At 40.5% G+C, this 144,179-nt stretch overlaps 6 protein-coding genes and 1 long non-coding RNA gene across 8 annotated transcripts; 3 read left to right on the plus strand and 4 right to left on the minus strand.

Moving 5' to 3' along the window:
• Window positions 1-628: 628 nt before the first annotated feature.
• Window positions 629-26,199, plus strand: dennd3a (DENN/MADD domain containing 3a). The gene is made up of 30 exons (XM_079571603.1): window positions 629-779; window positions 3,559-3,664; window positions 5,151-5,297; window positions 5,420-5,549; window positions 5,746-5,861; window positions 6,888-7,006; window positions 7,075-7,186; window positions 7,271-7,390; window positions 7,539-7,637; window positions 7,726-7,845; window positions 9,500-9,615; window positions 9,825-9,980; window positions 10,061-10,157; window positions 11,272-11,375; window positions 11,605-11,816; window positions 11,898-12,057; window positions 12,135-12,291; window positions 12,436-12,658; window positions 13,558-13,637; window positions 14,611-14,790; window positions 14,867-15,037; window positions 16,719-16,848; window positions 17,357-17,464; window positions 21,004-21,101; window positions 23,825-23,979; window positions 24,142-24,208; window positions 24,372-24,444; window positions 24,526-24,644; window positions 25,308-25,445; window positions 25,689-26,199. The coding sequence occupies exons 2-30, from the start codon at window positions 3,584-3,586 to the stop codon at window positions 25,881-25,883; spliced, it is 3,783 nt and encodes a 1,260-aa protein (XP_079427729.1). The 5' UTR covers window positions 629-779; window positions 3,559-3,583; the 3' UTR covers window positions 25,884-26,199.
• Window positions 26,200-33,430: 7,231 nt separating this feature from the next.
• On the minus strand, window positions 33,431-60,085 carry slc45a4a (solute carrier family 45 member 4a). Its single transcript, XM_079571619.1, has 14 exons — window positions 59,710-60,085; window positions 42,278-42,466; window positions 39,811-39,990; window positions 39,091-39,281; window positions 38,642-38,825; window positions 38,025-38,489; window positions 37,071-37,342; window positions 36,829-36,990; window positions 36,193-36,292; window positions 36,032-36,112; window positions 35,821-35,951; window positions 35,658-35,726; window positions 34,486-34,640; window positions 33,431-34,359 (listed from the first exon to the last, which is right to left on the minus strand). The coding sequence occupies exons 1-14, from the start codon at window positions 60,017-60,019 to the stop codon at window positions 34,179-34,181; spliced, it is 2,670 nt and encodes an 889-aa protein (XP_079427745.1). The 5' UTR covers window positions 60,020-60,085; the 3' UTR covers window positions 33,431-34,178.
• A 593-nt stretch (window positions 60,086-60,678) lies between these two features.
• Window positions 60,679-78,276, minus strand: LOC306974406. Its single transcript, XR_013793628.1, has 3 exons — window positions 78,100-78,276; window positions 76,901-76,990; window positions 60,679-60,742 (listed from the first exon to the last, which is right to left on the minus strand). It is a non-coding gene; the product is annotated as an uncharacterized lncRNA (long non-coding RNA).
• A 3,303-nt stretch (window positions 78,277-81,579) lies between these two features.
• LOC306973471 (G-protein coupled receptor 20) lies at window positions 81,580-83,704 on the minus strand (the record flags this gene model as incomplete). The annotated part of the gene is made up of 4 exons (XM_079570395.1): window positions 81,580-82,170; window positions 82,527-82,659; window positions 82,734-82,990; window positions 83,555-83,704. 4 exons carry the CDS (start codon window positions 83,702-83,704, stop codon window positions 81,580-81,582), a joined length of 1,131 nt encoding a protein of 376 aa, XP_079426521.1.
• Window positions 83,705-85,733: 2,029 nt separating this feature from the next.
• Window positions 85,734-87,488, plus strand: cfap20 (cilia and flagella associated protein 20). Its single transcript, XM_079571157.1, has 6 exons — window positions 85,734-86,091; window positions 86,593-86,672; window positions 86,744-86,855; window positions 86,935-87,123; window positions 87,199-87,312; window positions 87,381-87,488. Exons 1-6 carry the CDS (start codon window positions 86,008-86,010, stop codon window positions 87,384-87,386), a joined length of 585 nt encoding a protein of 194 aa, XP_079427283.1. The 5' UTR covers window positions 85,734-86,007; the 3' UTR covers window positions 87,387-87,488.
• A 1,135-nt stretch (window positions 87,489-88,623) lies between these two features.
• Window positions 88,624-98,949, minus strand: dgat1a (diacylglycerol O-acyltransferase 1a). Its single transcript, XM_079571625.1, has 17 exons — window positions 98,347-98,949; window positions 96,706-96,793; window positions 93,660-93,700; window positions 93,037-93,122; window positions 92,853-92,905; window positions 92,585-92,690; window positions 92,384-92,512; window positions 91,511-91,585; window positions 91,336-91,439; window positions 91,217-91,255; window positions 91,084-91,125; window positions 90,927-90,971; window positions 90,740-90,852; window positions 89,846-89,911; window positions 89,684-89,771; window positions 89,133-89,195; window positions 88,624-89,059 (listed from the first exon to the last, which is right to left on the minus strand). Exons 1-17 carry the CDS (start codon window positions 98,664-98,666, stop codon window positions 88,913-88,915), a joined length of 1,605 nt encoding a protein of 534 aa, XP_079427751.1. The 5' UTR covers window positions 98,667-98,949; the 3' UTR covers window positions 88,624-88,912.
• Window positions 98,730-111,161, plus strand: LOC306974395 (TBC1 domain family member 20). 2 transcript variants are annotated; one of them, XM_079571627.1, is made up of 11 exons: window positions 98,730-98,863; window positions 100,514-100,582; window positions 101,099-101,153; window positions 101,666-101,796; window positions 101,947-102,027; window positions 102,144-102,330; window positions 102,406-102,507; window positions 103,837-103,978; window positions 107,318-107,502; window positions 107,767-107,873; window positions 110,863-111,161. In XM_079571627.1, exons 2-11 carry the CDS (start codon window positions 100,519-100,521, stop codon window positions 111,039-111,041), a joined length of 1,233 nt encoding a protein of 410 aa, XP_079427753.1. In that variant the 5' UTR covers window positions 98,730-98,863; window positions 100,514-100,518; the 3' UTR covers window positions 111,042-111,161. The 2 variants fall into 2 exon arrangements, with proteins under 2 accessions (XP_079427753.1, XP_079427752.1); XM_079571626.1 differs by lacking the exon at window positions 98,730-98,863 and having other exon boundaries at window positions 100,379-100,582.
• Window positions 111,162-144,179: the final 33,018 nt, after the last annotated feature.

Here is a 144,179-nt window from a genome sequence, read left to right on the forward strand (position 1 = left end):
CAGGGATACAAATGGCTACATCGAACACAAATGTTACTGGACACGTGTACACAATGATCGCCCAGGACATGTTGATTATGGTTAATAACAAAACCTCGGGTCGACCCAAATATTCAGATACCGAGGTTTTAAAAGGTGCTGATCCTGCCGTGACCCGGATTCGAACCGGGGTTGCTGCGGCCACAACGCAGAGTACTAACCACTATACGATCACGGCGCGCCACTGGACCACGGACAGAGGGGAGGAGTGGAAGGGAGTGTAGGGGAATTAAAAAAAACTTTAGGGGTAACTTTATGGGTTACCATTAAAGTTGCATTGTTACCTTGGAAATTGGGAGTTTGTAAGGCGTGTAGAGATCCCCTTTATCGTAGATCTTGAGTGTTGGGTGATCTTGAGCGCGTCTGGCGTTTTGATCCGCACTATCAGAGGGGAAAGTTAGGACACGGCATGCGTCGGCTACTTTTACTTCTTGCTGTCTATGCTTTGAAAATACGGCAGGTGGGGCAGCTTTCACTCGATCAACGTCAACATCTCTACTATTTTAAGTTGAAAAATAAACTGAACAGGAAGTGGAGCGGAAAGAGGCGCTGTATAGACTTGAGTCAAACTTCACACGCTTTACCCTGAGCCTGTTACTTTGAATCACTGCGCGCTTCAAGTTGGACAAACAGCGATTGTTTTACATTTTCTCATTCTGAAAGGACCCCGTAACCTTCTCTGCAAACGTGGATGACGAACCCCTGCTCTCAGTAAAGTAGAAATGGTCGAGTAAAAACAGGTCAGTGAAATTTGAACTTTGCAATGTCAACAATCGCGTTTGGTTGCTCATAATGCTCCCTATATTTTGCTACATTTGGTGCTCAGACCTTTTGACTCAAACGATGTGTCAGGGGCCCCTAAAATAAAGTGCCGGCCAGCAAACCACTGTTAGTTTCACATCGTTACAGTGTGACGTTTCCAATGCAACCATGCCAGATTAAATAATACAAATAATAGAATGTCATTGTAATAGGTCGACCCTTTGCAAATGTTACCTTTACACAAGAAGACAGTGATGAAAAACATTATCACCAACTCTTGTGAAAGTGTGTTTTCTAAGAAATAGAGGAAATGTGCCAACTTCATTATGAGAAAAATACATCAATGTTTTTAAAAGTGTTGTGTTGGGTCACTTAGTTTAGCCCCATTTGCACATACACATGCACTACAGTCTGATCACCTCCTTTTCACATGCTGGAGAAAAACATAGCTATTTAAAAATATATATATATATATATATATGTATCTGTATTTGCAATTTCCTTTTTTCCCCTCACCACCTTGCATGTTAAGTTAACCACTTCCATTATGCAACCTCTTCTTCTTCCACATGTGTTGTCTGTTGTCTTGCCAGGGACGCTTCTAATAGTTTCTCTCTGTGTCAAAAACAGGTTCCTGAGTGAAAGATATGAAGTCAAGCTAGTTTTTAAAGGCACCTCCACTTGTGTGAGCTGCTTTTGCATTTGTAGGAAAACGTGGCTAGAAAGGAGAATTGCAAGACAGGATTGGTTCTGTTAATAATTGGGTCTTAATAAGAAAACGATTTTGCTAGATGGAAGACTATGATGACATCCGATTGTGTTTCTTTTAATATGGATAATATGGATGGATATTTACGGTGTGGTTCAGAGTGGTAGACTATTGAATCTTTTGTCTTGCATCTGTGTTCATTTAGGTGTGTGGGTCTTACTGAAAAACAGCCTGGCATGACTAACGCGGTACAGCCATAACACAGTGCAGCAGCGGTTTAGTTAATGGGCACCTCGCGGAAAAGCTTTTCAAAAATAGGGGCATTTTAAGAGAAGAGACTGCTTTTAAGTGTCTGAGTGAGTTTCCGTTGCACAGCAGGGGGGACACAATGAGCCACCGGAACAGGGACAGGCTAAAACCTGTGAAGATGTGCAACTAGTTCAGAAGAAGAAGAAGAAGAACACAATGCCACAGAGGGATGCAGAAGACAGCAGAAAATGATTCAATGGAATATGGGGATAATCAGTTCTCAAGCTTCTCAAGAGTGACGAGATTGTTACTTGTTGTTACTTGCGCCTCACTTTCATTTTCCTATTCCAGTTAGGGTTAAGAACATCTGGCAGCTGAAGCACTATTACGCCAAGGCATTCCCCAAATGAATAAAGGAAAAAGTCCTAAATGTGAAGCGATGGCCCACTTTCGGTGAATCAGTGTCCTGCAGCCAGTGTCTGTCCCGCCGTGGAGACACTGCACAGGAGCCACAGCCAGGAGCTCAGACAGTTACCTTTATTATAAATCTTGCATGAGAGCGGCACTGATGTGGTGCAATAACTGTTGTGTCATGACCACATCAGGTTTACGGGCTAATAACAAGCTGAAGCCTCATTTCCTGTCATCTTTACTGTTACTTCGATGACTTACTGTCAGCATAATGAACTTTGGCTGGGCAGTGGGAAAGCTATTTCAACTACACTTGATACACAGCTACACAAATGCACAACATGTTAGTAGCCGTCTTAACTACAGGGTTATCAGGTTTTACACACAATAAGACCCCAGTAGAGACAGGATTGTTGTTTAGAAATGAATAATTACAGCCTTTGCGATGTGTGTGTTGCTTATTTCCAATTGCACTTTCGATTTTATTGCAATGAACTGTGCATCCCATCATCTACCAACCACTGCAATAGACTAGGCCTGTCATAACAACATTTGAAGCTATATTGAGGGAGACTCTAACTCTAAAGCTTAAAAATGGCCGTAGAGCTTTGTTTGAAAAGCACTTCAATCTTGAAATATCCCACAGATAACATGAAGTACAATAAAACTTACTTTGGGCATGTTTTACTTTAGAAAAATGGGGAAATAATGCCAGTAAATGTAGAGACGATAAATATTGAGTGATAAGTCGATGTAGTAATGACTGAGCTCTTTTTCTCCAGTTCTTTACCCACGTCTAAAAGCTTCTTGACTGGAGCTTACAGCCTATAGGCCAGTGTAACGCCTCATTTGAAAGCTAAGACCTACAAAACTGATCTCCGCTTTTTTGTTGTCATGTTTTTGTGGCTTTTTTGTCACGTTTTTGTCATGTTGTTGTTGTTTTGTTGTGTTTTCTTTGCATTTTGTTGCATTTTTATCATGTATTCATTGCTTTTTTTTTGTGCAAAGTTTTGGCCGTATTTCATTTATTAGTATAATGTAACTAAAAAGAAAAACCTGATGAAAACGCAACAATAACGTGCCGAAAACATGACAAAAAACGCAATAGAAATGAGGAAAGAGATCAGTTTTTCTAGGCCTTAGCTTTCAAATCAGCCGTTACACTGGACTATAGGCTGTAAGCTCCAGTCAGGGAGCTTTTTGATTTTGGGTAATTCTGAAACTGGTTTGGTTAAGGTTGGGGTTAAGACGACCTGTTTGATCATGCTTGGGTTTTGTCATCATTTACACTATTGGACTTGGAAATGAGTCATACCGCAGTTGTAATGACATGCATGAAAGCTACAAATACTAAATTAGTTTACGCCCCGTCCCATATACTGGTACAGGCAGCGCGGAGGAGAAGCGTGTGCGATGTCTGAGCTGCCGTCTGGACTCCTGGAGGCCTGTGTCGTGGTGGGAGCCTCCAGTGATAAACTCAGAGACATCTATCAGGTACAGACTTTACTCACACATAGATATCCTTCTTTCTTTGGTTGCCTTTTCTTTTACATGCACTATAGGCCTGCTTGGTGAGAAAGAATTACCATATCTGTCTTCTTGAATGTAATGTCAAATTGTATGAATAAAACTTTAAAAAATGTACTGTACTAACAAGGCTGTAATTGAATTAAGGAATGAAAATGATGTCTAAAAATGGATCTTTGCATATTTTTTTAGGTTTATACCAGTGTAAATTTTCAAAAAGGTTTTTGACGACTAAAATTGGACTAAAACTAAATTAAAAGTTTTTCATGAGAATAAAACTATGACTAAAATGTCCAGATATTTTAGTCGACTAAAATAAGACTAAATAAAAATGAAAGGGAGTGACTAAAATCCTCCAAACTTCTATTGACCGTCTGAAAGAGCCTCAGATCATGTAAATTCTCTGTTAAAGGATCAGCTCTGAGCTTTGTTCATGTGGAGCAGCTCCATGAAGCAGAAGAGCTTTTTTAAATATGATTATAATGAATATTATAAAAGCAAAGTCGACTAAATTAGTCACAAATTTAGTCGACTAAATTGACATGCAATTTTAGTCGACTAAAACTAGACTAAAATTAAAAAGATTTTTTTGACTAAATCTCGACTAAAATTAAATTACATTTTAGTCAAAAGACTAAGACTAAAACTAAATTAAAATATGTTGTCAAAATTCACTGGTTTATACCTTTTTGGTTGTTGTTTTAGGCTGTGTTAGTGAGAAAATGTGTAAATCTCTGATGGAAGACAAGTAACTGAATACATGTATTTAGAATATTCATTTTGAGTAACTGTATTCTGGTGAAGTTGTCATTTGAGGGTATTTACAGTTACTTTCCTAGTATCAAAGGGATACATTGCAGTTAATTAATAATTCAATTTCAGTTTCATAAGTATATCCATAGCTCTATGTTATTTTGGGCTGTGGGCATTTCCAAAGTGCTTTCATGCATTCTGAATTAGTGGCAAATAAGTCCGTAACAAGTGTAGCTGCTTGTTTTTAACTATACGCCCCTTTTATGCATGATTATAACGCAAATCAGCATGAAAATATTTTAAGTATTCAGAATACGGTACTCTGATTGGACAAACTAACTGTAGCTAAATGCAATTTCAAAGCATTCTCCCCAACACTGGTGATATAATTGTAATATGGATGGTGTGTCGCCTCTATATATTGTACAACCCTAATGTGTTTAGTTTGATTGTTTGCTGATACACGGGGGCATAAAAAACACATGCAGAGTATCTTCTTTTGCTTCCATATTGTGCCTTTTGTACACACTTTTTCTCCCCACAGTGACTAATTCAGTATCCACTGTTTAGTTTACAATCCACCACGCTTCAGGGAGCACTTCGTGCATCGTTATTTAATGGTCATTGCCACATTCCTGTAACTCAACTTTAATAAAAATTAAAAAAAGGCAGCTGTAACTTGAGTTTGTTTTGCTTTCAGATCGTCCAACAGAGTAAGCCTAATGAGTTCCCGTCCCTTGAAGCTGAAGTGCTGCAGGTTCATGCCCCTCCATTTGTGTCCAAGGAGACCAACTCCAGTCAGCCGGCTTTCAGTCGCGTACAAAGACGAAAGAGTTTCATTAAGAAGGTAACTTTGAGCAGCCCTTCACTCATCCCTTTTCAGTTTCATTCAAGTTTTGTATGGTAAAATATAGCAAGGGTTTGACTGGGTGTTAACTTAATTTGTTTGTTCTGCGTTTACGTTCACAGAAAAGGCGTGAACGAACAGAGAGCGCGTCTAACGGAGAATCAAACCGTGCGGAGGCTTCCTCGGTGACGGAGGACATCAGCGTTCCCAAAGATCTAGATCTCATCGCTTTGCCCCAGCTGTGTTTTCCAAGTGAGATGATCTCTCCTTTCACTTTGTGTTTTGTTTGGCACACATAGCCAGACAACCTACTTCCTGACAAGTCCAAGCCTGGTCTAGCAGTGATTTGATCTTTCCTACATTTCACAAGTTGCATCTGATACCGTTATCTTTGCTCATGTGCTTACACGTACGACATCATGTTTCACTGTTGCTTTCTCTGAACTAGGTGGTCTGCAACTGGCCAGTGAACAGAAAGAGGACACTTACCACTTCCTAGTTTTTACCGACTTGTTTGGAAACAGGACCCATGGAGTTGTGCTTCAGTACTACAGAGCTGTGCAGGTAAATAAGACATATATATACAAACACTATTACTGCTGTACAATCATAAGAACCCCTTCTACAGCCTTTGTAGCTCGTGGGACAAATTATGCATATTTTCTCCATTTACAACGTGAAAGGCTAATTCATGAACCTCTTAGCTCCTGCCTTAAAGGGATATTTCAGGATTTTGACATAGGGCCTCATTCCCTAGTTATCCAGAGTGTTGTTGATTTCTGGAGATTTTTTTATATTTTTTATTCATGCAGTCCTTATATTTGAAGAGTTTAGTGGTGCTAGGCTAGTGCTAGGCTAATGCTAGGCTAGCACATGTCTATGGTAACTAGTAGCCTGCATTAAAAACCTCTTCAAAACCATTGGGTAGATTTGTAGAAAGCTCCTTTGTGAATTCCACGTGTAGTGATGCCGGCCGCAGTATAACAAATTACCGTAGATCCAGTAACCTAGCAGATCACTCCGCCACTGCGTAGCTTACAGCCAGGAAGCTGATGCTGCTCAAATATAAGTTCTTTTAAATGCAAAAAGGTGAAATATTAAAAATGATTCAGTCAACACAGACAGTTATATCAGTAGTCTGGTGTTATAAGTGATTTGCCTCAGGTGCACTGTGCTTGGGTCAGACTGATTTTTAATGCAGGCTACTAGTTACCATAGATATGCACTAGCCTAGCACTAGCCTAGCGCCACTAAACTCTTCAAATGTAAGTTTCCTTCATCTCTTGTTTTCCTTTGCTTTTTCTCGCTTTTTGTCGTGTTGTCGTCACTTTTTTATTGTGTTGTTGCTTTTCTGGCACGTTTTTGTTGCTGTTTTGTGGGTTTTTTGTGGCTCTTTTTTTGCTTTTTGATCGTGTTTTTTAATCGCTCTTTTGTTGCTGTTTTTGTTGTATGTTCATCCTCGTTTTCGTCACCGTTTTGACACTTTGTTCAAGCGGGTTTATAGATTTGGGAAACTGGGGAAAATGTGCTCGTTTCAGGCGGGGGTTAAGAGCTTAAAACATCCATTAATTTTTATATTTTTTATCACAGGCCTGTCAGGAAAACGGCCACAGGTGGAATTCATCCAAGTGTCGCCTGTTCACGCCTTTTGCGATCTGTATCATCTCTAAATTCCCCTACTACAACGCTCTGAGAGACTGCTTATCATGGTAAGACTCTTCATTACTTACCGTCGTATGACCCGGCTTGTCACACGGCGTTTTCATTCCTTTTAAAGTCTCATGGTCCAGCTGCGACCTGCCCGACAGTCCGATTTTGAGGAAAAAATCAAGGAGTTCTCTGCCAAATTGTCGCTCGTTCCTTTACCGCCTCCTGGACAGCTCCACGTGGTAAGCAGCATCATCATCATTGAGGCTGTTTTTAAACACAGCCTTGCCAATTTGTTTTGTTAATGGCCATGTTTTCCGTTTTAGTCGTTCAACCTTCAGCCTTTCCTAGTGATTCTTCCGTCCAGAGAGGATCAGGACAGTCCCGTTATAGACATTGACCTCCATCTTCCTTTCCTTTGCTTTTCTTATGCAACTTTACTGCAGGTAATTGTGCACATATAAGCAGCTACTTCACATAATAGTTGGAAAAGGCCCTTTGATTTATTGTAATTTAGCTACTGACTGTGTAATAGAGTCATCAAATTAAAAGGTTAAAAAAAAACACTTATTTAGTTTGATCTTTTTTGTGTAGATCCTCTCTTGCCTCCTCCAAGAACAGAGACTGGTCTTGTTCTCCTCAGACTGGTCCAGACTGACTTTGGTGGCTGAATGCCTGTTGCTGTATCTTCAGGTCAGTCAGTGGTGCATTAACCTAAATGGCATTGACATCAAAGTGGGTTTTAACGATATTTAATGAGAGTGTCTGTGTCCTCTCGCAGCCCCTGTCCTGGCAGCAGCCCTACGTCCCCGTGCTGGCTCGAGGAATGCTGGACTTCCTCATGGCTCCCACCGCCTTCCTCATGGGCTGTCACATCAGCCATTTTGAAGAAGTGGCTGCGGTGAGTTTTTATTGACTCAAAAACCACAAACCACAAAGACAGATTGACAAAGGAGAACAATGTTTAATCTGCCAAATATTTCCTTATTATTTCAGTGTGTGTTTGTGTGTTCATTCCATTCATTCCTACAGTATATACTTTCATACTTTCAATTTCATTCATCCATTTCAAAGGCCCAATTTGGCCTTTTTTTCTTCTTACACTACTAGAATAGAAGAGTATAGAGAATTTACAAAATCTTCAGGTTTATGGTTTAAAACCTCCACCCGATAAAAAAAATACTTTCTATTGTCTTACAGATATTTGTATTGTTCAAAAATACCTAAAAGTTAACAAACAAACAAGTGTGTGTTTGCTGAACGGCTTACCTTTTCAAGCCCTGAGAAAAGGTCCCATAGAGTCTGCCTTTAGTCCACATCTCTATGGAGACATCTCCAGCTCGTCTCCATGGAGATGTCGATTAAATTACCCACTGCAAAAATAACATTACATGGTTTCCGCAGGGCATTAAAAGTCATTAAATGAATTCTGCTGAAAGTAAGACCTTAAAAGTCCTTCAAATTCATTAAAGGTGCATTATGCAACTTTTTGTATGAAAAAAAAAGTTGATATTTGTGTGTATTTGATCTTATAGTGACCCAGCAGATGTATGAGTTGTCAGCATGGCACCTTTACTTTCCATCACAGTGGTCTCTAGGACACACACCTACAAAACAATTGATCCATCAAAAGTAAAGGCGCCACGTTGACCACTCATACGGCCACTGGGTCACCAACACCTCATCATCACCTTTTTTATTTTTTTTGCATAAAAAGTTTCATAAAGCACCCTTAAATCGGATACAAACTCGCATTAAATCTAAATTTCTCTATCTAAACTTATTTTTGTTTGGAGACAGAATTCACAACAATGACATTTCTCAACTATTTACCAAAAAAAAACAAAATATGGTCTAAAATTCAAATTCAGCTGCAGTTCTGACTGAAATTGTTCACAATCTTTCGCTGAAACGTTCCCCGTTGTGTCCAATTTGTTTTTTATTATCAAAATCTCGTGTGATTGAAATTTTACAAATCTTACGAAATGAAATATATTTCTTGCATTAAAAATAAAGAACCAGAACAGCTGGAGGAGGTGTGAGTGGACCGGGAAGTTTGGGTATCTCTTCTGAGACTGCTGCCCCCGCGACCCGGCCCCGGATAAAGCGGAAGAAAATGGATGGATGGATGGATTAAAAATATCATATGTTGGCATTAAAATGGCATCAAATTTGACTGTTTGCCTGTAGAAACTTTGCATTATCTGTGTCTAGCTTGTAATTGGGAGCATGTTTTTTTTATTGTTGGCAACATTATAATCCAAAATGTTACGCAGTGTGCCTTTAAGTTGCATAAATCCAAAATGTATCCAGCCTTGCATTGACCCATTTGTGGTCTTCATCCTGCTCTGTTATGTATGAACAATATAATTTGATCTCACAAAAGCCTATTGATTTGACTCTTAATTCCAAGCAGGACGCAGCGTTCATTGAAAGCTGTATGTTTAAGTAATTGCCTTTAAACAGTAGATGTCATTCACCGCTCTAATCTTACACAATGCACAATGTTGGACCCGCTGAATAAAACGCCTGTCTTTGTCCTTTGTTGCTCACAGGAGACAGAGGACCTGATCTTGGTCAATGTGGATGAGGGCATTATTCAGTCATCCTGGTCTGACAGCATCGAGCTCCCTGCCATTCCTTTGAACGCAGCAGACTGCTTTATTTCAAGGTATTTCTAAATGTGCTTTTTCTTGTCTTTAAATCTTAATTCATAACGTCACATACATTCAATACACAGCGGGTTCAGGGAAGAACTCAAACACCCTTATTTCGAGTCATAGATCAAGGCAGAGCTCCCAATTAAGCATCTTCAAAGCCCGATATAACCAGACAGGAAAGTATGACTTGTAATTACTCCATGTCTTGTTTTGCGTCTAGGGTTGAGAGTCTTCAGGTTCACTACGATTTGGAGCTGTGCCACCTCGGAGCAGGGACCGATGTGAACACACTGAGGACCCAGCGCAGGGACTGGCTCAGGCGACTCAACACGCAAATACAAAACATCGCACTGGAGCTCGTCGTCAACATATTCATGTAGGAGCTGGTTAGGTTTGCGTGGTGTGTCTAAAAACGGCGTCCTAAACTAACTGCTGTTTTGTGTTTTGTCCCACAAGGGGGGTCCAGGACTTCCTCAATCATGAGCATAGGGTTTTTAATAGTGAAGAGTTTCTGAGGACGCGGGAACCAGGCGACCAGCTGTTTTATAAAAAGGTAAAGCCTAAAAACAGTTTACAAACACAATGACATTAGCAATTAATTATGTTGATGCAAATGAACAAATCCACCATGTAAAGTATCACCGTCAACGCACTAGGACTTAGGTATTTACAGTGGGAGGAAAATGTATGTGAACGCTTTGGAATTTCTCACATTTCTGCCTAAATTGGTCATAATATGTGGTCTGATCTTTATTAAAATCACAATAATGAGTAAACAGTGTCTGCTTAAACTAATGCTACCCAAACAATTACATGCTATCATATTTGTAATGGCCATAACATGTAAACATTCACAGGACAGGGAGGAAAAAGTTAGTGAACCCAGGAATCTCGCTGAACTGCAACAGTTTTGTAAAGAGGAATAGTCCAAGATTCATCCTGATCGTCTAATCTGCAACTACAGGAAAGCAGTTGTTTAATACAAGAGTTCACTTACTTATTCCACACTATTGTGAATGTCTCGGGTTTTTCTGCAAAATATCTTGATAAACTTGTCAATTCATTCACATCATTATTCCTCTTTACAAAACTGTTGCAGATTCCTAGGTTCCCTTACTTTTTCCTCCCTGTCCTGTGAATGTTTTACATGTTATGGCCATTAAAAATATGACAACATGTAATTGTTAGAGTGGTATTAGTTTAAGCCGACACTGTTTATTCATTCTTATGATGTGGATAAAGATCAGACCACATTTTATGACCAATTTAGGCAGAAATGTGAGAAATTCTTAAGTGTTCACAGACATTTTCCTCCCACTGTACACTGTATATTACAGATTTCTGTGCTACATTTTGGTAATTTTCCTAGTATATGCGTTATGCTAGTCATAAGCCTGGACAAAGCAAGTTGGTTTCTGAAGTGCATCTGCAAAATAAGCCTGAATCACCGCTCAGTCTGAAGCAGAGGATGTTTTGGTAGAAGTTAGTGATAAACTTTAACCTGCTTCCTGACGTGATCCAGCTCTATTTGAAGAATACTGTGTTGTTTTTTTGTTGGTGGGGGTCTAACTGTTGATATATCGTAAGTGGCACTGACGGGAGGAAAAGTCCCCAGAGTGCCCCGTCACAATAAAACTCTTGTAAGACTTGCACCTCTCTGTGCCCAGGTCTTGGAAACCCACATCTTCCACTCGTTCTTACGGGACAGACTGAACAGGAAGCAGGACACCTACAGTCGAATGGAGCAGAGTGTGCGTACCCATGCACACAGGTGAGTCTCCATGGTAACTTGTGGGAAAACTGTTACAGGGCAAAGAGGCCATATCTTTTATTATCTGCAAGTGTTAGAAGCAGGTTTGTCACATTACTTGCATAGTCTTCTTAGTTCATTGTTGCTGCTGCAGTTGTTTACTCACTACCCGCTGATTCAGCCTCTGTTTGAGTCCCCATTGTCCCCGCTCCTGTCTCAGCCTGACGTCAACACTATGACCTTTTAACAGAAACCGCGCCATGACGGAGGGCCCCTCGAGACGCCCCCCGATGTCCGAACTGTCCCGCAGCGGCTACAGCAGCTACACCAGCCCCGACCACAGGCTGAGCAAGAAGCTGGGCGCCAGCATGCCCAACCTGCAGCAGCAGCACACCGCAGACACACTCACGGTCCTCATACCCAGTCGGCCTGCGTCTCTCCGGAAGATGACGCCGGATATTGGTCAGAAAAAGAGCAAAATCATGAAAACTGAACAATCTGTTATTTTGAATATGTGCGTTTGTAATTATTGTTTACTTACAGGGTTGAAATTTCAGAATAAGCCAGTAAGAATTTTCCGACTTCCTGATTTCCCTCCACCTTTGGCTTATCATTATGTGCAAAAGTATTATTCACAAATGGGTGATGCACTCAAGAGCGCAATAGACACGACTCCCCCTGAAGAGGCCGCACTGCTGGCCAGGTACAGACTTTTGTTTCATGAAATAAGTGAGAAAATCGACTTAAAACTTCAAAAATACAATGATCGCTTCCTTCCAGGTATCACTATTTGCGAGGCCTGGTGAACACGGTGTCCAATCGACCTCTTGAAGCTTTGGAGGATTTCCAGAGTCTGTATAAAACCGACGCAGACATCTTCCCCTCTCAGATGGTCAAGTCTCTGGTCGATTCGCTGCCAGAACATGAGCGGACATTGGTCAGTCAATTCATTTGTCACCATCGAAAGCATTTTGACAAACGCTAATACTGCGAGAAGCACAAAAAAAATCACTGTTAGCTGTATGTCTATTTTCCTAAACCTTTTGCCTATTAACCTATTTGTGCCTATTTTTCTCCACAGTTGGAGAAACGTCCGGAAATCAAGCGCCTCATCACTCGGCTCAAGCGCGACCAGGAGCGAGAGCGAGCGCAAAGCGGCAAAAGTTATGAGAACGGCACGGTCAAACGCTTCAAGCTGCCGAAAACCTACATGCAGCCAGAGGAGTTTGTGAAGTGCGTCCAGGAGTCTGGCATCGTGAAAGACCAAGGAACCATTCAGAGGCTGTTTGACGCTCTGACCGTAGGTAAGAAATATGTGTCATGTTTTCCACACTCGGCTGCTCTGAAATATTTAGCTCCTTGTGCCTTTTTCCTGGCAATGATTTATTTTTCTAGTTAATTATTACCTCGGCCTGTCTTTAAGGGGCTGTGTGGGGCTGTGCAGGTGTTACTCAGGCGTTTACTGGGCTAAAACATTAAGAAAAGTCATTGTTTTGCCTGCTTTTAATCAAGTTATATACTTTTTCGTTGACTACTACTAGTACCTGCATAGACTTTTGGCTCTGGCGGTGACTTAGAACTAGATTAGACTCATGACATACTTTCTTTGACGTGTACATAGTGTCTTCTAGTTTTAGCAAAGCACTGACCTGACTGCATTCCTGTAATGCCAGCCAACAAAAAGGAAGCACAAGCGGACATGATATTAAACAAAGGAAGTCATTTTTTGTGGCAGATGTTTGGCCAAGGAAGATGTTGTTATTAGATAGACTGACTTTAATTGTGTGCAATTAAAATTCATCCATGGAAGTGTGTTAGAGGTGCTGGAATGTGGCTTATCTTCTTCACCGAGCTGTGTTTATTGAGACATAGCCTAACGTGAAAAGTGCATATTTTCCAAGGTATTCTTATTCAAAACAAACCATTAAGCTTGTAAAAATCAGCGTATAAAGGGTTGTTAACATCTCAGTGTGCAGTAAGTTTTAGAAGAGTGTATCGAGTGGCTGTTGTTATATCCACCCGCTCTGCAGGCCTCCTGAAAGGAAAATATGTTTGAGAGGAGAACAACGCATCAGGTCAAATCCCAGATGTTTTGTGGGCGTGTGCAGAAGCTTTGAAGCAACAGTGTTATAAAATACAATGAAGGGAATCAAGTTATTTGCTTAATTACAGTATTAGCATATTTGTCACTGTTTTTCTTCAGGACACCAGAAGCAGATCAGTCCAGACTTGTTTAGAGTCTTTTATACCATTTGGAAGGAGACGGAGGCTGAAGCACAAGAGGTCTGTATAAATGTGACATTCATGTTTATGATGTAGCTCTCAGAGGGAGGCACAGTACTTGATTTACAGTGTTGGGGGTAACGTATTACAAAGGTAACAAGTTACAAAAATATATTAATTTTTTCAGGAACTAAGGAATATAAGATATTACTGAAACAAAATATCGGAATGTATTAGTCATTACAATTCAAGTAACTTAAGTTCCAAGTGCATTTAAATGTATGAACAAAAAAATGCCCCCAAATAAAATGCAGCACCAAATCAAGTTGGACACTGGTGTACAAGATCTTCAGTTGCCTGTAGTTAATGTTGTCAAAACAAAACACGAGAGAATGGGAATAATGGAGGAAAAGGAAATTGTTGACTGCACTTTTTCTCGGTGGCATTATTAGTATTTTCTGTTCATGTTTTGCCAAAAGTAACTCAAAAGTAACTCAAAGTAGTGTAGTTCAGTCAGTTACATTTATGAACCAGTAATATGTAATACAAACATATTACCTTTTAAGGCTATAACTACTATAGAATATATTACAATTTTAAAGTAACTTGCTCAACACTGTTGATGTACACTGATTTATCAAAACGTGAAAAAACAAAACAAAGACAGTACATTTTTGAGTCATTCAAATAGGAATGTTCATTTGGAGTTGCCTGCTTTTTACACCAAGTATCACCTTTTATAAAATATTTGGTTTTAAATGTACAATTGAGAAAAAACTTAGGCAAAAACTAGTCCTAACAATTTCTAAAGCAAGACTAAAATATGCTCAACACTCGACTAAATACTGAGAAAATTGGGTGTAAACAGGTCTGAGTAAAGGTTTGATATGAATTTAGAACTGAAGAAGAAAGTAATTTAATGCAAGAGGATAAATAATGACTAGAATGACAGAGAGTCCTTAGTACCACCATTCCTACTCATACCACAGTTTAAAAAACACTGGCTTAACTAATTGACCTCCTTTACTCTCAGGTTTGCCTCCCTGCATCAGTCTTGGAGCACATCGAGCCCTCCGAGTGCGTCTTTAAGCTCTCCTCCTCCGTCAAAACGAGTCGTGGAGTAGGAAAAATCGCCATGACCCAGCGGCGCCTGTTCCTGCTGACCGACGGACGCCCTGGATACGTGGAGGTGGCCCAGTACAGAGACATCGAGGCAAGACCATGTTAATCTTTGTTATGAAGAGCATATTTTTACAAGCTCAGGTTTCAAGTTCAGTTGTTTTTATTAGGAGGTGAGAGTGTCTTCTGCCCCCATCCTGCTGCTGAGAATCCCCAGTCTGAAGCTCAGAGTCAGAGGGAGGAAGGACGTGTTCGAGGCCAATCTGAAAACAGAGACCGAGCTGTGGAACCTCATGGTCAAGGAGATGTGGGCGGGGCGCATCATGGCCGACCAACACAAGGTACAGTTCATACGTGTTTTAACAAAGACTCTCTTTTGTTAGTTCTCTATGCCAGCGATTCTCAATCTGTTCACACAATGTCAACTAAAACCTACTAAAAGTCAACTAAAAATCCACATTTTTGTTCAACTCAGCTCTGCGACAGGGCTGTGATCTGCCGTGGAGTCTTGTAACGCTCCTCTAATCCTGAATCTGTGCCGGTCATTGTGCCGCTCTGTGACCTTTGTGGGTGTGGCGGCGTTTTCCTGAGCCACTTCAACATGAGTGCACACTTTTCATCCAGACAGAGACTCCTTTGTGAAATTGATCTTACGCAGCTCGCTTTCAATGTGCAGTTTGCATGTGCAGCCATTTACTAGCTTTGCAAATTGGGTTATGGTTATGGCCGCTGCACAATATATCGGCGAATTATTGTTTTCTGTCATTATTAGCTGATAATACTATCATCACACGATCTATATCATGTCAAAATGAAATTATCAAAAGCAATAGTGATATTATATAAATCCAGATATATTTTCAACAAAGAGATCTTAGTTCTTACTCTTTAATCATGCCATATATAACTTATTGTATAGAAATTTGGGGAAAGACCTATAAATCAAACAATAAGACCTATCACATTTTCAACCTCCAACCAACCAACCAACCAACCAATCAACCAACCAACCAACCAACCCATTCCCTATTCATAAACCTGAAAACATTAAAATTCTGTGATTTAGTACTGTAGACATGTATATATTAAAAATGATAATAAATAAACTTGTGTCACAAACACTACAAAATATGTTCACAATCAGACAGAGCCTGTATGAGCTCAGAGGTGTAGAGATGTTTGTAAAGAAAAAATAACAAACAAACACCATGAGATTTTGTGTTTCTGTTAAAGGGGTCGATCTCTGGAATAACTGCACGTCTGGAGGATCTGAAATTATGTCCCTCTCTCTTCCACCTAAAGAGAATATATAAAAGTATCACACTTGTAAAATACATTAGCTCTATTTATTAGTTTGTTTAAGACTGTATTAACCTATGTGATTGAAAAAAATCACATGCTGTAAGTTGTTAATAAAGGGCAGGCAATATAAGGATTAGCTTTAGTCTATACCTTTCCGGTCAGTTTGTATGTTATGTTGACGAAATATACTTAAAGGTGCACTATGACCTTTTAGTGACTCAGTGGCTTTATGGCGGCAGAATGGCACCTTTGCGTTCCCTCACAGCATCGTCTATGATGCTCCAGAATCAATTGTTTTGGGGTTTCTGGCCAGTTCTGGTACGAACCCATAACAACAACTGATCCTGGAGTGTCATAAAGGCCACTGTGAGGGAAAGCAAAGGTGCCATGCTGCCGCCATAAAGGCACTGAATCACTACAAGGTCAAATATAAACAAATATTAAGATTCTTTTTTTTTTTTTTTTTTTCACTTCAAAAGTTGCATAGTGCCCCCTTTAACTGAATGTAAATAATTTGTCCATACTTTTGACTGAATAAACTGAAACGGATAGTCTCAACAAGCCCCTGGTTCTAATTCACATTTGTCTTGGTTAAAAACAAATCACAGCTTCACAATATTCAAAACACTTATTGAATCTTGAATATTGTACAGCCCTTGTGTTGTTCACGCTGCACATTACTTCCGCCTTTCAATATTGGATAATTATTTGTCTCCTCAGGACCCTCAGTACATGCAGCAGGCTCTGACCAATGCTTTGTTAATGGACGCTGTGGTTGGAAGCCTTCAGAGCAGTAAAGCCATCTTCGCGGCGTCTAAACTGGCTCACTTCGACCGCATCAAGGCGGAAGGTTTGTCCCACAATCACGTCTGTTGGAACATTTTTAAAAACTAAATATTTAATTGATTTGTTGCTTAGCTGACAATCTGTGATTGGCTAGTATGAGGTCCTCTTGATCCAATCCCCAGCAAATATCCGTGAAAACGTCTGTCCTCTTCCCATACGATTTAAACCAGAGCCTTTCCAGATTGATACTACAGCACTGATGAAATTTGCACTGTAATATCAATCTAGGTTTTTCCAGGTTAGACTAAGTTCAGCAAAGTTTAGCTTGTAACTGGTTTGGTCCTGGTTAATGTAGTTTAGACTTCAATATTGTCCTGCATGAGCCAATATTAGTTGATTAGATACTTATTTTCTGAAAGTGAGAAAACTCAATTCACATACATTCTTTGTCATTTGAACATGCAGTGATATTTTTAGTCACTGCAGCCTCCGTGCAGTATTTTTAGTGCGTAGTGGACCATGTAATGTGCCTGTGTCCACATAGCGGAGGTTAACAATGCCTTGTGTCCCAGTGCCCATGATGGTTCCCACGACGACGGCAGAGACTCTGAAACACAAGATTAACCCTTCGGTGGAGCTCACGGCCCCTCACGCTGTCGACGTGCTCCTGTACACGCCAGGTACAAACAATACTATACAACGCCAGTGTTTCTGTGGAAGGGTACAGGTGATGGCACTGTGCAAGTTCATCTCATTTGTGTCATTTTGAGGCACAGTGTAGTTAGATTTCTTCTCTTTTGATCATGTTTTCATTGAGGCTTGAGTTTTAATGGCCCGATTTATTTATTTTTCGGTTTACAAACAGCTAAAGACAATGCAAGCTTAAACTGTTAGTTAAATGACCAAACTAATTCCTAATTTTCACTACTTTTCGTGATGAAAGTCGAGCTTTGTCTGTATCATTTATAATTAATAAAAATACATATACCGTATTTGTTTACCGTATATGTCGCACTAGCCAAAAAGTGCACAATGAAGAAGAAAAAACATAAGTCGCTCTGGTGTATAAGTCACACCAGCCCCCCTGGTGCACCATTGACAAGCCTCTCCCAGCAGCATGTTGTTTAAGCACACATTTGCAAACTTCTTCTAGCTGTGGTCATCGAGTTAAAGTTTCTCGCTTACTCCAAACTTTCTTTCTACGGCTCGATAACCGTTTTCAGCTGCATATTTCACAACTTGCAGCTTGTAATCTGCAGAATATGACTTTCTATTTGGGCGTTTGTGTTCGGTCTTAGGAGATACTGGTACACAAGCCTAGAGCGCCCTCTAGCGGCTGTCCGTGTTAAAATTAAGAATATATGTGAATGAAATTACATATTTTGATATATAAGTCGCACCTGAGTATAAGTCGCACTCCCAGCCAAACTATGAAAAAAAGTGCGACTTATAGTTCAGAAAATACAATATATATAGTTAGATGCTTTCTGCTTCTAGAAAATGAATGGTTTGTGTTCCTCTCATTATAAAGAACTATACATAATAATTGTCCTTTTAAGTCTCCTGAATCTTTCTAGTCCCGTAACAGTAAAAAAAAAAATCCTCTATTTCTATTCTATGTCCTACTTTAATCTACTTTTAAGTACATTTAGCAACTTTTTCTTGCTATTTAATTAGTTTGTCCAGTTTTAGGGTCATTTTAGTTCATTAGATATTCAATATTTCTTGAAAAGACAGAAAATCAGAGCACTGCCTTTGTGTAAAGAAGTTGAATGATTGCAAATGTTGTTCCTTTGTTGTGCAATGCCGTTATCTTTTTAAACTCATTGTCTGTCATACTTACCGTAATTAAGTATTGTAACCCGTGTTGCGATTAGCTCTTTCCACAGGACACTTTCACAACAACAGTTTCTCATATAGATGACCTTTGGGTTGTCATCACCACTCCCGCAGTAAAACACACAGAGCTGGGTATAAAGCTGGATGGGCAGTTTCTCTAAGGATAGGGAGTAACCTCTTATTACCCTTACATCCTCTGCTCGAACATATAGTATGATTTCCTGGTATTTTAATCATCATGATGCTTTCTTTAATATAAGCTTTTTTGATCCTCTTAATAAGATAATCAGAAACAAGTGTCATACATTTTTTAGCTAATTTGATTTGGTCCAACATACAAGTAATTGAAGTAATTTATTATTATTATTTTCATGGTCTGCCACATTAACCAAGACAACATGCTCATTTACCCCTTTAGTCCCTGGCTCCTTTTTTCTCTCTCTTTTTTTCTTAAAACACAAAGTTTTGTTCCCTTTCTTATCTAAACCCAACAAGAAACAATCTACAAAGTGCCACTCTGAAAGAACTACTTGAAAGCCTTGGCCTTTAGTGGACGGACATCTGGATGCACTTATTCTCAGCTGGTGGTAAACCTCTCGTCCTAACACACCCATATAGTCCACCACAGCCTGGGGATGGTCAAGTTCAAGTTCTCCTGTGATTTCTGTTTTGAGACGAACAGATCCAACCATTCACCGCCTCCCCCTTTCTTTCTCTCTCTCTGAATATAGGTCACTGAATTGAATTTCTGGACATCAGCCAGCACAGTCCAGCTTCTACTCTCCCATGCCCCTCTCTCTTCTACTTCTTTTATGCCTGTCCACGTCACGCCATGGCCCTGAATGAATCACAGGATGTTACTGTCTTTTTCTGAGAGTGGTTTTGAAATGGCATTGAGACCGTTGGAGGAGAAATGTCCGTTAGATAGAGCGAGGTTCTCAAACCTAAATACTCCCCCGGTGAATCATAACCTTTGTAATGCAACGTAAGGGTCAAACGCTGAACATTTAGCAAGAGAAGCAGGCTAATGCAACCAAGGACTAAGGGCAATAATTTGGTTCGTTACCACTTACCAGTACACATACTTCTGCAGTTACTTAACCACCTAGAGATGAGAAAAATACTCCAAAAAGGCCATTTACAGATGTCTAGGTAGTAGGGCAGGTGATGGCCAAAAAATCTATATCATCATTATTCTTTAAATATCATGATAGTGATATATTTGACGATATAATTGACAATAGAATAATTACTTACAAAATCACAGCCTTACGCCTATTGGGAAGATTAATTCAGTAATATTTTATTCTCTCTTTTTTTTTTTTACGGCATACTATTTTCCTACTACTACTACTCAAGCAGTTTACATCCTTCATTTCATTTCACTTTTTAAACACCTGGACCAAAAAGTGGACCAAAAAGTCACATCCCCTTATATTTTCCACAAAGTGAGAGCTGTGAAATAAATGCTAAATCAAAGCCAAATATGAGTAGTTTTATTGAAAACATAAAGGCTGTATATATAAAATAAATAGGCCAATCTTTTTCCGAGGGCAGCATTTATATATAAAGAGATAACATAATAAAGTGCTCAGTTTGAGATAAACTTTTTTAAACATCAGCTTGAGATAACCATTTCATAGCTTATCTGAACAGTCTCAACCAGTAGCACAAGAAAAAGACTATCAACTCAATAAACGTGTTTTTTTTTACTCTGATAAACAGTAGTGCTGTCTTGAGGTAGACATTAGAAGACAGACAAGCGTGTTCTCCTTCATTTAAGATTTTGTGCATGAAACACCAGCCTGTCAACGGCATCCGGCTTCAGAGATGCTCTGTGGGAGGTCACGATATTACCACTGCCCTGAAGCAAGTATTACAGCGCAGATTTGAACTATATCGATATTTACGATATAGCCTAATTCCATCTCATTTTAAAATACATCAATGTATCTTAAATATCAATATATCGTCTAGCCCTATGATACCGATATCTGATAGGATAGGTAGAAAAAAAAGAAATCTATTTCAAAGCGTCGGCACTGATAGGATAAGATCACGGTTCATTTATGTATTCTTTTATATCTGACACAGGCAAAACTCATACTTTAGTATCATATTGTAGTCCTGGCAGAGCAATTAACCTTATTGTTCATATTGGACCCAGTGAAGCGCACCCTCCTCATGTCTTGTACTTTCTGTTTTGGTCATGAACCAAAAGTGGATGCCAAGAATTAAACTGTTTTATTGTTTATTTTATTAGAGCAAAGGTTAAAAATGCCATAAAGTCAATGCTGAAAGTAAAGTTTCCCGTTCCGTGTCTGTGATAAAGTGTGACGAAACAGCAGTGCAATACGTTTGTCTGTGTTTCTGTGCTCAGGGCAGCTGTGGGTGTCGGTGAGCGGGGGGAAGGTGATGGTGTTCGACGCCTCCAGCTGGTCACTCACCCACACCTGTCAAGTCGGGACGGCCAGACTGGTAAAGACATGCTTTTATGTTTCTGTGCAAAGGAGGATACGGCAAAATATGCATAAATAGTTATGTTATCATTTCAAAGAGGAAACTCATATGGATTGCAGAGTTGTTTGATTATGGCCTTTACAGTCTTCATTGATTTGCATATTTGGTCTAGGTTCTAAACTGGCTAATCAATGAAACCTGTATTTGTACCTGGAAAAAGATGTATCTTTACTCTAGTAGTAGGTAGAGTAGATTAGGCTAGTAACATTGCTGTGACCAGTACTGTTGAAAGTACTTAAGTATTCAAAGTAGAAAGTACATATCTGTTTATGTAAATGGTGCGAAAAATAGTAACTCTGCAGCTGGAAAAATGTGAAAATTGTACCCGAATTCACCCTCTGTACGGCAACACCAAGGGGACAAACATATTTCCTTGTGATGAGACAGTGGCATTGACAGAACGTCTGCACAGCGCCGCCTATTGTTCTGGAGGGTTTTTTTCTCCAGTTTAGCTTTACCCAAATCTATCAAAGCTTCACGAAGAAAGTGTCTAAAGAGCAACAAACTGAGACGAAGACGAGGATGAAAACGCAACAAAAGAGTGACAAAATGTGACAAAAAGGCGGTGAAAATGTGACAAAAAGTGTGATGAAAGTACAACAAAAAAGCCATAAAAGGGTAAGAGAAAAGAGACAAAAACGCAACAAAAACGTGACAAAAAGTGATGAATATGTGGCAAAAATGTGTTGAAAACGCAATGAAAACAAAACTCGTTGCAGCAACACGAGGAAAATGATCAGTTTAAATGACGTTTGTAGGTCTTAGCTTTCAAATGAGCCGGTACTCTGGCCCATTGGCTGGAAACATTTAGATTTAGGTAAAGCTGAACTGGAGAAAATGCACTTGGTTAAGAGGTTCGATGTCTTTTTGAAAGCTAGTGGAGTAGAGGGTATTATACATACATTCATACATATAGTGGAGGAAAAGTAGTTAATAATTTGAATAAAGTATACAGTAGATGCTCAAAAACTCTTCTCAAGTACGGTACAGAAGTAAATTTACTTTGTTACTGATCACCTCTGAGCCACTAGGTTTAAATGCGATTACAGTAGATCCTTTTCCAAACTGTTTTGATTACACATTGAAAAAAAAAAAAGAATTCTCTCTGTATTTGTTTATGTTGTGCCTTTTACTCCAGTTCAGTTGCTTTTGTGGCTTAACAAGAAACCCGGCAGGACCATGTTTGAAGAAATTCCTCACGGCTTTAGTTGTAACCTTCATGCTTTCAGCATCACATGCAGATAAAAAAAACATTTCTGTTGCTTTGGATAAACATGGCGACCGCTATCTCTGAGCCTGCAGCCACATGGTTTTGGGAGTAGATCTTCTCAAATAGTTTTCATTCCCTCTAAAATCAAAACATCTGCACCAAACCTCCCTGATGAAATACTGTATGAGACCAAAGCTGGCATTTGTTGTTGGTGCGAGTGTTAAACTTGAGCGTAGAGGTTGAAGGCATTTGGAGGCACGGTGCAAACTGACAGACCGTAAACGCACATGTCACAGTCACATGAAGTACTTTAACATATCATGTAGTGCTTTCAAATATAAACCTGCCAAGAGTTTATCGCTGGGTCAAGAAACATTTAAGGCATGTATTTCGATTAAGATGTGTGACATACCAATACAATGGTCTGTTTGTTTAGAGAAACTTGAAGCTGAATCTGAAAGTTGCACCTATGTCAGCAGGAATTTGTGCAGTGACTTAATGGATACAACTTGTCTTGATAGCCATGTTGAGCAATGCTTCTCTCTAGTGGAGTAATGGGGTATTGCAAAAATATTGTCTCAAGGTAGTACCTAAGGACAGCGGGAATCAATCAATAAATGTACTTGTGAATTTGTGATAATCAGAGGCGGTAGTACACAGTTACATTTACTCATGCACATGCACTCCAGTAACTTTTTGAAGTAACTGTATTTCTGTAAAATATTTCTATGGCCTTTTCTTTGTAAATATTGGGATTTTTTTTTTCATTACTTCCTGTTTTATGTATGTGTATGTGGTATGTGTGTGCAGTTGTTTACAATCCTTGAAATCAGTGTTTTCAAATATACACTGCAAAAAGTGAATATCAAGCATTGGCTTAAATGACTTGAATTGAGGAAATGTATCTTGTTTTGAGCGGTTTTCACTCATTTAGACACTTTTCCTGATCGGACCAAGTTTACTTTGCTTGTTTGAGGACATTTCAGACCAGTTCTAAGGTAAATCTCGCTTGAAATAAGAAAGTAAAATTGCCAATGAGATAAGACCAATTTTCTTACCCCATTGGCAAAGAAAATTACCTGAAATAAGGACGAAATGTATTGAAACGAGTCAGAAACATCTCAGAACAAGTGAAATAATCTAGGACAAATGCCCAAGAACTTCTTAACTAGTCAAAACAGCTAAAATTTGGATTATTGTGCTCAAATTGAGATGTTTATACTGATCTAGTTAATTACTTTTTGCAGTGTAGCCAGAGACATCAGTCACATCTGTTATAAGCCAAATATCATAATACAGTATCCAGACTAACATCATTAAACCGGATTTTAAACGTTTTGCACCTTAAATTATTATTAATGCTAATTATTTTTAACAGAAGGGAGTCCCGAGTTGTTGGTTGAGTGATTCGGGAGTCGTGGCCTGAAAAGTTTGGGAACCCCTGCTCTACTCTCTCTACTCTGTCCTTCAGAACTGCATGCTGGGAGTGGACAGGGACCAGGTGTGGATGGGCTCTGAGGACTCTGTGATCTACATCATCAGCTTGGTGTCGATGGTCTGTAACCGACAACTCACCGAACACCGCGCCGAGGTCACAGGGCTCGCACTGGACACTGACAAATACAGGTGAGAATAGATTTTTATATGTCCCAAATACTGTATTTATTTAAACACTATCCACATCCGGACCTGGTTATAAAAGGCAATGTTGAGTATTTAGTTCAGGGGTGAATCAAACACTGCTTGTAAAAGGGGCAAAGTAAACCTATTGGCTCATTTGTTTTTCAGCCAGAAGGTGGCGTACTCCTGCAGTGTTGAAGGAACTGTGATGCTGTGGGACATTGCAACATTACAGGTGTGTATTTCCTTTAAGTGCAGTAAAGGACTAGCTGCATCTTAATGAAATAGTGACGTTGTTCTAAGATGTGCTGACTCATAGAATTGTTCATGTTTATTAAATCTTCTGAGAGAAACCAGCCTTGTGCACCACTTAAAACTGTATTTCTCATTCACTAAAGGTGAAGAAGCACTTTCGTGTGAGCTGTGATCGACTTCTGTCTGTGTCCAGTCATAACGGGACTCTTTGGTGCTGTAAGTCCCTGTCTTCATAATAACAGTATCAGAACTAAAAAACAAAAGCTCACCAGAAAGCCTCTCTCTCTCTCCCCCCAGGCTCCAGGGATTGTATAATGGAGGTTTGGAGGAATGGGATTGTAAAGCATCGTCTGCATTTGCCCGAGCAGCAAAAAGGATCCATGGCTACTTTCAGCTCCGTCCTGCCCTTGCCTGAGGTGCACTCTTGCTCCTTTTTTTAGCCTATTTTATTACTATTAACCATAATGCCTGTCAGAGAGATGGTTGCATTGAAATCTAAACTCTGATTGATTATCTTATACAGCTCTGGTGTAAAGTGGCTTCAAATAATCCAGCTTTGTATTTCCCTTAAAGGAATAGGCCACCGTTTTTATGTTTTTAGACATTTTTTTTTTTTTTTTCTTATGTTAAGATATGTTCTTACCTACCCTTAGTCGAGTTAATATATAGTCAATATAAAGTCACGCAGCTTCTATTGACGGAAGTGAGCGGGGGAAGTCTTTAGGAGTTACTGCACGGACGTTGTGCTCCTGTATCATTACGCCTCACAATATAGTACCCCTTTTTATCTGCTTATAAAATCGACATGTTACATTTCTGTGTAAATATACTTCGCATGAAAACACTTCACATAACTTTATTTAAATAGGGAACACGTGGAAAAGCTTGGTAGCTTCTATCGTGAGCTTTTTTGGAGCTATATGACATGTGGGAGAGGCTGCGTATGTGCTCCGTTTGCGTGACAGAGTGTTCTTGTTCTGGACTTGCAAATCCAAATATTTGTTGTGATGCATGGCGTAAAAGGTTTGTGACTTACCATCATATGCAGGGAGTACATTAATGATTTTGATTTTTTATAGATAGAGGAGCTGTGGAGCATTTGTGCGGACTCTGGAGAGTTCTCTATTTGGCACATGAAGGACACAAGCAGACCATTTCACCGAGTGTTGCTCCCAGACTGTGTTGGGTGCCACTGCATAATCAAAGTCAAAAACCAGGTAGAGACTTACATACATTTACGTAAAGGCCCTATACCTCATTTTGTTTTTGTCCTGAAGAAGTTGCCAAAGTGTTAGATTTCCTTGTAAAGCATACTTTATTGTAAAAAGTAGTAATAATAAATAATAGTAAATCAATCTGTAATGTCTTCTTTATTTTCCTCATCGCAGTGTCTAATCTCAAGTTTCTAAAACTTTATCTTTATGATCAATGACGATCAATTCGTGCTCTTTTTATCCTAGGTGTGGATTGGTGGAGTTGGACGAAGTTCCACTAAAGGAAAGATATATATCCTGGACGCAGAGCGCCACCAAGTGTTGAAAGAGCTTCATGGACACGCGGACAAAGTGACCGGACTGTGCTCGGCTGAGGACCGCTATGTTCTCAGCGGAGCAGCCAAACATGACGGGAAAATCGCAATATGGAAAGTGGAGTAGAGTTTTTTTTTTATCTTAATATTGATTTATTGCGACTTAAAGAGATTTTTGGACTGAGAAGACTGGGGGGAAAAGTACATTGGGACTATGAACCAAGTGTGCAAATATATGAAGGATCCACAAGACGGTCATGTGAAGAGAGAAGTTTACAAAAGTGTCTCCAACAGAGAAACCTCCAACTGGGAATGTTATTTAATATTGTTTCATTATACGTTTCTTGGTAAAAGTGTGAAACAACTAAAAAAACAAACATTAAGTCACTTTCAGTATAACAAAGGAGGGCTATTATGTACATACTAAACTACAAACAGTGTTACAGACAAGAGTGGACATAAGCCACTTTTTAAACGATGTGTTATTGAATCTTCCAAAACATTAACCTTGGGCACTACACAGAAGTTTGTTTCCGCTGCGCAAATTGGAAAGACTGAAAAGAACTCTTTCTGCATACATGTTGAAACTTATTTGTTCATTTATGTGCATAACTTAAGTGTCTTATTTTTGTGATTATATCTATGACAAGCTTTAACATGTCAATGTGTTATTGAAAATGTGTTTGTTTTGCACGTCGCAAGCCAGTTACTCACATGTTCACTTTGTTAACCGTTGTGTCCTGTTGGGGCATTTCGTGACACTTTTGGACATTTTTTGCTCTTAATTTGGCAATGACTTTTTCCATACTTCAATATTTTTTTGTTACATTTTCATAATATTATTTTAAAAATGTATATTGGTCATTGATGCAGCCTGAACAAACTGTAAAAATATTGTAGATGAAACATTGTTCAAGCTTTTTTCACATAATTATGCCCCATAGTATGGAAGCCCGTTTCTGCCATGTTAAAAAATAAAAGCCCATCGGGAGGTCGAAATTACGAGATTTAAAGTCATAACTCTGTGTTTAAAACACAAAATTTCGAGTTTAAATCTCGAAATTACGACTTTTAAAATCTTAATTTTGAGATTTAAACTCGTAGTAAGAGTTTAAAAGTTGTAATTTCGAGATTTAAACTCAAAATTTTGTGTTTTAAACACAGATTATAAGAAATACACACACATCACTAACACCCCCCAAACACACCTTCACCCTGCCCCAGACAAGTATGTCCCCCCCACACATACACCCCGCCCTGGGCAAGAACATCCGACCACACACCTCCCCAGGCCAGAATATCCCCCCACCCCCACCTGCAACACACCTACACCCCACCCCAGGCCAGTATATTCCCCAACCCCCACCTACAACACACCTACACGCCACCCCAGGGCAGTATATCCCCCACACACTCAACATCCCCCATCACACCTACACCACCCCAGGCCAGTATCCCCAACTCACGAAATATTTCAGCATAAAATGCCACTAACATGAGATTAGGGAGAAAATGTGAAAACTAAAGTTGTTACATAAAAACAAAAAAATACTGAAAATCAAAGTTGTTACTGATTTTTGATCTTGTTTTAAAAATTAAATCCAAATTCTGCCCAAACTCACTTTTTATAAGGAAAGTGAGCCTTTTTGGTAATGTTTTTAATTGGTTATAAAACAGTAAAACATTTGTATATTTTTTCAAACGTTGGTAGTTTTGTGGATTAACATAATTATGTAAAAAAAAGTTTGAAAAAATATTAATCTATAATATTTTTTACAGCCGTCAATAATGTTATGTTTTTGTTTTTAAAAGTAATATTATATAGTTTTTACAAGCTTTTATCAGACTGAATTGTAATAACTGGAAATGTGATATCAATAAAATGTGTATAGATTTTAATTGTCTGGCTACAAAAGCATTTTTCTCCAATGCATCATCACAGCAAGAAGGTTCTATCCCGGCCCAGGCGGGTTCTCCGGTTTCCCGACCACTAATGTACAATATGCCAGTCAGAGTGTGTTTGTTTGCCTGTGAGTACAGAAGATGTCATGACTCAGGAACCTTCATTGAATATGGACAACTCCTGTACGACTGAGAGCCTACACAGGCTGTGTGTGATTGATTGAATGAATGGTTGGTCGGTTGGTCGGTTGGTCGGTTGGTCGGTTGGTTGGTTGGTTGGTCGGTCGGTTGGTCGGTTGGTCGGTCGGTTGGTTGGGGCTGATGGCGCGGGCTGGCAGCCTCGCCTCTGTCAGTAGCACTTTTATCCAACATGCATTACATTCTGACACAATCCTTATTATTCCCAGCTATTGTTCTCGATATTCTACGAATGAATCTGAATCTGTCCATTTGAACCCAGAGGAGCGTGAGAGCAGAAATATGAATCCTGATATTGAGCGGTCGTATTGGAGTGTAATCCCCCGGAGGGGCGGGTTATTACCGGTCACTTCACATAATGTTCTCGGCCCTGTAACTTTATCCTTTATGTCTGCTTAAGTACATCCCTGACACATAACATCATCGCGGGCTGCTGTCCTATGACGGCTGAGCCGCGGACGCGCAGTTTCATGTTCCCTCTCCGGTTTCGGCGCGCGCAAAAAGACGCACAGACGAGGAGCGCGTGCCCGGGGAGTTTGTCTGCATAAGAGGAAATCTGATTCTGCAGACAGTTTTTTTCCTCTTTTCTCTGCGGTCTGGGCCCCAGAGCATCGCGGGACCTTGAACCTGCTGATTTCAGATGTGAAAAACAGACGTGAAAGTGCAAATCAGCGAGTCTGGACAGCCATTGGTCAGCGGTCAGTGCGCCAAACAAAGTTCATCCGACAAAAAAAGGACCCGTGCTTCCTTTTCTCTTGAGAAACATTTACATGGATTTTTTTTTAATGTTTTGTCAATTCGAATTTGAATCATCACTTTTATCCCATGCAGGTTGTCTCTCCAGTGGACAGATAGAAATTAAAATAAAATAATTAAAATAGTCTACTGTTTTTTACAGGGCATAGTGAATCAGTTTCCTCAATCACTCCATGTTCTCCCTTTTCACAGCATCCATGAACCACTGCGTAATGTGGCCTGCAATCTCTAGACCCAAGATAACATGGCCCACACAGGAAAATATGTTGCACTTTATGCCCTTTATTGCGGTAATAGCAGGACTTTCGCTGTGGGGTGATTCAAACATTTCCTTTACTGCTATTGTAGGCTGGGGAGGGACGGTCTCCTGTGATTTTGATTGGCTGACTTGTAGTGACTGTTTAAATCTTTGATTTCCTGATGAATGGATTTCTTAGTTACTCTAAGTACTTTTGAGTTGCGCATGATGAGTCTGTCTAAACCCTGTGCCAAACTCATAGTCTAGACTTTGTTCAAATCCCAAACTAACTGAACCTCTCTTTAAATGGGAGAAGGTTTCACTACACTCACCTCACTGATCTGTGGCCCTCCACATTTCATACTCTCAGTGAAAAAGGTTTGGACAGCCCTGTTCTAGAGGCAAATCCATGGGTTTCAGCCAATAATACTTAGGCTACCTGTTACAGACACTATTTTACTATATTGTCAGTCTTTCTGAAGATGTGCGACATGTTTGTGTTTGTAGGATTGGTGTCTGGGAAACACTTGCGAAATTCCAGCTAAGTCGGCTGAGACAAATAAAGACAGAAATCCCATTGTATAAAAGTCAACACTGGTTAGTTTGGGAGCCGAAAAACCTGTCGCACATCTTCAGAAAGACTGACAATATAGCAAAATAGTGTCTGTAACAGGTAGCCTAAGTATTGTCGGCTGAAACCCATGGATTTGCCTCTAGAACAGGGCTGTCCAAACTTTTTTCACTGAGAGTATGAAATGTGGAGGGCCAAAGATCAGTGAGGTCCCATTTAAAGAGAGGTTCAAACCACGCCCCACACCTTCAGGCTTGGAACCATAAAGCCAACTCTGTTTCACAATAAAATGTTAGGTCTTGAGGTTTTAATTGTGTGGAATAGTGAAGCTTGCAGTAAAAAGTACCATGTCTAGAAACGTGTGCCAAATTGACAAGAAAGCCTGAGGTTTATTTGAGGGCCGCTCTTTGGGTACCCCTGCTCTACAACCTCTTCAGTCATGCAGCTTTAGCCTCAGCATTATTCTCCCCATGGATCCTGTATTACTCTTCTGTAAATGACCAGAGCGATCTTAAAAATATGAAGTATAGGCTCTGTGACTGAGTATAGGCTCTCACAACAACCCACAACAGCTCCAAGACAGTTCCTAAGCTGTATCAGACCTATTCTTGTACACCAGAGCTAATCCAGGTACCAACCCAAACATGTGTAGTAAGCTCTGTCATTCAGGCAGACGGTTTGGTTGGTTGTGCCACAATTTCTTTCTACAAGCATCAGTGTAAATAAAAACAGGAGTCATGTTGGTTTAGTTGAACAGATTTTAAAGGTGCGTTCAATACAGTGTTAATCCAGAGTCCTACATATGAAGGCTCAAGCATATTTACATACATAGAGATATATACAGTCTTTATATAGAAAACAAAACTACTAACAAAAATAATCATCTTTATATAGCAGCAAAAAGAAGAAACTAAAAGAGAAGAATGTATATTTACATCTTTTTTTCCAAAATAACAAGGCATATTTATTATAGTACACTGCGTGCTTTCCCATTCTTTAAGTAATCTTGATTTGACCTCTCAAGTTCAAAGAATAATATAGGCAACTTTCTCGTCTCACTGAAGGCAGAGCTAAACCTGGCCGAGGTGGAAAGATCAACATTATATTGCCCCGTTGCCGTATAAGACAACAAACTCAAACATTCAAAGATCGAAGATGAGCTGGTACTAGGAGCACCTGATTCGGACACCTGCTATAGAGCCAAAATGGCTGCCGTGGAAAAGTGCAAACTCTTGTGATGCTGTGACTCTGCCTTGAAACAAATCACCGCAAATTTGAGAGGGCAAAGACACGTATAAATGTTTTGCAGTCGTCCAGAGGAAAGTGTAAACCGGTTTTGATTTCAAACAACAAACTCTGAGATGACGTGGTTAAACACTGCCTTTTAGTAACAGCAAATGGGAGAGTTATTCAGTTTGGAACTACAAGTGAAAACATGTCTTTCAGATAGACGTGAAAGCTCAAAATCAAAAAAATATATCCACAGTTCTTCCTTTTGCAAGACAATGCTATTGTAAATTTTAACATGTGCAAGTTTTGTGCAACCCTCTTGGCTTTTTGTTTTCTCTCCATTACTTCACATTCATTCGAAAAGATGGAATCAAGAACTCAACTTCCCAGCATGCCGAGCGAGAGGCCAATGCAGACAGCATTGGCCTCTCGTACCTGCTGAACTGGACATTCCCCAGTCTGTGTGTGTATATATATATATATATATAAACTATATTCTGTTATCATATAGAAAAAAGGCTTGGGACGAGACGTACTGTGTACAACTGCATGGGAACACTTCAAGTATGGCGGCCCAGTTGTTTGTTGCCATAGAAACGGGGAGTGTCTTTAAACAACTGAGGTGAGCTGTGCAAAAAACGTCAGAAGTCACATGCGTTGTTTTTTTTTTGGGGGGGGGGAGCGTACACAGCCTAATCTAAGATTGGTGCATTTCCAATCAAAACACACACAGTAAAACATTCAGCCATGCATTTTTGAAGCGCACACGTCCCTCAAGTCAGTTCTCTCGACATTACTTTGGTGTTACGAGCATATTGCTGTCGCCGCATGCAAAGTCGTCTGAATCTGAAAGTTTTTATTTTATCAGGTTGTCCTCCTCGATTTAATCCAGGGATTTTGATTCGTTTCACAATACAAAGCCACAATCTTGCCATAATCTACACTGAGATTAACTGAATGTACCTGAAAGTTAAAAATAGTTATCAGAGCTTCGAGTAATTCTGTGTGAAATAAACTCCCCTAAAAAAAAAAACCAAACATAAATTCTACAAACAATTTTTGGCTATAAATCTGAGTACACTAATCACTGAAACGCATGTTTAAGTTACAGCGGACAGCCTTTGTCCCTGCATCCTCCCCTTTCACCAAACTATTATTTCAACAGGCCGTTATTGCAACGAATGGTCTGATTTGTCGAAACACAAAACAATCACTATGAATTCTTCCAACTTTTGCACAGGAACAAAATCCCCAAATTGCAAATCCACTTTTAGCTGGTGGCTTAGATCGCGGCCACCCAAAACAAAACAAAAAACATTTTACACAAAAGCTCCCCTCGGAAACACCGGAGTAAATAAAGGAATTTCCCCATGTGAAAAAAATCTCTTAAATGTTATAACTACCACCAACCTATTTGCCTCCATTGAGCCGTCTCTCTCTCGACTTGTAAACCTTCATTCATTCACGCAAGCCATACAGAATGACTTCTTTCCTGATTAAATTTGGCCCCGAAATACAGTGGAACCAACTCGCACTCCATAGTCAACCCTGTCGTACTTATAGGCTACATATTCCCGACAATCGAGGCATCGTTTTTACATTGAGCACAACAGACACAAAAGCCACTTCAAAAACTTTTTTAAACACGCAATGGCTCAGCTAGTTGTGCTAACAGCATCTTCTGTAAGTAAATCAAAGCTGGAGGAGGAAGACTGTCCCCTCGCCGGTTTGGTTCGACATGCAGCATTAAGGTTGTCTAAAACTGTTTTTCAAAATAAACCTTTAATCGTCTCTGTCCTGTTGAAAGTATTTGAGATTGTAATGCCCTTGTACACTGCACATATTGCATCTATGCTCTTTTGTCCTGGAAACAATGACCCCAATATACATTTTTTTTTAAATATCTGAATTTACACCGATCGGGCATAACATTTAAGACCCACAACCTAAAAATGCCGACACATGTTTCCTTTCGATCAAAGCCAGCGTTAGCATATTGGTCAGATTTCCCTTTCCTGTAGCACTCACCACCTACTGTTCCGTGATTGGACCATTTTTTGATAGAAACTGACCCAAAACAGGCTAGGGACACCCTGTAGGAGCTGCAGCTGTGGAGATGCTCTGGCCCATTCGACTACCCATAACTCTTTGGCCCTCGTCAAACTTGAATGTTACTTCCTACACCCGAAAACAAAGTTGACTTTAAAGAAATATGATGTGTCATCTTTTCCCCAATTGACTCACCGACAACACCGCCCAAGAAGTGACTTCCTGTTTCACTCCAGCACACCAAAATAAAAGCACCATCATATTTATTAGTTCAGCAGTTCATTAGTTCAACTTTCTTTCTGCCTAATTATTGACGGACAAAACAAATACACACTTAAAATGTGTGTATATTCTTGTAATGTTGCAAGTACCTGCTGAACTAATCAATGAGTCGAGCTGTGTGCTTTTATTTTGGCGTGCTGGATCGAAACAGGAAGTCACTTCTTGGGCGGCGTTGTTATGATTTGAACTCATGAGTCAATAGTTGTATGTTCATGACAAGCAATATTTTAACATTTTCTAACCTACTCAACTTAAAAGGGGAAACACTGCAGGCACCAAATAGTAAGTGATAAAAACGTATTTATTTAAAGACTGATCAAAATATCCCCCCAAAAATCTTTCAAATATGTCAAAATGGATTTTCTTATCTACCTGCAGCGTCTCCCTTTACAATTTTACAGCTTAATCAAAATGCAGACTGACAAAGGTGGCGAAAAATATTACACTAAAGTCAACATTTATTTCTGTGCGTATCAAACCCACTCAGCAGTTGCCATGACGAAGTGATAAACTTCGCGTCACCAGTCTGTGGTCACAGTGTTATCCCTGATCGGTGTTTAGGCTACTTGAGCAGAACCATTTTGCCCTGAACAAAAAAAAAAAAAACATATAAAGAAGGGCACAAATAAAACAATTCGGATCAATCAACAATGATCCGCACTCAGGCTTTTGAGAAATGCCACTTCCAAATGTCTTAAAGCTACTGCCGTGGAGCAAAGTCCCATCGAGCAGTTTTGTTGTCGTTCATTCTCAACAAAGTCAGAGCACATCCAAAATCGCCAAATAAACTCCGCAGCGAGGAAGAACAATTTCCAGAATATGCAGCTTTGAAACGTTCATTTTCAGAGTCCATTATTGGTTTTGATTGTGTGTTCTTCATCTGTAAAGTCACCCTGAAGATTTCCAGGCGGTGGCTCAATAGCACCTCCTAGAGGCCCTGAGAGACACGAACACCCACTCCTTACGCAGAGGCATCGGCAAAGAAAATTAACGACTTTTTTTGGCTAATCTGTCCGTAGTCCGTCGAAAAACGAGATGTGGAAGGAATTTCAAAGATGGCCGACAGCGACCAAAACCTCGGTCTGGTCCCATTTCGGATGGTTTCACTTCGCAGAACCAGAACAGACTTTAAAAAAAAAAAGAAGAAAATCACCCCAAAAGTCAATACGTGTGTTTTCTGGTGTCCTTTTAGCCAATCACAGGACTGACTCATTCTCTGTGTGACATGACGTGGTGGTCGTGGTGGCTTTTCCTTCTTTGTTGAGTTTCCAGAAGCTTGGTTTCTCCTTCGCAACGGCAACGGCGACCGAGTTATCATTGGAATTTTCCAGCGTCGTCAAAGCCTTTTTTTCTGATGTTTTGGCCGAATCCGTGTCACTTAAAAAATAAAAAGGCAAGAAAATTGTTACATTGACAGTAACAACAAAGCGTGAACGAAGCAAAGTCAATGCAAAAGACATGAATTACTTCTAATCTAACTATTTGCATGGAGCTTATTCTTACCTGCTATTTGGAGAAGGATAGATGACCAAGAGCCAGGCCGTGAAGAAGCCCAGTAGGGAGCCCCCGGAGGCCACCATTGGTATGACACGCACAGAGCCAACAGCTTCCACCACTGCTCCCAAAGCTGAAGCCACCAGTATCTGACTGATGTACACCTGAGACACAAAAGGAGGAGTTCATTTCTACTACAGAAAAAAAAGAGCCAGTATAAGAGGTAACCAGATTTTTGGAGCTTTTATTCTTGTTATAATGTTGTTTTTTTCATCCGTTTCATTTGCATGTTTCAGAAATGTTGCATATTTAGTTTATCCCCCCTTTCACACACAGAACATGTACCATCTTCTGATCATCAAAGCAGTCAATTTACCTGCACCTTTAGCTAGGTTGCAGGCCATTGTTTTTTAGCTTGTTTCAAATGGTTTCACTCACTCTTCCTCACTTGCAGATTAGAGTGCTGCAACCCGTCCGACGTCCGACGGGACCCGTCGGAACCCGACGGGCTCGGTCGGACTCGGACAAATATTTAGAACTTATTTTCGGGCTCGGGTCGGACTCGGACACATCAGCACGATAATAAAAAATTAAAATAAAATGGGTCTGTTTCATTTCATGCATTATAAGCGATCATTTGTCAAAAAACTAAATAAATAGAAGATGCGGCATTTAAACCCGCTTATGCACTGCGCAGTGCGCACGCAGTAATGCTTTTAAGAAGTTGTGAACTGCTGTGACAACGAAACACGTGCAGTGACCGCACAGGTAAAACTGTTGCTCCGCGTAGCCTACGTGCGTGCGTGCGTGCGTGCTGCCGTGCGTGCTCCGCTCATCTGTGTTGACGTTACGAATGCCTTTTGATGGATAAAATCTGACTTTTTCCACACAAACAATATCGTATCCTACTGTGTCATTAGGCTTATGGAAATATTGTGATTTTAAATGTGTCGGGCTCGGTCGGACTCGGACACAAATATCTTAATGCTTGTCGGGCTCGGTTCGGATTTGATCACTGCTCTGTCGGACGAGGGCCGGGCTCGGACAGAAAAAAACGGCCCGATCCGCACTCTATTGCAGATGGAGACTAGTGCCCCCTGCTGGTGCGTTGTTTACAGAAAGGAAATTTGGCTTGATCCACATGCATGCACATTGTTCTGAATTAATGTGTGTGTATGTACCTGACAGGATAGGATGGCACAGTCGATACCAAAGCCTCTTCTTGAGTTACCGGGACTGTCATGGATGTACTGTGAAAGACACAAACAAATATTGAATTATTACAAAGCAATTACATTAAAAAGACTTCTGAATTACTTTTTAGAGAGGGTAAAAATGTAGTACCTCTTTAATTTCGTGATATTGTCCTAACAGAGCATAGGGGCAGTAGCAGATACTCATGGAGATGATGCCCATGCTGCTGATCATGACCATCGCAACGTACACATTTGGAAATAACGCCATTATTGCTGTGCCTATGAAACACATTGTTAATGGGATTTTGTTCAATCTAACCAGGGAAATGTTTTGAAGAAGAAAAAAAAGTTTCACCTACCTATAGAAAATGCAAGTGTTCCCAGGATGTATATAACTTTTATGCTCAAGTCAAAGTTGTCCAAGTATTTTTGAAGAATAGCTAGGGATATAAATTTAGAATAAATTACTCACATGAAAACTCTTAATCTGAAGGTTGCTATAAAGAAATGTTATTGTTACCTGAACATGTAGCTGCGGTCAAAGCGTATATAACAAGTCCCCAGCAGCCCATCTGAACGCCTTTCTGATAGTTTACAAACTCTGTTGTGTTTGAAGCAGCCTAAAGGAGAAAAAAAAAAGATTTAAATCAAAATTATGAATCTATTATGTGGCATTTAAAGCAGTGCTAAGTAACTCGAGACCCTGGAGGCCATAAGAGCCACTGCAGGTGTGTTAGCATGATGCGTTTTTTTACTCATTAATTGTCCGTGAGAAAATACTACTACGAAATACTACGCCGACAGAAAAGACAAAGGAATAGAGGGATATTGTACATGCAATTACACAATGGAGATAATTTTTTCCACGCAAACTTGGCTGAAAATACTGTTTGCAGTGGTGCTAGCCCACAGTTAGCTTTGCCTGTTAGCCTGTTAGCTTCTTCCTCGTGATTCTATTAGTGTGTATTGGTGGTCCAACCCGGAGGCAGGGAAGCTGCAAGCATGGTTTTCTGGCCAAAGACACCAGTGGGAGATGAAAGACCCCCCCAATCATCCCATCAACACTTGTATTACCCCCAGAGGGACAACGAAAAGGATTTATTAAGGTAAACAAGATACTTAGTACTGCTTTAAAGTAATACAGTGAAAGACTTACAGTGGGATCTCCGTGGTAGATGACTTGTCCCATGAAGTCGGTGAAGAAAACAGCCTCAGCGATGATGGAGAACCAGGTGAGCAGGTGACACGCGCACAGACGTAATAACTCGGGAGGCATCTTCAGCATGGACAGCCACAGCAGACGCACAGTAGTCTCAACCTGGGAGAAAACAAAAGGTCAAGGTTTTTGTGGTGCAAAACGTCAACATTTCTTTGTTGACGCTAAGTGTAGACTCGTACCTCTCCCTCTTCGCTCTCCGTGTCCCCGCTGGAGGAGTTGGTGTTCCCACTACGATGCCTGTTCCTCTGTCTGCTTCTTCTTCTGTGTCGGGCCTCCACTTCGTACAAGTCGTTCATGCTGCGAGACGGTTTGATGAGGAAAGCGGCGTTGGCTCTGCGGTAACGATAGCGGTGACTTCCCACTCGGCCATAATATGAGAAAGTGCAAGATGGCTGCCTGTAGAAAGTGTGCCGATGGCGAGAGTGACGGACAGCCGCTCCGGTGCTGGCAGCTACAAAACAGATGGATGAAAAGATATTTAAATGTAATAGTCGATGTAAAAGTAACACTCACTACCAGAATTATCTGTCCAAGTCCATTTTAAAACATTCAAATCATAGAATGCAATGTTTATCTCACTCTAGATTTAAAAAAAGCTACAATTTTAGCCATGATTTTCAATTAATTCATTTCCCATTTTATTTCTGATTATTTGGGGGGAAAAAAAGATATTTAAAACAGAACTAAGTAACTCATATCCCTAGATGCCATAAGTGCCACGGCAGGTTGCGTTTGTTTTACTCATTAATTGTCCGTGAGAGTAAATACTACGCTGACAGAAAAGACAAAGGGAGAGAGGGATATATATTGTACATCCAATTACACAATGGAGATAATTTTTGTCACTCAAATTTGGCTGTAAATGCTGCTAAAGTGGCGCTAGCCCGCAGTTAGCTTTGCTCGTTAGCCTGTTAGCTTCTTCTTTGCGAAAGTTGCAAGGGTGGTTTTCAGATGAAAATTATCCCATTAACGCTTGTATTACCCCGAAAGGGACTACAAAATGGATTTACTAAGGTAAACAAATTACTTAGTATTGCTTTAGGATATTATTTCAAACTGGGAAGTACTTAGCATTCTGTATTTGATCCAAACTTTTTTTTCATCCAGTTTGACCACAGCAGTTAAATTCTCACCTTTGACCATCCCAGCGCGGTGAGCCTGTCCTTTTGCGCTGAGATTGTTAGCATCACCGTTAGCAATGCCAGATAACAATCTGCCGTTTAGCGTCCGCTGCTCATTCAGCTGATTATTTAGCAGCGCCTCTTGCCCGTCGTCGTTCTCCATTTCTTGTAAAAACGCAGACAGCCGTGATATTTTGGGCACGTTCGTTTGTTGGCCGTGGTGGTGATGGTGCGGGTGGCTCTGTGGGCGGAGCAGATCCTGGCTTCCCGCGCTGCTGCTGCGCCGGATATTTGCACCGCGCTGGAGGTCGGTGCAGTGGTGGGGGTTGAAGATGGAGGTGGAGGCGGGGGGAGAGCTGTGGTACGGCGACAGGCGGTCGGCAAAGATGGACGGCTCCAAGTGGCACAGGAACAAAGCGTCGTGGTCAATGTGGTCCAGGGTCGCGTCAGCCATGGCCAAAACACTGTCACTTTTACCTGGGGGGAGAGGTTTCCATTAGAGACCAAAGTTAAAAGTTGGGCCTGGAAACAAATGGGAATTCAATCCTCGACGTTGCAGTGAGCAGGCTATGTTCAACTAAGCTATTGTTGTTGTCTATTAATGACGAACTGAAATCATTTTTACTTACTCCTCACAAGCTCCACCTCCAGGAAGTCCATATCCATATCGTTCTCTGATTGATCGTCTCCGTAAGGGTCATAGAGGTCGAAACTGTCCATCGTTTCATCTTCTCCAATCATCTCCAGTTTTGGGGCCAGTAGTGCAGCTTTCCCATTGTTAGATGGATGAGACTGGGCGGGATCAGGGCTTTCCTGACAGAACAACAACGCAAAAGTTTGAGTGAAATAAAAAGGAAAGAGCTTTGACAACACCCGGGTAATTAATGTAGACTAATGTGGAAAGCTTTTAAGGAGCTACTTTAAAAATCCCTGCTAAGATTAAGGTGCACTCTGAAGTATAGTTTATGTTGCTAAGGAGAAAATGCTCATACTGTATGTCAGTGTCTGGTATTTTTGTCGATTGCCTTAGTTATTTATACCCTTTCTTTTTAAAACATATACATATTCATATTCTCACCTGGTCAATTCGGTCGTGCTGGGACATGTACTGCTGCTCCTCGATGCTGAAGAGATGCAGCGCCACCGACCCGGTGAAGAGGATGGCAGCGAAGAAGAACAAGATCTGCTCCTGGGATTGAAAGGCCATCCCCAAAAACGTGTGGGTCCAGTTTAAGCCTCCCAGAGCGTATCCCACCGCACCCCCGAGACCTGTGGGACAAACATGCGCAAAACAAACTTAGCACGGGTGTTTGGGTTCAACATTAAGGGACATTACAGTAATTGGAGTCTTGAAAGCATTTCTTTTGACAATGAATTTCTCTCCTCGACCCAATATAAAAGTCCAGCTGGATTATCTTGACTTGAAGTAGATATCTCACCAACATGTAGATTCTTCAGGTGTGTGAAACTAATTTAATCCAGTAATTAACTTGTTTGACATAAATGTTTAGAACATTGTTTTAACTAATGCATGAAACAAAGACAGTAATAATAAGGTCCAGCTAATTCTATGGTGTATCAAATTGCAGAGAAAATACAATATATACGCCTATGCGAGGACTTAGCATGGGGTACTTGGGGGGAGTGTTAAGCTTCATTATTATTGTGCTTTTTGTAATAACTAGATCAATGAGTTTTGTTGATCACGGCAGCAGCAGCCTCCAGGTAGGGCATATCAGGAGGAAAGGAAATGCCAACACATTTACATTTCAGTTTATGACACACATATTTGTCTTACCGGCCGACGCAGCGTGGATGTTCAGGGCCATGTCTTGCTCGTCGGTGTCTGCCACGTCTAATAGATACGCTCGTATCGGCCCCTCCGTTGCATCGGCACAGAAGTCCAACACCACCACCCCCAAAACGGTCAGGACTATCCCGATCGGCTGCCGGCCCTGCTCATCGCCCAATGATAGACCTGAGAGAGAAAGAAAGACAGAACAAGGGGGGGTTAAAGAACAATTTAAAGCAATATCTATCTATCTCTTTCTATTCTACAATTTAGGCTTTCCAAGTAAAACAGTAACATGTCCTTCCGCTATCTTTTAAAACGAGACAATATTTCCATAAGTCAACTGTTGACTCTGAATGCATTGAGTAACGTTGCTACGTTACTGGCTATTGCAGAACAAGTGATGTGCTGAACCCCTGGTGAACTGCGCGATCAATAAGTGATTAGTTGTTGTCTCAATGCACAGGCACAGCGCTACACATTACCCACAGTGCACTGCATCGGCCTCATCTGCCTCTCAGCAACTCTGACCTCTTTACCGGCTGCGTATAGCCCTTTGAAATGACCTAAACATGACACGGGAATGAAATACATTAATGTTCGGAAGCGTTCGAAGAAAAAGTCAAAGGGTGAGTCAGCTTTAGCGTGTGCTACGGGTTTTGGACAATGGAGTGGTACTGCTTGGTAGTCAGGCAGGCTGGCAGGAAGTTGAATGTGATTGGTCGAAAGCAGGAAGCAAACAGGAAGCAAATCCCTGTGAACTGCCTGCTCCTGGGTTCCCATGTCAACACACACACACCACTCGTAGGAAACAGCTTATATGATTACTAAATGAGATTTTCTGAATGGCTTAATACATATCAATATAAAGTAATATATTATGAACTGAAAGAAGAGAAGTCAATAGAACCAGATTTGCTGACAGAAACACGTCACACAGTCCTGTTTGTTGCGGCAAATGACTGTTTGTAACAGGCAGGGCGGCACATACCATTGCTCTGGCAGTGATGCTCAGTGTTATGTGCTTGATTTACAGATTAGTCATTATTGGGTGCAGTGTGGGTGTGGTATGGGTTGAAAAGCATAAAGTACAATGGTATGACGCAAATAAATGCAAAAGCTGGAATTATAGACACCACTAAATTAAAAATGGCCTCAGGAACGAGTTTATGGGCACCTTTCACAACTTACAGGGCCACTTTTTAGGGTCCCTTTCACAGAAATGCAATAAAACTACCCTGCAAGTTCATAACATTGATACTAATGCAATATACAATTAGATGCACAGTGTTATGCCAACATATGCTTGAGTTTACAATATACAAAGACAACCCTAGACAAAACAATTTCTTCCATCACTAGAAAAAGAATCAGGTATCGTGCATTAATTTGCATACTAACATATAGTCAATAATGCATGCATTAGGCATGTAACAAAGCTGACAGAGACTGAACATGGCCTACAGTTAATCGATGCCTGTGATTGTGTGTAAATGACCTCATCGTGACTTGTGACATTGCGTGATGTAATAAGCCGTGGCTGACAACTGCACCGGGCCAGAGCAGGCAGCCTCAGGGACAGCTTTTGGCAAGAGATGCCCCAGTTGCTGTAATTACAAATGTTATGACCCAGGACAAGTGAATGCTGGGTAAACAGTTTGGGTACAAGGATGGTGTTCTACTGTGGCTGGCTATGCATTATAGGGACAAAAGTTTTAGTGTCACACCATTTCGATGGGCATCATTAAACCTTTGCCAAAATGAGCCTCTTAAAGTGCTGCTTTCCTAGATTACTTGCCAAAGTGGTTACATAATCCTATTACGGAGAGTACAGTATAAATGTCTTTCCTCTGCTGTTAAGTCATTATTAGACGGAGAATGCCAGCGGCTTGTGTGCGTATGCTGAAAGTAAACTCTGACACAAGTACACCTGTCATATCTGCTATTCTATCAATATAGTAATTAGCAATGAAATTTATACAGTACTGCAGGCTGGTAAATGACACATGGTTCACAAAGAGGCACCTCTATGTACAAAGAAGTAACTACAAAGGATTAGGAATAAGTGCATAAGACAGACTGTTCTGTAGATAAAGTCAGGGAGACAGAGTGAAATTTTAATCATATGGACATTTCACACAGTTCCCTTTGGTTGTTCCTCCTTCTAATGCAGAAGCACATCCAAATCGAAATCTATATTTCCTGGATTTTGTTGCAAAATAGACAATGTCCTCTGCATTTTAAAGCCCATAAAATGTCAGACCCGTTCTGAGCTGTTATGTGCTCAAACTGCCTTCATCACGACACCTTGTATTTGTTAGCATTATCTAAAACTGATGCTTGTACATTGTTTTTAATCATGTAATTACCCCCACTACCAGCAGATGGCACTCCAAGCCACATCTGAGATCCCAAACAGAGCAGTCAGGTTCAAACAAATCATCCAAGTCGCTATTAGCAAAGTGGGACGTACCTATTACGGATCCGTTGAGAAATAGTGCCACCCCGATTAAAGTCCCAATACACAGTGCTAGGATGAAGGGTCGTCTCCTGCCCCACCTCAGGGTGCAGCGGTCACTGGCCGAGCCGATCAAAGGCGTGAACATGAGACCCAAAACCGGGCTCAGGAACCACGTCAGGCTGTAGTATTGCTCTGGAAGACCTGGAAACAAACAACAAAAACTGTATTAGACAAGAACATTATGGTACTTGGTAATGATAAAGCGTTACATTTATGAACCATAAACGTTGCAATAGATATGAATGCTTTGCAACAACAGTAGTCTTAACTCTGGTTTTGCAAAAGTCAGTCACTAGGGGGAACACTAGGGGGAGTAGTTAAGGTTATCTTTATTTTGTTTGTCTATTTGTATTAAATACAAGTCTGTAGGTTTCTTGGTTTGTTACAAAAGACTGTACCGAGGATTTTAACACCTCTGTTCCTGTTTTTTTACACTCCAGCAAAGTGGTCATGTTTATTGAATTGTGCCATTGATTTTTGTAAAGCTGGATGCTCTTCCAGTCAACCATACTTTTTACTTTATTACTGTGACTGGAGTGGGTCATGGGGGGTTACAAAGGGGGACCCAATAACCAGGATGTTCGCAGGCTGGGATCTAACTAGACTATTAGACTATTTCTGTAATTCCACCTCTCCTTCCTCATCACATCAGACACTAAAGGCAGCACTGCTTTCAGCTCGTAGACTGTGTGAACGCTTACACCGGATTATAGCACAAAAGACAACGGCATTGAATCGCATGTGCTGGAGGAAGACTAGAAGACACAAGGGATTGGGTTTCTTAGCAAAAGAAAGTAGGTTGTCTAGCAGGAGCTTTTGTACTTGAGTGGGTGAATGGATCAACGCCAGGCAGCACGAGCAAAATGGACAAAAGAAAATAAAAGATCTTCAGCCATTATCGTCGACTCACTGAAAACCTTTGACAAGTTCGTGGTAAAAAGTGCATTAGAAGCAATTCAACTAATGGTGGCTATTCAAAAGGCATAATAGACAACCGAACCTGCCAAATGTGACTTACTGAAAGCAGAGAGAAGCCCTGTGGCATTCAAACACGGATTATTTGAAGGGCAGGTGAGAACAGCAGCGTGTTACATGAATTGTTGCACAAACATTTATTTAATTAACTAGCAAAACAACAGTGCTTAGGCTTGTATGGACGCATCACGCGAAGCCGTAATGGAAAAATACAGAGCTTCTGAATGAGCCGTAGATGCCGGGAAATATACTAATTCCTTATATTTGCCACAAAAAACAACATATTTTTTCTTACACATGGTAAATATCATTATGAATCGAGCATAATTTAAACAATAAGTCACTGTGCAGCCTTGTAGCCTTACCACAGTTGGTTTATGGTGAGACACTCAATCATACAAGAGTACACTGGATACGTATATAGTATTCAGAGATGCTTCTATGAAAATGAAGATAGTCATAAATGTATGACAACAGACCTGCCTAAAGCGTCATTACCTTGAATGACATGGACTCTTTACAGTAAAATGCATGAGAGCGTCCTGAATCTGGATGAGTTCACGTCATTGTAATTGAGCAAAACAGTTTTGATGTGCAACTTTGCCTTCCACACCCTTCCACACCCTTCAAATGATATATACATTTACCAGGTACCAGAACCAGTTTACCAGGTTCAAAATATGGAGGACAAGATCTCTTATGCCGACTGTCCTATTGAGGTCACTGCACTAAATTATCTTCCTCTGTCTCCAGTGATTCACATAGTGGGTTGCCAGGTTCAAAATCTGAACTTGACCTCACACTGTTAGTTACCCAATGCCTAATATTTGAAACATTGAATGACCTTAGTAATAAAACCCAGCCAACTGAGGTAAAGAATGGCTAACTCAAGTGTATCATTGCACCAATGTCAATAGTCGCTGTTCCCGGGCTCCTTTTTTGCTTCTAAGCAGCATTTGGCAGCCAGTCTATCTGTCCCAGACAAGACAGCATCAAAAGTATGGATCCCTTAATGCCTTTAAAAGTTTTACAACCTGTTTGCCAAAATGAGGTCAGACTTTAACACACTTTAAGTTAAATGGGTCAATGCAGGGAATTTATAGCCACGGGAAATGGCAGGTTCGAGCAGGAACTTTCCGAAAGCATAAAGGTAGCAGCAGTAGTAGCTATAAGTAGGCAGAAATGGCAGTTGACATGCATAAAGAGGAAGCTATATTTCACGTGACACTGCAGATATACATCCACTCTATGTGTCGTTAGTTCATGATAGCTTTTAGGTCGTGTCCTCCTGATATGATCCGTTAACAGCCCGGAGCTCTCAGTTACTGAATGCGACCCACGCTCTTAACCTGAGACGGCCCTCACTTCACAGAGGGGGACCTGAGGAGAGGTCAGGGCCTGTGCCTTATACTGAGGCATTGATAATAAATGTGGAACAAAAACCACATCCACGTGTAGGTTTGTTTAAATGCACATGTCATAATTTGGGTGTTTTCGTTGCACCAGAAAGGTTTGCGACCTGATTTATGAAGAGGAAAGTTAACAAAAAGCTAGCTTATGAGCTAAACCCATTTGAGACCTACACATTTCTTCTTCTGAGAAACTGAAGAGGCACCAAGAGCACCCCACAGTGGAGGCGTCACAAGAGGAGCTACAGGAAACAAAAAAAGGGACAAACGAGGAGGTATCCAGGCAAGACACCCAGCTAAGCCACACATTCCTTCTGTCCCTACTAGTGTTCTGGCTAATGGACGTTCACTGGAGAATAAAACAGATTATCTGCTAAGCTCTTCCCTGCCCAGTGCAGGACACCACGCTCTGAAAGAGGGACAAACCCAGGAGGCACTGCACCGTTTCAGAGGATCAGAGGAGCACTGATGGCAGCCAAGCAGGTTTCCTCTGGGTGCTACGGTTTCTCCGACCTCCGGGTCAGGTTGGCCCACAATGGCAGAGCGGCTCAGTCGCAGCGGCTCAGGACTAACACCTAAACACAAATTTGTTGTACGTTTGTACAATGACAAATACAGCACTTGCTTACTTACTTAAAGTTGGAAAAGTTCAAAAGAATAGAGGCTGAAAGAAGCCAACGATATGGGTATGTGTATCACTTGCACCCGGCATGTTTACAATCTATATGCAATATATTGTATGTTCTGAATTGTCAGTCTTAGTCTCATGACGCTCTGAATTAGTTTTCCACATTACCAGTGATTACTTTGATTACTGTATATTATGTTATGAACTGAACCCACTATGTATTGTGTAAATGTGCTTTGGCCAAAAGCCCTTTGTTCATTTATTTGTGAACATGATAGAATACCTTTGTAATTGTTTTCCTGTTACTGTTCATGTACTTTAATGTGGCTTTTCAATAAAAAAAAATAAAAAATAAACTGTGATCTGGAGATCTGAACCACAAACCCACTAAATCCTTATTCCTGATTTCAAGCCCAAAGGGACTCTTTGTAAATGTGGCCATTGTGATTCCCATGCAGTGGGCCCTAAAAAGGTCTCGACCCCGGTGTTAGACCAAAGACAGGTCTTGGGAACCCGGTTACTACGGCGACTCCATCACCTTGACTTCCTGTCTCCAAACATGGTCGTCACTCTCAGGGCTTTTCCTGTTGAGGGATATGTTCCCGCTAAAACTTGATTTGCTTTGTTCCTGACGGCGGATTTATTTTTTCACCAAAGCAATACGTAAACATGGAAATATGTATTTAGATGCATAACTCACAAAAAGGACAGTGATAAAACGGCAGACAAGGAACACTGATAGGGATCTGACTGTCTAGTGCGCTTGTCAACATCAAAACAGGAAAATAGTTGGTCATAAATGCTTCCCACACAAAATAGAAGCAGAAAAACACATAGTAAATAAAGCAATGCCCCTGTTCCCACACCGCGATGTGCAACAACTCACCTAAAAATAATTTAAAAAAAAACTTAAGTTCCCACAGTGCAGCAGAACAATACTGAGAGAGTGGGCGGGCAGGAAGTATTTGAGAAAAAGAGAAAAAGAAATGGACACAGAGCGGAGGAAACGAGTGTGAGAACAGACTGATAAAGAGCAAATTAACAGAAAACATAAAGGGGGATACAGCCAGTGAGGTGGTAACAGTTTGGGTGGGAAAGAAAAACTGCAGGAGTCATGCACTTTTATTGTATTGTGGGTACATAGAGGCCAGTATGGGGTCTCACGGGTTTAAGTTTCAGTTCTTCCGAGTGCAAAAATGGAGATTTGTTAAGAACACTCAAAATTCAAGTGACTACGTTTACAGAAAGAACAGTATGTGACGTAACTAAAAGATCAGACCAAATACATTGTGTCTATTCCCTTAGTGACAATATGTGTTTGTTCTTTTCTGATGGAGAAAAGCTTATCGTTGATATGTTAATCAATTATCTGCAAAATGCCCCATAACAGACTTTAAAGAGACACAAATAAGGCTCAGCAGTGACACAATGTTCACCCGTCAATGCAAAGGTGGTTGGTTTGATCCCAGGTTCAGCAGTTGTGTCCTAGGGCAAGACACTTCACTCGCTTTCCCTCCAGAGTTTGTGTGCACACAGGTGTATGCATGGTGAACGCAGAACAACGGATGTAAATTAGTATATGGCTGCAATGCGGCATGGTGTGTGCATACATCCCGACCAAATAAGCAGATAATAATAGCAGACAATAGAATGGCCTCATAACACATTTCTTCTCCATGGCCCATTGTAAAGCACTACCCAGGGTATTGCTCCGCAGGTATCAAGCATAATTACCAGTTTCATATAAACATGTTGACAAAGAACCAAATCAATCTCAGCCTTATTTAGTTGATGACCTTAACGTCCCCTCTCCTTTGCTGTCTGAGTGCCACTCACCCACATCTGAAAAGAGGGCGCATCGTGTGACTATAGTGTTTATTCATCTGGATGCGACGCAAATTCAAACTTCAAACAGTGACACCATCAGACATCACATGACCATTTCAGAAATCTGCAGCACAAAACGCCTTTCTGCTGCTGATAAAAGTATGCCGTATACACAAAACACACCATGTCCGGCTTCAAAGACACATACAAAAGACACACACAAAGACTAGATCAGTGGATATGAGGGCGATTCGTTCTCCACCTCCTGCACAGCTCTGCTCTTGTTCAGTGACAAATAGTTTGTGATTTTACAATGGCACGTTGTGTTCGTTCAGAAAGTATCTTCAAGTGCTTTTAATTTGAGGGCGATGATGTAAAATGTGGTCTCTTTATAAATCTGAGGGGAAAAAAAGATACACTCTCTGGGACCCAGCTCGCCGCCCATCCCATTATCAATATGCTTTTATCAATCCAATGACAGAAGCAGCTTTGTAATACGTCGCTCAAAAAGACCCTCTCAAATCCCATAACATTCAGAGCCAACTTCATACTTTCTTACGTGTATTTAAAATTGCTGTTTGTCTATATATTTGGCAGAAGACAGCGCTGTTTCTATGTCCTCTGTGTGATTTTTATTAGTTATTTTTCATGTCTTTGTGCTTCAGTAAGCCGTCATATTGGATGGAATATGTGTTTCTTTTTTTCTTTCCTTTAATCTGTCTGTCAATCATGCCCACCCCAGCTCCCCATAATAACATCAGGTCCCAGACACTACACGTCTAGTTGGCCTGGTTACTTATCCTCGAGGCCGCAGGCACTCCTGAAGAGGGTATTTCCTTGAGACTGGGATTGGTCACTGTGAAAATGTGATTTTCATTTACCATTAAAATCATCTGTGTCACCAGATACAACTTTATTTATACCGCGCCTATGCCTTCTAGACTTCAGACTGTAAATGACTGACAACCAAATATTAAAAAGGAAAAAGGTTGATTTATAATTGTTACTTTGTCCCATTACTTTTGGTCCCTTAAAAAGTGTGTGGGGGGGGGTCACATAAAAACCCTTGTAATTCCTACACCGTTCATCCGATTTGGATGTAAATACATTCAAATTAAAGCCAAATTAAAGTCTATGTCCCAATATTTCACCTGACTGCATACAGGTCCAAATTAAATGATTATACAATGTTGATATAAAATCACAATTACACATGATGTAAGAGTTGTTTGCGTTTATTTTCTTGTTTTTGTGATTGTAGAACTTTTGTTTTACAAGAGTGAGTTGTGCATAACATATCTTTAGTCAAAAATAGCAACATAACTGCATTTTAACACTAACTTTAGGATAAAATCATGCTTTGTTGTTATAACGTAGCCATGCACATTTTGGTCTCACATCCTGTTTGACAGATTTTTATAAATCGGTCGATTTACGCTTTCACACCACCAATTTGCACATCCACTTTAAGTTCCCACTCATAAACACAAAACAATCTGTCAGTCTGTCATCCTGTGCAGAAAAAACGGGAGAAAAAATGATGAAAAAGTGAGAGTGAGTTCAGAGGTTACGGCGGGAGAAAGTGAAGAGGAAGTGCTGAAGGAAAGGAGGCAAGGAAACAGGTGTTTTTGAATAAACAAAACAAGGACTGAGTACGGGACAGGTGGCCATGACTGATAGGAGACAAGAGAAGGGGCAAAGAGAGGAAAAACTAGTGACAGATGGAGATTGTGTTGTATAATTGATGTGTGCCTGGCTGCTGGTTTGATGCCACCGTTGGCTGAGATTGTGCAGCTCTTGTGCGTTCATTAATAATAAACTAACACTGGAGGTCTTTAGAGTCACACAGAGGTACAGCAATATGACGGAGGAAGAAACAAAGTGGACACATGCATAATTGAGGCTTACAACAGTCATTTGGGAACCTCAGTTACTTTTCAATCTGTTTATGTCAGCTATCATTTAAAATATTGAGGCATCTTATTCAGCAGCAGTGACTCATCGAGATTATATAGAACCTCCAAGGTCATCATTCACAAATGCCTCTCTCACCAATGCCTCTGCTAAAAGCCCCAAACCCAATTTCGCCTCATTCAACACGCTGCTTTCAGGTGGTTCATAATGTTAAACCCCCCCCGCCAGCTCTGGCTTCCTACGTAAAAGGTGGCATTAAAATTGCATTGAGAATGCCTGGGTGTAAGTGCGCACACACATGGACCACTGCTGTCTCCCTGTTATGTAACACTGCAGTAAAGTCAGCACCCCCTACCGCACGACACCGGCACGCAGCAAGAGACCCGCCGGAGAGGGAAAGAGAGGGGAAAGAACTTTAAGAGGATTTCATATCATTATTTTGGCATTATGGTACACAATATTGCATGCATGGGGTTAAGAATGAACTAAATGTACTTAAAAGTAACCCCGTAAATTGAAAAAAGGGACAAAGGGACAGCGGGTGGCAACACAGCAATGCACAAGAGCAGCAACTTAGTCATCAGTGTGTTCACTATAAATTAAGAATTCTGATTAAGCTGACTGCATCCATTGACATATATTATGAACCGAGCTGTCACTGAGGTTTTCCATCTGACAGAGATTTACTAAGTGAGTCAAAAATGTTGTACAGTACTAAAACCGATGTGCGTGGTAGCTGGGTGCTGACCGACGCTGACCTATCTGACAATGGGACTCCCGTTGGCATCGAGTGACGCCTCCGAAAACAGATCAATAAAACCAATCAGCTGTGGCCTTACATAACTGCAGGAGAGTGGGTCACAACAATCATTTTTATTGGGCCCTGCTCTGCCAGTTGTGCCCTGGTCTGAAATACACATCTTTACTCAACGGCTTATTCTAGTATACCACAACCAGTCAAAGCCATTTAAATTTCAGCTTTTTGTAGGCCAAAATAATGCTTTGAATCACAAAGCACAATGAAAAGCAAAAGTAGTATGTACCAGTATGTTACTTCTCTCACAGACCCTCCCTTTAGTTGAGTTAATTAGAAGCACGTCTCAGCCTGAGTTTATAGTGAAAAAGTTGAGACATGACATGAACGCTGTGCTAATTGAGCCTCTGACTTCCGTGTTCATGCTGGACGGTCTGTTTTTCTGTCACAAATGCTGTATTTACAGAGTAAATCCATGGATGCAAAAGAAGTTTACTCAAGAAAATACATGGATTACCATAGCTTTAAGAAATAGTTACAGGGAAACCGTTTTTTGTTTTCTGCAGTGGGAGCAGAGGGTGACCATGAGCTAGGTTTGATCAAGACCACATAGCCGGAGGAACCTTTTATGTTTTATTTATGCGGGATACAGGAGCGACTGGAAGAAACCCACCCAGATATGAGCTTACTAATATAAAAAAACAAATAAAACTCTGGATGTTATTGCTGTGAGTGTTGACTGTTCTGTCAATGTGCCACCTAAATTACATCACTTCATATTACTATAGCATCAAACAGGCCAGTGTACTGCGAAAAAACAATATTATATGACCATTGACCAGTTTGGTAAGCAACACAAATAAACCTACGGCTAAGAGGATGGTGTCTTGGTGACAAAAAAACAACCTTTAAGAATCAAAACAGGAACGAAGTGAGAATGAATGCATTACCACATCAAGGTTTGACACGGAGGCACTTGTCATTCCACACAGCACCTCTTCTTGCCTTTATATAACTCGATACACGACAGATCATTATTAGCTGGTGGCTCGGTGTCCGTCCGTCTCCTCAATTATACAGTGTGGGTCTCCTCTGCAATGACAGACGCCAGCTGTTTTTCTTTCACACAAATACAGCCCTGAGGCGGCCATTACTGCCTCTGCTGCCATTAACACAGCAGTGCGGCTAATATGAGCTGCACTCCAGAGACCAGAGTGAGTCAACAAATGGAGAATCTCAATGCTCTGTTGCCGAGTTGTTTCTGTGTTTTACTACGTTCAAATGACAGCCTCAACAACAACATCTTTGGTGCCCGTCCCAAACTCAGACAGAGTATACGAGTCAGTCAACTACCCGTATTTAAGTCTATAAGTCGTACTTTTAAAAAATAGTTTGGCTGGGGGTGCGACTTATACTCAGGTGCGACTTATATATCAAAATATATAATTACACATGTTTGTTATTGTCACACTGATGGCCACTAGAGGGTGCCCTAAGCTTGTGTGCCAGTATCTCCTACTCCTGTACCAATGAAGATTTAAAAAAGAAAGTTTGGAAGGCTGGTGCGACTTACACTCCGGAGCGACTCATAGTCCGGAAAATAGGGTATACATATTTTCAGCAAATGGATAATAATGTAATTTATTGTATATAAGATATAGACAGGCTTTCATTGTGACGGGTGAAGTGACCCATAGCCCATAACCTGACCTTTTTGGGTGATCCTCATGATACAAAGAGTTGTTGACAAGAGTTTGATTGAGCAGGAGGCTGCGTCCCACTGACCCCATGTGAATTCACAGGTCAAACAGTGGCATGTCACGCACCAGCCTTCGCTAAAATGTTTTTGCACAGCTGCGGTCCTGTCTATGTTGAGTTTATCTTAAAGCTTGCGCAGGCCATGGGAATGTGGCTAAAACAAACAACTGGGATAATGCCAGCGACTGAGCTGGTGCAGGTGCGGGCACTGAAAAACAGCTGACTCCATCTGTACACTCAGTGAGAGAAAGATAAGGAAATGTGCACCTTGCCCAACAGTACCTGCTGGGCACTTGTGGTACTGCAATAACAATATAGTGGTGTCAAACTATAACTAAACCCTCTCTAGAATAGCAACACAGTTCAATCTATCCAACATAATCTTCTTCTTGACTGATTCCATAGATTTAAATCATAGTTTAGTTTAATTTGAGAAAAGAGACTTAAGTCAGAAATGCTTAACTATTGCAAGAATCACACGTTTTTCATAGCATTTGTAAAGGTCTAAAGTATGGGGCGAGCAAGCAGTGCTAAGTAACTCGTGCCCCTAGAGGCCATAAGCTCCACTGCAGGTGTCGTAGCATGTTGCGGTTTTCTACTCATTAATTGTCCATGAGAGTAAATACTATGCTGATAGAAAAGACAAAGGGAGAGAGGGATATTGTGCATCCAATTACACAATGGAGATATTTTTTTTCACTAAAACTTTGCTGTAAATAATGTTTAAGTGGCGCTAGCTTTGCCCGTTAACCTGTTAGCTTCTCCGTGATTCCATTAGTGTGTATGTACCTGTAGGCAGCGAAGCAATTGTGGTTTTCTGGCCAGAGACACCAAGGGGAGATGAAGCCACCCCCCCCACCCCACCCCCTCGGTATTATACCGAGACAGACAACAGAAAGGATTTATTAAGGTAAACAAGTCAGTAAGTACTGCTCTAACATAATAAGATCCCATGGGGAACATATATTTTGTTGCAAAGGACTTTATACCTTATTTATCATTGATCGACCTGCTCCTTAACCAATCCAAACGTATCCTCTGTCTTGATGTTTAGCCTTATTATACTATTCATCTGTTTTAATAAGGAAATTTGCAAACGAGCTTATTGCAACACAAATCGTCATATTCAAATGAATCCATAGTTATTATGTCACCGAGCTGCTAGTCACCTGAGCGAGCCGAGGGGCGTTTGTTTTCGATGACTTCACGTCCCAGGAGGGCGAAGCGGGCGGGAGTTATGTGCTGACAAACAAGAGCACAACAACGACACACTGCAGCATTCCTGGCGTATCTAACACACAGAGCGAGTTTATCCGCAGCAGCCTGGGAAAACACGCTCCCACATGCACACATGTAAAATAACACTGCTTCAGGCTCAGGTATCTGCTGACTCTGCCTTTCTCACAGCGCACAACGCCAACTGGTATAGGGGTTTTGAGGTGGATTTTTAGGAAACCAGAGGTGGTAGAAACACTTGAGCCATTGATCATTCACACTTTGCACTTAATTAATCACCTTTTACACAGTCTTCAGGGAGTGTCAAAACAATAACACATTCCATAACTCAACATGACACTCATTTGGCACCCCCTCAATACAGGTGGTTTTCAAACCTTTAACAACAAGTACCATCTCATAAAGTATTCAACCATTCAGAAGTGAGATCAAGTTTAAAGTTGCAGTCAAGTCATGCCACAACCTTCCATATCTGAGCTTTGTACCCCAAACAGAATTCTTCAAGTAAGTTTGTTTTGTCTGGCATCAATAATAAATACCTAACAACCAACAACTTTCAGTGAAGCTCATGTCTCAGTGTGACTGTCCAGTGTCCATTGAGAACATTTATAAAAAATGAACAAAGTAGCATGTGCAGTTATATAAAAGTTCTATAAATAGTGAGTCTCTAAATAACTGAGACTTCTGTTTGTCTCCGACACGTCCCTCTTTCACTGGAGACGGGGACACAAGAGCCCAACGATAAGAGCCATGTGAGGCAGAAAGAACGGGGCTATCAGGATAAAAACACTTCATTCACATGGGCCTTGTCCCGATAGTATAAACCTGTGGAGGTTCATGTTGGTGTGACCTGTTTATATTTATGTATCTGTCTAGTACTGTCCAGTTATCTCTTGACAATGAAGTCTCAAGAGACAAAAATGTATTGAAAAAAAACAAATTAATCAATATTAAATGTTTTCTGACAAAAACTAGCTGCTCTGGCAATTGTTGGTATTTCCAAGTAAGTCAATCAAGTAAGTAAGAACGAAATAGTGTTCAGGTGTTGGTCCTGAGCCGCTGCGACTGAGCCGCTGTGGGCCAACCTGACCAGCATGTTTTTGGAGGTCGGGGGAAACCGGAGCCCCCGGAGGAAACCTGGTAGGCTGCCTTCAGTCTCCTCTGATCCTCTTAAACGGTGCAGCACCTCCTGGGTTTGTCCCTGTTTCTGAACAGACACTCTGTGGCTTTAAAACATGTTTCACTTCAGTGATTGCCCTACTGAAAATGGATTATGAACCCATCACTCCATGTCCTAGCTGCACATTTTGATCCGTACACCAAGCCGCCCACCAGCAGCCGTCCCTTGAATGACTGGGTCAGATTATGGTGATTAGTCAGTGAGTGTCATCTCCAGAGGTTTATATAACCCAGCGTTACCGTGTCTGCAAGGTCATCTGTGAGATTAGAGCTGCTGCATGATAGGATCACTCATGGGATTAGGCCTCCTACCTGCCGTGCTGCTCCCTGCTGGCTAAAACCATTCAAGATCAGGTGTACCCAAACGCAAATAGATGAAAAGTCTGAGGTTGCATGCGTAAAGTAGGTTACGAGCTCTTCTAGGAAATGCCCAAACTGCTGCCACTCAGTGCCAAGTGCTGATTGTTTTGATTTCAGTTTGTTCAACTTCGAAAGAAGCATAAGAATCTCTTGACAAGGAGTGGGCGGATTTGGCAAAAATATCACAATTTAATCTGGCAAAATAAGAGAACGACTCTGGTCTTGTTTTCAATGCTTTCGTTTCCCCATTTTTAGTCAGGTGATGGGGCAAATAAGAAGGTTTCTGTTTCTGTAATCTGTAGGTTTAAAGAGAGTACACCATGGACAGACACGCAAAGTCATACAGAAAAGCCATCATTCATACAGTAGGTTGACAAATACAACACTAGCTGGTGAAGGTTAAGGAGACCGTATACCCCATGCACATGATCATGTAATAAACTCAAAAACTAATATTGAACCTGAATTTTCTCTAGGATTGTAGTAATCTGCTTTGGTGGGAGATTAAACAAAAGGTTGCCCCAGCTCTAATATTCAGGATATACATTCATAACAAACCAGCCACAGATGAATAAACTAAGCTCTAGAAATCAACATTGAAGTTAGAAAACACAGACATTTGCCAAAATAATGAGTTGACAAAGTTAAAAAGGTTAAAACACATTTGTGTGTACATAGTGTACATAGTTCATATTTTATGATTTGTGAATGAAAGACACTTGATGACTAAGGACTTCTCTGTTGCGGTAAAGACAAATCATGCTTCAGAGAGGGTTTATATCATTTGGAAATGAATATGACAATTCTGGGTTCTATTACACAACACAATCCAGGAAATACAAATTTAATCACTCTCTGTAGTGGATGAAACAACCAAATGAAACAAGATTACTCAAACCTGCGAGAATGATGCAAAATACTATGTTTTTGATGAGGAAACGTTATAATTTTCATAGAGGCTGAAGGTGCTGAAGGTGCTGAAGGTGTTACAGTGACCGTTCAGATTTGCCTCAGTATCAGGCTTGTTGAGTAGAGTTAATCTTATTTCTTCTTCCTGTCATCGAGATATGTTTCAGTGTGCAGTTTGAGCATCAGCTAATGCCTTAATGCAGCAGGAGGCAGATAAGTGGCACAATGATAGACTCAATAATGGATAGAGACAGAGGGAGAGTGGAAAATCTTCGAGCGGAAAGACATGCAGAGACCAAAGGAGGAGGTGAGAGCAGACGCAGAGTTAATTCAGGGTACATTACATAACATTGAGTCTCGGAGTTTGAAAGTGACACTGACAGTGTTTAGGACAGTATGATACCCACGAGGGAGGCAAGGGAACTGATCATTATTTTAGTATTTTGGTGAAAGAAGGAGAAGGAGGAAAAATGCACTGATTTACAAGTTAGGTTTTGAGTTCTATATGGATTTTTTTTTTAGATTTGCCCTTTTCTCTCCATGCCCTTCATTAGTTCAATTTTCTCGCCCATCGGAAGAGCTGTGCTCAAAGAGAGGCAGGGAGAGCACATTTCCTGCATGCAGAACAACAATCTCCACATCTTCAGATCGCTCCTTATTTTTTTGGCAATCGGCCTAATGTTCACAGACTCACACGCCGACAGTTTTGTGTGATCGAAACTAAAACCTTGTGTCGGGCGCGAGTGCAGCTCAACACTCCTTACCACCATTTTCCACCACAACGTATTCTGGTCACAATATTTCTGCTCTATATTCTCTTAGAACAATGTGAAACTCACACCAATTTCTCAATAGTTTTCAGCCACTGTCCAGTGAAGAGAGTGAAGGGAAGGAGACATGCAAAAAATACTGACTAACATTTAGCCCAAATCCATAGCCTATCTTGCGGAAATTAAATAAATTCAATAAGTTTCCCAGGTAGCAGCCATAATAAATTAACAAATAACCCCAAAAACCGAAGAAATGAAAATATATGTGTGCAAATTTAAGGGGGAGTGGTCACTGGTCATGCCCTTTTGATCTTTGAGCCCCTTCCCCTCTGTAACTCTGCACGGCCCTGGTTACGACTATTGGTAAAGGGTAGGTGCTACTCATAGTACGATACACAGACTTCCTGGCCTCTGTTGATGACACTTCTGCACAAGTTGAAAATGCTCAAAAAAGTCTGAATTCCTGCTTAGTGGTTCCCAAAGTGGGGTCTGGGGCTTCCTAGGGGTCCGTACTCCACAGAGAGGGTGCCCAAAGGTGTTGACATAACAAAGACTAAAAGCACTGGGAAGATATTCAAACTATTGGGACTGAACATTGTGGATTGGTGCATAAATAGGCTTCGACATCCACCAAACAGACAAAAGAAAGTTCCAAAGACTGTAAAGACAAGAGATTCCAGACGCATTTCAATCAAGCACACGACTTTGATAAAATGATTCATTCTGGTTTTGATTTCCATGAACCGCTTGAACCCAGAGATGTCTAACTCTGGAGGCAGACAGGTGGCCTTGAGTCTGTGTGTTTTCTGCTCCATTAGCCCTTCAGAGCTTTTACCTGCAGCAGCTATACACTTCCACCCAATCAGCACGTAAATACGGCCGCTCTTACCACCAGCCCTCCAATCAATACAGTCTTGTTTATTTCCCTTCCACAAGTGCTTAGTTGTGCAGTGCATATACAGCTTAGTTATCTGATCTGTACTATTGTTGTTTACTCGGACCTAAGAGCAGCTATGAGAAAGACATTTTACATATAGTTCTGTGCTGCTTCTAAACAATTCCTCATTATAAGCAGCATCATGGTTATTCAGTCCTAAAATAGTACTGCCCACTCCACAGACTTTATTGTAACACTGTGGGTTCATAATCAGGCCAGAGCACAGAGCCTTGTAAGGGAGAAGTTCCTTGTCCTTTGTGGATTGTGTAAATACGGCTCCCACCGCCACACTCGGACCGACCAACCTCTGTGTGTGCCCAGCGCCGACCTGGGTTACGCACACAATGGTCTCCCTCAACAAGAGCCAAAGTGCAGGATTATCAGCTCACTTTCTAATTGTTCCAACGCAGAGGAGGATGTTTAGGATCCCCATATTTGGACCAGTGCCCACAGTAGAAAGAAAAAGGTGTTTCCAAAGCTGTGAAGTAGAACATAAAGGTCTGATATTGGCATGACGGAGACTAGGATAGCAACCCCTCATCTAAAATGACCTCAATGGAAGCAAGTCAATTAGCCCGACAACAAAAGACTGACCTTCGAGGATTAACCGGTCCCAAATGCTACCGCTCTCAGCCCGGGTACCGTCTGTCGCGCCGATTTAAATGTTCAGACTAATCGCGCACTGTCATATCTCTGCGCGGTTCAGAGATCTGCTAAGAGCGGCTCAGACACGGTGAGAGGGGAAAGTGGGTTAGGGCAGCGTAATCAGGGATGAATTTAGGTCAAAAAGGGCAAGTGAGCTGATAATATCGCGCGGGACCAACCATCATTTATTTAGAAACACACAAATTAGGCTGAGCGTTGTGTCACTGACCGCCAACTTCTTGAAGCAGAGGGAGCTGAACAATCCTCTTTCTGTAGCTTTAGTTGATGAAATCTACTCGTCTAAATATATAACTTATAAATAAGTCAATCAACTCTATCTCATATTTGTTCATAATGCACAGCCTCAGGGAATGCACAACTAGGACCAGTTTGGGACAATCTGTTCCATTATAAGCACAGACCATGTTTTTTCTAGTCCCTTCTGTTCAGTTTAGTGCCATTTTTATTAGTCGATAAAATCATGCTGAGATTAAGTCTTAGTTAGAGTCATGAATAACGACTTGTTTGTTTGTTTTAGTCCGAGAAAATATGACGGTAAAAAACAATGACATAATTATTAGTCAATGAAGCCAACGCTTTTGAAAAGGGCCTGAATATAATGGCTTGACGACTGAGTCAGAGCATCGTCACAACTGAAGCTCATACATGATATCTTACTAGGGAAGAAGTGGTGGTCGAAATCTTCCAAAAGGACATAAAAGGAAAGGTTTTCAGAAGTAGTATTCTGGAATAGGTCTCTTAGAGGTCAGTCTCTCATCCAAGAGACTTCATGCGGTTCTTTGGTAAGAGGAGTCAAAGGAAGCAAATGTAGTGAACCATGACAACTGGCTGGAAGCAAACAGGTAGCTCTAATGTTTTCCTTGATCATTGTTAGTTTCCTATGATTCCGCAGCTCCTTCTTTTACAATCTTTTGCAGCTCATCCATGACGACACACAAAGTCACGATGCATTCAAAGCTGCCAGTCCTCTCTCCTTGGTTATGTAAGCAAGTAGCTCAAGATGGAAAGTCCAAAGAAAAAGAAGCTACTACATAAGAGAGGTGACTTTGGCTTATTAAACTCGGCACGGAGAGAATCCGTCGTAACTTTTCAATCTTCAGGTCACACGTTGTCTGCTCAAACAAAGGACTTGGCATTTTCTCAGAGCTCGTCAGAGATGGCAGAACTGTCAGTGTGACCGCTGCGCTGTCCAATTGTGTGAGCGTGAAAGTGAGTTGGCAGGACTCACTGTAGGTGGACAGGGCTTAGAGCTGTCAAGGTGTCCGTTTAAATGTCACGGAAGCATTAGGACATGAACGCCAAGAAGTTTGTTATGTCACACACTGATTTAGGACCTCTCAAGCACATACTACAGACGTCATGAGCCTCAATATCAAGTGTTTGTTAAGAGCAGAGAAAAGTGAAAGAGCAGAGATGAACTGATCTAGCTTTTTATTGATTTATTTTTTTTGCTTCCGATACCGATACTTGGGGTTTGAGAGTCTATTGATATTAACCGATACCATGAGACTTCCTTAAAAGTGGCTTGCATCTTTGCAAACAAGATGCTGAGGAGTTTTCTATTAATAAACTGTAACATTAAACAAAAAAATCACTAGACTAATCTACACTAAATATCCTTGGCTACATAACGGGCTATTAGGTTACATTAGTATAAAAAAAAAATCTTCACTTTCACTTTTTAAAGCGTTTTCTTGTTAGTGTGTCAGTCCCTCCTGAAAAACATGCCTCCAGTGTTGCTCAGATTGATTCATGTATTTTTTAGTAAGAAATTGAAAAAATAACAACAACGCACTCTCTTTAAACTAAAGTACAAGGTCTAGTTTCTGTCCCAGTGTTGATGAGATAAAGCTAGCATTAGCATACATCTGCAAGCTGCAGTGCTTTGCGTGGTGATCAAAAGTACGTTTGGGGAGGAATAACCAACTCAGCGTTTGGATTCTCCAGATTCAGAGCTTCAAAATGAGATGCCGCGTGTGAAAAGTCACTGAGACTAGTTGCACTATTACAAAATAGCTAATGCATTAAATTGAAATAATCCAAGCCATTAAAAGTTCCTCACCTATTTGCAGCAGCACAGGTGTAACCAGCGCCGTCTCCATGGCGTAGCAGAACTCCCGCCCGAACATCACCGCGCCGTGCATTATCCATCTCTTCACCGGGATGCCCTCTATGGAGCCCTCGCTCTCGGACTCCCCCTCTCCGACGACTCCTGCGCTTCCTCCCGATCCATTGTTGCCTCCCGTCGCAGCTGCTCCGCCCTTCTCTTCGTCCACATTCACCGCTGTTGGGCTTTTGTTACCGTTAATCGCCAGAGACCCGACTTGCATGGCTTCAGCTTCGGTGTTCTGTGGAGGCATCCTGCAGGGCATGCACTCCGGAAGAAATCAAACGCGCCCCCTTAATCGGTCTAAATGTAATGCTAGGCGCTAGGTCAAGTTTTTCTTGAATCTTCAACTGCAGTTCTTAAGCTAAATGATTACTGTAAGTGCCAGCAATTAGTAACAACACTCGGAACTTATGCACTGTTGCGTGAGGTAATAAATGATCTAAAGATGCTAAACTAGAAGGCTGTGGACACAAGTAAAACAATAAAAGTACTTTGTGCGGATCAGCTATGATTCAAAACTATCATAGCAAATGTAACAGGCTAATCTTCAAGATTTTTTTTTAAAGAAGTTCCCCCAAAAAAAAGAAGGAAGCAGTTGAATTTTCACAGGAAGATTGCACAATACATTCCAAAAGTCTGCATTTCAGCGAGATCCTGGGAAAGTCGTCAGCTTAGACTTTGGTTCGGTGTGATGCTCGAGTCTGTAAAGTGTCTGTCTGGTGCGTGCGTGTGGATGCTATGTGGAGTGTGGTAGGATGTAAAAGTGAGAAATTATGGCTTTGCTGTCATTTGAGGTTTGGTTTACTGTCTATTAGAAGCAATAAAAATCCATATAGATGACCACTCGGTGAGTTCCAGAGTCATTTTTTCTAAACAGGGCTGGATGGAAGGCTGGAAGAGGGGGGAGGAGGGGGGAGGAGGAGCGGGGCGGACGGCGCAGGTGGGCGGAGCTCCTCGGAAAATCCCCATCGATTGGCCGATCAGTCTGGGAGGCGGGACAGAGGCAGGACAACGCAGCAATCCGAATGGTCCAGAGAAGAGGTGTCCAGCCAAAAATGGAATGCATGTAAAAAGAGAAGACAAAGTAAGTGAGTCATTGCAATTAAAGTTTCACACTGCAACCTTCTATATGCAGCTATAAAAGCTTTATGGGCACATACGTCAGCGGCGCAAAAGCATGGCACAAAGATAGAAGTATCCTGAATCATTTAAATGTCTCTATGCAATGACGCAAATCCTGGAAGAGGATGTTCTTAGTATACAGGTGTATATGTAATAAATGTTTTGGTGTTTCTGAGGGACTTTGTTGTCTCATAGTCTTCAGAAGCGCTCCCCGACATTAGGAAAAATATCCAATCACGGTTTTCTGAGTGAGATTAGATTTGGCTCATTCTGGTTTTAAACAGATGCACATATCAAACATGTCCAGGAGCATTGAAATCTGAGAGAAGACGGAAATATGAACTGCAAAACTGTTCACAACAAAAAGAATGACATCCATTCTTAGTGTCAAGTCTTAACAACAAAATGAGCAGCTTTTAAACATAGGAAGATCCAACGGACACAGGAAAACATTTTGTGCTGGCTTCATGATTTTTTTTTTGGGTGATTTGCTAATTGTTGCCATTCAGATTACATTTTTGATTGAGTTGCAATTAATCGTGCACCAAGTTTGCGTTTTGTGTGACTAATACAGTCTTAGTTTGTGATCTAATTAAACAAAATCACCCTTTTTTAACATTTATTTAACCAGGAAAGTCCCAGTGAGATTAAGAATCTCTTTTCCAAGCGAGTCCTGGTACCAGATCGGAACCCATTGTGCATATTTCTAGTGATAGGGGAAACCGGAGTACCCGGAGGAAACCTACACAGACACAGGGAGAACATTCAAACTCCACAAAGAAAGTCCAGGTGGAAATCGAACCCAAGACCTTCTTGCTGTGAGGCACGTGCGCTAACCGCTGCACCACTGTGCTACCCTTAATAGACAAATACAATGTAATACTTCATTTCTGCAGACAGCCTGTTCCTCTTGATCTTCAGCATGTGCTCTGGGAGCAGACACATAGTGGTAGTATGCTCCCCTATGAAAAGATCCCATTTGTAAAGACAGTAATTGGTTGAGCACATGATTCCCTCTCTCTCACACAGGCACACATTCGGACACCGCTCTTTGAAAAACCAGACGGCACGATGAAAGCGCGCAATGTGTTTTAAAGCTTTTCAAAACTGTACTAAGCGGCTGAACAGAGGACCAGTGTGTGAAGACCTTAGTCGAACAAGAGGAGCCATACAAGAGGCCAAACACAGCATGCTTAGAGGCTCGATAGCATTTCGGCTTGAATTCCTCTGTGCCTTTGCAGTGGCCCTGGTGGATTATAACCATTGGAGACGGCACGTTTCATCACACCCAGTACGAGCTAATGCCCGACACGTGAACAATAATATTGGCAGCAAATCTCCCATCAAGCTTCTTCATAAATACAGACGAAAAAAGCACTACAAGTTTTTAATCATATGAAATGTGACAGGACCTAAAAACGTAAGCAATGTTATCCTTGAATTAGAGTCTTTAACAATCCTGTTTATGGCATACATCCCCAAGTGGCTTTTTTAGTACAACCTGTACTAGTACGTTTGCCATGACAGTCAATCAACTAAATGTTGATACCCAGGTAGAGCAAAAAAAGGGAGTAAACTAGGGCACTCCTTTATTGCAGGCTAACCGGCAAAAAGGCTGGCATCCAACTGTCTTATAGGTCGGGTTTGTGAGACTTTTGTAAACATTTCAAAACATGACTTATTTGGGTCTCCAGGTATTAGGTTAACATGCTCAAATTAAATATTGGCTTTACTAAAAACAATTTTACATGACATGAAAGGCGTTAATATTTACTTATTTCATGGCTAAAACCACTACTACCTAAACTAAACAAAAATATTGAGACTTTGTTTTGAGTACAATAACTTAAGATCTCTCTCCTCTCTCTTTACCCTCCTCTGTTGACAAGAAGCCAAACACAAGGAATGCGTGACTCAGGACATCAGCAGGTTGGAACTAAGAGGAGTAAGACATGTAGCTAAATAAAGTTTAAAATAAGAGCTAGAAAAACACATCTGCAGACGGGTAAAGAACTCGTCTATTTTGAAACCTCTCTCATGTCTCTATTAAAATTCACAAGGCGCTCAAGATGGTCATGAATATTTTATCCAGGCTCACAGCCAAAAGCCCCCTCCCCTCCTCACCTCACACTGCAGTGGATTACATAACACAGTCCCCCCTTACAGCACACGAGCCACACAAAATACTCGGGTCGAAGTAATTAGCTTTTGATTACAGCCCGTGCTACAAACTGCGGCGAGTATTTCTGACCCAAAGTAGCCCCAAAGCTTAAATCGTCAACAGACGGTTCCAACATTAGTAAACACTTGGGGATTTTTAAAGTTTGGTTAAGGGGATGGGAGGTGAGCTGGGCGGAGCTGGCTACAAAGGTTTACAGACAACACAGGCTTTTGAATGTTACTGAATGTCTTTAATGATATGGACAAACAGCAAGGTCATTAAAATGTCACTTGAAATGTATGGTGCATATTTTTAGTGAATCTTTTGCCATTGAGGGTTATAGTGGGTCATTCCGCCAAAACGGTGCCTTTTGCATCCCAAAAAAACAAACAGCCACAAAATGGCAATGACGACCAATTGTTGAAAGACAACTATTACATAACATTATTTTGATATTTTTTTGTAATATTTAATATTTATTTCAAAAAATCAAATTTCCATAAAAAATTGTTTTTGGGCCCGTCCCCGCCTGTGAACTACAAAATAATCACTTAATTGCATTGTCCACTAAGAGATCTCATTATTTTACATTTTTTAAGTATTAAAAAACATCTTGTATGAAATATTTGCAGTTTTATGTGTGTCCCTAAATCTTTGTCATTCCTGTTACCAAACTACAAAAACTCTCCATATATTAATGGTTCAGTCCAATGACATTATCAAGAAGAAGAGACTTTCCCACGATCTAAACCAATCAGTGACTCTCTATCTCTTGGATATTTTACTCTATGAACTGTTTGTGGACATTTTTTTGGAGAGGGGGGTCAAATTTGTCACATCATTCCTGTTACCGATATTTAATGTGTAAATCCAAGTGTGTTTCTGTTCTAACTTATTTAATCAATATCTAAAAGAAATGTTGCTCAGTGGGTACAACCTGTGCTTCAGTGCTAGTTAGCATTAGCCTGCAATTGGCAAATTATTGGTCAAATTGTATCTATTTTATCTACTATTCTGAGGAAGAGAGATAGGAAAAATCCATTCAAAAAATGTAAAAGCGAGACTGAGATGGCCCCCATACATTTTGTACACTTAAACATATCCCAATTTTAATAATATCAAGAATTTTTTATTTTTTTTGGGAGGTTTTAAAGGCACCGTTTTGGTGGAATGACCCAGGTAAAGAAAAACCAAACCAAACCTAGATTGAGTTTGAGTCTGCAAAGGCTGCCGCTGGCTAAAGAGTAGGTGACGTAGAAGCTGCAAAGGAGTGCAAAGCCTTTTTTGTTTGAAGAACGTTTTAGTATTGTGTTTTTGCAGTTGCAGATCTTTTTGTTGCTGTTAAAATACATACAACCATGGTCCTTCCACACGCCTAAGAAGATTATAGTGGCCTTTTCTATTCAACTCCAAGCTCCAAAAGAAGATCACTTTCCCTCCAGGAGCATGTCTAAAGTTACTTATAACCAACTGTGTGTTAATTCATGAATTTGCCTGAGGCTTCATTCACTAATGTGACGTTTAGGAATACAGATGGGGTTGTTTTTGAAACTTGTGGGGCCCTGTTTGCTTTAACAGCTTTCAAAAATGTCATGTATGTACTGTATGTATGTAGCGTCACTACAGTATATTCCCAACCTTAGAGTCAGGTATGCAACTTTTGAAAAACACAACCTGCCATTTTTGTAAAAAGATTTGAGGTTGATGGGTGGGTTGGTTGGTGTCTTGGATGGTTGGTGTGTGGGTTGGTTGGTTGGTTGGTTGGTTGGTTGGTTGGTCAGTCGGTCGGTGAATTGGTTGGTTGGAGGGTTGGTGTGAGGGTGGGTTGGTTGGTTGGTTGGTTGGTTGGTCAGTCAGTCGGTCGGTGAGTTGGTTGGTTGTAGGGTTGGTGTGAGGGTGGGTTGGTTGGTGGTTTGGGTGAGCTATAGATTATCACACGACTTTTTCTGCAAGTTTATTATTCTGGTTGCAATATTGGATTTGCTTTTAATGTAGCAATTTAATGTTGCAATATTAGGCAACGCAATAGAAGCCACAGCATATTGCAAAAATCCCTGAAGTCTTTGAAAGGACAAACAACAAAACAAAGCAGAAATGTATTCACTAATGTGACATTTAGGAATACAAATGTGGCTGTTTTTGAAACTTGTGGGGCCCTCTTTGCTTTAACAGCTTTCAAAAAATGTCATGTATGTACTCTATGTATGTAGCGTGACTACAGCATGTTCCCAACCTTAGGGTCTGGTATGTAACTTTTGAAAAACACAACCAGCCATTTTTGTAAAAAGATTTAAAGCCATGTACTTCATGGGGCCTTATGTGAGGAATGAGTGCAGGTCACGTAGTGTTGGTGTGTTAGTGGGTGGGTTGGTTGGTTGGTGTGTGGGTAGGTTGGTTGGTGTGTTGTTTGGTTGGTTGGTTGGTTGGTTGGTTGGTTGGTGTGTTAGTGAGTGGGTTGGTTGGTTGGTGGGTGGGTTGGTTGGTGTGTGGGTGGGTGGGTGGGTTGGTTGGTTGGTTGGGGGGTTGGTGTGAGGTTAGGTTGGTTGGTGGGTGGGTTGGTTGGTGTGTGGGTTGGTTGGTTGGTTGGTTGGTTGGTTGGTTGGTTGGTTGGTTGGTTGGTTGGTTGGTTGGTTGGGTGGTTGGTGTGAGGTTAGATTGGTTGGTGGGTGGGTTGGTGGGTTGAGTGAGCTATGGATTATCACAAGACTGTTTCTGCAAGTATATTTTTCTCGTTTATATAGCAATATTGGATTTGCTATTTTTTTTTTCTTTATTCAATACATTTACAAAGGATGTAAACATATAAGGAAAAAAACAACAGAGAAAAGAAAAAGAGAAAGAAAAAGAGAAAAATACTAAATATCCCGCACCCAAACCGTTTACATCTTGTGTATAAAGCATTTTTACAAAGCTATAGAGAAGACATATATACTAAGGGTCTCAAGTAAACAACAGACATAAAACACAAGAATAATAACGATATGTGCACATGTATATAGACATACACACACACACATATATACATACACGTACATTCATACATAAACACACATATATATATATATACATACATACATACATACATACACACATACATATACACACAGTCATAAATACATGTATAATGAACAGCAGTAAAACTTTCCACTAACAGTGCCACATTGTCTCCCAATTTTTTTTTTTTTTTTTTTTTGTTTTTTCCGTTTCTACCACACGCAACAATATTTACAGATGATAATGTCAATATTAATATTAGTAAGTACAATTCCATTCACATAAAAGAAAAAAGGAATTCTACGTACATTCAATTAACACTCAAGATAAATTCATGTAATAGATCCCATGTTTCAAGATAATCGGATTCCTGATTGTATAATCTAAAAGCCGTTTTTTCCACTGATATCGTCTCCATAGCATGTGCGTACCAGTCGTAATGAGTCGGACAGTCATTGTCTATCCATTTTTTCAAAATTATGTTATATTATTATGGATTTGCTTTTAATGTAGTGATGTACAAGCCTCTCTTTTTACGTTGCCAAAATGATTGTGATTGCAATATTAGGCGACGCAATAGAAGCCACAGCATGTTGCAAAAATCCCTGAAGTCTTTGAAAGGACAAACAACATTACAAAGCAGGAATCTCCTTAAGAAAAAGAAAATCACTCCCATCTGAAGATGAAAGGTGGTCTATATTTTGTATCTGGCCTGCATCTGCACTTGTCAGCCCAGAATCCCACACAAAGGCGTGAATGTTGAATGAACCGTATCTGATTTTGCGCGGTTGTAGTCCGTGCCGTCAGCTGTCTCGGACTCTTTGTGCTGGATGTTGGTGTGAAACATGAGCAACAGTTATATAGAGTTACTCCTGCAGCTTTTTCAGAGACACATTAACCTGAGCGGCCTCACGTGCGACGACATGGGAAGCAGACGAAAGATGAGGACAAGACCTTAGACCTGGGGTTCATTTTAATTTAGACTCATCCAAACCTACTGACATTCAAGATTAATGTTCTTCATTAAAGCCATTCCAAGTCATTTATCTCTTTTAAGATGGTACTGTTTTTGCGGTGTGTGCTTGTTAAGTGTGGATCTCATTTTCGGCCTTTAATTAAAAGTGAATGCACTTGGCTGCCGCTGGACCCATTTCTTTTGCAATAGACGAGTGGGTCTGAAACCTTCCCCATTGTTCCATGTTTGTACTGATAATTTTCTGCTGTTTACTGCTTTATACCTTAAATAGAGTGAATGTTTCCAAATCGCACAGGACCCCTCTATTCTCAGTTCTGCTTTAAAGAAGAACTAAGTAACTTGTTTACCAAGGCGGTGGCCCAATACACACTAATAGAATCCCGAAGCAGAAGCTGACAGGCTTAATGGGCAAAGCTAACTGCAGGCTAGCGCCACTTAAACAGTATTTACAGTCAAGCTTGAGTGAAAAAAAATATCTCCATTGTGTAATTGGATGTACAATATCCCTCTCTCCCTTTGTCTTTTCTGTCAGTGTAGTATTTACTCTCACAGACAATTAATGAGTAAAAAATCACAACATGCTACGACACCTGCAGTGGCGCTTATGGCCTCTAGGGGCATGAGTTACTTAGTTCTGCTTTAATTCAGCATATTTTGCCAAGTTGTGAATCCTGTTATCTCAGGTTGACTGTGTTTACCCCAAAATACAGCAGTTTACCCAATGCCTTATACTAAGTTAGTTAAGCCCTGGTTTACTATTCACATGTTTTGTGAGCTTAATCCCTCTCGCGATGTTTTGTGTAACTCCATCTATAATGTTTACACCTAAATTACTATAGGTTGTCTCTCTGACTCAACTTCACTTGATCATTGTCCCACACTTCTGCTTATTTGAGGCAACATTGCCACTATTTTTGTTTACTCGCATGCCCACTATAACTACTTTGAGTCGGCACTTGGAAGGCAGTAGATGGAAAAAGTCTGGACAGCAGATCGAGACCAAGACCGACGGTGAAAGCAGACTCCTATAACTTCAAGGTCGGGGACAAATTAGGATCTGCGTCGTCTCTTGTATCTCGCGGACACAAACATACACACGCAGCCCGCTCTATTTCGGTGGGCGTTTATTCCGGGGCTTGAGATTACCTGCATGGGACAGGCTTGTACTTTCGCGCCTCATCTCTGTCAACTTTCCTGACGCACGACAATCACCGCAGAGCGACTTTAGAGCAAAGTGTCGAAGTAAAGAAATGTCAAGAGGATTTGGTCGATGAGGTTGAGTGAGTGACTGGGTGAAAGTCAAAGGCTTGAGCAACGTTGGCAAATTCAAGCCTTTTTTTATGAGGGGATCCGGTATTTTTCACACTCCCAGTGTAAAAACCTTTGCACACAAATTGAGATGCAGTTTAAAAAAACACCACCTAAGAGAAATAATCACAGCTACTTTAAGTGCATTATACTCATCCGATCTGCATTAAGTGGCATTGTTTCCGATGTCCCAAGATGCACGTGACGCACAGTGGACAGGACACTCACAAAATGCCCTGACCCATATAGCCGAGGATATAAGTTACCGGGTGAAGACTTTCGGGATCGGGTTTTGCGTACCGATGAGGCTCTGTGGATGTTTGTGTACCGGTGAGAGCGGTGGGAAGAGGACAGTGAGAGAAAGCCAGGACATTTAGAGAAAATAAAGCTTTTTTGTTCGAGGAGCGATCGGTCCAAAAAGAGGCTGATTGTGCCAGTGTGTAGTGCTTGAGCTCTGAATAAGGGTCAATCACCCAGAAGAGCATCCCTGAGGTTAAACAGATGGGCTCACATCACAGGCAAGAAGAGAGTTCATTATGTAATTTGTGGCAAATATCTCAGTATTCATTTAAAATGGGCTACAAGCACGCTGCGACTCACTGCTTATTATGCGGCTTATTGAAGAAAGAAAATATTTGCGAGGGTCATGAACGGATTGATACAACAGCACGAGATTAGTTTTATTACTTTACAATGTGACTTGATCCAAACGCAGCTAATTGTGTAGCATAGATACACAACAGGAATGCAAAGGGTTGATTATCCAATGGCCAAGTGTGAAGGAGAAAAGACACGACAGCCCCAAGACATTCAAGGCGATGATCATTGAGGATGCAAGGGGGTGGAGACAGACTTGGGACTCCTTCTCAAGCGAGACATATTTGATCCATGGTAGATGCAACTTGCATGAAAAGCTGTTTTTTATGTCTGATTTAACCTATTGTAGCATAAATGTGAGGTTTGCCTCATGGGTGCAACTAAATATTTTCTTGGTCGCATCAGTGCATCTGTTAGATCCTCGTCGCACCCCCTCTCCAGACAACTCATGTCACTATAAGCACTGACCAGGGGGTCCACAGCACGCGATTTCACTCAAATGAGCACTTTCTTGACTAAAATAACTGATACCGTCATCAACACAACTTGAGGAAGGTATCTTGATTAATTAATTGAATTTACTGGGACAGGGGCATCTCAAGCTCGTTCCCATGGAGACACTGAATAAAGGCAAACCAAAATGAGATTTAAATCTTCATTCAAATCCATTCTTTGATCACCCACTGCAATAATATCATCCTCTGTGTCGAGCTGGTCATTAGGAGAATTTTGTATCGCTGGCAATAGCATAATCTGAAATGTTGCACAGTGTATCTTTAAGTCAGGTCACTCTTGTAAAAGAGATTATAAATCTTTTTTTTACCTGGTTAAATAAAGGTTAAATAAATAAATAAATAAAGAAGTCAGGAAAGTCCGGCTGTTTTGATTAAACTGACTTTTTAATATTAAATCTACAGTGTTTGGCTTCCTGTTTGTATAACTAATGTAATGTAAAGTTTTTTATGTTGGATGTATCTTCTTGGCACAACCCCTTTTCATTCATACAGGCTTGAGACCGACAAATAAAATATGCACGGGCTCTCGGGCAGGGTAGCAACAGTTACCTAAACAGGGCCCATGCAAAAATAAACCAACAAAAACTATATTTCGCCTCCGATACTGAAAAATGAAGTTTGGCTTTTGTGTGAGTTCACCTCCAGAGCTCCTAATACAGACTCTCTCTTTCCACGCTGCTGCTAATATTCCCAGGAGCCCAGTGTAGTGAGGCAGATGGCTGGATAAGTAGCGGTGGTCGTCGGGAGGCAGAGAGGGGCTAAATGTTGTTGTGGTGCAGGGCTGCGGCAGTGCTGAGTGTGCAGTGTGCGTGGAGGGGGCACATGTGTATCAACGTGCACTTGCCTCAATGACAAATCCCTTACTCATAACAGGGGGCTTATATCTCTACACCGGCTGCTGCGGACGTGACGCAATGTACCTACTGCTTTTCATATATGTTATTTTATATTATTTATGACTTTCATAACCCCCCACACAAATAGATATAAGAGCAGAAATCTTTCACTGGTGTTGCCTCCTCTGCTTTTATGCTCTTTGTGTCTTTCAGTGGAAATCCATGTGATAGATCTTTTAAAAAATGAGACCTGCTTAAAGAGCCGCTAAGAAAGATTCGATTCGGGCCGTTATATCACTACCCCCTACCCAGACCCCCCCAGTGAGGCTAAATCAGGCTTCAGTCAGAACCCCCAGCGTCGCATCCGCCGCTTCTAATATTAAATGGCATCTCATTAACCTTTATCTTCAGCGAGAATGAAAACATAAACACAAGCAGAATGGTGTCGGTTTAGACTTCACTATTAGGCAATTAGCAGAGCAGGCTACATGCTCAAATGAGTCGCAGCAGATGTGCCATGATGTAATTGGTTTAATTGTGTTATTTACAGTAATTAAACGTCATAAACCTGATTACAACCACGCTCTTCCTGCATCAGACTGCAAACAAGTCATCTAATCCTACATTAGATCTGATACAGCTATAAATATACCAGCAATATGAGTTAAAGACAGGAACCTGCTGTGTTGTGTTGTGTCCGTTAGCTTAGTCGCTAAAAATAGCACAGTCAATGTTTATATTTAGCTCAACAGGCTAATGAGTTAGCTAGTTACAGAAGTGTCCCATATACAGTGCAAAGAGCTTATGGCAGCTTGCACAGCAGAAGAAGAAACTAAAAGGGTTGCACAATATGGAGGAAAACGGTATTATTGCAATATTGTACTAAACCATTAAACCATTTCAATAGAGAATGTTCACTTTCATTAAAAACATTTGAGCATTAGCATTTTTTATTGTACATATAATTTGTTATCAAATTGTCAAAACAAGACTAAAAACATACTAAATCAGGACAAAAATAAGACTAAAATGTAAGTAAATGAGGAAAATGAAGACTAAAACTGACCACATCATTGTTCATAGTTGACATGTCAGAAACAAAACCCAAAAAAGTGGCTTATTGCAATATGGACATTGCATCAGCCAACATCCTGATGACCTAACTAAAACACTGTTATACAACGTGTTCTAGGTGTAGGTGTTACAGTGCTGCACCACCAAAACAAATGCTGTCCAGACAGTCCTTGCTTGTTGCCAATATTGTCCATGATTTCTAAAAATACTAAATGTAATAATGTTATTCGTCAGCTGGTCCAAATGCTACCAGCCACATAGGCTGCGGTTTTGACAAGCTGCCGACAGTTTCTTGGCCCCACCACGCTGGAGTAAAGTTACTGGTGTGTCTTCTGACCACGTAACCACCACTGCCCGATGTACCCCACACACACCTCCTACATGGACCCAAGAGGCCTGCCCCATTTCGGAGGGACAATTTAAGTGTCTTCTGAGACCACATGGGAGGAAAACAAAAAAGCCATTGCTATGTTGTTTACTCAACTTGTCAAAACCCGCAACCAAAACCAAGTGACAACCGAAAATCTTCCACTCAAAAATAAAAACCTCGGGCTATTGAACTTAAAATGTCTGTCTGCAACAGAATTCTAATTGTGCAAGATGCAGTGGGAGAATATCCGCTGTTTAGCTACACTTGGCAGCACATGTCCAGCTCACCTGCAAAGTAGTGATGTAAAAACGAATAAAGCAATCATTACTCAGGCGTCCATGATGACTGCTCTCATTATTGTGTACTGAACTGGCCTTGACGGCGAGCCATCCATACAGCAGCCTGCTCAGACCTGTCCAAAGCTGCACTAGACATCGTGTTGTGTCCCCGCCCACTCATAAGATGGAATATTCCACTGACACGACACACGCATGCATTTCACTGCTCCCCGAAACCGACACATGCAAGGCGCAGATAACGTAAACTGAAGAAAACAAGAGCCCAGAGCAAACCACAAGGCTGGCATGCAGGTTTGGCCACTGTAGGGACAGGTTGAACAAACTTGTAAACAAAGCGTGTGCAAATAGATGCTAATTTGTGAAAGAGGTCAGGATTTGTGAGTGTAATGTCATTACAGGGAATAGTATAAGCTTTTAAAAAAAAACGGAGTGGTTTATAGATGTGTTGCTGCGACTGAAGGTTTGCATGCTTTCTGATTAGGGAAAATAAAAATACCAAGGAACAACTCGCCCAACAACACAAAACGTTAGGACTAAGCTGTGAGGAAGCTTGCAGTTTAAAGCTAAGGAGAAGTTCTGCGTGGCAATCTGCTAAATATTAGTTGGCATCTTTTGCATGTGCAAAAAACCACAACCCCTGACTTTTTAGAGGCCTCAGATTTGAATTGACATACAGGAAGTCTGGAACTTCAAGTGAACATTATTCTTCCAAAGCTATTAAGATTTAATGGTGACGTTTTCTGGTTTGTGAAGAGAATTAAGAACATGGATTGGCAAAGGCTACTATGACAAAATATTAAAAATATTGACCTGCTTTTGATGGTGAATTGTTTTCATCGGCCATCAAGGACTGACAGAACTTGCCAGAACCTGCTGTCCCACAAAATAATGGGTCACTGTGAAGAATGTGGTGGCCACGTTGCATGAAGCTTGTTTTTAAATTCTATGAACAAAACAAATACCTTGCTCTGTGTATTTGCTTTGTGAGTCGCATGAAGCTTGTGTTATAAATGTGATGAACAAAACAAATACCTGGGTGTGTGATAACAGTGAGGCTTCGACTGTGTCTTATCAAAGTCACACGGGTTGTTCTGTTTTTGTATATAGGACGAGTCAAGTTGAAGTGAATCACAGAACATCCCATGTCCTTGAATCACAAGGAAAACCCTATCAAAAGTCTACCTTAACCTCAGTCATGTACATGTCTTTGCACAATGTTCAAAGCAACACGAGTAAATGATAATGTAACTTCTGCACAGATATGGAAAGCGCCTTAAAATTGCAAAAAGAAAAAAATAGAGTGTAGCCCAAGGATCCAGCACAAACTGGCTCACACTAAACTCAGAGATGATTGAGGTAAGTGTGTCAGGCAGATTCTGTTGGTTTCAGCCCAAAGGCAACGACAATAAGTCACACAAAGACTAACTTGACTTTCTGCCAATCACTCCTGGCTCTCAGTCACTGATTCGCTAATTTAATTTGGAGGCGGGACAACGGTTGGGACCTTTTGTGCTCAGGAGGGCTCAGTGGGATGAGTATGGGACTGGAAAGGACCCAAAAAGCCGTCTTTTTAGAGTGAAGAGGTTGGACCTCATTTACTGCAGATGTCTTTGCCACAGGACAAAACGACTCTCAGGTTTCTGCCCACACTGCAGATGTCAAAGCATGATACGGCTCAATGAAAAACTATTAAAATCCACAACATGAGCTCATCAAGCAACTCCAATGTGATACAAGTTGAGGTGTGAAAATGATCAAATGATCATATACACAATCACATCAAACCATCACAACATAAGCATAATTTGAATCACCTCTGTCACTTTACTATGTTCAACACGGTTCATTCCTTGGAACAAACCAACAAAGGTCTGCATTTGCCTTTTGGTATTGCTTTATAAACTTTGCAGAGTGTGTTGTCCTGCTTTCTTGACTTTAGCACTCCATGGTTATAATATACAGGCGTATTTTAACTGAATGCATAAAAGTAAAGTACTATTTGCCATGAGTTCAGTCACACCTGCATATGACAAGCATCTATGAATAGAATTCACACTAACAATAATGAAGCTGGAAAACAGTAGGGCAGACGCCAGCTCACCTACCAGCTACAGGCACTGAACCCTAACACAGTCTGACGGTTTCCCGCTGACACTAAGGACCAGTGACCTTTGCAGTTCATTCAACAACAGGAAAAAAGACTCGGGAAATTCAATGGATGGAGTAATAGAGGGTGAGGTTAAGGTTTTTATGCAAAACACTATTGCAGCCCCACCCAGATACAATCAGCTGTTTGTTTCTCTGCCTCTGAAGGTAATGTGTGAACAACAATGAAGGGCATGTTTTAATCTATGACTAATAACTACAAAACTGCACCATATGATCCACCTCTATCCATTTTGTTGTTTGCCAAGGATATTACACTAAACCAATTCATTACCAATTAAACTGAGTAGACGTACAAAAGCAATCAATGACATTTTGTAGAAAAGTCAGGTGATGTTTTTGTGGTTCAGATTTCCACCTCGTGCTCTTCAAATACTGTGACACAAAGATAAAGATGTGTTTTGGGTGGTCAGAGGTTATTGTCTTGGCTTGTTATTGTTGTGACACAGGTTTTGAACAAACCAGCTGTACCAGGTCCAAACTATTTAATCTCCAAACAAAGGTTACAGGAACTACAAACAGCAGTGATGGAGTGAATGCATGTGGTATACCTAAAACTAGGTAATCACATACATTTATGCAACCATGTGAGTTTGATATAAACATTTTAAAAATAAATGAGGAAAAAAACATCTAAAGAAAGAGTATTTCTATAGGCTAAAAAAACACATTATTTCCTACTCATTTTGCATCAAATTTTAGGCATATTTTAAACTGTATGGCGAATTATTGGCTATACCGCTTGACAATTTTGCTCATATCCCCTCATTTCTGGGCACAAACAGCTTCAGATCTCTGAAAAAGTCCCATTGGAGTAAGAAAAAAACAACACAAAAATCTCATGAAAAGACCTTCTCAGAAGACACTGAATATTGGGATGTGTTCATTTGTAGCTGCAAGAAGTCTGTGCTTGACAAATCCTATAAAAGATAAGAGAGGCTATTCACAGCAGTGATGCAATGACTCAAAACACAAATAGACAGACACCTGTGCTCTGAATAAATATAATGACTGCTTGTTTGGAGATAAAAACATAATTTTGTAGGATGTGAACTTTGCAAAAAGAAGACTATGCATAGGTCAGATCTGTTGCATTGTAATGAGCACTTGTTGTAAGAAATATGCTGAGTGAGTAAGCAAAAGCAATAATATAGTATGTTTAGTATGTAAAGTGTAAAGAAGGATATAGAGGGGAGTTTTGTTTTGCAAAACCTGCAGCAGCTTCACCTCCCAAAGAGACTCTCAAGCTTCTCCACACCACGAAGAAACCACTAAACAAACATATGCATGTCGCACTACCCTCCACCAGTGTTGGCTCACAGCCCAGAATTCAACAACAGCGCACGAATACGCCAGGTTCAGTATGGGCATGGGAACAGTGTGGAGACAATGTCCTAGGGGCGACAGGTCAAAGAGTATGATGGAAAGTTAATGCAACACCTTTTTGCCAATTAAAGAGCTATGATCAAACGTCTACTGTACTCGCTTGGATTGGTATTAGCTCGCCTCGGACAAGGGACAACGCTTCCCTCTTTAGTCTGAGGTGTTTTGCATGTCAATTTGGCTAAATTCAATGCGAGATGCTGTTCTGATGCAATGACCATCTAAATCCAGGCGTGGGATCATCACATGCCAGAGGAATTAGGAAGGCAATCATTAAACTGGAAGAGAAATGTTATACCAAATTCACAGTTAGTAGAATTTTGAAATGCTTCACTTTAATCTTCACATTTGAGTTCTGATGCTATAGTGTGTAAGACAGATTTACCATAAGTGACCAATCCCCTGCTGTTGTGTTTACTTTACTTTAAGCACTGTATTGACTTCTGTTGCTCTATAGTTGGCCATAAAGCTTAATCTATGCTTCAATCTCGACTCTTACGACAGAAATTTTACACGTCATAATAATTTGGTAAAAACGTGGACAAAAAAAGGAAGTCAAAATAATCTATTACTGGTGCATGCTGAAAGTTGGCAGAATCCAAGAGCTTTGCGAGTCTTCCTCGACACCCGTCATTAGCAAAACAACGACGCCGCAGAGTCATATGTCAGCCTGCTATTGTTGGCATGCGAGGGTGCGCGATCTGTTTGTATAACGTCCCATATGAAGCGTGCATGTGACTGTCTGCTCGTGGTGCTTTCAAGTGTGTCAGTAATTCTCCCCGCTTAGTCAGCATCATTTGTCAGTCAGCTACCTCTTCAAAAGGAGGAAGTGGATTGCTTTCACTTCAGCTAACATGAAACGCAAGGCGAAAAAGACTATTCTCGTTAGATGAATTGGCTTGGATTTTGGTTTTGTTTTAAATAGGTTTAGCTTTGATGAACTCCTGGAATTGGATTAGAACTAGTCAGTCCATCATTCAGGCTTGTTAAACTTGTGTTAGTCTTTACTTAGTCCAGATTTAGACACATTAGTGGTTGTACTTTTTTTTGTATATGCAACAACTTGGAATGCTTGGGGAAGGCATTGTCAGCAGGTAAGAATCTTTGAAGAAGCTGTTGTGAAATGCAGTTGTTTTTGGTGCAGTGGTGCAGATCCTTACAGGCTGACTCAGACAATTAAATGACACAGCAACAGAGGCAGTGCTGCAGTTAAGTAATGTGTTTTTAGTTTCCCGCACAATAGGGAAAACCCATCTGCAGACCATTTAAACCGCTCGTAATGGTTTTATTTTGAAGCTGAGAAATGGGGGAGAGGAGAAAAAAAATGCATTCTTAAACTCACCAAAAGGCCTTAAAAGCTTCATAAATGTCGGTGAGACGTTGGTCGTTTTGGTCCGGGCTACAATCTGCGTCTCTGGTCCGGAATTTGCACCTGCACCCCCAGACAACAACGGTAAAGAAGAGTAAGAGTCTGATAAATCAAGCGAGCACACGTGTACACAGTGAGGCGTAAGTCAAAAGGCAGGCGACATTAACTCAATAGAGAAAATTTGCTTCATTCACAAGCCTCAAACTGGAAAAACACTGAAATAAATCAGAGGGTACGTCTACGTCACGTGTACATTTTGCAGCAGTAGGGTTGGCAATTATGCAGTAGTAGTAAAAAGTATGATCAAATTCACATATGTTCTGACAGGCTTTTGGATCATAGGCTTATTATTAACACAAGCCAACTACACCCAAACACTGCTGATGTCTATTTAGGCAAGTAACACAATTCTCACAAGCCATTTTGAATCTGATTGTGTGTACAGAAAGACAGTAACACAATTAAACGTGGTATTCTCAAACTAGTTGTGTTTGTATACTTTGTAGTTTAGGTGTGAGCAACAACTATAGGCATTGTATTAGATTAAAAGCAATGAATCTTTATTTTAATTGTGGCTGGTAAAAAAAAACATTAAGTGGCAAGTGACATAGAACTAGAACATATGACTGTGTTGTTCTAAAAAAAAAAAAAAATAAAAAAAAAAAAAGCTACAGCATAACAAGTGAATCTCCTCCCAGCTTTTACAATGGCTATATTTAATGATACTGTTTGTTTATATCCTTTGACAGTACAATCCTAATTTAACGATCTTGTTTTGGTTGTTTTTCCTTTTTGATGACATATTGTGCATAACACAGTAATACAGTGACCCGTTAACCCCCGTTGTAAGCTAATGTTTACATGCGCGTCTACCATACTTTAACCAAACTATGCTAATTATCGGCACTTACAATAATTAGATTTTAAGCTAATCATGCGACGCTATTGACGTTGCCCTGATCTCGCCCTTGTTTTTTTTTGACAGAGCCCGTTGTTGGAAGTACTGTAAACGCCGACCCCCACACTCCTCCTCCTCCTCCACCTCCTCCGTGCCCCTCTCTGCAGCAGCAACCTGAGATGCTGTTCCGCCTGGAGACGACCAACCGACAGCGGCCAGACCGCAAACACTGCCCCGCCGTCCGTGCATCGTCCCCGGGTGCGCGGGCGCTTACCTCTCCGTGCCGTGTCAGTCCCTCCCGGGCTCCGCTCAGCAGCTTCGGACAGCGGCGCGGCTTTTGTTGCATAGGTTTGTCTGCTGTCCGCTGCTCCCGCATCTGAGGCTGAGGCTTTAAATACGCCTTTAAAAAAATATCTCTCGGGAGGAAAAAAATAGAAAGAAGAAAAATCGGAGCGCCCACTTCCGTCAACGTCACGGCTGATTTACATGAAGGGGCGTGGTTTACCTTGTAGTATTTTGGAAAGCCTGCTTTTAAACTCAGGTTTATTATTTGAAAACATTCATGGTATTTTTTATCAACCTTGTGGATGATGCATAAAATAATACGATGAAATAAATATAAAAAATGAAATAAAACTTTTTTCAAATGTACAGTTTGTAGACTAATTAAATATGCTAACTAGGGGATGTAACAAAGCATTAATAAGCATTTGCTGAGCACCTTTCACAGAGATTAGCTCACAAGGTGCTTCACAAAGTTAAAACTGTCAGTAATAACAAGGCTACATATAGACAGATAGATGGATAAATAGATAGACAGACAGACAGACAGACAGACAGACAGACAGACAGACAGACAGACAGACAGACAGACAGACAGACAGACAGACAGACAGACAGACAGACAGACAGACAGACAGACAGACAGACAGACAGACAGACAGACAGACAGACAGACAGACAGACAGACAGACAGACAGACAGACAGACAGACAGACAGATAGATAGATAGATAGATAGATAGATAGATAGATAGATAGATAGATAGATAGATAGATAGATAGATAGATAGATAGATAGATAGATAGATAGATATCAAATCAAAAATCAAATCAAATTCACTTTATTTATCCATTAGGAACTTCACTTGCAGGAGAAGTGCCAGTGGGCCCAATAAATACAGTACATCCACAGACATTCAACAACATACAGCAATAATAAATACATTAAAAAACAATATAATGGGCCTTTGATAGACCAAGGTCCACACAGTCATTTATTCAGCAGGCGGATGGAGGTCGGGAGGAAAGTGGAGGTCGCTCTCTTTGTCCCCAGAGGGAGGGACCTATATAATATATAATATGATAAGAAAACAGTATAAAATATACAGATTAAATAGCAAAACACACACAGTAAAATAATTAGACAGGGAAGGTGCAGGTATAATACTGTCATAAATTAATATCATCATAAATGTTGTATTGTAATGTAGATATTGTGGTATATTGTAGTCACAAAACGTGTACTTTGACACAATTTTAGGTTGTTTTTACTGGATGAGAGAGTCGAGTTTAATTAGTCTATTTCATTTGCATTCGGTCACAATATGTTAAGAGTATTGTAGTCCGTTGTTTCTTTTGTTTTTTGTTTTTCATATTTGGCACCATAATAATGGTATTTCATATCAAAATAGTTTTGTGTTAATTAATACCCCGCCTCCAGTTTATAACAAAACAAACTCATATGACATTTTTCCATCGCATGTAGCATGTTGTCTGCATTTAATATCGGGCATGAATTAACTGTTGCCAGCCAAAGAAAAGTAGCCATAGACAAGCAGACTATTTAAATGAGTTCAGCTGAGTAGAAGACAATGCTTTGCATAGAAGTGTATGCATGTTCAAGCACCATCCTGTCAGACTTGATTTTGCATAGAATAGATCATGCGGGCTTGTCACTGGTGTAAAGTTTAAGCCTACTTCCTGACGCTCACTGGATAAGCAGCTTGTGGTTTTTGAAGCAGCTAGGTGAGAGGCATTGGGTGAATTAAGGCCACCAAAACAGAGCAAACACACCCTCAGTGGAAAATACAATTGTTTTAATAAATGAAGCAAGATTTATGACACAAATGCTGAATTTATGTGACACTCAAAGTAATAAGAACACATGAAGTTAGTAAAACAAGACACAAAATAAAACATAATATAAGATAGTCATCTGGCGAGTAAGTTTCAAACATACAAATGCACTACAAAATTGTTAAAAAGGTCTATAAGTGAATCAATACAAAAAGGCAGAAGATAAAAAAGGCCATTTGCACCATAAATAATGAAAAGCTTATTGTTTCTGCAACAAAAGTACTGGTACCTTAAAAGCGCAAAATATAATGTATGAGAAACCCAATGCTTACTGATCTCAATGCAGAGGTCCACTAATATTATATACAACTGCATTATGTGCATGGTTTCTAATTTAATGCAAACACGATAATGCTTTTTCTCAGTTACAGTTATAATCTAACACCCACGTCCTCTAATGTTGATGTTTGTGGATTAAAGGAAACTGCTTAAAAGCTCCAGGAGAAGTAGGGAACAACTTATCTGGCCCTGCAGCTGCACGGGGACCTGTGTGGAGAGGGATTACTGCGGTCGCTTATGGCTTTATGTAACAAAAACGTCCACAGCACATTACACACTGCAGCTTCATATGTCTCTTTTGTGTGAGGAAGAAAGGGGAAACTTGTGTAAGCCATCATGCAGAAACAACAGAGGGCACCTGCTTGATATTGTTGTCTTTGGCTGTTTTTATGAGAGGTCAGAGATCACCCATACAGGGGCAAGGCTACTGGGACACTTTGTTTTTTTTTTAGTTTGGAGGAAAGTGTGAGAAAGTCTCAGGGCTTTGTATAAATATTTTGAACTGTATGCTGCACCTGCTTTCTCACAGGCCCTGACCAATGTGTGATCACACTGACATCTAGTGGGCAAAAGTAATCAAAAGCAAAACAGACCATGTCTAGTCTCAGCAAGTCTTAATTTGCTGATGTTCAGACACAGCATCCAAGCCTCCAGTGATTTTACAAATGCCAAGTGGATGCTTTTACGATATTTGGGTCAATGCCAATTGTGAAGATTTGTTTTATTATATCAAATGAACTGAGTGGACGTCAATGTATAAGGCGAAACGTGGTGCATAGAGACTTTCAGCTAATTTTCCAATCTTGGACAGGGACAGTAGGAACAGCGCCTAACCTGCTGCAGCCTTACCCCCCTCGACCCGCTATTGCCAAAGATCTAAACTAAAAATAAATAGTTAGGTGCTTTAACTTATACATTTAAAAAAAGAAAAAAGGTACAAATAGCAAAAGCAGGCTGAAAAACGATTCAGAGTATTGAATCTAATATGTAATGTCAATGTCCTGCTCATTTTCTTTTTATATGCTTGATTTGTAGTCAGCATTTGGGGCCTCCAGTTTGAGAACCACTGGAGCACTAGATTATGTTTCAATGTGTGTTTCCATATTTGATGGACATGGAATAAGAATAGGCAAAAATATGTTGTAATACCTTGGTTTTATGCAAACTTTTCTTTTTATACATTAAGTTTCTGCGCTGTTAAGAGTCTTCTTTACACACACTGTAAAAAAAAAAATCCTGTAAAATAAACAGTAATTTTCCATGAAACTATTTACATACTTTCTGTAGTTAATTACAGTTTTTTACTGTATAATTTACAGCCTTTTTTTTTTTTTTTTTTACAGTGCACTGTGTTCCATAGTGCCTGCGGAAAGCGCTTGTCCCGTCAGTGTAATTGCGGCCACACTGTGAGCTATAGCCAGCGCTGAGCCTGAGCATTTCTTAACAGACATCCTGTCAGGTTCACCCCCACTCGTTAGCCCCACCTCTCCGTCCAAAGCCCCGCCCCCTCTCCGCCGCGCCCTCCACACCCTTTTAAAGCTGTCTGTCACAAAGCAGTACACTATAGGATCCAGGCAGCTATTTAGACTGCTCAAAGTGACAGTGATGTGATAGGCCAAAACATGCCCCGCTCCCTGACCCGAAGACACTGTGCCCACCCGAACCCGGAAGTAGACCAGAATTTGACGGACATGGAAAGGTGTAAAGCAGATGGTAAACACCACCAGGACAGTGGTCAGAAGTCCAATGGCTCGTATTCTCCTGGCTCGGCTCTTTCGGTGCATGAGGCCGCGATGGGACGACAGGAAACAAGCGACTCGCAGAGTAAAACCAATCACCGCCAGCAGGGGGAGCAAGAACTCCAGGACAGTGAGGTAGAAGAGGGCCGGCAGCTGCACACAGGAGGAGCTGGATTCAAGAGCTGTGGTCTGAACAAATTAATGATAGTTAGACAAGCGATACATATGAACCTTCTTGTTACTGTATGGGAGCAATTAGCAGAAATTCTGCAACCACACTTTTATACAGGCTTCAAACCTGTATCTCAGCTCTGTCACTCTAAAATACTAGATATTTCTGATATCATTTGTAAAATGTCTGACAATGTACCAACTCAGCCAGAAGACTGAGGTTGGGGACCATTGGTCTATCATACATTCCTTCAAAACTAACTGAGTTTTGGACATAAGACATTTACTATTTTACACAGTGCATAACCACTGCCACAACACCTCCAAGAACCTTTCAAAATTTCCCTCAGGCTAAATGTTGTGTTGGCCTTTACCTGAAACGAGTAGGTGACTATGATGGCTGTAAGCCAGACAGTGCAGCTCACACCCTTCGCTGCCCCTGTTGTCCTCCATCGATGAAGAGTACTGGACGCATGGACCACGGCCAAATACCGGTCAACACAGATACTGAAATGGACAACAACAATGTCTGATTCTATTCATGAAAAACTGATTCAAGTATGAATGTGTTTCGTACTAACCTGGTGAGAAACAGAATGCTGCAGTACATATTGACAAAGTAGCTGAAGGTGTGGATGTAGGAGCAGATCATGCAGCTGCCTTTACTGTGGTACAGGGCAATACGAGTGGGCAGGGACAGTGCCACCAACAGGTCAGCCACAGCCAGGTTTATGGTATACACTACAGAGGCAGAGGGCTGACCGAACGTCCCACAGAAGATATACAGGGCGAGAGAGTTCAGGATCACCCCGAGAACCAGCATCAGACTGTTACACACCTGCACATTTAGAAGAAAAAATGTAACATGGATGGCACTGTTGCCTTTCAAGATCTAAGACTATGTAGAGTGTCTGTGGTTACATTGACAGCTGTCTTTAAAGTTGGTCTTTGAATTGTGGATTTATTCACATTTACAAAAAAAGAACGTTTTGTCTCGTTTTCAACTGATTAATTATTATCAGAAGGAAGATTGAGACCCATGATATGCTTACCAGGTCGACCAGATATGACCAAAATCCAATGAACAATATTCCCATCATTCCTAAAGAGCAGGTCCTAAGTAGCTAGGGCTAATGGAGGCCTCAGTAAGCTAAAATTCAATTAGGAATTGAAGTTGGTTCATAGCTTTAAAATGAGGAATGGCATGAACTAAAACGTGTTCTTGTGTTGCCTTTTTAAACCACCTAGAGCGCATCTATAATAGCCTATTACTGATACAATCTCGAGTTGTAAAGATTTAGCACCCACAATAACCTTTAAAATCGATCGAGGTGCTGTTTTTTAAATTGGAAACGAGCAGGCTACAGCACACAACACGCCTAATCAAATAATATGTTCGTACCATGAGAGAAATCCAAACGCCATAGAAGTCCTGGTACAGCTGCAAGTCCAGGTGTGCTAATCTGTGGAGATATGGCGCCCCCCAGCGCTGGTCCCACGTAGTGCAGTTAAATGGCTCGACGTTGGTGCTAATGTTGAAATAGGTCTCCATTGGTTTTAAATAAGTTCAGTTGAGCTTTAAGCCAGAAAAGACAAAACAAAGTTTAAAAAAAAGGGAGAAATTTAAGATCAGCGCTAGATTTATGGATATAATCTGAAGTCGATTGCTGCACTTAGTCTTGCACAGCCACAGTCCCATAAATTTGATATATTTGAAACATCCTGTGTCGGAGTAGAGGTCTTTAAACTCTGAGTGGTCAAAGAGTGAATGTCTGTCTGTACAATCAGCTATAAATAGATATATGCTGAGGGGAACAGGAGATGTTTAGTTAAGTACTCTCCATTTAATAGTATAAGCAGGTGACTTACCCACAGTTGTTGTAATTTATAGGCTACTATTAATTACTGCATCTCCTGTCACCATTTTAATTAAATTCCTTCAGTTTTGGGATGTTTAACTAAAGTATGGGATGTATACTTTATATAAAGATCAAGACCCAATGTGTGTGCTTGTTTTTATACGCTACTGCAATCCTCAATGTAAAGTTGTCTGAATAAGGGCATAAAATAGTCTGCCACTCAATAGCAGATACAGTTCTTCTACAATAAATTTCTCTTTGGCTAGAATAGCTTCATATAGACACAAATGAGTGATTGCTGTCTGTTAACATCCTGGTTTCCACTCTTTATCATCACTACCCTGACAGTTTGATAAACCATGGAGTCCTGGTCCATATAAAGTAAATACGCTATAGCCAAGACTATTTTATACAAAGCTATGCATCACGATACCATAGCTCTACCATTTATAGCTTATTGCAATTCAACTAAATGGCAAAAGTTTTACCATAACAAATTACAATTTTTGAGTTTTACTGGACATTTCTGGCTTTAGGCAAGAACAACTATTTGTAAACACTTAACATAAAATAAAACCAAGATTTACCTTTTGATGAATAAAGATTTGTTTAAGTAGATTGTTTCATGAATTGTATGCAGCATTGTAATTCCAATCTTAAAGCCGGCTGTGTCTTTCTCCTTGTGTCCTTTGTCTGTTAAGATGAAAGTGGAGTGAAGGTGAGGAGCCTCCTGGGTGGAGCAATATCTGGAAAGGCGTGATGCGCTATTTAAGTCTAACAAGGCAGAATATAGATTATATAGAATATAGGCTATAGGATGCACAAAATAGCTTATTGTTCTTCCCTATAAGACACTTATTGAAATACCAGAATTGAAATCAAAGTAAATCAAAATGTCCATGTGCTAGCCTACAATGCAATCTCCGTCAGTGTTTCAAGGTTTTATATAAAGTTTAAACAGTGCCTGGGTGGTCATGCTCAGACGGACTCTGACCCAATTCGAGAAGAAACATGGCAAAAGCGGATGGATCCACTGCCTACTTTAAAACGGAGAACAAAAATATGCAATGTTGAATTAGCCTGTTGAATTGAAAAATGGCCAGATGGAAATTATAGATACTTTGGGATTAAATAGTTTAATGGACACATTTACTCTAAAATCTGTCATTTGTTTTATTAGCCCTGAAGTATTTAGGTTAAAACACTACTCATAAAGTACAGTGACATAAACAACTCAAGTGGGGGTCTTGTTTTAGAGAGAACACTTTGGTGCCTGTGTCCATGTCAAACAAGCAGCCTGGTCTAAACAGTGCAGAAACACTCATTAAAATGAGAAAGGGTTTTCAATAGAACTGCACTGCCGTCATAAGACCTGGTGAATGTAGTAAAACAGATTCATTAAGTAGGTCTATGGATTATTTTACTTTTATACTCTGGGATGAGAGCATAAACTTGTCCAAATGAGTGTTATGTTTGGTATGCTATTATGCTTAATTATAATTAAGTATGCTTTTATCCACATGTCTTTTTATTCAATGTAGCTAACTTTTTCTGAAATAAATAAATAAATAAATAAATAAATAAATAAATAAATAAATAAATAAATAAATAAATAAATAAATAAATATGTTTTTGACGTTCATACATTCAGTTACCATGGTGACGGGATGTGCTCTTTTTAAAGATCCGGCGGGAACCGCTTCTTAGCAACACCAAAATACTGAGAGGGAGCCCAGTGTTATGGTTTAGTCTCAGCTTCTTGGCTGTCCGACAAAAATGTCTTCACGTTAGACAAGACAATATATTCACAAGATGCAGCTGAACGTCAGTCGTTAATTCGACGTAGCGGGAACCTCTGTATTTGGGAAAAGCGGCGGAACGAGTTTTTAGTGTCAGGCGGAAGAGGTTGCGTTGGGGACGGAAACAAAACAAACGCAGCGCTCCTATTGAAATATTCCAACACATGCGCTAAATTCAGCAGGTTTTCTGTTTGATAATGTTTAAAAACACATTCCAAAGTGGATTCCTGTCTATTTTATACAGCATCGGTAGCAAACCTCTTCAGATATGGGAGAAAAAGGTACGTTGAAGCTTGACTAGCATCTTTAGCGCTAATGCTACTAATCGGCAATAATAATCCCTATCCTTAACCACACGTGCATTGCAAGTTTTTTGGAGCTGTTATAAGTGTGTTGTTGTTTCATCTGCTCATGTGCTCACAGATTTGTTATTGAATACAATGTGCTGCATATAACGTTGAATTATACAAGTTGATGGGGCAAAAATGCTAATAATATGCCATAAATCTTTAAATTATTTGATCAGAAATAAGACATTGATTGACTACTGGTAGTGTTTGTAGTAGTTGTGTAACAGGACCACAGTAACACGGGTCATAGTGGCCAGATGGTTACTAAGCAACCTACAACAAGACTTTGCCAAATGACAAAAAAACATGTAATAACAGGCCATTGTAACATTATTTTGCATCAAAGTGTTTAATAAGTGTATTGCTTATGTGTAAAAAGGCACACATTTTAATAATTGTGCCTTTGTGTGTGTTTATTATTGGCGTTTTCAGGTGCGAAATGGTCACATAAAGAGAATTACAGATAATGACATCCATTCCTCGGTGCTAGAGGTGGAAGGAGCCAATGTTAGGTATGACATGCTTTGTTGTCTAAACTTTTTTTGCGATTATTTTCATGCTGAATATCTCTTTTGTCTTGTAGCACCACTTATATAACATGTCCTGCTGACCCAAAGAAGACCCTGGGCATCAAGCTTCCATTTCTGGTCATGATCATAAAAAACCTTAAGAAATATTTCACGTTTGAAATCCAGGTACAGTTTGTAGATATGCTACTTACAGTGTTTTCTTTTTAATTCATCTTTTGTCTTTATTGTGAACTCTCATGCTCAGGTGTTAGATGACAAAAACGTCCGGCGGCGGTTCAGGGCGAGTAACTATCAGAGTACGACGCGAGTGAAGCCGTTTATCTGCACGATGCCAATGCGTCTGGACGACGGCTGGAACCAGATTCAGTTCAACTTGTCAGACTTCACCAGGAGAGCATATGGCACCAACTACAGCGAGACGCTCAGGGTACAGGTGCGTACACAGGATACAGTCCCAAAACCCTGTCGCCTGATGCTGTGTTACGTACTAAAATGTGGTATGTTTCAGATCCACGCTAACTGCCGCATAAGGAGGGTATATTTTTCAGACAGACTTTACTCTGAGGATGAGCTACCAGCAGAGTTTAAACTGTATGTGCCTGTTCAGAACCAGAAAGCAAAGGTAAGGCTCTTTAAGCACCACTGTACTCTGTTAGCTAAGTATTTTAAACGTATCTCTTTTATTTGCAGCAGTGAAGCTTCCAGACCAGACCGCCTTTTGTGTTTCGCCGTTTAATTTTCCTGGTGAAGATGTTCCCTCTTGTGTTGCTCTGTCAAATAAAGTATTTTGTGCACTCATTGGTTGTTACACATTTATTCAAATATAATTATGGAATTTATTGCTGTAGAACGGCTTCAAAGTTGCTGATACAATCGAACAACGTTAAAGTGAAAAATACATTTATCTTTATTGCAGAGAAAGGTCCAAACATTAAATTATTAAATTATGTAGGCGTACATTGTATTGGTGAACACAGAAAAAGCAAACCAGGTGTTTTGTGCAAATTGCATGACATCATTACTGGTAAAAGTAAACTTGCATTAATAACTAAATTAAACAATACCAAGCTTGCAAATTGAAGTAAATGCCCCAAACCTCCAACTAAACAATTGAAGTTTATTTTAAACCATAACTACTCTGCAATTTATATTACTACGACCAGACGTTACATGCTCTACTAGGCAAATCTGTTTGGTCCTGTCCTCATTAATAAAATACTTTACAACAGGCACTTTCTGTAAAAATGTTTAAATGAAATCAAAATCAATATTTTAGGACCAAGAGGGTCAACTATTGTATGAAAATGAGAAGCTACGCGTAATTTCGCCCTGAATAATTTTGTCCTCGCACAAATATTCACCAAAGACACCGCTTTACAAAAATATATTACTTCAAGAACTTAATTAATAGCGATTTAAACTCCTTAATACATTCATTGAAATATGCATGTGCATGCATACTTTTAGTGCAAAAGCAAATCACACCAATGTAATTTCACACATGGCTCAGTAGCAATGGCTTTATCAAATGGTTACGATTGCAATGAAAAGAAAAGTAGAAACATTTTTTGGCGACTTAAAATTAAAGCCAAGGGAACAGTAAACAGAGAAACTGCTACACTTCACAAAGCTTGCATTGATGTTGCATTTTGATGAACACAGGAAGGAGAGGCTGCCTGTCTAGTCATCAGATATATACAATCTCTTACAAATAATCTCAATATAAACTACATTTCTAAATGTAATCATCAAAAGTAATGCAGTATTTTAAATGTACTATTTACACAATACCTTTACATGTTACACATTGTAGTACATGAGAGACATCACGGCCAATGGATTCAATGTTGAAAACTCTGTGCAATTTGTAAGCCTTGAACATACTTTTTAAATCATCATTATTATTATTACTATTATTGTTACTATTTTATTATTACACTTACTTGGCAGTGCATAGTTGTTTTAAATAAATTCTACAAAGTGTTAAGAAAAGGGTCATATGGTATTTCTTTGGCCCATGTTTTAAGATACACCAACACTGGCATGAAACAGGCCTCTGAAAGCTATGGGCAGTGTATCAAGTCACTTTGTATCAAGCAGTGGTCCTTTTTCAATGTGCAAATAACACTCTCCTTTCAAAGGTGGCAGGTTCATAGACTGTCCTTCATTGCTGCGGACTTATACTAGTAGTGTAGTAGTTGATATTATACTGCGTTTGTTCATCATGTGGAGCTTCCATAGTGAGTGACATAGTAATCGTGGACGTACATCAGCACCGCAACCGGCTGACCAATGATGAGCGAGATCCAGACAGCAGCGTTTCCGTAGATCCCATTCAGGTAACGACCCACGAACCACGCAAGAGGAACCTGCTCCATGGACACACAACATTAGCTTTGGAAATATACCGTGTGTGGAAGTTTTCAATCAATGCCGTCTTACCTGAGCCATCATTCCCATAAAGGCCCATAGTCTGAACATCTTCAATGGGACACTTACCAAGTACTAAGAGAAAAAAAAAGTACAATTCAATGCATGTGATCTACACAGAAAATACCATAAATGTGTAGCGTATTTCTTCTATCTGAATGTACTTTCTACCTAAATGAATTGATGAATGTCATTTAAGACATTTGTCCCTAGAGCTTTGTCTGGCCAGAGGGTCAGGGAGTAAAACAAAACAACAAATGAGTTGTGAATTTGAGTAGGTTGGGAACCACTGTCCATTCTGTTCATAATGTATTTATGAGGATCACTTATTCAAGTAGAATGCCTGTATATCTGTAGATAATTGTGCCATATTTCAAGCTCTATTGTTTTTGTCTTTCTGGGCAAAAAATATGCTTCCATTTATTTCAAAATATGTTTAAGTACCCCTTGAAGAGTAGATACACGACTTGATTTTATGAACCAAATCAAAGAAGATAGGGTCCATAAAGAACACAGGGCAAAGATGAAAAAACATAGGCTACAGAGGACAGTGGTATATTTACCTCATGGAAGAAGGCGGACACAAGGAAAACTGCAGTTTGAGCCCAAAACTTATTCACACCTTTCTTCAACATTGGCTTATAAAAGTGTCTGCAAGAAAACAAGTGAAATGATTAACACTGTGCAGACTGTAAGAGGGGATTCCAGCGGAGTGCTGTTCATACCTCAGGCACCACTTGTGCACCGGGATGTTCCAGTTGGCCCAGAAATATGTAACCGTCTCGGAGTTCCTGAAAGGAAGATTAATGCATTTTTAATTTCTAATGGAAAGATAATGCACAGGACTATGACTGTTATACAGTAGGACTATGGCCTACTCACATATGGTACAATCTAGGTCTGCACATTGTTTGAAAAATGTTTTCTGAGATTGCTTTTGATTGAGATTGATTTGCTTTTCTACTTTTGAAATGAAATATTCCGATCATGCTGATCATTTTACTCACAATCAGCAGCATTAAAGGTAACATTTGTAGGATGTGCTCCAGTGGTTTTGAAAAAGGGCAGGATAACAGCTGAACTTGTAACTAAGGACAAAAGCACAAGTTTCCCTGCTTTAGAAACTGGAGTGGATTCTGGAAGTAGGATAGATTTCCTTTACAAGCGTGAGAATCATTCAGCTTTCTGAGTCGATTATCTGTGTATGAACCTGAACAAAAAATGTATGTAGAACATTTTTACATTATGTAAAACGTTTTAGTGATTGCGAAGGAATTAGCTCAACTTCAGGTCAAATACACACTAATATCAAGGTTGTTGTTTTTTTGCATAAAAGTTACATAATGCACCACGTTAACCTCGCATCTGGGGACACAAATTGATAATGAATATTTAAAAGGACTAATCAATTATTTTTCCTTTCATTTTTAGCCTTATCAGCGAAGCTAATTGCATAAAGCACTTGTTTGTGTTTGCAAAGGGGTCCCTCGTACAAATATGTGAATTTCCCAGACAAATCCCTGGAAGGTCAATCTGGCAGTGAGCTTTGGTTCAGCGTCAGATTAACTGGAGCACAATGTGACTAAAGCATGTGTGCTTTTATTATTGAATGTGTTTACCACCAGTCTCTGTAAAACTCCCTGTCTCCAAACTGCAGCAGCTCAGCCATAAAATTCAGCGTCGAGTGGAAAAACCAATAGAAGAAGATCAGCCATATCAAATGGTTCGGGACCTGCGACGAGAGAGGATTATGGAGGTGGTTGTCAGGATTGTGTGCTAGATCAGAATGTGTCACCTGATACTTACAGCTAATTTCAGCAAACGTTCCACCATTCGTGAAAAGTCCATTTCCTACATTGCAGTGAAATGTATTTCAGTGATTCAAAGAATATACGACAAAACTACACTTGCACTGCATTCAGTTTAACCCAATCAGCCCTTTTGATATAAAACGTTCACGCACCTTGAATGGTTTCATTGAGTTCTGTACAGTCGGGACCATCCACTGAAAAGACAGAATAAATGAAAAAATACATTAAAATAAAATATTCACCCGGGGAATGCGACATGTTCTGAGGAATGTGTTTTGTACATACCTGCTGTATTAATCCCACTAAAAGTTGCATGAGAAAAAGCTGCAACAACAACAACAAAAAAAACTTTAATTATTACTACTTGTAGCCAGGGCTGTAGCTTTAAGGCCGACCCGTCTTACCATTTCAAAAAGTCTCCTTATGAGAAACCTTTTCCGTATTCGAGGCGATCGAGGGAAGTTGAGCTGATAGCACAGAGTTGGCGCGAATGCAAAGTAATACATATCTGGGGAGAGAAATAAAAAGATAATACCACTTTATTTAAGTACATCGATTTATTTTGACACAACTACCCACCTCTGTGCGTTAGATTGCCAGGATAGGAGACAATACTGTGCACTGCTGAGCCATTGGACTGGGCCACGGATGGACCTAAGATAGTATAATATTTAGCATTCTTTAGTTAATGAAAAGGTAAGTCTATTCATAGTTTTTTGTTGAGGTAGGTTTAGGGTAGCTGACCACACTAGACCGTACTTGTGTGATTGTGATTGGCCTGTAGGTTTTATATAGGAAAAGAGAAAAAACTTGAACAATGTCATAAGAAATGTAGATTCAACCCCTTAACCCCCACCTGAACCGAGCACATTTTCTTCAGTTTGGCTTTACCCAAATCTTGAAAAAAGCCTCAAAATAGCAACAAAAATAAGATGAAAACTAGGATGGAAATGCAACTAAAAAGCGATGAAAAATTGCCCAAAATGTGACCAAAAAATGACAGAAATGTATGTAGAAAAGCCACAGGGTATACAAAATAGCGACAAAGTTACAATTTAGAGTTTTGTAGGTCTTAGCTTTCAAATGAGGCATTACTCTGGCTGATAGTGTGCAAATGTACTCAGTTAAGGCGGGGGTTACGAGGTTAAAGCCAGTTTGAATCCAAATGAATCCCTGTTTTAACATCACTGTGCACTTACTCAGTCACAAATGCGTGAATATTCGATCTAACATAGGGTTGAAGGGAAATCTAGATATTTTAAGTTAAATGGACAATACGGGCAACATATTACCAAAAAACATTGTAAAACTGACAGAAATTTTGATTGATATGTATCGCATTATTAATTAATTTATGAAAAAAGGGAAACCCTGTGTATCTGACAATATCGCTTCTAACGTTTATTCCATAGATATTTGCCAGCACGTTTAGTTTAAACATTATATACTCACACGAATGGGACCTGGTCAGTTTTTTGGCCTTGGCCAGTCGGACCTCCCTGTTCCACCTGTTTGTGTCCTGGTATGAAAACAGCTTCAGGAAGAGGACAGTGTAGAGTCCTAATGACAGCACTCCACCCACTAAACACATACGATAAGATCATTTTACTATTATTCATCCATGCATCGGGTTTGCTTTGTGCTTGCCTGTACCTGGAGTAATGGAGGAGACTGTTAGGATGGTTGTTGAGGGAAACACCAAAGTGGCCGTGAGGTTAAATATGTGCAGTACTCGCCCCGCAGTCTCGGAAAAAGTGCCCTAAAAAGAAATAAGGGAAAATGTCTCAACGTGAGCAACACTGTCCACTTTATCATGAAGAGAGCAGAGGTTTTCTTATCAGTGCAATTTGTCAGAGCTGCAGCAACAGGCACCGGAGTTGAGAAAACATTTGCGATCAGATTAAACACTGATTACACTCACCACAGCCAAACGTCTCTCGATGTACAAGGCCAACAAGATGAAGACGTTGGACGCTGCGACAGAGAAACAAAACATTATAATCTGCGTAATTGCCAACTACACTGTCTGCCTAGCATACAACAAACACTGCCTACAACATGGCTGAAAATCCAACTATTAGAATTTCATATTCAAGAGCAAATACCGATGATGAGACACGCTGCCGGCCAACTGTAGGGGTCCTTCAGGAAGAGCGACACCACCTGAATGGGGTCGACCAAGATCCCATATCTGACAAAGAGCGAGATTCATCAGCAAACAGATACAAAAACAGTATTGTGTATTGAATGTTGTTTATATTAAGGAACAGAAATGCCAGCCTTAAATATAAAAACAAAAACCTTATGTTTCAGTTTAGACCTGAAAGTTACTTTATCTATTTATAGTTCAATATATGAATTTGCCCTTTGGGGACCTTTTTGTTTAACCAGCAACATCCTCATGTGATGTGACAACACTGAGCAGGAGAGGGTTTAATAATAAACAATAAAGTTACTTATTAAGGCATTAACATGAGATTTCTGTGAAGAAACATGTGCTTTATTGTGTTTCAGATTCATTGCAGCTTTAGTGTCATTTACGATGGTTGGGCATTTACTTGGATTTTCAGGCTTTATCGTTAAACAGTCCCTCATTTATTGCTTAGCATTTTTCATTAGCGCTTATTGTTTTGCTATTGGGACGGTATCAGGCTTCCCTACCATTAATAATGACAGCGAAATGGCCAACATGTGTGCATGTGCCCGTGGGTGGATACTGTGAACTCACTTTATTATATTTTCCAAAAAGAGCCGTGCATTACTCAGCACCTGAGGGAAAAAAACAACAACAAAAATAATCAAAAGAAGATAAAACAACCTGTTCAGTAAAAAGTAACAAACATGACAGATCTGTAACATTGTCAAAAGAAAAAAATGTCTGTTATTGTGACAGTAATAAAAAATTACTGCCTTTTATCATTTCATTGTGCAGCAAAGCTCAAAGTCTCGGTGAAAACCGAGATAAGTGAGACTATCAGAAGAGACATGCGTTCACTTGAGATAAAACCAATGCATTATACTTAATATATAAGTATAATGCCTTTGCATAATAATGAAGAAACAACACTATTCTCTCATAAGAAAAATAAGAAAGAAATCCTCAACTGTGGCAAAACAACATAATGCAAACTAATCTATTGAATACAGTTTAATGGGTACATGAAAAAAACTTGACAAAGTGCTCAGGAAGTCAAGAATTAGTCTATGGGGGGAAGGTGCCCTTTGGTGTTTGAGGAACTAAGACTCAAAAAACGTCACTCTAAAGGCTTGTTTGGAGCTGATACGCGTGGAAGAAACCAGCAATATGTTTTAAAGATTTTAACACTCATCATCCCAGCACAATAAAGGCTTTTTACATGTAGATGGAGAATTTTGATGTGGGAGGAGTGCCTTGTTTTTTTTTGCTGTTCTTTACAGTTTATTGGGTATTTGAGCTGCACTTCTTTCTTCTACATTTGACTAACAATGTATTACAAGTGTTCCAGCAAAATACAATAAAAAGGTCATGCTTGTTTTGTTACATTCAGATACTGGGTCAGAAATGATAAGAGGGGACGCATAGTGACTGAAGCAAACACCAGTTAAGGTAATAAATGTGGCAAAACAAGATCATAATATATTTAAACTACCCAGACTTCCAAGGAAAGGGCTGCCGAAATAATTGCTAAATATCTGCTCTCTTAATTGCAGCCATTCAAACTGTGATTGATGCGATATTCGTGCAGCCCTTTAATTAATTCAATATTACTCAAACTCATTTTAAGTAGGGCAGAATCACAGCAAACGGAGCAAAAGTTGCATGACTAAAACTAGCAGTTGTGGAGGAAAGCGCACAAATTTAGTATTAATCCTCTTAGAACTAATCCAGACGCCTCTTTCTCGAACAGTCTGAATTAAGAACGGCCTCCTGTCCCATGCGGCAGGAAGTGCAGGAAGTGACACTCGCTTTGAATGAAACTTTAGAGAGTCACTTATCTTTCCCGACCAAACACTGGTTTTCATATTGCATTGCTTGTGTTTGTTAGACGGAGACAGATTTAATTTCACAGGATTAGTTGAAATGCCAACAGTGCATGATATTCCACCAAAATACAAGAGTGTTTTCTTAAAAAAGGCAAACATGTCCTTAACTGACCTCAGCTGCAGGCGGCCAACTGTGACACATCTGGGACCGAAGCCACAACTTACAAAATCATTTTCGGATTCTACGTTATTAACACAAAAGCAAAAGAACAATACTACAGAATTTTCATTATTCTTCTGGTTTGTTGCAAGAATTGATAAAAGAGTCGCCTTTATTATTGTTTTTACTTCATGCGAGAATTTACTTTTATTCGATTTTTCAGGGTCAGAGTTAAAGTGTTTGTGAATGTAGAGCAAAGGGAAGGAGAGAAGGAACGGCTTCCTCAAAGAAATTATATTTAAAAAGTTGAGACCGATATATCAGCCGGCCAATATATCGGGCCGATATTTGGGGATTTTACAATATCTGCTATCGGCCGATCTAGCGCCGATATTTCCGGGACCGAAAATGGAAAATGGTAGAGACTTCCCGTTTTTTGCATTGGAAAGAGCAAACCCAGGGCTTTAAACAGCTCTCCCCACAACTCCCTAGGCCTCAGGGGAGGTGACAAACATCGCAATGAAAACTGGTTAGCTTTAAGTTTGTTAAACACAAGTTTCACTAAACAACCCGTCAATATAGACGTGTTAATTTTGAGAACATATTTTATTTTAGTTTTAGTCTTAGTCTTTTGACTAAAATGTAATTTAATTTTAGTCAAGATTTAGTCAAAAAAAACTTTTAAATTTTAGTCTAATTTTAGTCGACTAAAATGAAGACTAATTTAGTCGACGTATATTTATAATATTCATTATAATCATATTTAATCTTGTTCCTCTGCTTCATGGAGCTGCTCCACATGAACAAAGCTCAGACCTGTTCATTTGGCAGTGAATTTAAATGATCTGAGGCTCTTTCAGACTGTCAATAGAAGTTTGGATGATTTTAGTCTCTCCCTTTCATTTTTATTTAGTCTTATTTTAGTCGACTAAAATATCTGGACATTTTAGTCATAGTTTTAGTCTCATGAAAAAGTTTAAATTTAGTTTTAGTCCAATTTTAGTCGACAAAAACAACACTTTGACTAAAATTAAGACTAAATATTTTAGACGACGAAATTAACACTGCAATATAGACGCGCTGCATGTCATTTTGAAGTGCAGAATCTGGAGAATTCAATCGCTGAGTTAGTTTTAACCTCCACAATTGTATTTTAGATCGCCGCGCAAAATGCCACGGCTAGTAACAATATGCTAATGCTAAGGACAACAAATCAAAGCTGGGTCAGAAACCATAATGGATCACCTAAAGTAATCAAATAAAATTGGCCAGTGCTGGAGCAAATACATCGGTCAGAAATATCGGCCAAGCACATCAGCATCGGCCAATTATTATCCCATAATATCGGCATCAGCCTTAGAAAAACCCATATCGGTCGGCCTCTTAAAAAGACCCTCACTTTCTGCCATACTTTAATGATAAACAACTAAATTGCAAAGTTGTGAATATTGAAATGCGTGTGATTAAACTGATTCCCACTGCCAGGTAATCGTTATTGCAACATTAGGTGAGGCAACATCCAAGTGACGCAACAGACCGCCCTGACTTGCAAACAGATAGGAAATACTCAACGGTAATGAGCAAAGGCCTATTCTGAAGAACAGCGCGTCGCTATTGCGGGGGTTTCCAGCGTGATTCACATGGCCCTCACCAGCATGACGACGCACCAGTTGAGGATTCCCCGGTAGTTATTGTAGCCGCTGGCCGAGCTCAGCAGAGACTCCTGAAGCGTGTGAACACTGCAATACAAAACACACAATATCGACATTATATTCCTATAGCACTTGAGGGGACTGCTTCTCTGCCTTTACAGAAACCTCACAGACCACAATTTGTTCTTCAAATTTCATGCCTCTGCAAGTGGTTTACAAACAAGGCATTCTTGCTTCCCCACTGACATTACCCATGACTAATTGTACATAAAGTCATGTCCTTACAATCATGACTCTTGATAGTTTGGAAATTTGATGATTCATGTCTCGATTAGGCCACGTTTGAGGCCATGTTGTGATAAATGGGTGAAAGGTGCTGAACCCAGTGAAAAAGCAACGGTATTGTGAAAACTTTGTAACAGAAACGTGAGCAAACAGGGTGGCAGTAATGGAGGGCAGTTAGGGTGAAAGGCAAAGGCGTAACTTGATACGAGTGTAACGGAAAACCAGTAGGACAATATAGACTAGAGAAAAAGTTGTCCGTGTTGTTTATCTATTGTCATTGGGGCATGTTTTGTATATAGGCATCCAGACAAACCAGTATGCTTGTTCAAAACTCCTGCATGTTAATGATTCCTCATCTAGATCAGTGCAGCCACATGGGTGTAGCTCGAGGTAGAGTGGGAGCGTCGCTGTGATTGTTCTGGTAGTCTCATATTAACCTGGCAGTAATGAGGATAAATATAGGCTACCATTATGTAGTTAGTAGTTAGTCAGAAAATAGATGAACGGGTCAAAAACAGAAAAGAAAACAGCCAAACAGGATTCCATGCTATTTGCACTTTTTTCTTTTTTTTTACCATGAAATATGATTGACTAGCCACCAATAGCATTAGTTGTGAAGTGTTTTCCTATTCATTTGAATAAAATAAAACCCTATGGTTAACATACAACAACAGCGATGCTACTTGTAAATGATCTCGATTATAATTCACTTGGACTGGACAAGAAGAACTGAAGCTCCAACAAGGACTGGGCGTTAGCTCCACAATGTTCATCCCAACTCAAACCCTGGGTCCATTGCCTGTCCGTCCATGAAAGTGGGTCACTCCTTCAGGTGATTGAGGTTTTGGTTTTCTCCCATTGTTTTTTTTTCCTCCCAGGAATTTTTCCTTGCCACATCGAGGGTCTAAGAACGAGGACGCCAGGACACCCTTCCACCTGCTGCAGCCGGTTCATTTGGAGATCACCTTTGTTTGGACATCCCATTTTTGTGTCTCTGTTCGGAGCAGTCCTGCTGTGATACTAGACTACACAAAACAATTTGATACACAAGTACACAAGTCGATGCATTAAAAAAAAAGTGTGTCACCAGCCTACATAGAAAACTAGCAGTGTTTTGCTAGTGTGAAGCTCTGAATGAAACACTGTTTTGTTTTTTCATGTGCATTCTTTCATTCATTCTTTCTTTTCGAATTTACCCACGGGTACAAATAAATTAACCTAACCTAACCTAACCTTCTTTTATAGCTAAACAGTGATGACGAGATCTTTTTGTTTACATTAGTTTTCTTGCCTGCAGTACCGATTGTGACAGATATAATAACCCATTAAAAGTTAAGCGGATGTAGGGCATTTACCTGAGTTTATCATTGATGTCCTCGACCGCACTCTTCTCATTCTTGGAGCTGTCTGAGAGCTGCTGCTGCTGGTGCTGCTGCTGCTGGTGGTGATGATGTTGATGTATCCCCTTAGTGTCCGCGTCTCTGTCCAGTTTCCCATTGTAACTCGTCTGTTTGGACACCTGCTCCATCTTCTTCCCCCCTTTAGCGGCTCTCTGCGGAGGCTTGTCCCCGGCTTCGTGCCACCTTCCGCCGCCGTTCGCCTGTTTCCCATTGCCCGCTACGGTCGTCCTTCTCCTGCGGGTTAGGGGCCCGGTGATTTCGGCTGTGTCGCTCATCGCGTATCGGTCTCACCTCCCTGACATTGCAGCTGAAAATAATGCCCCGATCTCTCTCGGTTTGTTTTCGTAGAGGATCAGAAGATATGCCGCTGCTGCTGTGGCTCAAGTCCTGTGTCAATGAGGCGATAACGAAGTGTGGGCGTCTTTACCGTGGTTTATCACCGCTGCTCAAGGTGCTGTCCGAGGGTTGCCAGGTTTGCCGCTTTCCCTTTCAATTAACAGCTTATCTAATTACGTAGATTGCTCTTAATCGTAGCCTATCACTTCTGTTGTGTCTATGGTTGTAACGATCTTAGCTTACGTAATGTTTTTGTCTATGATGCTGCAATACCGGAATTTTTCACAAAATACCAGTGCCCATCAGTGGCGTATCCAGACTTTATTTTCTGGGGTGGCCCAGGGGTGGCCCAGGGGTGGCACTTGATTTTTTCTGGGGTGGCACCAGGACTTTGTAACCAGCACCTGAACCAAGCACATTTTCTCCAGTTTGTCATTATGCAAATCTAAAAGCTTCTTGAAAAAAGTGTTGGAATAGCAACAAAATGAGCCAAAAAAAATACAACAGAAAAACCACAAAAGACCAACAGAGCAGTGACAAAAACACAACAAAAGAGTGACAAAAGAGTGACAAAAGAGTGATGAAAAAGCGGCGAAAGAGCAACAAAAAAAGTGACAAAAGGCGATGAAAATGAAAACGCATTTAAAAAGCAATGAAATAGAGATTTAAAAAAGTGAGGACAATGTGGCAACAACGCAAGGGAAATTATTCGTTTAGATGAGTTTTGTAGATTTGGGTAAAGCGGAACCGGGGAAAATGCACTTGGTTAAGGTGGGGGTTAAGAGGTTAAAACAGCAAGGTAAAATTAGCACAACAAATGCCATTTAATATTAGTAACAAAATCCAAGCTAACGCTAACACCACAACAAAATGGGTTGGATTTTGCTTAAAGTACCAGTCAGCATTATTTTTTGCTTAGTCATAGAAATGTTCATTATAGCATTAATATTAATTTCATGTAGTATTCATGTAGTAAGAAATTATAGTCTTAATAATCAGTGATTAGTGCTGCAGAACAAAAGGCTTCTTCTAATCATTTGTCAGGAGGGGTACAGCCGGGTGAGCTGCCACAAATATTCTTCCTCATGCTTCCTCAGCCCCCCCTGAGTGGAATGGCACTTTGGGGTGGCCCAGCAGAAATCAGGGCCACCCCCTAGACACGCCACTGTTGCCCACGTTTTACCCACGTGGTACTTCGATTGACCTATTAGAGACTTTATTCATTTTTATTAGACATAATTGTATTTATTAAGTTGGGTGTTTTCTGGTTTCTACATGGTTCACATCACACCCACTTTAGACACAATTTAGTCTAAATTTGGTCTATCTTGACTCGGTGATAGGAAAGGTGGTGGTGATATTTTGTGTGTAAAGATTGAGAACAGCAATAACATATATATTACACATTTAAATGCATCTGTTTTTATTTTGTGTGTGTTCATATATATTTTGTGCATATAAAAATCTTTTTAATACAATTTCTTTTTAACAAAATGTACCTTTTAAAAAAAAATCTAAATTCATTTGAAACTACCAAAACTACAATCTAGTTTGGTTGCGATGCAGTAGAATTTCAACCAATAAGATATTAGAATCATGTCACGTGTCTATTCTGACCAATCAGAAAACACCAAACAAAAGCCAAGCTAGATTGACCGCACAGGATACAGCTGTTAAGGGAAACTATCGGCCACACAGGCGATTTTATGTAATATTAAGTATTTTTTCAATGTATTACTTGGACTAGGATCAGTGGACATGTTGGTGAATTGTTTTTAATTGTTAGAAGTGATGAAAAGGCTCAAGCGGAAGAAACAACACGTCGAGGTGCATGAGAATGGGTCTCTCAAAAGAGGTAACTCAAGCTACTACAAGCTTTAATTTAATACTGATCATTTGTTAGGCGTGATCTGTTAGTGTGATTCATTTTCCTGTTTGATGGAACTTTTTTTTTTTATTTGCTTTGTATGTGAAGAGAAATGCAGTTTAAAAACATATTTGCTTTGCATTAATGACAAGGATCTGCAACTTCATATAACACATAGCAGCTGTCGATCATTCTGATTCTTGTATCTCGATCTGACCCATTTATATACATGACTTGTTGTCTTGTATGTTTTCTGCACATTGCTGGCGTGGCATGCTGCTCAGATGGCAGCCACGTTGATAGAAACTGATCCCAGATAGAGCTTGTACAGGGTAAAAATAAGAACACTCAGTCCTATGTGCCAGATCTTACAAATATGCCATAGGTGTGGCCCCATGACAGTTTCAAAACACACAGGCAGTGACAATCCGCTTTATAAATCCTCATTGTTTGTTGTCACACTATAATGGTTTCTGCTTTGTTTCTGCTCTCATCTTTATCCAGAAACAGACATCGGGAAAAAACACAAGTTAGCTGAAATTCATCATGCGTTAAATTGGTGAGTATCTAAAAAAAAAAAGGATAAAAAAGTAACGACAGATCTTTTAGTCTATGCCACACTGCAAGTACTGTGTAATGTTATATACAGTAAAACACATGATGCAAACTGCAGACTAGAGCCTATACCCGCTTTGTATTCTTCCTGTCAGATATTTCTAGGGTCCAAATGCCCCACTTAACTCTATAAAGCTATGGACCTATGAGTACAGCTCGCTCCACTGGGACTGTCTCTCACTTGGCTAATCCAGTGTGCCTTTCCACAATTATGGCCTGTCCACGGAGAGCGGCCCTCGCCACACTGTGCTAAGCTAATTTCACACATGAAGATTGGTCACATGGGCCCAGTGGAATATTATTAAGAGCATCAAGACACAGGAGGAATCTGAGACTAAATGAGGAGTTTGTGGGGAATCCAGAGTCGTTTTATATTTAGACTTGAGATTTGGAGTGTTAATGCTGCAGGCCTCGTCTGTAAAAGTGTCCTTACTTGTGTTTGACTTTCATCTGCAGTGACCCAGTAGATATTGAGACTCTGAGGAAGGCAGCGGCCAGTAAAGGAGGACTCCTCACAGATGAACTGAGGAGGAAAGTCTGGCCTAAGCTACTGAACATCAATGTGTTTGATTTGCCTCATAAACCTAGTAAGTACAGTTCCATTTACTTCCCTTGGCAATAACTTGTAACTTAAATTAATCAGGTTTATATCATCATAAAAAAAAAAGATACCAAATTGTGTTTTTATTTTAAACCAAATAGCAGCAACACAAAAGCGTCCACGTATCTCTTTTCAGGCAAAGATGTGAGGGAGAACCACAAAGATTACAACCAAGTGCTGCTTGATGTGAGGCGGTCCATGAAGCGCTTTCCTAAAGGTGTGACAGTTGAAAACATTCATTCATTTTACTAGGACCCTGTTATATTTTCCTTTAGACACATGTATATTGTGTTAACTATCTGTAATAACAGCTGCTTCCCTGGTGTAACGCAGGTATGCCCACTGCAGAGAGAGCAGTTCTTCAGGAGCAGCTCATTGATATTATATTGGACGTGTTAAAGCGCTGTCCTCAGCTCCACTATTACCAAGGCTACCATGACGTGGCTGTCACTCTGCTGCTGGTCGTTGGAGAGAGGATGGCACTCGCTTTGCTCGACAAACTCTCCAACTTCCATCTTCGGTAAAAATTCACTCCTATCACATTATTTAGGTTTAGCATGTTGTCGCTTATTAATTGCTAATTATTTTGTTTTAGGGACTTTATGGATCCCACGATGGACAGTACAAAGCATATTTTAAACTACCTGATGCCTATTTTAGAACAAGTGGACACAGAGCTACATGATTTTATGTTAAGGTAAGCCTTGTCCAAGTCCAACCTGTTGTAGACATGGGCAAGGGAAATGTGCGACCACTAGAGGGAGCCACAGTGTAAACATTGAAAGCTTCCTGAATGGTGGACTATACATTTCTGTTTACTTTTTCCTGACAGATGGCTGCAGTTGAGTTTTAATTTTCCTAGAAAATTGCGAAATCATTTGAAAAGATTTGCACAAATTAAATATGGCACATTTGTGATGTAATCAGTATATCCTAAAATGGTGTGATTCCTCTGCATGATTTAATGGTATTTGTCGACTTCATGGTCCCTGTAGGGAAATGTGTCCTTTTCATTTGACTCATCCTTGACCCCAGCCCCTCAGAGAAACTTGTTAGGAGCAGTGGGCAACTGCAGAGTATTTTGAGCCTGGATCAGGAGTACTTTCCTGGAGGATTAGCCTATTGTCTATGTTTTAGGTTCATTGGGGAAGCCTGAGAGTGCCTGCTGGAAATCCAACCAGACACAGTGGGGAGAACATACAAACTCCACACCCCTGCTTCTTTGTTGTCTCATTTGTTGTCCATAATTTATACTTTTCTGGAAAGCAAATTCTACCCAAAAGTCTGTAAAACAAGGAATTGCACTTGAAGTAAAACAACAGTGCAAACAGTAACCACCGGACTACTTTTCACTTGTCAGTCCCTTCAGCTTGTAGTCGTCCCTTCTCCTTCTGTCTTCCTGTCTGAATGTTCCTATCCAATATTTATATGAAAAACCTCTCAGAGTCTACAATTTAAACAAGACCCTGTCAAGGAGGACTGCTTATGACAGCGCAGAACAATGCAGACAGAGATCTCACAGCAGTTTTACACGGTTTATGACAGGAAAAAGGGAATAGCTTTAAGCCACTGTCTACTATTGCATCTTGCAGTAGCCTGGAGATGCAGTGATGGTCATTGTATTCAAAAGAAACCTGCTTTGAACTGTCAGCATTAAGAACATACTTAAAGCATTAGTCTTTACACTGAAGCTGACCTGTTTTATTCTTACTTTCTTTTTTTTATTTCAAAGCCACACTGCAGGACACTTCAGGTTATGTCGTTATGTCAGAAGAGCAGCTAAACTCAAAACATAAACAAACATGGTCCTAATGATCAGCTAGACACGGACAATGTTATTTTTGCAGTTTGTTATCAAAATGAATTCATGTGCTTAGAGGTATTTTTTACTCTTTCGCACACAAACATAACATAACCATATCTTGTTGCTTTTCAAGTCAGACAAATCTATTATTCATTGACCCGATACAATCTCAATATATTACAATGTTTGATGTTAATATTCTCTTACCTCTTCCCACCACAGAGCGGAGGTAGGCACCATATTCGCCCTGTCCTGGCTGATCACATGGTACGGGCACGTCCTGTCGGAGTTCAAACACACCTTAAGACTCTACGACTTCTTTCTGGCCTCTCATCCTCTGATGCCCATCTACCTCGCTGCAGCGGTGAGGACGCCACAGGCAAAGAGAATTACTGAGAGAGGAGAGGAGCTTGTTGTGTCAGTAATCCAGGACACTTCACGCTGAGCACCAAGAAGCCTCTGAACCAGTTAATTAGCCAGTCCTAATGAAGAAAATGAAAGGAGAAGGTGCAGGGAAGAGGAAGGGATAAAAAGGGCACTGGTGTATTAGCAAAGTACCAAGCGGAGCGTTAAAAAGGGATTTGCAGCTTTGAAAAAAACAGGATTTATCTATTTATTTCATAACACCAGGGGCGTAATGGGTTTGCTGGCATTTCGTTGGTCTGGTCTCACAAAGTAATGGTTGCACATTTTTGGAGGAAGCTGAATATCTGGTGTGGAAGTTTGTCTTCTTCATTTGACCCCAATACTTTACTCGGTTCCTCGGGGAAACCTGTCAGAGGCTGTGGGCGACTAGCGTCTGGGGAACCACCTCAAGATCATGAGCCTGGATCTTTGCCATGACTGCCTCGCTGGAGGACCAGGACAGAGGGGGAACAAAATTAGATTGCAAGATAGGGCCAAAAGATTCAAAGTCGTCAAGCACTTACTGTATTTTCCAGACTATAAGTCGCTCCAAAGTATAAGTCGCAACTACCGAGGCATGGAGGCGTAACTGCACCATTGACGAGCCTCTCCCGGCAGCACGTTGTTTAAGCTCTCATTTGCGAACTCTTTCCTCTAGCTGTGGCCATCGCGCTTTTAGCCCGCGATTAGCTTTTTTTGTTTTCTTCATTGCATTAAGAGTAACCTCCACTTTTCACCTGTCCGTCACAAATTGCTCGATGACTCCAAACTTTCTTTCTGCTGCTCGATTACAGTTTTTTTTTTTAATCTTCAGTGATACAGGAGTAGCAGATACTGGCACACAAGCCTAGAGCGCCCTCTAGCGGCTGTCAGTGTGAAAATAACAAACATGTGAAATCATATATTTTGCAACCCGAGCCAAACTGTGAAAAAATATATTCCGGAAAATACAAATTATACCGTTTTTTGTTTTTACCGTATTATATTTTTTACATTTCTCATATTGAATTTCATTTATGAAATTGAAATTCACAATTTTTGATTGAAAACAGAATATTTAAATTATGTGAAATTAAAGGGACTAAATGTTAAAATTAAGTATTTTCCTCCCCCTACATGTTCCAGCAATGTCCTAGTGTGTAGAATGAGCTCAGACCTGTTCACCACAACTGCCTCTAAAATCCTGCACTGTCACTCAAAAAGGTGTTTCTTCGGGTCTGAAGTGCCGTCATGCATAAGCTTAATATAGAAGCTGAATGAGCTCAGACCTGTTCACCACAACTGCCTCTAAAATCCTGCACTGTCACTCAAAAAGGTGTTTCTTCGGGTCTGAAGTGCCGTCATGCATAAGCTTAATATAGAAGCTGCAGTTACACATGTGACCTGAGGTGGCAGTAGTGAGTATAAAATGGCTAACTTGCATCTAGCCCCTTTAAGCCAAATATCAAGGTACAGTATCCAAACTAACATCACTTGGCCATTTTTTATGTTTTGCACCTTAAAATATTATAAATGCTCATTTAAGGGTTCCAAAGTTGTTGGTTGAGTGATTTTCGCTGCCTGAAAAGTTTTGAAACTCTTGCTGTAGATGATTCAGTCCATGTCTTGGCACTTTATCATATCAATTGCGAGATTGTTGTACTTGAAGTCCTCACCCTGAGTTTGTATCGCAGTCACAGTTAATCAGTACAACCTATTTCTTGTATATTGGATTTTTACATTGCGTTCAGGATGCAAAGGCTCTTTTTGTTTTGTTTTTCTATCTTGTTTCTTTTCTGAAGGGCTTGTCTGATCTTTAGAGAGTGCGATTGTGCGCGTATCGCCTGGATGCTGCTTCTGCATTGGATGTCAGCTCTTTCGTGTCTATTTGCATGTGCACGCCTGTGAGTAGGGGCCGGGCACGGGGAGACTGCTGTTTGAAGTGGGAGAAAAAACAACAAAGCCAAATGTAGATCATGTTTCCTCCCAGGCTACAGAGTACAGAGCTCAGCATGGGGGTGGTTAACTCTTCATCTGCCTAATTCACCGCTAAGCCCCAATTCTGCCTCAGCGGAAGCCCACAAACACACTCGTATCCAGGAATCTAATTTATGTGCAAAACTCCAGGGTTACATCTCTCCACCTTTCATCTTTTCACACAGACGGTGATCCATTTTCACACTGGCTTAATATGTTCTTTGGTCTATAACTAACCTTCACTTAAACTACAAAACCATAAAACTGTTATGGCAAAGCACCCTCCGCTTTTGTCTTGCAACAAGTAGGTTCTTCTAAGCTTGATTTTTCTTTTTGTTGCTGCTGCAGATTGCCCTGTCAAGCCAGTACTTGCACAATTAATAGAAATGGAAATTCTGTCTGCAGCTATTTAGAAAGTACATTTTCCTTTGCAAACAACAAAATACCCAGAGACATATAAATCCTGCTAACCTTGTAGTTTAGACTTCTGTGAACAAAGGCATTTTTTTATTGTATGCAGTTCATATTTCAGTTTCTCTCAAAAGTTAATGATCCTCCTCGATGTGCTTCACCAAACTAATCAGAAAACCTGTCAATAAAAATGCAACTAGACACAAAAAAATGCATGTCCGAACTGCAATGTGGTGTATGTATTATCACTTTATTGTAATGTCACCATCTGACCCCCAAATATGAGCAGTAAATATTGTTTTTCCAGTAACTGCAATTGTGATGAGATTTGCAATTTATGTTTTACAAACAAGATTCAGTTCCCAGTAAATATATTCCTGAGAATTAACATGGAAGACGGAAATACGAACTACCAAGCTAATAAATTGTAGGGTATCAGGTTGAGTGAGTGGGTTGTGCTGGTTGGAGGGGCCGATGGCGCAGACTGGTTGCTGCGCTTCAGTCAGTCTATCCCAGGGCAGCTGTGGCTACAATACAGGTGAAACTCGGAAAACTAGAATATTGTTAAAAAGTGCATTAATTTCTGTTATTCAACTTAAACTGTGAAACTGATATAGATTCATTATATGGAAAAGTGAGATATGGATAGCCTTTATTTGCTATAATTTTGATTATTATGGCTCAGCTTGTAAAAACCCCAAATAATGCAATGTAAAGCGTCTTTGAGTGTCCAGAAAAGCATTATAAAAAACAATGCATTACTATTATTATTATTATTATAAAATAGTTTAACTGTGTAGCTCTCATTAATAAATACTTTACTGTATATGTAAAAGCAGCTGAATCTAGAGCTGATTAAAAGCTAAGATGATGCTAATTTATGTGTAAAACTCCAGGGTCACGTCTCCCCTTGTTTCATCTTTTGGCACAGATCGTTCTGCACAGAGAAAAGGAGGTGAAGCGGACAGAGTGCGACATGGCCATGGTCCACCACCTCTTGTCCCGCATCCCTCAGGACCTCCCATACGAGCTGCTCATCGGCCGGGCCCAGGAACTCTTTGACCAATACCCCCCAGCTGTGCTGGCCAAAAAGGCAGCGCTGCAGCCCCGAAAGAGGTAAAAGAATAACTATGCAATATGGTCATCAAAGGATTGCGAAGGTTAATATCTCTGTGAATCAGTGCCTCTTGACTGGTCTGCTTGTATGAAATTGTAACTGAATGAAATAGAAGATATATTATTGACGTGGGAGGATGTTATAACATATTTAAAAGCTATAATAAAGTTGATTTTTCATAATACGTTATCCTCGTGGAACTTTGAAACTGCATTTCAGGTGCTTGATGTTCTCACTCAGCGTACTCCATGTTCTCTCCGCAGTCTGTCCATCAGCACCTTCCAGGCGTTCCAGCTCTCCACTCGGCACCAAAGACCAGACTCTGTTCTTCAGCGTCTCACCAGAAACCAGGGCTCCTTCTCCAGACACGGTAAAAAACGACACTCACACTCATCCACACTTCGTCCACAGTCCAGACTCCACAACAATGTGTTTCATTTTCAAATGGCTCTGTGGAGTGTATTAGCCTGCTTTATGATCCTCACTTTTTTAGCAATATCTTGTCTTGGTTAGCCATCTCTGCTTCATATTTAACACAGAATAGCAACACTATTTTGAGATCAAGTGAAATGAAAGACAATCTCCATGCAAAAATAAAGAATCTGCAACACACTCTTTGTGACTAAGAGCACGTGTTTTAGTTTTTATTAGTTAATTTATCAGTCCCAAATGCCAGTGATACAGGTTGTGCCTTTATTGTGTCAGACCAGTGCAGTGATCACACACAATATTGATGCTAGAGGGGCCACTGCAGGTGTCGTAGCATGTCGCATTTTTTTACTCATTATTTGTCCTTGAGAGTAAATACTACGCTGACAGAAAAGACAAAGGGAGAGAGGGATATTGTACATCCAATTACACAATGAAGATATTTTTTTTCACTCAAACTTGGCTGTAAATACGGTTTAAGTGGCGCTAGCCAGCAGTTAGCTTTGCCCGTTAGCTTGTTAGCTTCTTCTTTGTGATTCTATTAGTGTGTATTGCACCTATGATTAGGGTTAGGAACGACAAATGTGATGTTTGGACATGTACCACAGTTTGAGAAGAAGTACTGTATATACTTGAGTCTAATTCATACTTAACCTGCAGCCCATTGTTGCAGGTCTAAAATCCAGTCACCTGCAAGTCCTAACATCATCAGCCGAGACAAAGTGAAATGTTACACATACAACACATCTGTGTATTATCGATATAAATGCATAGGCAACAGAGAAAACCTGTAAATGATGGTTAGAAAGTAAACCTTGGCAATAGCTTGTAAATGAATAAACAGTAAAACCCACAGTGGCTTCGACATAACAGCTACACTGAAGAATGTTTCCACAATAGTTGTTTTTATGCCTCTGTAAATGGCAAATTTACTTCCAAACAAGGCAATAATAAATTCATCTTCCCCCACAGTCTCGGCCCCCCTTTGGGCCAATCAATTGCAAGTAAACACGTGTTGCAGAAACCCTTCCCACCAATCAAGTGCACATTTGAATACACCAGAGCGCAACAAAAGGATGCTGTATTCATGTAGATACTGTCAAAGTATTTGCTATTGTCAGCGATACATCAAAAATATGTTGCATCACTTCGCTCCGGGCAAATGAGTGCAATTTTAAAAAACGATGCACATTATTCCTTGCATTTCCCGGCGAATTCAATTAGCCGCGTCCGAAATGAAATGCGTAATGGGCAGACAGAAGGCTGATATAAGTGCCTCCTGACTTCATTGTGGCAGACAATGGCCCGGCGAAATGGCTTTGATGGGGCCAATAGAAATGACAGAGTGAGTGACAGTACAGTTTATTCCACGTCTAATAGAGAAAGCCCAAACTATAATCCGCCAATTCCCCTCCTAATGTTTCCTTGTTTATGGGCTTTTCCACTGCTCGCTTTAGCTCTGAAGCCAGATGTTGCCAGCAGATGCTTTTTCATTCACTTTAGACAATCCTGACAAACAAGCTAGTACAGTATTGACAAGATATACAGCTAAACATCTCTATACTCTGTAATTAATGACAGTATACCTAGACACGGGTTATTTTTACTTGAAACAGAAGAATAAAACAATTAAGCTTGATTTGACTCACTATGATGTTTGACGTGAAAGAAATGTACAGTGGGAGGAAAAAGTATGTGAACGCTTTGGAATTTCTCACATTTCTGCCTAAATTAGTCATAAAATGTGTCTGATCTTCATGAAAATCATAAGAATGAGTAAACAGTGGCCATAACATGTAAACATTCACAGGACAGGGAGGAAAAAGTAAGTGAACCCAGGAATCTCGCTGAACTGCAACAGTTTTAATACAAGGGTTCACTATTCAACTTTGGTTTGCGAAAGAGCAGCTCCACAGCACTACTGGCAAAATATACTGTGGACTGATGAACCCAAAGTTGAATAGTTTGGGAGGAACACACAATGTCATGTGTAGAGGGAAAATGGAACAACACATCAACATCAAAACCCTGTCCTCAATGTGAAGTCTGGTGCAGGAGAATCATGGTGTGGGGCTGTTTTGTTGCCTCAGGACCTGGACAAACGTGGTATAATCAATGGAAAAACAAATTCACAAGTTTATCAGCATATTTTGCAGAAAAACCTGAGACATTCCCAACAGGATGAAATAATTAATTGACCTCTTGTATAAAATAGCTGGCTGACCCTTCTCTTGTAGCAACAACTGCTTTCCTGTAGTTGCAGATAAGACGCTCACAACGATCAGGATTAATCTTGGACCATTCCTCTTTACAAAACTGTTCAGTGACATTACTGGGTTCACTTACTTTTTCCTCCCTGTTCTGTGAATGTTTACATGTTATGACCATTAAAAATATATAACATGTAATTGTTTGGGTGGTTTTAGTTTAGGCAGACACTGTTTATTCATTCTTATGATTTTGATTGAGATCAGACACATTTTATGACCGTCAGAAATGTGAAACATTGTGTTCACATACATTTTCTTCCGACAGTATTCATGTGAAATTTGCGCATATTTTCAAGTTTTCAAAGTAAAGAGGGACATGATGCATACGTCAATATTAACGATTCCCTTTTTTTTTGGACATTATTTATTAAAAAGTACTACAATAACAATGTATAATAACATGTATTTGAAAAAGTCTAATAGAGAGAAAATTGCCATCTTTAATTAATTGTCTTAGGATAAAAAGCTACTGATTAAGATGTGAGCACTGATTTGTGTATTTTAAATTTCCTTTTGCACCCGCTCTGCCTGCTCCTTGTGTATTGCCATTATTGCCATTGTACCATCTGAACCACCTCAGTGTCTTTTGAATCCTCCTGACCTTCGCACGTCTCCTGACCCCCTCCTCCCCCTCTCCCCTCCGTGTTTTATGTCCCGTAGCCTCTCCCGGCTCAGATCTGGCCCTGCTGCCGCGGGACTCCTCCTCCGTGTGGGGGCGGGGCGACAGGATGGTGAAGATGGCCGTGTGGGGGCTCTCGGCGACACTCGGGGCGGCCGTGTTCGCCGTGGCTCAGACCGCGTTGGACTGGGGTCCGGAGGTGTTGCTACAACTGTTCTGACTGTTACGCGTTGTGACAAATTAAATTTACGCACACGCAAACAAACACTCGGGGCCAGTGCACAGGTGGTCCCGCGTCCCGTTGCCAAACAAGTTGTTGCCACTGCCTGGAGGTGGAGCCACAGTTCATTTAGTGGGTTCACAAAGTTTTCCTATTTATTTTTTTTTAGTCAATTTCATTATGTGTGGTGCAAAAAATATTCCTTTTTTAATTGGTAAAATAAATCTGCACGAATAGATAAACAATAGAAATGTTGAAACAAAAATAACAATTTAATAGTGGCATAAACTTATTCAGATTAGGCTGTAGAACATTTGCATATGCGCCACAGAACCTGGGTCTGAAAAAAAAAACTGATCAAAACAGTCAATTGAAATTGGCTTTGCTAAAACTGTCCAATTATCCAGTTTTGGTCTTGTTCATCTGACTGAAAGTCTTAATGATGGTGAAAGAGAAACCAGAATATTTCAACATAATATCTGACGGAAAAACACAAAGAGCCACACAGCTACTATCCTTCCAGATTTTATTGACTGCACTAAAAAAGTGACATTTCGGGCGTCAAATGAGTCCTTCTTCAGAGATGAAGTTTAAACAAAATTTCTGCCCTATAATCTGCTCTTGCCTGAACCAAGTGCGTTTTCTCTAGTTCGACTTTACCCAAATCTAAAAGCTTGTCGGCTGGAGAGCAATTTGAAAGCTAAGACCTACAAAAGGGATCGTAACTTTTTTGTCACGTTGTTGCCACGTTTTTAGTCACATTTTTGAAGCGTTTTTGTCTTTATTTTGTCATGTTTTGTCCATTTTTATTGCTTCTTTTTCATGCTTTTTGTTGCTTTTATTGTCTTCATCACGCTTCTGTCACTTTTTTGTTGTTTTTTCATTGCTTTTTTTTGCTGTGTTTTCGTCTATTTTTTTCACTTTTTGTTGCTTTTTTGTAGTTTTTTCTGGCATGTTTTTGTCGCTCTTTTGTCACATTTTTGAAGTGTTTTGTCTTTTTTTTGGTCATGTTTTTGTCAGTTTTTATTGCTTTTTCTTTGCTTTTTGGTTTCTTTTTATCATGTTTTCGTCACGTTTCTGTCCCTTTTTTTCATTGTTTTTTCATAGCTTTTTTGCTGTGTTTTCATCTTGTTTCTATCACTCTTTTTTGCATTTTTTTTGCATTTTTGTTGTTTTTTCTGGCACGTTTTTGTTGCGTTTTCATCCTTGTTTTCCGTGCTATTTTGATGCTTTTTTTGTCGTTGAAGCTTTTACATTTGGGTAAAGCCTAACAGGAGAAAATGTGCTCGGTTCAGTTGGGGCTTAAGAGGTTAAAATGTACAGATTTACTTAGTTTTTCACAGTAAATTTGGCCACAACATGCTGTAAAACTTAGTCCTACATGTTTATGCTTCGTTGGTTGTGTCTTTCCTGAACAAACCAAATGATTCACTTCACACATCTTGCTAGAATACCAGCTTTCTGACACACCTTGCTTTTTTGTCGAGGGGACATTCTGTGTGGCCTTATTATATTTTTGTTAGTGGCTGATGTGGCTGATAATTTGCATTTGAACATGTTACTTTTACATTTCGCTTTTGTGGGATCAGGCGCCACATCCCAGAGTCAAAAGTGCTCATACTGCTGGCGCGATGACACATGAATACAAATTATTTAAGAGCAGCATTTTCTGCTGAAAGCCTCGAGTTATGAGTGAAGAAAGCTCACAGAAATGGGAGAGACCTTGCCTGCCAGCCATGGGAATTAATTGCTTTAGGTGTCAGCAAGTTACAGCGCTAAAAAAGGCATATGACATACAGTTAGCGTGTGTGTCAGTGCTCAGGCCCAGTAGTCCCAAGCAGATTAATCCATATTTGTAACGGGTCATTTTTGCTTTTTTAAGGCGGTTTTCTTTCACTTGTGGCTGAATGAATTTACTGGAGGACTTTTACTATGATAAATGATACATAAAGCCTGAACATGCTGAACACAGATTGTATAAGCTCAGTGTTTTCATAGTGTGTTGTGAAAATATTTTGCCCAGTATGATTTGTTCGATCATGTTATAGATCTTTGATAGACTGCCCGTTTCTTTTCTGCTGTAATGAGTGCATCCTAAACTGAAAGTGGCCCATTAATAATACAGCTGCACATGCATATGTAAAAAACACAGACGTTTGTCTGAGCAGCAGTGTCCGCTTCGAGCATCGACTCGCGCTGAAATATTTAGCAGTTTTTACGACATGGCTGCGTCTTTTCATACAACTTCATACAGTCACAACAGTGTTCAACATGTAAATGGACTAATGCTAATGGCAAATGTTCACGTATGAATATGTATTTTTAAAATGCAATTTACTCACTTTACTTTCACCATTACATAGATAATTAGACAGATGTAGACAGAATATAAATAATTGATTTACAGACAGGGCATATTAGGGAAATAGTTCTCATATATAACAATGGTTTTGGGGCTTTCAATATTTTACAAATCTATGAATTCATACATATTTATTTCCATATTTCCTATATATTTAAAAAAAAAAATGGACTGGGATCATATCGAGGCTTATTTTCGGAGATCATAATTCTCCATCTTTACTATACAAGGAAAAGCTTTACATCAGTAGCTTTTGTTGATTTCTACAGCCGGTAGCTTTAGATACAGATACACGTTAGCTTTTAAATTAAAGCCAGTGGTGGGAGAGATGCCAGATCTTAATGAGAATTTAATTTCAGCCGCCGGCACTTTGGCTTAGGACTTGTCTCTTTCACATAGTTCGTTTTTTGTAGTCTTCATGCCCATACTTCTGCTTCTCACCTGTCTCGGAAGAATCCACACAAAAATGATTAACAACTGGGCACTTAATTTGACCAAAGTTTTTATACTATAAGAGTGGGAAAGTATTTTCACAAACAACTTGATGTAATCCATCGTTAAATTGCTTTAGAAGTTGACCGTCATGTGTCACAACTCCAAAGAAATATATTTTTACACTACACCTCCAAACCAGTTGGATGCTTTGACTTGCCAAAAGTAAAGTCACACGAATGACTAACTCTGAATAACTTAATTTAGATGTGATTATATCAGACTTAAATTATCAATTTAAAAGTAACTGCTGCGATCGTTGTTTAAATATACTGCTTTATTTTAGAATATACTAAGGTGAGTTTTTTCCTATATGCCACTGTTGTGTGGTGAGTTTGCCTCTGGGTGAACTCCCTTTGGGCTGCACTCTCGGGACATACCTCAGGTTCAAACCCCCAAAGACTGTATCTCACCAAATGCTTTTATCGGTGCTGTGAGTAAATGATCGCTGGGCATTTGATGCATGTTTCAAAGTGACTGCACAGATTGTGGTTTTAAACATATCAAGCTTTTTTGCACCTTTTAATGTTATTGTGTGGATAGAGCAAGGATTTCAATAATAAATAATAATGAAATAAATTTGGATGCGTGTTTTTTGTTTAGTGTAAAACTATTGTGATCATGTAAAGCGTTACTAAAGTACATGTACTATGTAACCATGTAAGTCACACTCCCATCTTGAATGCCTATAGTTTCTAACTGTACAGCTGTTCTTCTTCCTCTCCCCTCTGTTTGAGGCTCGGTCTCTCGTGAAAAATGAGGTCAGGAAAGTGTTTTTATGCCACGCATCTGTCCGTCTGACCCCGGGGGAGAGGCGCAGAGGCGAGGGCAGCGGCGGGCACATGGGACGAAGAGGAAAGGAGCGGGTTAAACGCCAGCATGTCCAAGAGCCGAGGTTCAGATTGTGTATAGTCCAAGACATCTGGTGGGCGGCAGCGTAGAGGTAGGAGAGCGGCTTAAAGTTGAATTTAAGGTTAGTCCCGGGAGATTTGCTGAGAGCCTAATGAGCTGTAGTGAGGGTACACGAGTCAGGAGCAGATGTGCCCAGGCCTGGTTTATGCTTCGACCTGTCCACCAGAGTTACAATCCCAATTTTAGGGCTGGGATCTTATAACACAAGACTCCCAACATGTCGAGTCGTGTTGGTAAATGCGGCCTTTGATTTCAGCGTTTGTAATGGTTGCATAAGCCAAGCAACAATGTGCTCAGAGTGCAGTCATTAACAGACGATGTGTGCAATTTGGCTTAAAGCTTGCCATCAAAACAATGGAGCAGAACAAGAGCGCAGATATCAGATGTCTAGATTCTTTAAAGAAATGAAGCTTATCATAATTTTGAATAGGTCATATAGTCAGAGAAATGCAGCGTTTTGCGTTGTATATTAAAGCAGTAACTCATGCCCCTAGAGGCCATAAGCGCCACTGCAGGTGCCGTAGCATGTTGTGGTTTTTTACTAATTGTCCGTGAGAGTAAATACTATGCTGACAGAAAAGACAAGGGGAGAGAGGGATATTGTACATCCAATTACACAATGGAGATAACTTTTTTCACTCAAACTTTGCTGTAAATACTGTTTAAGTGGAGCAAGCTTTACCTGTTAGCATGTTAGCTCCTTCTTCGTGATTCTATTAGTGTGTATTGCGCCGCCGACCTGGAGCAGGGAAAGTTGCAAGTGTGGTTTTCTGGCCACCAGGGGGAGATGAAAGACCCCCCAATTGTCCTATTAACACTTGTATTACCTCCAGAGGGACTCCGAAAAGGATTTATTAAGGTGAACCATTAGTGCTGCTTTAAAGGAACAGGCCACCGTTTTTCTATACTGAGATATGTTCTTACCTGAGCGAGTTGATACGTACCTGTCTGGTCTGGAAGAGTGTGGTCGCTTCCAACTTCACCCCCGTTTGGAGCTATAGGAATACATTGGGAGAGGCCAAATGCTAACAACAGCTTTAGTCGTTTTGCCTGACTGAGGGCACGCACAAAGACCAGACAGGTATGCATCAACCTGTCTAAGCTCAGGTAAGAACATATCTCAGTATGGATAAACGGTGGCCTGTTCCTTTAAGGTTTGCTGATGATGTCACTCACAGCATGGCAACAGAAGCCAAATGAGTGTCAAAGCTGAGTTATTAAATAAATTATTAGTCATGCTTTTGCAACGTTGAGGGCTCTGTTTAGTCTGAAAGGGATGTATGTGGAGACTCTCGAGAGCAAATTGACATATGTAAAAAACATTTTGTCACAGTGGATCACTTCAGTTCAAACTATAAACACCAATTTGTCCTAAGGTCTAGTCTTGGCATTTAACAAGCTTTTTTGGGGTTGACTGGAAGTGCATGTATCTAAATCTTACTGTAAATATAGGCTCAAACAGGTGCTTCTCCTCTCTTTATGTCCAGTTTGTTTCCTATAGTTTGCAGTTCACTACGCTACATGGGAAAGTATACAAGCAAAATGTGTTTCATCTTTACCCACTGACATCTTCATTTTACACAGCCCGACTCAAAGCTGAAGGACAAAACCAAACATTCACTCTTGATTGGCACTGCAGGAAATTTCAACATGCCCAAATGCAACAATGTGCCAGTGTTGGTCTTCTTCATTAACCTGAACTGTGTGTCATTTGGCTGTGAGCGTTCAATTAAAAAACACATGGCGCAGACTGTAGCGGGGTAATGTCGAGCGTGCGTCGGGCTGGGGGTGAGTGTGTGTGTGTGTGTGTGAGTGAGTGCGAGCGCAGAATGAAGCATGCGTGGAGCAGCACTGGGGACAACAGCTGCTCGGGGCGCTGTCTGACGTGAACTCTCCCCAGTGACTCACAGTCAAACAGCCAGAGACAGACTGCACTAACAAGAGCGCACGCACCTCTGAAGGAAAACCGTTATATGTTTTTAAGTGCACCTTATGCAGTTGTGTGACTGGAGTGAAGATTATTTTCTAATAGTGTCACCCATCCCTAGGAAAAGTAATAAGTAAAAGTAATTGCCCAAATAACAACAGAGCCCAAATAAAGATTTCATTTGTGATCCGTCCTCATTTACTTGGCGCGTTGTTATTTATCCACCTGTTGTTTACTTCTTTGTAGAGTTAATTGTTTCTTGTGTATAGTGGAAATTGGGTACTGGGTTACTGGAGTTTAAGTTTTCATTGGTCAAAATTTACTTCAGTAATCACTCACAAAATCAATATTGAAGACTTGCTATATGGTGCCCTCATTACAGTCATGCATTCTGTAGGAGTGAATGGTAGAAGGACTCACAATGCTGTTATTCAGTCTCTCCAGGAAGTATCTTTGACCCCATCTTCCAATCTTACGGCGCGCAATTGTCAACAATGATTTGGACACCTTTCCTCCCACTTATATTTCAAACATATTATTTTCTAATTTGAATATGGCATTTGTAAAGACTCCCGAAACTTTGTGGTTTTTTTTTTGTGCGTTTGTAATTGATTAACTTGATCTCGGTCTCTGAGGTCTGCCAGCGACTGGAAAGATGCCAGGCTGTTAATTAATCCGCCGCGCAGTAATGTTTCAAATATTCATGAAAATCAATGGTAATTACCCAGAGAAAAGTGACATTTGGGGATCATCACAGTTTGTATTAAACCGATGCCCTGATTAAATGAAATTGATGACATTAATATGCCTCGTGTGCCTCTAATTTAGACAAAAAGCAGACCAAATGGCGTGACAAAGAGCTGTTTGAGTCTTGTTAGCGGTTTGTTGTTGAAGATGTCTGAGCCGAAGAACTCAAAACAAGGTGAGGGGCAGATTTCCTCAGACTTATTTTAAACATTACACAAAACATGCTGGAGATTTGAACACAGCACACCCAATGACTTACACTAGACACAATTATTATTTTTTTACTTTTTCTTTTGACACAGCAAGCATTGTTGTGTCCTCGGGCATCGCACATCCCCCACCTTGCCTATTTGGATGACTGTATTAGATTGAAGTCTGACACTTTGTGGGAAACATTCTCTATTCACCTTATTCCGCCCCGCCCACTTTTGCCACTTTTTGCTTTGTCTCAACACTTCCGGTCGAGCGTGAAGCCCGTTCATTTAAACGGAGAACGAGGGAAAATATTCTCCGCTCAAATCTGATGTTTAGTTGTGTAAAATCGCCAATGTTCATTTGCACCAACAAGTCAACACTGCACCATTTCTCTGCGCGGCCTAAAAACGGCTTTGTTTTTGTGTAGTGACTGATTTTATGTGGACTTCTCCAGCCCCATGTTAACAGATAGGAGAAAAGGGGCAGGCACAATTAATGGCGGCGCCCACGCGAGCCTCCGGAATAAGGTGAATAGATACAGACGGCATCTCGTCATAGCAGGGGGGCGTGGCTTCGCCAAGGGGGAAAATAGAGTCTTTAGAGAAACACAATTTTCCACTGTTTTTTGCCATTTTCTGGTGGAATGTGAACTTATTTATCACATAAATAAAGTCACGTGTAACTCGGGCCCATATGTGTATTTTCTCACAGCAGATTGTTCAGTAGAAGTGAAAAAACGGCAGTCGTAGATAGCTCATTAGACCGATGCTAACATGTAGCATCAAGTTAGCATTCTCCGTTATTTATGTATTTATGGGCTGTTGAACCACTTTGCTCCTCTCCATGTCTTTGTATCTTTATTTAGTAGAAAACTATATTCATAATTCAGCGTTTGTTAAAGTAATTTTTGAATAATTAGAGAAAGTTTTTATTTTTCTCCAAATTGTTTTCCCCCTTAACTGTTTTCAAACATGACCATATATGGGCGAATCCAGAGATGCCGTCTGTATATTGACTGAACACATGTAGTGCCCAAATGTTTTGTGAACAATAACTCCCGTAGTATTTTACATTTAGATATCTCCAATGGTTTATTGACCTGTTCCCCTTCTCCAGAGAACGGTTTTGACAACACAATCTCTATGAATGTGTTTGTGTGAGTCCTAATGGAACCAGCAAAGCAACAGTGATAGACCTATGTTGAATCACATAGTACACGTTTCAACTCATACAAGCACTTTACAAAAATGGCCTTATAAACTCACCTTTTATCACGTAAAACTGTCATCGATTCGTTTTTATAAAATCAATTCTAGTTTGTTTTTTTTACTGAAACCTGCGGTTCTATCGACTGGCCCAACAAAGCAAAGACACTTTGACCGTGTTACATTTAATTTACTGTGATGCTTCATCAATCACAGAGCCATATAAAGCCGGACTTGGCCATGTGGACACAATGTCACGCCTGCACCCGCTTTCCTTTTGTCTGCGTCTCTTTCTGCGCCCCCTCTGTCTACCCCTCTCTCTCTCTCTCCTCCAGCCTTCACTCTGTCATGGATCACAGAACATGTCCCAAAGTGTTTTACAGGCTACACACGTGCGCCGTGTCCCTGCATGCTGATGCGACCCAACCTTGTACTGTACATGTGAACATAAGACTCCTCTGCACGCGGGGCCATACGCACTAGTCCACGCCCGACACTCCCCCCCCCCCCCCCCCCCCCCATCACTGTTGTTACCTTGAACATCACCGCAAAGAGTGAGATGTAGTGTATTCAAATTCACATGTTCATGAGTAATGGGGAGAAAAGCTATTTGCCGGGACCAAAATGACGCATAAATCCTTTTGTAGCGTACAATATGCACGTAAGCTAAGGTCATGGAGGACGCTTGGCCAATCACAAACATCTTTACATCAATATCTTAATAGCAATGGATTCTCTTTGTGAAATAAAATGATGCACTGTTCTGGAAATGCGGACTTTGAAATGGGTCAAACTGCTTTCACCTTGTAGCGCGGTAAAGAAGCTATCATTATGAGTGAATTGGTGATAACCCAGGGGTCTCATTAGCTCAGAGCAGGGCCAGTCTGTACAGCTGGATTAATACCTGATACACTTATTGCGGGATGTGTGCATTTGGCGAACGTGTTTTCACCTCTCGAGAATTCGCCTCTGTGGCTCCGGCGGATGACCTCGTGTCCTCTGGCCCACCTGACACCCCCCAAGCTCGCGACCTCTTGTGACCTCACCTCAGTTTCCATAGACACCAGAGGAATTAGAAGGCGTCCCAGCAGCTTTAAGGACCAGTCTACAGCAGTAATGTGCTACTCAAAGGGGGGGACTCATGGGGTGAAGAAGTTCAGTCAGAAAGTTGGCCACAATTTTGATCAAGTTTGCTAATTTTGTTATGGAATGTAACTTTTACCCATTGACACAATCTGTCTGGAAAAAGTAGCCTCATCCTAACCTGTTCATAGTGCTCACCTGACAATGATGACGTGCATGAATTTTGGGGGCAACAAACAACACAGCACATGCCCAGATGAACCCACTCACTTGTGAAAAATTGAAAGAATGAAGAAGCTTTGAAGGAAGGAAAGTTATAAGGGTGCTTGAGGGAAAGTGAAGCGAAACTTGTTTTTATTTTTTCAGCGTTGAACGAACAAGCCCTCAGTGCATCACAGACCTGTTGACCCCATCCTCTCCCAACCAGACAACAAACTAAAACTCAAATGGAATTTAGGTGTCATTTTCTTTGCAGATGAAACAAAATAACAATTTGCTATTTGTGGGTTAAACTTGAACATGTTACAGTTGTTCCGTGTTATGTACAACCTTGCAGAACAACTACACACTGACTGCTGTGGCGTCTTTTTAGTTACGCCTTCTGCCCCTTCTCTTCTGACTAATTTAAGATGAGTCATAACTTAATCATGGCGGCTTGTTAATCTTTCCAACTAGCTGCGAGTGGCCCGGGCCTCGCTCAGTTTACACCCATTATATCCTCCCCACGTAATCTAATTTAGCCACAAACTCTATCGGGTCAGACATTAGCAAGAGGCGGCGAGTAAATTTTACGCTTAAATTGGATACGTCTGTGGGCACACGCTCCATGGAGGCACTTCTTTGGCTGCAGCAAAACAAGTTTTATGACATGAACGGATCAATTTGTCTTAAGTCTCGAGGATCTATCTCATGTCGACCGTTTGAAAATGCCTGGCAAATGTCAACAAGCGTGCAGAGTGGAGTACTTTCTCTCCAGCAGTGACTAGGAGTGTGTGTATTTTTTTTTTCTTTTTTTTTTTTTCTGTGCGTGAGAAATATGAATTTGTTGCTAAATGTCAAGAAGTTGGCAGTGTAATGGCCGAGCTGACAGATGATCCATAAAGCTGCAAAGTGATTGGTGGAGACGGTCTCATTCGTTCTGATGCTGGTGTCACGCTGAAGAAGTGCGGCGACGTGTGGACTATTACTTATGTTACGAGGAGCTAAATCTGCTTACACCACCACATAACAGGACGGCGATGCTTTTAGGGGGCGAAGAACTGGCCTGAAGACATGAGTTATGTTGTTCAACTTTGTCTTTTCGCATCTTTTCATTCATCAAATGTATTCTAATTAGAAGAAACAGATTATATCGATGGTGAAGGTGTACCACAGGGTTCAGTTCTTGTGCCGTTCTTTTCCTTTTTGTACTATTGGGTGCTACTCCTTTGTGAAAACATTCTGTGGCAAATCAGGTATCTTGTTTCATTTAGGAGGCAGCTGTGGCTCAGTTGGTGGAGCATTTGTATATTGCTCAAGGTGTAATGGTACAATTCGTACACTATTGTTTGAATTTAGGTGTGACTGAGAAGTGGGTCCTCGAAGTAAAGCATTGTGCAGAATTTCCAAGTATTATCTTTTTATCATATGTTGGCCAAACTAAAATCACAAAATGTTCTTATTTTATTGATCTTTATTTAACCAGGATAGTCCCACTGTACTGTACCTATTGTACATGTTTTTAGTGGTAGTGGGAAATCGGAGTACCCGGAGGAAACCTACGCAGACAAAACCCACAGGAAAAAGTAGCTCAACTTGTGGACAGCTTTTCTTTCCACCTGTGTAAACGCTTAAAGGGACGCCAAGTTCCAGACCTGGCAACCCTGGCATTCCCAGTGGTATAAAAGTTGCTTTTTAGAATTGAGTTTCTGCAGTTCTCATACAATATATTTTTTTTTTTGATGTAACAAGTTCAAGTACATATGGGGGTGACTCTTGCTCCCTGCTTTTTCCCATTATTTCTTATATTGAGTAAAACCAAATGACCAAAACACATCTTCCCACTATAATTGCATGGTCCAATTTATAAATCCTTTTTTCACATCACACTGACACAATAGAGATTTGTGTATTTCAGCAATAGCAGCCACACATTCAAGAAGCCGCAGTCTTAAACCTGCACATAGGCAGTTTTGCTCACTGCTGACCAAAGTTTTCCAAACTCTTCAGCGATCCTTAAAGTGATTCAACAACTTTTAAAGGACAGTGCTGCTTAGTTAGCATGAACGTAACCCTAAAATATTGTGAACAAATGGCTCTGGTACCGTTGGGCTGGAGAAGACTGATGTAATCGACTCTGTGAATTTCTAAATGAGGTCCACACTTCATTAGACCCCAAATGGCTGACCACAGAGGGGCACATAAGAACACGTAGGCAATCACTGTCTAAAATTAATCCGTCAAGAAAGACTTCAACATTAGACTTATCAATGCCAAGAGCTTGACATTTTTTACTGTGCACCTGGTCATTGAGCGAAAGGCTGCAATACTTCAAACCCCAAGACTAAGTGATTCTCTGCCTGTAACAGACACTTAAAGGAGAATAGCATCTTTCCCTTGTCAGAAACGGACCTGGAGAAGAATCTTACTTCGTTCACACATTTTTTGTGTGTGCAGTCCTGATCTCTTTTCTTCTGCTGCTGCTGAATCTAGCTAATAGAAGTGTCCTCCACATTTGTAAAGGCCATGAACCAACATAAGATCGAAGAAACGTAAAGTTTAGTTTTGCTATGCACAGCCTGCAGAGGGAGCTCAAGGCAAAATCCTGACCAGCCCCGACCCCTGTGTTTCAGTTCACTTATGTCTTACCCATTCATACAAATGATAAAACATCTTTATTGTAATATCAATGTTGCACCACCCAACGTTTTTAAGCCTCAATTGCAGTGCTTAATTTGATCCCCCGTTTGGGGGAATGCATTCCCCCAATTACATTTTTTTCAAGGTAAAGGATCCGGGAAATATTTTGGAGGATCCGGCAAAACATGTATCTGATATAATGGTGTCTAATGTCAATGTCAACTTTATTAGTGTAGCACATTTACAACAACACTAGGTGCCCAAAGTGCTTCACATACAGGTACACAATATAAAATTACAGTACAAAACAACAAGAGAAGCACACACAATAGAGTTATAATGCAGCTCAGCTTGAATTGAACGCCAACGCGAACCGGTGTGTTTTAAGGGCAGTCTTAAAGGTGTCTATGGTTTCAGCAGCTCTGACATTTAAGGGGAGACTGTTCCAGAGTTTGGGAGCAGCCACACTAAACGCTCGATCTCCTCGCGTCTTTAAACGGGATCTGGGCACGTTCAAAGACAGCTGGTTCGCAGACCTTACTGATCTGACTGGGGCATAAACAGACAAAAGCTCAGGGAGATGCACAGGAGCAGATCCATGAAGACATTTAAACACAAGCATCGAGATCTTAAAGTCGATTCTATAGCTCACAGGCAGCCAATAGAGGGAGGCCAGCACAGGGGCCACTAATTCCGGCAAATGTTTTGGCCTGTTCCCCCGATCCATCACATCAGACCAAAAGTGTTCCTGAAAACACTCATTTACAAATTAAGCACTGCTCAATTGTGTATGATTTACTTCATATATAATTTATTCTTATATCAATATGTACTGAATTGTGTGTGCATGTAATTTTCAACACTAAGAAACCAAATAACATTTTTAATCTGTGGCTATTACAGGTGCCCAGTGCATGTAGCCCGAGTGGTTGAAAGTATTCAGACGGGAAAGTGTGTAAAAATCAAATGGTCAATAATAAAATCATTTCACCTCAGCCTTCGCCGAGCCAGCATCGTTCAAGTTTCCACATTTGCTAATTGCAGCGAGTTACAACACACAAGTTGTAGATAATGGCCCACTATTTTGAGTCTTCAAAAATAACTGCTGACTAGACAGATCTACCATTATTCACTTTGCAAAAGATGGTAGAGGAATTCAATTCAACGCTGGAGTAGCCTCTGTTTCACTTTCAATGTTTGTCAAAGTGGGGGCTCTCTTTGCACTCACAGGATTGTGTGTTGTCCATTAGCCATAAGCTCAAATCTCAAACAGCAGATTAGGCTATAAATAAGTGTGAGAGAGAGGGCCGTGTTTGATTACTCTGTCGCTGTTTGGATTCAATGTCACGTAAATCCTGTTTCAAGCTCATCTTCCTCAAAAGTCAAGACGCAGAGTAAAGTCCCTGGTGTCATATGAATGTTGATATTTACTGTGGAATCTGACGTCGAGAGCATTTCCATGTGGCAGCATCATAGATACAGTGGATAAAAGCGATAAAAACGTGACAAAATGTGACGAAAACCCAACAACAAAACCGAGACAAAAAAGTGACAAAAATGCAATGAAAAAACGAAAACAAAAAAGTGATTAAAAAAGATAGACTAAAACGCTGCAAAATGTTGCGATCAGTTATGCAGGTCTTAGCTTTCAAATTAAGCTCTCCAGTCCAGAAGCTTTTAGATTTCGGTAAAGCTTAGACATATTTTGTTCGTATTATATAGTATTATAACATAAATCTGATTGTCCCATTGAACACATTTGTAAAAGGATGAACCATAATAGATTCCTCCTACACTCCTTTAAAAAAAAGTCTCACCGGTGGCCTTATTAGCCTTATTGAACAAAAGATTTCCATCCTAAAAGCACACCACATTCATTTCTATAAGTTTTATGTTGTTTATGTTTCCATACACACTTCATTCATTATTTCAGCGTACAAACAAAGAGAATGCATGTCCAGGTAAGAGTGATAGTTATAGTCATAGTCATATGATTGTAATGAACTGTTACAATAATTTGAAGCATTTGAGCTACTACTGAGGCATTAGCTATAAGGATTTGTTTTCTAATAATGTCAAAAGCAAGACATCCGAGCTTCATCTTTCTCAGTGATGATCAAACTTATTATGATCTGCTTCTATCTATCTATCGACAGTCTCCTATTTACCTTATTCCGGAAGTTCCCGTAAGTGCTGCCATGATTTGTGCCATCAGACTCAGAGAGCAGACGTCAAAAGAAATTCAGTTCTAGAGAGACAGTGCAGTGCTGACTTGTTGGTGCAAATGAACATTGGACATTTTACACAAAACTGTACATCATATTTTAGCCGCAACATTTTCCCTCGTTCTCCACTTAGTGAACGGACTTTGCGCTCTACCGGAAGAGTCAATACAACGCAAGTGCTGATCCGTGGCAAAAAGAGGTAAAAGTGGGCGGGGTGGAATCGCTCAAACCCCTTGTTCATTCACTCTCCTCAGGATTCTCCCACTTTCCCAAATAAACTCATGCGGCTGTATCTTTGATTGGGACCGTCCCGGGAGGAAGGGGGTGCCATTACAGGTGACCTCCGCTCCTCCTGCAGCTCTCCCTGATCCTATCGTCCTGCCCCGACTCATCTGGTGTTAGTCTAGTCTCTGGAATCAGCAAACAGCAACTCAACGATCAATTCACTGGCGCTGTAATGACTATCGATCCTCCAGGAGCGGAGACAAAGAGGGATTTCAATGTATTTAGATAAAATAACGCCGCGCTGTCTTTTTTGTGCTGAGGGAGTCTTCTGAATGAGTAATGAGGGATTTGTGTGTTTTGTGTAGGCGATTCACACGTGTTGAATTCTTAAAGCATGCAACTGGTAGCCTATGGGAACTGTCTATAAAGCAAAGGGAGGGGGGATGCGCGATCAAACATTTATATCACTGTATTTTTGAGCCCTTTCCGAGTAGCTCCCTCAAGGCTTTCTACATTTCTATAAGCTATGAGTCAGACAGTTGCATTTTCTGTTGTGTGCGCCAAACAACTGAGTTCATCAACGCACTGCAATCATTCTGCATTCGGCAAACGTGTAACAAATTCAATGAATTGTCTTTCCTTGTGTTGAAATGTCTTAACGGTTATTTGTACAGGGTGTAGTATTCTTGCTAAAGTCCCATAGCATCCTCAGTAGAAGAAATCTGTTTACAGTGCTAACAAAAGAAAAGAGGGAAAAAGGTCAGACAATATAAAATGGGAGAGATGTGTTTTTTTTTTTAAAAGAAATTGGAGAAGTGGAAAGAAAAAAGGAAAAAAAAACTTTAAAGGAACAGGCCACTGTTTTTCCAAACTGAGATATGTTCTTACCTGAGCTTAGACGAGTTGATGCGTACCTGTCTGGTCTGTGTGCGTGCGATCAGTCACGCAAAAAGACCAAAGATGTTGTTAGCATTTAGCCTCTCCTCCTCCTCTATGGATACAGACGGCGTCTCTGGAATCGCACATATATGGTCATGTTTGAAAACATTTAAGGAGGAACAATTTTGAGAAAAATCTAAACTTTCTCTAATTATTCAAAACATTCTGAAATGCTGAATTATGAATATATTTTTCTACTAAATAAAGATACAACGACATGGAGAGGAGCAAATTGGTTCAACAGCCCATAAATACATTAAAAAGACGGAGAATGCTAACATGATGCTACATATTAGCATTGCGCTAATGTTAACGCTAGCTAGCGCTTGCTATGACTGCCGTTTTTCACTTCAGAACAACCTGCTGTGAGAAAATATCCATATGGACCCGATTTACACTTGACTTTATCTATATGTGATAAATAAGTTGAAAATGGCTAAAAAGAGTGAAGAATTGTGTTTCCCAAAAGATTCTATTTTCCCCCTCGGCGAGGCCTCGCCCCCTTCTATGACGAGATGTTGTCTGTATCTAACGGGGGTGAAGTTAGAAGCGACCAAGCTCTCCTACGTGTTCCCTATTTCAATACAGTTACGTGAGTAGTGACACGATCCAGGTATAGTTCCACAAAATTAAACATGTCGATTTTCTAAGCGGATAGAAAGGGGGACTATAGACCCTTTAATTGTTTGTTAGCATTCCGGGCTTAGCTGGAGGCGCAAAGTTAGAGTCCTATCTATTTCCATTGTAGCTGTTGTCATAGTAACGATTAACAAATGCCTTAACTGTTGGAAATATCAGACAAACCTTATTTTATCGTCTCAAATGTCATTCCTCTTGTTCTTGCACCTTAAGCCTCAGCAATACCGTTTTGCTGTAGCCGTGTTGTTGACTGTTTGTAAATAGTCAATGGTACCAAAGTGCTTTAAATCAAGGAACGTTTCCTTGCATTTTAATCATTATTTTTCTACAGTCTTTGCCTCAAAAGTCTACATTTTATATGAGAATTAAAGATTTCAGACAGTAGTGGGCAAAAGAAATCTTAAACATGAGTAGAACCGCTGTCGGAGAGAAATGCCTCTAAATGACTGCCCAAAACTAATTTAGTAATCTCACCAAATCCATTACAGTATAGTATTTTTTAGTGAAATGAACTCAGCTTTGCCCTTAAATCAATCCAAATGCAAAACAATAGGTACATTGTCGATTGAATGATAAATGTTATTCTATCGTAAGCCATTGTTTGTTGACTTGACTGATTAAGACCTTCTAATCTTCTCATCTCAGCTCAGTTAACAGACACTAAACACCAATGCTCATCGGTCCACAGGGAAATTAACCTGGGATTTCCTCTCCGTGTCCAGTCAAAGGGACAGTGTAGATCTCAGAGGTGCGTTCTGTTTGTTCAACTGTGTTTATTTGTTCATGTGTCACTTTAGCCATGAAATCCCTCCGGTCCTAAACGGGTGAGTGACCTAACATCCTCTTCTTCCACTTTTCTCTCACCTACACTGTAAAATTGACTTCTTTAGTTTGTATTCTAGTTTTGCATGGTAATTTACATACAATAAAATGCTATTCCCTTATACAGTTTATCAAGATTATTTTGTCTTTACTTTTTATATAACGTCCCCAAGGGAAATTTGTCCTCCACATTCTATCCATCCGTCAACTTGTGCCTATTGGCAACCTGTCATGGTCAGTGCATGGGTCACTGCAGGGCATGGCCGGGCACTCATCACCCGGATCTCAGGATAGGGGATCCTAGAACATATCTGGAGGAATAGCCTGTTGTGCATTTTTTGGGTTGGTATAGGAACAAGTAGACTCAAGAGGCATCTGGCTACTGTGCCGCCATATTACTAAAATTGTTATTATTGTACACTAACATCAACCAAGTACATTAAGCCATACATGCCTTCTGTCCATATTGTTCTGGCTACTGGACGTTCACTGAAGAGTAAAACAAATTAATTGCAGCAGGAAGAGGAGGGAGGAAGTGGAGGAGCTGACCAGTGCAGGACACCACGCTCTGAAACGGGGACAAACTGCACTGTTTCAGAGCATCGGAGGAGCTCTGTAGGCAGCCAGCCAGGTTTCCCCCAGAGGCTACAGTTTCCCCTATCTCCAAAAGGCTGGTCAGGTTGGCCCACAGTGGTGGCGCCCTCAGTTTCAGCGGCTCAGGACTCTGAACACAATTTTGTTGAACAGTTGTACAATGGCAAATAAAGCACTTATACTTACTTACTTATACATCACCAGGATTTGTTTTACTTTTATAAGATTGTTTCCTCAAAGTAATACTTGGCTTCAGTCTCACAGGTTTGCGTAACTGGTAATTTCTTCTTCCTGCAAAGGAGCCTGATATGCATTTCCTAGAGTTTGTTGCATAATATGTTGAATCCAAAAGTGTCTTCTAAGCCCATAATAAAGCTATTATTACTATTAATGAAGCCATTCTGCTAACTGTGTTTGTTCTGTGGGACGCTATTTTAGCTTTACTTTTTGTTTTTTACAGTACACATTTTTGCTGCTGTGTTCCCAAACTCTCGGTGGTCATTTGTCTGTACAGTGATGCTGAATCTGCCGACTCACCTGCCTCTGAATCGACTGAGAGCGGCCCTGACCAGAGCTTTGCAGGTCATGAATCTTTTAGCCTCTTCCACTCAGCACAAATCCCCCCTGACACACACAACAAAACCAAGCAGCTCCAACAGTGATGAATTCCTGCCCCTTCTGTTTATAAAGAGAGAGAGGGTGAAAGATTAATGTCACATGCAAGGATAGAGAGTAGCTAAAGTCAAGCTGGAGTCTTGTTATTCCATTATACTGTATATAAATGATAGTAGAAGAGAAAAGTCACAACCAATTGAATACTGAAGTATAAAAGAGACAAATGCCAGGAAATAAAGAACAGTCAGACAATATATGAAATGTACATGCACACTCCAGCATTTTAAATATTGCTCAGAAAGAATCATGTGAATCATAAGCTGTAATTTCAATGCGATCAATGAGAAAAGACCTTCCAAATGAATTAGGTAAAAGCATCAACAGCTCAGATATTTATATTTTATTTTTCCCAACATAAAGCTTGCACAATATTCAAAAGGCAAGGGCATAGTATCAACCAAGACGTGTGTGCAATGTTTGTAACCTATTACTCCCACCCTCCGTGCAGAAGAAGCTGAAGTGCTGTAGTTTTAAGGTGAGTAAAGGTGATGATAGATGTAGAGAGAGTGGAGCTGGGCGGCAGCAGGGGGTGGGAGCTTATCGCAGTGTCCAGGCTTTAGGAGGTCACTGCACAGACTGACTCAGGACAGAGGGAGCAGTGAGGGGAACAAGGAGGCAGGCAATGAGTCAGAGAGACAGGAGCCAGCAGGTGGCAAGAGACGGTCATATGGGATGCAAAAATGGCATGGTTTAAGGGGAGCACAACGATATCACTACACTGCTGATATAACACCAGAGCTGTATACTAGAATCCATTGCACATACAAACATGTACCTTTTTGAGTTGTGTTGTATTGTAAGTTGATAAATCAGGACATAATTTAATATCAAGAGATGTTTGTGCTGTAATGTTTTGTGGTTGTATTGCAGCATATTTTCTAACATCGCTCAACATCGTGAGATATATGAGTCGCTACATAACCTATTATAACGAAAGTGGTGATGTACATCTAAACGCTTTACATTTAGAGAAGCTAAATCATCGACCGGACTTGGTTTTGGTAAAATTGAGTTTCACTTCTAGTCACAGAAGCTTTTTCTTAGCTCTTTTGTTCTGAAAAGGACACTTTTACCCAAACTGGAGCGAATTATAAAAGACTCAGGCTCCTCCCAGAAGGAACCAAAGCTGCCAAACACCCCTATACAAGTTGTTTAGAGAATCACTCAATTAACAAGTCATTACAAATGAATAAACTGTTCTTGGACATAATGAAGTTTTGGTTCATCTCATCCCTCAGTCCCATCTCTCATATACATGCAGCAAAAACATCTGCCACCTCAGCCCTTTTTTGCTTTTGTATGTGTGCCTATAATCCTAGATGCATTGGTAAACCTCTCTTCATTGGCGTTACTAATGTCTCTTGGATTGTAGGCACTCAAACAACCATACTTCAAGACTCAAGAATCAATGTAGTGTGTATAGTGTACAGCAGTTAAAAAAAAAAAACGCTTTGTTGAAAAAAAGGCAAATATGGAAAAGCACTCTTTATAGGCATAATACAAAAACCCCAAAAGATATTAAGAGACTTAAGTGTCTTTGATCAATAACCCATTTCATAAACAAAGCCTCCTATGTGTCCAATTTTACACCACTCAAAATCTCATCAAAATGTATAACAGAGCGATTAACCAGAGGCTAAAAAGAGCAGCAACAATAAAAAGTAATGAATGAAAAAATATTGATTTTCATGTCAAAATGTTTGTTGAAAAGTTCAGTTTTCCATAGGTCCCTCAGCACTCAATTAAAATTTAATCTTCCTTTACTTAGTCCACTTCAGGTTTACATTTGCTGAAGCCGGGGCTTCTTGGAGCCTTAGGCGGGGGACGGCCGTGCATATACTAATTCAGACACAACTATTCACTCTCACATTCATTTAAGGAGTTATTGCTAAAACATTGTATATTGCAATGGCCACAGTCGCTTGGTGGCAGATTGTTTGCCCACTAAGGCTATTCAATCTCTGCCCTGGACGTTTTTAATAAAGCTGTTGTGTCCTTGGGCAGGACACTTGTGTGTTTGTGAGCACAAATGTTGGATAACAGTTAGAAATGATCCTTTGGCAACTATCTGCCATGCATGGGAATGGCAATATATATTCAATCTAGACCATGGTTCTCAAACTGTGGTACCGGCACCACTCAAGTCCTCTGCAGCTCCACACTTAGAGGGATATGTCAGGATCCAGAGTGTTGTTGATCTCTGGAGATTTATTTCATTTAATTCATGCAGTCCTTATATTTGAAGAGTTAAGTGGTGCTAGGCTAGTGCTAGGCTAGCGCATGTCTATGGTAACTTGTAGCCTGCATTAAAAACAGTCTGACCCAAGCAGAGTGCACCAGAGTCAAATCATATACACAGCACAGATATAAATAAAGACACAACACAGATATAAATGTCTGTGTTGACTGAATTAAAAAATATATATAACCATTTCGCATTTAAAATAACTTATGTATGAGCAGCATTAGCTTCCTGCTACGCAGTGGCGGAGTGATCTGCTAAGTTACCGGATCTACGGTAGTTTGTTTACTTGCGGCCGGCATTACTACGCGTGGAACTCACAAAGGAGATTTCTACAAATCAGATATGGCAACAATTGGAGGACGACCCGATGATTTTGAAGACGTTTTTAATGCAGGCTACTAGTTACCATAGACATGTGCTCGCCTAGCACTAGCCTAGCACCACTAAACTCTTCAAATATAAGAACTGCATGAATTAAAAAAAAAAAAATCCCCAGAAATCAACAACACTCTGGATAATGAGAACCTATGTCAAAAATCCTGAAACCTTTAAGTAGTTTCATTTGTGATTGTTCCTCCTCCTTGTTTAGGATGATAATGTATGGCTTCATCTTATATTTACACCTGATTCAGCCCATGTTGAGACCAGGTTTAGTCGCGTTATAGACCAGAGAACCACTTCTGTACACAATAAGAGCCAGAATTGTGGTTCAACATGTTTTAGGGATTGCCTCCCTTTAAAAGACATGTTCTTATTATAAAGTAAGAACAAACGTAAGTACCAAACACTACTCCAAGTCTTTTGCACTGCAGGCTCACCACGTCATCTCCTCTTCTGATCCACCATCGTCCCCCACAGCTACTTTTGTTTTCGATGGTGATCATAACAAACAATATCCAGGCTCTATAGCTGCAGATTTGGGAGGTGGAAGTATATCCCAATCCCCTGTTGTTCCAATTACCACACAAAAAGCCATCGCTCGCTTTTGTCTTTCTCATGTCACGCAGATGACAGACTGACAAAGATGGCTGCCCCGTGTTTCCTATCTATCGAGGCACAATGCTGGAGGAAGAGAGTGTTTTTTTTTTTCTTGGTTGTCTGCAACAGTTTTTGTGCAGTAATTGGCGACTGCTGGTGAACCGAAATGACACGGACCGGATGTTCACTGTCTATGAGCCGGAGATTAGAATGCTTGGACCAAAAAAGTAGATTTTAGCTGCACAAATGGGGAAATTGACAATAGAGCGGTGCACTTGCTGAGAAACCACCCTTTATCTGCTTCAAACGGGGATTAAAATAAAATGAATAGCTGTAAGGTCTTGGGTATATCTTTAAGTTTCAAAGCGTTAATACTGAATTTACTACATGTCTCCAGGCTACTTTTTAGAAAAGCGGTAGAAGTGTTTCATAAGTGCTTAAATGTCATTAAACATACACTTCTGGCAGCTGAGGGGAACTAAAATCCCTAAACAGAAGCAACATGGCTTTGTGTTTGTGAATGGTGTGTGCGCAGGTTGGCAGCCTCGCTTCTGTCAGTCTGCCCCAGGGCAGCGGTGGCCACAAAAGCTTCTACAATGTCCGGGCAGTTGTATCATTAGCCAACTATCACATTTCAATACACAACTCCTGGGACTACTACTTGGGAATGTGTTCAAAAGTTGTGAGGTTCCCCCCTCTTTTTGTTGCTGTACTTTACAAGTAAAAGTATGTATACCTGTACTACAAAAACATGTCGAGTGTTGAGCCAGTTATGGGACAGTTTTGATGAGCATCAGCTATTTTTTTAATTAATTTGTTATGATAGATTCTGCTGATTTAACTTCTCCAAGCAAGGATATTCAATCTAGATGTAGATTTATGGAGATATATTTATAATTCATGCAGTCTTTATATTAGAAGAGTTTAGTGGTGCTAGGCTAGTGCTAGGCTAGTGCTAGGCTAGTGCTAGGCTAGTGCTAGGCTAGTGCTAGGCTAGTGCTAGGCTAGTGCTAGGCTAGCGCATGTCTATGGTAACTAGTAGCCTGCATTAAAAACAGTCTGACCCAAGTACAGTGCACCTGAGGCAAATCACTTATAACACCAGACTACTCATAGAAATTTCTGTGTTGACAGGATCATTTTTTAAATATAACCATGTTGCATTTAAAAGAAGCATCAGCTTCCTGGTTGTAAGCTAAAAGCTTCTTGGAAAAATAGTCAATGTAGCAACAAAAAGGAGGATGAAAAAAAAGCACAAAAAAAGCCAAGGTGACAAACGTGCTGAAAACACAACAAAAAAGGCAACAAAAAAGTGGCGAAATCCTCGACAAAAAACAACGGAAAAACACTGTGAAAAATCAATTAAAAAACGCTTCAAATATGTAAGAAAAAGCAAAAAATGTGACAAAAACACAATGAAAATGCTTCATAAATGTGCCTAAAAAGCGGTGACAAAAAAAATAGAATCAGTTATGTAGGCCTTAGCTTTCAAATGAGGCATTACACTTTTGCTCTCCAACTGAGATGCGTTTAGATCTGGATAAAGCTGAAGTGCACTCATTTAAGGTAGGGCGTAAGAAGTATGTTTGATGTGATGATCAAATTGGTCTTTATCAGCTCCTAAGAGTCCAGATTAATTTTACAATGTTTCAGTGATCAAAAATAAATAAAGTGATATTTTTATTGCACTAAAATGGGTGTGGCTGTTTAAACCTCTGTGTAAATAGAAAATCCCCACAAGCATCTCCTGTTTTTCTTTCAGCGATCGTATCTGTTTCTGCTCAGGAACATCATACAAAGTTACCGCTTCACGATTTCTCCTAATTTCAACCACGTTTCATCTCAACTCCACTTCCCCTCACACCTGTCAACTCTGACTACAGCCCGCCATAAATAACGGGCCACTCCCCTCCTACACGTTCTCTCAAATCCCCCATCATGCGGCCTTTATGATGCCACAGATGTGTGAAAAAGACAGCCTCCCTCCACCGCATCACGGGGGACTCCGCAGTAAACAAACAGACGAAAAAAGCTGATGCAGCCTTTTTCGATATCGACTCCCGCGATGCTGCGCTCCTCATGTGTTCATTAAGGTCAACTTGATTTTTGGCCGACGATGAGGGTGCGGGGAGGAGGTATAAGAGGATTTGGGGCTAATTACTGGAGGTGGGAGGTGAAGAGGGGTGCGGGGAGAGTGGGCAGGGAATGTGCTCCGTTAGCTCCCATGTGTTTAATATCGCGCCGCACTAACTCCTGTCCATTTATCCTCCGCTACACCCCGCTTTAATAACACTGAGCTGCCCACTGCCTCCTTCAGAAACACTTCACAGCAACAGTTTCTCCGTGTTTGAGTCAGTTATACAACCTCCAGAGCATCAGGGGTGTAGTTGTGTTAAAACTATGCAACTATTAAGGAACAGGGTGATTCATGGCTATGAACGATGTTGCACTTTGGGTGCTGTAAACTGTATTGCGTAGAAAAAAAAATACAGTTTGCCCTGTAATTGGGAGGTTGGTAGATTAATTTCTGCTTCAGTCATTTTACTGAAATTAAATGTATTTGTCCACTAATATAAAGGTAAACGGTTTGTATTCCAGCCTCAACCTTTGTTGTTGGCATTGTGCCCTTGGGGAAGACACTCGACCCACTTTGCTTTGTGATTGGTAGTGGTTTGGAGTGAGGTGGAGGGAGGTGCAGATTAGTAGCAGAGTTTCCCAAGAGTAGCCAGTCATATCTTATTAATTGAGCCAATGTGATACAAAAGAGAAGCTGACACCTAAAAATGACATATATAAATGCCATTTTTAGGTGTCAGCTTCTCTTTTGTATCACATTGGCTCAATTCATCTTTTTCCGGTAACATTTCATTTTACACAACCTGCCAAATGTAGTATGTAATATGCTGTGTGACAATGTGTAATGACTTATAGGTTACATATGGGTTACATAATGGAATGATGTGTATTTGTAAAGGTGCATACACATGTGAGGGTGATTACTGTGAATTGTCAACATGAGACCACACGTACGGTAAAATGCTGCGCGTGGCGGCAGGTGGGGATGTGATCCGTGTACTACGCGCGTCAGCTGTTCAAAGCGGGTGAACACCTGAAAAGAGGAGGTGCAACGCTTTATGACAACGCTGCAGCTGTTGGTTTGAAATGCCTTTCTCGAGCCCAAGCATTCCGATCAGAGGAAATTGCTTCAGTAAACCTTTGAAAACGCGGGCGCAATAAAGAACGCACTGGATTGCAAACATGATTTAAACGGGATGTTATCATGACATAATCGCCGGACAGCCATGGAGAGGCAGGGGGGGATGAAAGCAGAGAGGTTTGCGTTAAATGTCAAGTGTCAGAGAAAGGTAGGCTGGTAAAACTGTCCCACTGCCACCAAAGCACAAGCAAAGAATCAGGGAACTATTTTCATTCATAGTGCTTAGCAGCAACAGCGCACAGTTTTTCAGAATCGCGCAGCAGCAGTGGCTCACATACAAGTGAACACATGCAACTGACTGCAAGCCTTTCAAGGGATCAAAGAGAAGCAAGCGGTAATGCAATTTGTCCTGTTAGGCGTGTACATACCATGACTCTAACCTCAAACCCTAACCCTATACTATGTCTATTACATTATGTACCAGCTTATACACATTCATTGATTGCATTGTACAAATTGAATTAGGTACAATGTATCAGGGCAGTGTAAAAGAAAGTGTATCCCTTTTTTCTACATACATATCAAAACTTCTGTCTGTTGTGCTCCTTTCACAGCCCGTGTTCAGGCCTATCTCAGCGTCATGAGTTCAAGTTCCTATTCTAACACTCTTCATCCTCTTTCATACAAAATCAAGCCACCCCCAAATATTGTTTTTATGAAGTCACCCATAGAAGTAACATGTCGTACAGCATGCCTGTGGCGTCTTCTCCACCAGCAGCTGTTTTGTTGTTTTGCTGCATTTTTCCAACACAGTAAAACGATAGAGAGTTCATATGAAAAACTGCAATGAGAAAACATTTACATTTTGAGATTTCTCGCAGCCCCTGTGCTCCTTCACTCTCCCTATCAGGGGAGCGTCCAGATGGAGGCAGGTGTGTCGGGGCCCTGCGTGAGGCGAGAGGCAGAGGAGCATGACTAATCCTGGGACGCACACCGGAGCTGGCACCACCATAAACGCCATCTCCTCTGGATGTGCTGACCTGCCAGTGTACTTAGCTCCTGCCCGGGCCATTTTTCATTCAAATTGACCAGGTGCAGAGAGCTGGCAGCAGCATGAAAAGGCATTTTCAGTCCTTGCTGTTCTGTGTTCCTCCAACAAACTGTCTGAGCGTATGGGGAGGGAGAAGAGGAGAAAGCATTTTCTCTGTAAGGTTGTGTCCAAAGTCGCCTTTTTACTGCATGTTAACAGCCTGCCAGCACTTGTCCAGCGCTGTGAGGGTGATCAAAACGACTTGTGGAGCCTGTTTTATGGCCTCTTTACACTTGAGTTGGTCTTGATTTCCTCATGTTTTGGGTTTTATTCGAGTCCAAATGCCAGGAGTGACACATCAGAAAGATGCTGCAAGGAAAATCATTGACTAGGAGTGAGATTTTGGATTGCAAGAACAAAAAGATTGTTAGTTCAAAGGCAGGTGTTAAATGTGGCGTCTTCAGTGCATCTTGTTCCATCCGGTATTTATTCATTGTTTACCATGTTCCTTTTTCCTCATCAGGTGTTGCGTGAGTGAAAAGTAAAAGGTGCTTGTTCTTTGAGTATTTCTTTTTACAAATAAAACATCTGTAATGAGCTTTGTATTCTAATTATTTGGACAAAATGTTGTGCAGTGTGACCTTCAGGTTTGTATATTTAGTGTTCAATAAAACCCTGTTATGCAAAATGAGCTGTATTGTGGTAACATGGTTTGTAAGCTCAAGGTTGTTATATAAAGCAGCAGTCAGCAGAAGGCAGTGAGATACTGCAGTCCTGCTCTCTGTGTGTATCTCGCACACCAGACTGCAACCTGTGTAGTCTGTGTTTTATCAAAAGGTCCTTAAAGAAAAACCTCTGGTCACTGAAATGTAACACTGCAGCCTCAGCTCCGCCTTAAACTCTGGCCTTGTGTGTCATGATGATAAATATCTGATGCAAATGAGTTCAGCTTCGCCTTAAAAAATCAATTCATTGCAGTAATTAGTTTACTTAAATGCAACATTAACAGACTAACTGGATGTGTAATGGATCGGACTACTCTACACAATGCGTTCAAAAAGCACAAGGAAAATAATGTATGCAACTAAGTCACTTTTAAATGGCAAATTAAACAAGGTCCTTAAGTTTATGTACAAGTACTTTTAATAGGCATATTTTTTTTTATATGGTGCATGCCACACTGCTCCACTGTGCTGGTTGAAGACAAAAGGAGAGCATTGCTTCTGCTTCAGCTTTTGGCATAAAAACTACATTAGGTGCAGCTGGAACCAGATGTTTATAAACACATAAGACACATTTGCATTTTTTTCTCTCTGTCTGACATGAAACCAGAATTAACTTTTACTTTATTAGGACAATTAGAATTTTAAAAAATAATTCTATTTGCTAAATGCCAGAAGAACGGGAGATAGAATATTCAACACGGTTTTATTACTTTTTACAAAACCAAAAGTTTACATACATTTCATTAACATTTGGTAGCATTGCCTTTAAACTGTATAACTTGGGTCAAACATTTTGGATTTCCTTCCACAAGCTTCACACAATAGTTGGCAGAAATGTTGGTTCCTTTCCTCCAAACAGTAGGCCTCCTTGCGTGCACATTCCTTTTCAGCTCTGCCCATTCTTTTTCAACTGGACTGAGATCAGGACTTTATGATTCAAAACATTGACTTAGTTATCCTTAAGCCACTTTCCCGACTGATGTCTCGAGATGTTGCTCCAATATTTCCACATAGTGTTCTTTCTTCATGATGTCATCTGTTTTGTTAAGCATGATGCTGCTACCCCCGTATTTCACAGTTGGGATGGTGTCCTCAGGCTTGCCCCTTTTACCTCCAAATGTGGCGATGGTCATTATGGCCCAAAAAATGTAATATTTAAAAATTCTAATTGACCTAAAAAGGTAAAAGTTAATTCTGGTTTCATGTCAGACTTTGAGAAAAAAAAATGCAAATGTGAATGTAATTCCCTGATTTGTAATTAACTTATTCTGCTTTTTATTCTACAGGAAAACCTTGGATTAAACCTTTAATAGAGACATACAAAAACAACTGCAGTAATTCGTAGACAAAAGTTCTTAAGCTGTCATTTGTACTGAGTGGTTCCAGTGTTGAGGAAGTCAGACAGTGAAATATAGTCGTGCCAAGAAGTCCCAAAAAGGCGTTCATGTCCATCCATCTTCCGCGGGTGCTGTAAGAGTACAGTTCCTTTGTCCATTGTCTCTTCCACACACACGTTATTGTAAGGACATAATTCCAGTACGGTTTTAATCAAACACAACTCCACAGCATCTGTACAAGATCTCCAATGTCATGCTACATCTTTGATCTAAAAAGCCATTTCCTAATTTGCTCAATCTAGAGCAGGGGTAGGAAGCGTCAGGCCCAGGGGCCAAATCCGTCCCTCCAGTATAGAAACTATGGCAAGATGACTATAAGAAATAACTTTACACAAATCAGACGTCAAATGCTTGTTAAAGTACTGAAAATGTTTCTAAATACTGTCAACTCCTTTAAAATTGCTAAACAGAACACCCATTTAAGTCATATGTACAACACAGGCATTTGGTGAAAGTGGTGCTTTAATTGGGGGTTCGGTCTTTGGTCTTTTGATGATGAAGAAACTCGTCCCTCAGTCAAGCTCTGATCTAGAATAGCCTACTGTGTTTTATGGAAAATATTGAATTGAATTCGTTAACAGACTAGATGCAAGTTGATCATTTTATACTCACTACTGCCACCTCAGGTCTTACGTATATGTAATAGTAGGAGCCGTCTGCGGTGTTACGCTGCCCGTCAGCTGGGGGCGCTGTATAAAAGGGCACAGTCTACCTGCGTTCGGCCTCTGACCTCTTGTTCTTCCGTGTCTGCCTGGTGTGGAGGTGGTGTAGCCTAAGGCTTTCGTGAGCAGGTAAAAGCAAATTCCCGTAGTTTAACTTGACAAATCTATATTTGTTAGCTCTAATCCGAGCCCTATGTTTGGTGCAGCTATGGGCCTGGGGTGCGCTTCAGGCGCAGTGCGAGATGGCGGTGCTGTAGGTGGAAGGTGTGGTTCCCCACGGGCCAGTACGCGAAGCATGACGTCCCCACGAGTATGACTCCAAAAGCGGTATGTGCTTTGCACATGTACGAAGTAAACCAGGGTAGGTTTAGCAGTTAACTTTTGGATTTTGTTTAGAACACGAAGTGAACCATCTCGAACCTACAGAAACAACCATTGCTGCTTATGTGTGAACTGTGAAACAACGGAGAAACGTGAGAAGCGGTGTGCCAATGGACTTTTGCCCACCTGTTTACCTTTTTTTTAACGACACGAACTGAAACAACTGAACTGGAACTGAAGATTGAAACCTAATTAACTATTAAGTTCGTGCATGACGGCACTTTGGACCCGAAGTAACAACATTTTGAGTGAGAGTGCAGGAATTTAGAGGCAGTTGTGGTGAACAGTTCTGAGCTCATTCTACACATAGGACATTGTTGGAACATGTAGGGGGAGGAAAATACTTAGTTTTAACATTTTTAAACTCCGTAGCGTATAGTCCCTTTAACTTCATCCCATTTAACCTCTGAGTAACCATGCACTGTTCTTGAGGTGAGGCAAAATGTCCTCAGCACCAAAATAACTCAGTACCGATGGTAGCAGTAGCAGCAGTACTAAGTAACTTGTTTACCTTAATGAATCCTTTTCGTTGTCCCTCTGGGGGTAATACAAGTATTGATGGGATGATTGGGGGTCTTTCATCTCCCTCTGGTGTCTCTGTCAAGAAAACTACAATTGCGGCTTTCCTGCTTACGTGTCGAAGGCCCCAATACACACTAATGGAATCACAAAAAGAAGCTAGCAGGCTAATGGGCAAGCTAACTGCTGGCTAGCGCCACTTAAACAGTATTTACAGCCAAGTTTGAGTGTTATCTTCATTGTGTAATTGCATGTACAATATCCCTCTCTCCCTTTGTCTTTTCTGTCAGCATAGTATTTACTCTCACGGACAATTAATAAGTTAAAAAAACGCGACATGCTACGACACCTGCAGTGGCGCTTATGGCCTCCAGGGGCATGAGTTACTTAGTTCTGCTTTCAGAGCCTGTGTCTACAATGAAAAACTCCTGTGTGACTGAGAATTTACTAAAACGCACTGCAGCCTTGCACTTCCTTCCCAACTCAAGCATGAATGTCAGGGTAAAGAAATGTGCATACCTTAGCGTCTTGCATGATGTGCTTTTCTGTAAAGATAATTTCGCTTATATAGGGCATATACACAACCTTCAGGCAGAAACATTTGGCATTTGGACACTCACTTCCCAATTGCAACCTCTTAACCAGATAAACGTTCTTATAAAGATGAAAAAAAAAAATCCTGAGAGACAGTAAAATGAGCCGGTCCCGCAGTTGTACTCCACTGCGGCTTGAGCGCTGGCACGGTTCGGCGCGGCTAAGTCTGTTCGATTGTACTTCAGTCGCTCGGTGTGAATTGGGGCCTGTTGATGTTGCTAAACTCATCTAGTTGTGAAGTGTAGCAGAATCAATTACACGGCTAGATGCTCCCAATTAGACCACGCTGATCAATGTCACCCAAGATCACTGCATAATCTGACTCATGCAACCGCGCGCACACACACACGCGCACGCAGCCACACTACAGCGGCATAGATGATTTGATAATTAAATCAATCTGAACAAGTAGAGCTGCACTAATGAAGCAATGATCTCAGAAGAAATTCATCTGAGATCGGAGAGTGAGAGAGTGAGAACATGTGGCTGTTGTTTTGATTCTAATCAGCATTTAGATGTGATGCCACTTTCCCCCAGACTTTTGCACTGTTAGAGGAGACTTAGCGCGGGCGGAGGAACAGGTGAGACATACAAATGAGGAAGGGGCTGCACGCAAAGTGACACCGAGCCGGAGTCGACTGGTAATAAGTAGTAAGAGACGGCGCTGGTGTAATGTCGGCAGCAGGAGTGTTCATTTTGTCTGATTGTGGCGTAGAATTTCTGAAAAAAATTCTTTTGATCAGAATTCAATTAAATTCAGCCCGTTCAAACAAACTCAAAAGATAATAGCGGTTTTATTTCATTTGCTCAGTTTGAATGAACGGTGACATGAGGGTTAATGCTCTTTCCTCGTGGAAGGAAGGTCGCAGGTTCCCGGACCTTCCATGCAAAGTTTGCTTGTTCTCCCAGTGGATTTCCTCAAGGTGCTACGGATTTTCCCATCAAGTGAAAACATGTAGTAGGCTCATCCACCAGGTAATCCTGACCAAAAGGCTATTTTAAAGGAACAAGCCACCATTTTTGCATTTTTTCTTACCTGAGCTTAGACGAGTTGATACGTACCTGTCTGGTCTTTGTGCGTGCCCTCAGTCACGCACAATGACCAAAAATGTTGTTAGCATTTGGCCTCTCGCAGCATATTCCTTATAGCTCCAAACAGGAGTGAAGTTGGAAGCGTCCAAGCTCTTCCACGGGCACGCACAAAGACCAGACAGGTGCGTATCACCTCGTCTAAGCTCAGGTAAGAACATATCACAGTATGGAAGAACTGTGTGCCCTCAGTCACGCAAAAAGACCAAAGATGTTGTTAGCATTTGGCCTCTCCCAGTATGTTCCTATAGCTCCAAACGGGGTGAAGTTAGAAGCGACCAAGCTCTTCCACAGGTACGTATCAACTCGTCTAAGCTCAGGTAAGAACATATCACAGTATGGAAGCACTGTGGCCTGTTCCTTTAAGATTTGGAGATGGGTCCCACTCCCCAAGAAAAGAATGAACTTTAGTAATATTACAAAGAAATTAATTTGGAAGCCATTAAATACAATGCAGCCATTTTGGTTTTAAAGCTTTGAAGCTTCTTTACAAAAAACAGTCCAAAAAGCTGTTCTCAAGAGACAAACGCCAACATCAGAATTTATTCAACTCCAGTGAACACAGTGACGAGATTTCTTTGGCCTTAAAGGGAAAGGTAACTCAGGTGACTGCACAATTTAACAGCCGCCAACGCTGTCGCGCCCACATTAACCTTTAAGGACAGATTTAATATTTTAGGACAAGCCAATAAATCCAAGGTGCAGAGGTTTTCCCTTTGCATTTAAACAGCTTTATGCCACTCATACAGTACTAAAGTCTAATTTACTTAATTATTTGCCTCATTTGACAGATCTAATCAAAAGGTCAACTTTACTTAAGCTGGTAAATGCATTGTAAGGCTTTTTCTTCTTTGTACAGGGGAATACTTCTCTAATAGCATAATGAGTGCTTCCTTAGTCTATATGTCTACAGAAACATGTCTCAGCTTGGAGACTTTATTCACTGCATTATCAACTGTTATGCTTGTAAAAACAACAAGAAAATACATAAAAGAGTAAAGTAAAACATGAGAGTCTTAACACCGGGGCTCTGTTTGCCGCCTCAAGCTCAAAGTTGCTCTGATGAATGAAATACTATAGGCCATTTTCCTCAGTGAATAAAAGCCCATGGGGAGATATTGTGTTGGAGTCGTGCTTGAGCCCCATATAGTGTTAAAGTTTAGAAACAGTTGTGATTGCAATAAGAATTCCACTTTTGGCTCAACAAATATTTAGATCTGCCCCGGAGATCGTTCATTAGTCAACAGCCCGCTTCAGCGCTCATTCAGAGATGGATTCAGGCTCAGGGCCCTGTGTGTTTGCTTTTTTGCGACTTAATTTCATCTGACATCGGCCATCTTGGTGTGGTACAGTGACCATCCGGGCTCATTTCCTCTGATGGAAATATCACCTTATAACGTTTGGGGCGTCTCAGATGGGGTCAGGCTCGATTAAAGAGGGGTGTGGGGGTGCTAATGCAACACAACATAATGACAGTGTGCCGCGGACGTGGATGCATAAAACTCATGTGTGTCGACCAAATAAGACGTCCCGCACCGTAATGGGCACTTGGTCTGAGTCAAATGAGGCGTCAGAGAGACTTGAGGAGACAACTGTGACCTGGATACCGTCAGCAGCTTGTACTACATTAAAAATACAAGGCATTTTAGTATCACATTTAGAGCCATGGTGTGTGAGTGGGGAGCTAATGAATGATAACGTGCAGAGGTCTAATGAGGCAAGAGCTGTCAACTGCAACAATTAGACTCGTATTATTTGTATTTCTTCATGCAAAAGCAGATTTTTTTCAGACTATGCTATGTTACTTTATGAGAAAGATTAAACTGGCAATCCATTTTAGGTTAAGGTATTCTTCATTGTCTTCTTGACTCATTCTTTGATGGCTCTTGGACAACCTGTGAAGAGCAGTGTGCAACACCCGTCTGACGCTTCTCCAAATATTAAGCCATTTGGTCAAGAGTACGGATTTAGCCTAATCTGCAATCACCTGGAAGAAAGGCCCTACATGGTCCAAAAATGTAACCGGGACTCAACAACGAGAATGCTAAACACTTCTCCACAGTAGTTTGTATGTAGCCATGTTGGGAATGTCCAACCTCGTCAGATCTCTAAGTCAGAGCATTTTGCACTGTTTTTGGAAAGAAGCTTCAAAGCTTTAAAACCAAAATGGCCGTGGACCTGGTTAGTATTAGGATGAGAGATGTCGGAGACTGGGTCAGTGGGTGTTTGATGGTGTAGAGAGAGTAAAGAATTGTCCCTTGTGAGAACATTTCCTGTGTATCATCGCATTACTCACCTTTGGGTCTAGGCCCATCTGTTGAAAACCACTGCTCTAAAATATTGTGTTAGTTTAGTTTATTTGTTTATTTGAGAAGTTAACACTCTACTCAAAAGGAGTGGGTAGAGGCAAGAGCTTATAAGCACTCCCAAAATCCATACAATACAATAATACAAAGGAACATATACAAAAGGAACATACCG

The sequence above is a fragment of the Gobius niger genome (assembly GCF_951799975.1).
Source record: "Gobius niger genome assembly, chromosome: 14".
Lineage (NCBI taxonomy): Eukaryota > Metazoa > Chordata > Actinopteri > Gobiiformes > Gobiidae > Gobius > Gobius niger.

Bases quoted from the DNA above. Each gene is read 5' to 3' on its own strand.
- LOC306974395 (XM_079571627.1), top strand. From the start codon at position 100,519: ATGAAAAGGCTCAAGCGGAAGAAACAACACGTCGAGGTGCATGAGAAT. The intron at 101,154-101,665 runs GTGAGTATCTAA...TTTCATCTGCAG, and splicing joins ATTCATCATGCGTTAAATTG to TGACCCAGTAGATATTGAGA. The intron at 102,331-102,405 runs GTAAAAATTCAC...ATTTTGTTTTAG, and splicing joins CTCTCCAACTTCCATCTTCG to GGACTTTATGGATCCCACGA.
- slc45a4a (XM_079571619.1), bottom strand. From the start codon at position 60,019: ATGCCCTGCAGGATGCCTCCACAGAACACCGAAGCTGAAGCCATGCAA. The intron at 37,343-38,024 runs GTGAGAATTTAA...TCTGTTTTGTAG, and splicing joins CCGCGCTGGGATGGTCAAAG to CTGCCAGCACCGGAGCGGCT. The intron at 35,727-35,820 runs GTACTACATTTT...TGTCTTTCACAG, and splicing joins AATATCACGAAATTAAAGAG to TACATCCATGACAGTCCCGG.
- cfap20 (XM_079571157.1), top strand. From the start codon at position 86,008: ATGTTTAAAAACACATTCCAAAGTGGATTCCTGTCTATTTTATACAGC. The intron at 86,856-86,934 runs GTACAGTTTGTA...TCTCATGCTCAG, and splicing joins ATTTCACGTTTGAAATCCAG to GTGTTAGATGACAAAAACGT. The intron at 87,124-87,198 runs GTGCGTACACAG...GGTATGTTTCAG, and splicing joins GCGAGACGCTCAGGGTACAG to ATCCACGCTAACTGCCGCAT.
- dennd3a (XM_079571603.1), top strand. From the start codon at position 3,584: ATGTCTGAGCTGCCGTCTGGACTCCTGGAGGCCTGTGTCGTGGTGGGA. The intron at 3,665-5,150 runs GTACAGACTTTA...TTTTGCTTTCAG, and splicing joins AACTCAGAGACATCTATCAG to ATCGTCCAACAGAGTAAGCC. The intron at 21,102-23,824 runs GTAAAGACATGC...TCTGTCCTTCAG, and splicing joins AAGTCGGGACGGCCAGACTG to AACTGCATGCTGGGAGTGGA.
- dgat1a (XM_079571625.1), bottom strand. From the start codon at position 98,666: ATGAGCGACACAGCCGAAATCACCGGGCCCCTAACCCGCAGGAGAAGG. The intron at 91,440-91,510 runs GTGGGTAGTTGT...TTCTCTCCCCAG, and splicing joins TGGCAATCTAACGCACAGAG to ATATGTATTACTTTGCATTC. The intron at 91,256-91,335 runs GTAAGACGGGTC...TTGTTGTTGCAG, and splicing joins TAAGGAGACTTTTTGAAATG to CTTTTTCTCATGCAACTTTT.